The sequence below is a fragment of the Leptonotus elevatus genome, chromosome 2 (genome assembly GCF_054856555.1).
Source record: "Leptonotus elevatus isolate MCC_2025b chromosome 2, RoL_Lele_1.0, whole genome shotgun sequence".
Classification (NCBI taxonomy): Eukaryota; Metazoa; Chordata; class Actinopteri; order Syngnathiformes; family Syngnathidae; genus Leptonotus; species Leptonotus elevatus.
In genome coordinates, this window is record NC_141240.1 from 27317314 (window position 1) to 27437279 (window position 119966).

Genomic DNA, 119966 nt, shown 5'->3' on the forward strand with positions numbered 1-119966 from the left:
GTGGAAGGTGCAACAAAGAAAACCCAAGACAGTTGAACAGTTAGAGACAAGAATGGGACAGCATTCCTATTTCCAAATTTGAGAAACTTGTCTTCTCGATCCCCAGACGTTTACAGACTGTTGTAAGAAGAAGAGGGGATGCCTCACAGTGGTGAAAATGGCCTTGTCCCAACTTTTGGCAGCTTTGTTGACACCATGGAATTTTAAATCCACTGTTTCCCCTTTTGACCTGTTCTCTATGTTCTATTCTTAACAAAATATTGAAATTTATTCACAATTTGTATAGTGTCCCAACTTTTGGGGAATCGGGTTTGTATTTGCTAGGTGTCATATTCTCATGAAACATGAAGAATTAAACACAACACAACCAATAGGAAGGCCCAAACACAAGAGTGCAATTTACAGTGATCATTTTAATGATTCTGACTTGGAAGATGGATTGTTAGGAAGGAAATGACTTATTTCAACAAGAACCCATGGCCGCTTCACTCTGGAATAGTTGTGCTGCTGTGTGGCCGTGCAGCTCCTCAAGCTTGGCTATGGTTGTAAACCTCCTTGCGCAGACATCATTGTCTTGGTACCATAGGTATGGACCTAATCGCCATCACGCTCTGTGGCAGCCCAGTGAACTTCTAGCAGCTGTTGAGGCTAATGGCGAGTGTTGTGTTGAATTTAGAAGGGATGAGGGGAGCCGCTTCTATTGGTCGGGAGTCGGCTGCGTTCCCACTTGTACTTGCACTAGTCTAGGAAAATACCAAAAGAAAAAACTTAAAAGGCCTTAAAAGTCAACCGAAATCCCATCGAAAGGCACTTTCCGTCACTGTTTTTTGCTTTTTTGTTGTTGTGACATTCGTTGTATTTTGCATCTATTTTTACTTTGTGCTATTACCACTAATTTAATTATTTTCTAACAGTAACGTCAACAGTATCTGTTTACTCTCATATTCATATGTGTTCTGTCATCCCTGAAAGTGCAGTGTTTAGTTCGGCAGGTAGCAAACAATTCTCGCTTAAAGAGGCAAAGTGGTCTTGCTTCAAGCTTTTTATTTTGTATTTACTGCCATCATCATTTAGCAAGGCTAAAAACCCCAAAGATAACAATTAGATAAATAATGAGATAAAAAATGATCATCACTAAAACGGTGATGTTAAACCATCACACGCCTGTCACATTACCATCAATTCAGCACTAACACATACAAATAGAACATCTAACAATACCCAATGGTATATAATTTTTGCTCTGTGAAAACAATTTGAACTGTTTGTGGATACAGATTATATTCGGTTGTACCCACAAACTGAATTTTAATTTCTCAGCGCACGTCTGCTTAAAAAACGGCATCTATGGGCTTGCTGAGTGCAATTCTTCTCTTAAGCCCACTGCTATCAGTTGTCGGGAGTGTATGCCAGAAAAGGTCACAGACTGTTGTGCTAAGTGTGTGTTTGTACACCTTTCAATGTCCGTACAGCCGACATGAGCGCTTGCTGAGAAAAAAAAAGGGAGGTTCATGCCCTTTGCTATCTCATTATGAAATGAAATAAAACTCCGTGTGAGATAGTTGGTGGTCGACTGTCGACTGGAGGCGAATCATCTGTAAATAATCAAATTTCTTTTGTATGAGTGTAGTTAAGAATGGCTTGAAACAACTGAAACTAATCTATACTGCACTTGCATATGCATAAAAAAAGTTTTAGTGCTATTAACTGTGGCTAAGAGAGTTTTTATTTGATTACATTAAAAAAAATTAAAAAAAAATTAAAAATACTCTCCACAGATTCGTACCTCCGACACAGTACTTAACTCGACAAGTTGATTATCAAGTCAAGTATCAAAAATAGGCATTTGGACAAAACCTGGAGGACAAGCAGTGGTATGGCTACCTCACAAATTCAGTATATTGCTCGTGCATGATTGTACCAGTGGTGAACAGTCAGGGTCAGCAGGGCATTTTCTGTTGGCCTAAACACTTTCAGAGTTCTGACCTACATTTATGACCATAACTATAGTATAGAAATGAATAATTGTAGCGTGTTGTAGTCCAATCTGATATCAGCCGCTACGTGCCGCCACATCAATCTAATCTGATATCAGAATCAGTAGTACTGGCCAGTGTAACTCAAACTATGTTAGTAGTATGACGAGACAGTTTCTTTAACCAATCAGATTTCAAATTCTCCTCAGCCATGTTAGCATCTTCCCGTCGTTTGGTTGGTTAGAGGAAGCCAAGTTTGACAAGCAACACATCAATGTATCCAGTAATCAGCATGTTTCATTTGTTAATATTCATGTTGTATGTTTTGTCGTGTTATTAAATCAATTGTTATTCTGAGCTACTCCAGATGATGTACAAGGGACAATTGCATGTTGTTATATTGCACTTTTGAATAATATTAATGGTTTCTAATATGTTTAGTTTTTTGTAATCATAGTTGAGATTTGGTACATCCATCCATCCCGGCTTCGGGTAGTAGGCGGGGGGACACCCTGAACTGGTTGCCAGTACAAATAAATGTAAAATAAAGACGTACATATGAATATGGCTGCAGACCACAGGTTCTGCTTGTCACCAGTAAAATATATTTAAGATAAAAACCCAGACACGGTTTGATGAAAAACAACAGCTTCGGTTTACTGTGATTTGAGTGAACAGCCAATTTGGAACAACCTTTCAATGAAATGGTCAATTTTGGATCTATTGATTAATAATACAATGACACAAAATAATATGTACTGAAACAGCAGTGAATAATTTAAAGAAATTGTTTCAGCATACTACAAATGCAAGATAGGCAACAACAAGAAATTGCACTTTTGATTCAGTATGGAGTCAAAGACACAGCAGGAACACACATTTATCTACAGAACCCCAATAAAGGTTGCATATTTAAACAAAACTAGATAACCATTTACACTTCACAGCAACAAGCACATTTTCATGATTTAACATGAGTATGAATTTGTGTTTACAACATTTACATTTCATCAACTGTACATTTACCGCCTTCTTTTTTTCCTTTCTTCTCACAAAGGATAACATCATAACAAATGCAACCTGCATATTAGACCGCTTCACTTCCAAAATATGTCCATTTAGATTTGATGGGTACCACAGTGGAAATAAGCAGGAAGTGGCAAACTTTGTTGTCTTTCTGTTCACTTTAATTTACACTTGTTGAAACCAGTATTTGTTAAGAGATGTTGGTTTGAAAAAGCACCACTTTGAGATGCATGGATCATTGCAGAATTGAATGACATTTACTGCACTTTTACTCATATTGTCAGAAAAAGACACATTAATAATATCACTTTTGAATTTTTATCAGTTAGCTAAGATTTTGATCAGTTAGCAAAGCAGCTACCACAGTTAGCATATGCTCATTAGCATGTTACTTGAAACCCTTGTTCCAGTTACTAGAGAAATACAACCTATTATTTTTTGTTGTTGTAAGTTACTTTATTTAATTGTAAATGATTTATTCATGTCAATTTGAGTATCTGCAGCAGGGCATCTAGTTGTAAGATGTTTTTTCTTGACACCAACAAATCCTATCTGTTTCAAAAATGGTGCTGCCTAAATTGTCCAATTCTGGAAGGACCATTACAAGCGTGTAACTGCTTTAATTTATTGTGAGTGTTGAAACCAAAACACCGTTGGTTGTGAGACTCATTTTTGGAATTAGGTTTGGAGGTTAAATCTACGACGATGTGTAGTAAATGTCATAAAATATACATCATGTACCACGAGTAGATGCCACACTGATTTACTACGAAAATAACTGCACCTCTGTCATTGCAACTCCTTGTTCTCCATCTTTATACGCTCATAGGTGGACCAGCCACTACACCTTCAGTGGTGTGTTAGCATGAGTATCACAGTTCTTGTTCAGTTGTTAGCAACACACAATCAATCAGATGTTTATTTCACAAATGTTCACAATAAGGATCCAAGTTCTGGATCGTCTCCAAATCCATGACAGAGATGGACAAGTAATCACAAAGTGGCAAAGGATGGCGGTTGTTACCACGATGTATGAATCAGTAGGCCGTCTCCTTGATGATGTTGGTGGAGAGTGTGTGATTGCTGGAGATGCTGAGGGAATGGCGGCTCAGAGGGCCAGGACGCCTCCTGCGGGAGTGACGGCAGGGCATGCAGAAGTAGCGCAACGTGGAGAAGAAGATCTGGCGGAAGGGGGCCGACACCAAGTTGTAGAGGACGGGGTTGATGGCCGAGCTGACGTAGAAGAGGACGTTGGTCAGCATGTAGAAGTAGTGGTAGAAGTCGTACAGGTTACTGGGAGGGAGCATACAGTAGGAGCCATCGTTACTTTCTGGAAAACACCCGCGTCCCATCTTAAAGCATCCATTTTATTTCACAATTAATACACTGCAACCTCTCATCTTTTTTGATTCAGCAAACAACTGCCTCTGTTCAATTTGTTTACTAACATACAGATGCACTTGGTGGTAGCTTTAAAACTGCTGCTCAGCACTCCTTTGTTTTCAATTTATGTTAAAGTGCTTGTTTTTATAGCTACAAAATAACTTTCACTTCAACAGCCACATTACATTTATTGACTATACTGAGTCGCAAAGAGTAAGAGTTGTTAAACCACACACATTCAATGCCTCATTAAGTTATTTATTCATATTGAAATATTTGACAGAATTTACCAATACGATTAAATGACACTGGCATTGCACGTAGTGTTGAGAGAATAGATTATTTTTTTATGTGAACATGTGTTGTATAGCATACGTATTGTTTCTCTTAACTATTCATTAATTAATCCAGCCATTGATTTTTTATATTTTTTATATACCTAATTGATTTCTGATTGTCAAAATGTTGTGTATTATTATTATTATTATTATTATTATTATTATTATTATTATTATTATGTTTCATATAGTGTAATTCTGTTTTATTAATTATTTATTTTGAGTATATATTTATTGACGATTACCTTTGTCAGGTGTTTCAGTAACCATTGTATTTGTGTCTTTCTTTAACGGAAGAGCGCCAACATGCGTACTTCCTTAATTCTCTAAATAGTCAGTGAACACATCATTTTGACTTCATGTACCCACTTTCCTTCATTGCTGGACCACTGATTCTGTTCATCACCATCTGATTAATTCCAAACAGTACACTTAGATGACAGAAAAAGTCATCTGACCCCCACCAGTTCTTTTAAAAATAATCTTAACATGCACTTTCCGCAATTAGTCACACGGATTTAAGTGGCCTACTGTATATCATTACACTGTTTTTCCACCACACGTTTCATTTTTTTCATGCCATTTAACTGCAATTGTAGGCTGATAACAGAACAGACTTATAAAACAATTATATAGCAAATGCAGTACGCAGCAGACATAAAGATAGTTAGGTTTTGTAATCTAACTAAAATATCAACCCGAGAACAAAGTGCATATTTTACCAGCAAACTACTGCTAATTTGTGAATTTGCCTCCCAGCTGATTTTGGAATGTAGTGACACCTATAGGGGCCCGCTTGTCTTAGAATTCATTAGGAGTTCTCACAAAAAGTCTTGTTTTGAGTTTGCACGTTCTCTCCCGGTTCTTCAATCGTAACATTGAATCAAATTGTCTAGATGTAAACGAGAGCGTGGGTCGTTGTCTATATGTGGTCTGACTGGCAACCAGTCCAAATTGTGTCCTGTTAGTGCTCATCTGCTACCTGAACGAGGACAAGTGTTGAAGAAAATTGATGTAATGGATGCTGATGAGTAACATTTGGATCCTTAATCATTTTGTGAGCTATAGTGGATCCAGTTGATGTTGCAGTTCATTCAAACTCAGCTTGTGTGTGTCCAAAACATGACGGGTAATGTAAAAGTCAGGGTTTCCATACAGAAATAATGACTCTTCAATAGTAGTTGCAAATCTTATGTGGACAATTTTATTTCTAATAATAAAATTGGGAATCCATGGAGGAACCATGTGACACTGGGGCACACAGGCACTAAACATACAATATAGGTCAGTCATAACACGTCGATATGTTTCGGCCATACACCATCTCAGTTACTAGGGTCCGCTCTATTGATCACTTGTGTTTGGAGAGATGGAGGCTTGAGACATGGATCTTGTACATGGGTGCACACAGTCAATGATGTGTGTGCCCGTCAGCATACGGCGGCACCATTAAAGATGAATGAAGATAGGAATGAGGAGGACAACTTGGATTGTTTTGAGCGTGACCTTTTCATTATAAATATATCCTCACTGGGTTCTGTTCATTAAGGGGAGGTTGACACATGCACCATTAGCACTGGAAGAACTTTGTACAAAATACGAATCATCAGCTATAAAACTGACAATTACAACTACACTTGAAATAGGCACTATTAATCAAATGTTGTTTAATCATGTTGCTGTTAGCGTCAGGGCTTTGTTTTGAAAAATGAGCCGTAATAGAATACATTTGATACTTTGGCAGTCAGTCTATTTATTGTTGCACTTGATTTGTGAATTTGAGTCTCTGGGTTTTCAAGTCCATCTTTACATTCTGCCATTATCCGAAAATTGTGTCCATCCATCCATTTTTTTATACCACTTATTCCTATTATTATTATTATTAGTATACGTAGGTGAACTGGAGCCTATTCCAGATTACTTTGAGGGAGAGGCAGTCCTTGGACTGGACATTTAGCCCTCTATTTTTATGATCAATTCAAATCTGTTGAAATGTGCGATCTAAATCTGTGCAACAAATTTGATCTGGCTTAAGATGCATGAAACTGTAACATCACCATTTACTAGTCTAGTCACCAAAATAATACAAAATTGAAACTAGCTGCAAAAAAAAAAAGAAAAGCTAAATAATCTGCTGGATGATAACGAGTGCTCTAATGGGTGTGAGCTCTTTTTCTTTTTTTCAGCCTTTTATTACCTAGTGAATTCCAAGAGAACAACCTTTATGAGCCAATTTTCAACAGCATCTAATAAGATGGCACTGTTTCATATGGAGCAGAAGCAGATATTGTACCCCAAGGCTCCAAAAAAAAGGAAACATTATAGCCTCGTGCACATATACATAGCTCTAAATGATTTTTGGTGAATTGCACGTAAAGTGATCTTGGCTACTCAGCACAATATGACTAAGTAAACGTGGTGTTGAGTTTCTTCTACTGTATACTGTATATTACTAATGACTACCAATCTAAATAATAAGTTATATTGCTTTGTATATTGTAGTTTCTGAATAGTATTGCGTTACACTACATTTGTGCTACTTACTAAATCACACATTGACAATTTTGTTTTTATATACACACAGATACTGGAAACAGTTCATGCAAAACAGAAATCTCAGTCATAGCAAGAGGAGCAAGCAATATGTGCCAACGGAGTAAAGGCAAGATGAAAGAAGCAGATTATTTAAAAATGCCAGCGCGGAACATTTAAGATATAAAACATATAACGTGCACTTTTTTCCCAATATATCTTTTATTAAAAATAATAATAATAATAATAATAATAAAATTTGTTTTTCTTGAGGGGGGGGGACCAATTTTATGTGGAAAACAAATATCAGAAGTTTATCAGTGTTTTCTCTCTTTTTTTTAATTTATAATTATTCATTTTTTTCTCCAATGCATTTCGATGGCCTTCATTCATTCGCGATTTGCAATTTCGCTATAAAACCCCAAAACCCTATTTTAAAATGTTATCTGAAACATAACTCTAGTTCAAAACCCTAATTAGAAACCCTAAACCCTAGTTTAAAACCCTACTTTGAAACCCTAACCCTTGCTTAAAACTGTACATTGAAACTCTGACCCAAATTTAAAGCTCTACTTTGAAACACTAACCCTAGTTTACCAACCCTACTTTGAAACTATAACCCTTATTCAAAACCCTAATTTGAAACAAAACTCTAGTTTGAAACCCAAACTAAATTTTGAGCTGACAGTTGCATCCATCATTCAAATCCCTAACCATTGTCATTAATTGTGACTAGTTTGAAACTACTTTTAAACGCTAATTGAAGTTTAAACCCTACCTTGAAACAGTAACCCTAATGTGAACCCCTAATTGGAAACCCTGACCATAGTTTTAAGGTATCAGGGGGGTTATAAATGCTAACCATCCAACAGGGGAGCAGAAACAAGAGCCAGGATGAGAATGGGAGATGGAGGTAATCCAGTCAACAAGAGGAATCCTCTCATTGGCAGATTCTCTCAACTGATGACCTTCTGAGAGGCGCCCACAGCCAGTACATGTTTACGTATTTGTACATAACATGGTCATTCAGGCATGCAATGTTTGCAAACACACAAGGAGATGCTGAGAGAAAAAGAGACATGACTCACTCGGACCAGTCAGAAACGTAGCAGAACATGAGGCGGCGGGCGTGATACGGCAGCCAGCATACCACAAAGGCTATGACCACCGCCCCTGAACGGAAAGAACGTCAGACAACATGTAAGAAAGAAAATGTGACAAAGTTAATTAGACACTAAACAATATTCATCAATTCATTGAAGATGGCTCGTTAGCATAAATGTTAGCATTTTGTCGCTTGGAATTACACTTTCCTTTCAATATGTCAAAGCAGTCAAGTAACATTATGCTATTGAATATTTACTTTAAATCTCAGAAAAATTTAATAACTTATTTTCAGTCATGTTAGCAGTTGATGGAAGACTAGTGACAGTCAAAAAAGTTTGATCAAACTGCATGACCGACCAATTTTAGTAGCAGATTCCAGAGTTTAAACATTCTACAAACCAATTAAGTCAACATGATACTGACATTTCAGTTTATGAAATACATTAGAGGGTTGGAAATGCGTTTTGTGCTGTCAAAACTGAGCATTATTGCCAACCTGTATCCCACTGACATTTATCTTCCTAATTCTTTTAAGTACAGCTGCTAAAGGAATATACACAAGCTGATACAATGAAGAACTGCCACCTCTGAACATGCCTGAAGCAGAAAATCAATGATGCTCTATTTAAAATTAAAAAAGAAAGAAAGAAATTAAATGAAATAGGCAGCAGGGGTGAAATAAGCTTAAGTAAGAATGAGCTGCTTGGCTTTAAGTACTATCTATCTATCTATCTATCTATGTGTTGCATTAAAAACCTCTCATGCATAATTTATCGTGCAAAGGGGACATAAGACTGAGAGAGTTTAAAATGTTTCTGGAGCGTGTTTCCACCCTCCTCAAGGGAGACCTTCATCATGAAGTCAGTTAGGTGGGAAGTCTCATTTGTCTGAAGCCATCCCCACGCTCAGCCTCGCCCGATTCTCACAACCAGTCAGTCATGACCAGAGGCGATTTTAGGATCAGAGGTTTAGGGGTGCTATAAAGACGTTTGGAGGTGCTCGGGTGGTACAAAGAGCAGGGGGGGTTGGGGTTGTGATAGGTCGCTTGTTGTGGTTTTGGGGTACTTCCTGCTCCAAAAATCGCATGGGAAGTCGGCGAGTTAACCGAATGTAATTAAAGTTATGCAAAGGAGAAGGACTTAAATTACTTAAAACATATCCTAACTCTAATTTATAGGGAAGATACACTTTTTGATACAACAGCTCCTCAACATACGTATTGACAGTATAGTATGCATGTTTCTGCAGTACACCAGCTCCCCACAGTTTACAGTGAGAATTAACAAAAAATGTTCTTTGAAATGAAACACACAACATATAAAATATATGAACAGACATTAACTTAATTCAGAATGTTTGTTTTCTGACTCTATATTGCTTGTCTGTACTATGTTATAAAAAAACATACTGTACATACACAGTCAAATCGGAAGTGTAAATTTAACTCCCATAGTGTTAAATTTAACACTTTCCCTGAGTTTATATAGTTCTCACCAGTTCCGAGTTAAATTTGCACTTCCAAAAGTGTAAAAATTTAACTCATTAGTAGGGTGAAATTACACCACCCATAGTTTATTATTATTTTTATACTTTTTGCACTTTAAAGTGATATCTACTTTCACCTATCAGTGTTATTTTTAACACTTAAAAGTGTTATTATTTTTTATATGAATTTCTCACAGTTTTGTTGTCACTTTTAACCACGACTTGTTATTTTCATTCCTTTCTGTGTTAATTTCCCACAGTTTTAGTGTTAGTTCTTGACAAGTTTGTATTTTCCAACCCAAATGGAGACAGTGGGACTCGAATCTACTACTTAGCACTAACAAGTACACCACGAGATAGTACATGTTTGTTGACGCAAAATTCTTTCTTGTAGGCCTAGTTCCCGCACGGCTCACGGTAAATGAGAAAAGAGAGAAAAGAGCCCGGGATGCATAAGGCAACGAGTTTGACTCGCTGAAGTAACACCACCCGTAGAGCTTTTTCTTCACTTTGAGTGTTCAAATAACAAAAAATAAATAAATGAACACTAGATTTTTAACTCAATTGAACACTAGATAATTTGCTGTGTAACATACACATCAAACAAGAAATGCGCTTGAATCTACTAAATAATATTAATAATGCATGTACAAGTCTGTATGGCTGAAGTGCAGACATATCATATAAAACATATTAACAAAACAAATTGACTTCATCACTAGTCTCTCGCTCCCTTTTTACACCTTGTCTTTAATAAAAATACTTCAAAATTGAGCCTTTGTTGGTTGAAAAACAATCTTATGTCCATGACTTACTCCACGAGGCTACTTTTTTGCTGAAGCGCGCCCAAAAATGGGCTTAATACGCGTCGGGTCATGACGTTCGCCCACACTTTCCCTCCGCATGCAGACTTTGCCTTTTTTTGTTATTTCATACCACAGAGCATCCTCAATTAGAGGTGTTAAAACTAAGGTAGGAAGTTGTGACAAGCAGTGATAGACTTCAGTAAGAATCATCACATCAGGTGTAATCACGGGAGACTTGGCAGAAGATAGTCTGTATGTGTGCGGTGCTCTGTATTTAGATTATACATACATAATAGGACTAAAACTGTGAAATGGCTGTTTTAAAAAACAACAACTTTTTTTTAATGTGTGTACAAGGCCTAAGTCTTATTGACCATAAAGCCCGTGTCCCACTGAGCGGCGGACATTTGCCAAAGGGTAGTGTTTATTGATTTTTCGTCAGAGTTCGTGAAAGGTCACAAAGACCTTTACCAGATGTTCGCCAACAGTTTTAATGGTTGCTGCCCATGTTCAAACTTTCCTTGCGATAAGAAAAAAAACCCATTAAAACTGTTGCCCAACCTCTGGCGAACATCTGGTGAGCATTTGACGAGCGATGGCGACAATGAACAAACCCTGACAAGTAATCCGCTACTTTCGCAAACGCTCGCAAATGTTCGCCCCTCAGTGGAATATGGAATTTGGAATGACAACGATATTGAGTAGATGCTACATGAAGTGAGACTGTTGAGATAAAGAGTGAGCTGAGCAAATGAGAAACAAACCATTTGGGTCAAGTCTTGCTTAGTTTTGTCAGTGGCAGTCGGGGTACGAAGGGCAACACAGACGCGAGAATGTTCCCTCCCGACTCGTCACATTCTGATTTTTATCCCTCTTGCTTCTCATATTGTGAGAAGGCTTTCTACAGATGTAATGTAGACGTCGGGCAGCTTTGGTTTGTGAGAGGAATGAAGCAAAGACTTACGAAGAACAAGAACTCCATGGCGAAGTGACTGAGCACGATTGGGCTCCACCGACACGTTGAGCATCGTGGGATTGCCGGCAATGATGCAGACACGGTTCTCTTGCTCGGCCTCATGGAACATTCGCAACAGCTGATTGGCGATGACACCGTTGAGTGCCGAAATGGCCACCATGGGTACCACAAAGGACAGGAAGGCATTCACCTGTTCAGAAGGAGACAAAAAAAAAGAAGCATGTTAGGGCTAAACCGTTTTACCATCCTTATTTTACCTCCCAAGCAACCAAAACCAATAAATATCATCAATGTTTCATTTATATATATATTTTTTTATCCATCAAATAACTCAGATAAATGTTTTTTTCCCCTGTATATAATAAAGTGTATCTTCAAATGGCAGATCAATTTCATTTGTGATATTTTTTTGGTAGGGGCGAGAGGCTTGGAAAAACCTGAGGAAAAAATAAATAAATACATAAAAAAAATCTTTATAGTCTAGTTTCCCAAAACTACTCAATGAAAAAAACAACACACACACACAGTAATCTAAATGAATACCTGCCTGATAGTGTCGCTGAAATGTTATTACCATTGATCTATGGGATTCCATTAGACTGCACAGATGTAATCATTGTGACAAAAATCAATAAAATACCAACGGACTCCTATTGCAGAAAGGGAAAAAGGTGGACAGGATATAAAGACAATGGTAGGGGAAATGGAGAAAGTCGGGGGAGTAAGCTGGCAGACATCATACTGGTGGTAAATCAGTTTTACAGATTGCGTGATTGGGGTGATATTTAGGATAAACCTAAAGGTAAAAAAAAAAAAGAAGAAGTTCATACTTGGTTGGGCTTGCTGTCTTAACATCTGCAGCTCCAATGTGGAGAATGCACAAGGCGTTGTAAGGGATGTTGATGCAGGCAGAGACCATGCAGAGTTGTGATGCAGGGAATCATGGATGAAAAATGTTAATGGCTTTAATGAACAGGAAAGCTGCCTTGGAAAGGTTCTCTGACTCCAAGATGTTGAAGATTGATTGAAGTTGAAACGGGGGAGCTGAGGGTAAAGCAGCAAGACAAACGCTGGCGTCACAATGAGATGGAACCTCAGGTTGGAAAGGGATATTTACAGTCAGTAGCACCGGTAGGGGTTTAGAATAACGAATGGCCTGCTGTTACTTGAATTACAGGGCTTGAGTGGCTCAGACAAATGATGTCAAGCATTTGCGTTTCGGCAACAAAAAAAAATCAAATCAAGGAAAAGTCAAGGTCGAGCTGCACATTCACACTCTTCCCAATTTCACAGGCTTCAAACATGTTGATTAAGTGCAGAGGGCTGATTTCCTTAATTTACCTTCTTGTCTCCGAAGATTTACGACTGGCTGCTGGTGGCTCTTATATCATCCACCAACTCAGATAACAACGCAGTTAAATGAGATTTTTCGAATTAGGTTGGAGTGTACGCCAATTAAAGATTAGTTTTTCAGCACATTTTGGCTGTTGTTGTTGACAATGTCGTTAGGGCCATTTGTTTACAGGGCAGAATTGTTATTATTTGAAAACTGGTCTCAAAGTGCACTTTTTTTTTAAATGACAACAACATTTAAAAAAGTTCTTGTGAGCCAAGAACTGGGAAAAAAATGTGCTAACAGAGAATGTGTGTTAAGTGTAGTCAAGCACAATTATGTCAAAACCCGAGCTGCAATGTTGGACCGCAGCGCGGTTGTGTCGTTTGTGCTAGTAACATTTACACGACCGAACAGGTTAAATGGTATAGAAAATTAATGCTGAATAATTAATACTAATATTAATAATAGCATTTATTTCGTTTTCCAATTATTTGTAATTTCAGAATATTTTGCCTACCAAGGTCTTGAATGATGACAGACTCCTCATGAAAGTGTGTTAGAGGCACTCATTTCTCTCTCTTAATAGCTACCACAGCGTTGTTGTGCAAGGGATAAATCACCCCCCCCCCCCACACACACACACAGATTTGTTTTACTATCTTTGTAGGGCCATCTCATTGACATAATGCATTTCCTAGCCCCTTCGTCTAACTCAACCATCAAAAATGATTGCCTACCCCTACCCCTATTCCTTACCCTAACCTCAACCATAACCCAATTCAAACCTAATCTCTAAAACCAAGTCTTGACCCTCAAAAAGAGGTCTAAACTTGTGGGGCCCAGCAAAATGGCCTCACATGGACGGGTGGGCCCCACAACTCTGTGAAATCTCGAAATGTTAGCCCCACTATGTGACAAAAACAAGACCACCCACACACCCACGCACACCCACACACACACACACACACACACACACATACACACACACACAAAGTAAGAGAAAACGCTAATCCTCAAATCTATTTATTCTTCCATACTGGCTGATGGAAGTTTTTCTAGTGTATGCTTGTGATCTCTTAATAGGCCGATCTCACCCGTGTACGTAAGGGTACAATGATTTTTGAGGCTCAAATTCTGAATTGCACAACTGCCAAGACCCAAAAGTCAGAAGAGTATAATCAACAAGAGAGCATTTTTGTTATCAACAGCTTTTGCTCATTCATTTTTGACAGGTTGTAGTAAGAACCATCATTTTGAGATGACATTTTTTTTTCTCTATGTGGTCTTTGCCTTGTTTGATTTGGCGGCGGTGAGCTAAGAGACCATATTTCCCAGGTCTGAGCCTGGGCTCAGTTTGGGTTCACCCAATTTATGAAGCACTTTGAGAGTGCTCCAACTCACTGTCTTCTCCACACCCAACCAAAACAACAAACAACTTGCATTCACACCTAAATGCTTTTGGAATGGAACGTTCAGGTAAGCACAGAGAGAACAAACTCCACACAGCAAGGCTGGAGACGAGTCGAGTGTTGAACCCTAAACCTCAAAATTGTGATGCAGAAGTACTAACCAGTAGTTCATCGTGCTGCCCTATGTTGGAAGCATCCTCGGAAGTACTGGAGTTCTTTACATTTGTAAACCTAGTACAGTAGTAATTACTTTTAGTGCTTTTAGACTTGAAGTGCAGAGGCCTGCAAGCATTGATTTAGTTAAACTAAACAAGGACGTTACAACTGCGGTAACATATAGACAATAACCTCCAGTACAGATTGATGGAAAGTGAAGCAAATCAATTTTTCTGCATTCAATTTAATCTATTGGACAGATATTACATTTTATGTATTACATCTGGCTTGTGTATTTGAATGTCAAGACATTTGGCTCCGAGCTTCAGGTTGTCCTCTATATGTAGTTCCACTTCCTTTGCTGTGGCTTAATAGGCTATTTCATTACTATGGAAATTGTTGGAATCTAATTTCATGCTGGGTGGGGGTCGGGGGCGTTGAAAGAAATGCTAAAAAAACAAATCTTAGAAACCATCACAAGTTTGGCCAAGTACAACACTACACACACAACTCATATATTGATCCTCATGTCTTTTTTTTTTTTGGGCATCCTCTCATCCTGCATGACCGCGACACCTGCTGCACAGCGTGATACAAATGTCAACCTATTGGGTTCAGATGACCTCTTGATATGGAAGCATTCTATGTTGACATATAATCAGTATTTCTACATATGAGAATGACAAGCAGACATAGGCACGATGCCTGTTTGCATTGACAGAAAATGCCCGAGGCCAACAACCCTGCTCAGCCTCCACACGCTGTGTCGATCGCAGCGATTTGCACCTTCTTGAGAAGTTGCCCTCAATCAACTCTTCCTTCACAGGCTGACGACAATCATAAGTGGGGAGGGGGTTGCTGCAGCATGTAAGGTTGGTGTGAGCTCACTCGCTTCCATGCTTTTGAGTTGTCCATATGGACAGAGCTGTGTGGGTAACAACACTTAGTTTTGAACAGCCGGGAAATGGGTGCTGTCAGTTTCAGGGCTTGTTTTCATTCTGTTAAATGTGCAATTGGAGCAAAAATATGAACAAGTGATTTGAGCTCAAAGTGGAAGTTGTGATCAAATGTAGTATTATTGACCTTCAAATTCAAAACATGAACTCTTTAGGCAGCTGTTTAATATAGCCCGGCCCGCCATAAAGCACGACGGCACAGTTGCTGCACAATGAGGCGCATGCTGCAAAGACAAAGTGCTTACTGTGTCAACAAAAGTTAAGTGTCTTCACAGTCCGACATGTTTACATTTTTCTAACTTATACAGATGGTTGGTAATGCGCACAATCTCTGTTCTCATCACGAAAAAGCAAAACAGAGTGATATTCATAATACAGTAATGTTCATATGAAAGTAGCTAATGATGCGACTTCATGTTCAGACTAAATAAAAAGCATGAATCTATGTCTTAACTTTATTGAACATTCAAATGCATCTATGTGTATTTTCTACACTGTCTATTTAAATGCTAAATTACACAGTTTATTTTTTTTTAAATATAATATTTTCACAAAATGTCAAAGTTAGTTTCATCACAAACTCAAATCTGTCTTCCATGTTTATAAAATTGTACATTTGCACAACTTAATTCTAAACTGTCATCAGTGTGAAGAAAAAAACAATCCATGTAAGTATATAAGCTGCATGATGCTCTCAAAAACGTTATCTTCATTTACATTCAGGATGAGCGATATAAAGTAGAAATTGGAAGGATGAGAATTAGTTTAAATAAAGCCTTTACATTTATTTGATTTTCCTCCAATTATTGTCTGTTAGGTTAGTTGAAAAACGTAAATGGTTTTTGAAGTTTACAAAATTGCATAATGGTCTTTGAAGACTATTAATTACTACTGTGTATGTTTAAAAAACGTTTCTGTTAGTTCAGTCAGTGATTCATAACCGGGTTGCGGTGGCACCAAGTGTGTCGTGAGTTTTGTCATAGGAAATCATCCCGTTAAATTTAATTTGTCCAAAAATTAGGCAGAACAGTTCATTGGTGTTCCATTAGTCAATTTGTGAGAAGACTACATCATCATAATTGCCGTGAGTTTTTTCTTGACATTTTTTTTCTTTGCTTTTCTTTTCAAATGGGTGCTTTGGCTCACTAAAGATTGGGACACACTGGGTTAGTTTACTTGAATAAACAACATTTTCTTTGATGTTCACAATTACACTCATGTCATTTCTTTTGCAGACTGAATCATTTTTGTCCATCTGTTCATTTGAAGAACAAAATAAAATGTGATGTTTATGAAAACACATTTGGTTCTTTAAAGACTCTAAATTGTTTCAGTCAAAAAATACTTTATAATATACCTTTCATATATATAATTATATATTTTTTCTTAACTGCTGCATACAACGTCGACACCCCAAAGTGCTTCACAGAGCAGGTAATAAAAGACACCTAATCTCCCTCACCACAGTCTGCGACAGGCTAGAGCCCATTACCAAGCCTCAGCTACCCTTACTCTGTCCCTACTGCAGGTATAGTCTAAGACGATGATTAAAAGACATGGTATGACTGAGAACATGCACCCTTAGGATACTCTCATTTCATTCACATAGTTCCGCCTTGATGGATGACATCAACGGAGGAAGAAAAAAAAGCTGTTTTCCAAGTGTAGCCTTTTACAGTAGTGATTTGAAAAGCACGGCATGAAATAATTGCATAATATAAGGCATACTAAAGGCATTGAAAGTCACCACAAAGCCGGGGAAGCTGATTTCCTGTTCCCCCTGTCATCACAATCATTAATTATAACACATTTTTATTTCCCTCCTCTGCATGAGGCATAAAAGTGAAGCGTGTGTGAAATGAAAGCGATTGAGATATATTGTACTTGGCAAACATAATACAGACATAACTGATGCTGGTAAAGTCGTCTGCACTCCATCACTGTTCCATGAGGCAAAGCAGTTGGACACGTTCGCTCACCGACAAATGGGATAGTATTTGGAATGTGTCCATTAGTCACAGTGTTATTTTAAAGGTGTAGGAGACTAACTTGTGAAGGGCCCATGGCGGCACCATGCAAAGTTTTAACACATACAGTATATGACCATCAGGTTTGGGGAGTAACGGAATACATGTACCACCGTTACGTAATCAGATTCCCCAATTTTTTTTACTGTATTCCCTTACAGTTACAGGAAAAAATATGTAATCAGATTACAGGTACATTTATAAAAAATGGGGATTACTTCAAGGGATTACAATTTCTACGATGAGAGAGAGAGAAAGGGAGGGAGACAGACAGACAGACATACATACATTCGCATATTCGCACATTCGCTCGCTACATGTCGGGGAGGTGGGGACAAACGAACTGACCAGACGTGTCCTCCACACGCGGGCAGTTTGAAAAAGCTTCATGAACGGGAGGAGGAAATGGCGACCGGTATTCACTGGAATTTACTCGGAGTGAAAGTTTGAGCTAAGAGTTCAGCGGCATGCTATGCGCTGTAGTTTCTTGCTAGCTAGCCTACAACCATAATGTGAGTTACAACTTCCAAACAAATCTTCCTCCGACCAATTTACTATTTAAACATCATACACAACATATACACGGTTACACGGTGACTGGGATAAAAGTTTTTTGCAGTTGATGTCACACTCCATCTATCCATCCATCCATCCATCAACATATGGACACCAATCAATCAATCAATCAACCATCTATAGCCTACATGCTTTTTGATTACACAATGATTTTTGCTATTTGTAGGCTGCCCGGGTCCCTATCACCTATTGTATAGAATATATATTTTTATTTTGTCTTCATGAGCATACTCGGTATTGGAGTAATATGTTACTTTAATATTATTGTACTTGGATTACATTACTAACTACATTTTTTAGCAGGTAACTTGTAACTTTAACGGAATACCTTTTAAAAGTAACCCTCCCAGCCCTGATGACCATGACCCAGCAGATTTCTGAACTCCATACAAGCCAGCCAACTATGCCACCAAATGGAGCAATTAATGCAGGTGCCGTTGGAGACCCAGAAGGCACAGCAGGAAACCAATGTGGACCTTCTCCAGTAGCAAATAAAGACGACCATCTCAAGGAGCAGGAGCTACTCCATTTAGCAAGAACTAAAATCAAGGCAAGTGATGTGATACCGAAATGGGGATGTGGACACCTATGACTTTTTTTATTTTTATTTTTTTATTTTATTTATAATATATATATATATATATATATTTTTTTTATGACTTTAAAGGTACAGCAACACAACAAGGATGGCTGAAACCACAGTGGGCTGGTGGACTCTTGGCACTATTTCTCTCAGGTGAGACATTCAAAGCATATCAGGATTTAGAGACTGACATAGCCCAAGATTATTAGCAGCTAAAAGGAGAGATATTGAGTCGAAATGGCCTTACTAAATTTAGTATGGTGCAGCGTTTCATAATTGGTTGTATAAAAATGAGATCGCTCTGCTGCTCACAGATGCATGAACTTATCAGAATAGTGAGAAAATGGCAAGAACAAGAAGAGCCCTGTAGAAATAATAGACTCAAGTGATGAACTGCTATTTATTAAGCCTGCCGAGTCCAAAAAGATAATCAGTCAACAGAAATGAACGACGGCCATAGAAGCTGTTGAAAAGTTACAAGCTGCCTCAGACATGTTTAAAGACTACCCAAAAAAAGGGGTTTCAATGTATCCCCGTAGCACACATACACACTTCGCTGCCCTCCTGGGGGAAAGTGGAAACCCCCGGCCCACAAGCCATGTAAAGGTAAATCAGTAGCCTGGTTTACATGGAGCCATGTATTCCGATTAGAATGAATCCGAATGGCCAAACGGAATGAAAACGCTCTATATAAACATCTAAATAGGAATGAAAAGGCTGAATACGAATGGAATTTCATTCGGAATCACAGGGGTGGTACAGTCCTTTCGTCAATTCGAACAAGCGTCATGTATACACTTCAATCGTAATGGCGAGGCTGCGTGCGGTAACGCACGTCTTTTTTTGTTTTGTTTGGTAGCTTTTGATCTCATAAGATCTACTGGCTCAATACAAGGGGCTTGCATTGAAGGATGCGTTTCAGGTCTCAGAAGGAACCATGCGATAAGAGGCATGATGAATGATAAGGGACAAATGGAAAACGTCAAGTGCGTGTTGGGCCACGGAGGTGCATTAGTCGAAACAGAAGCAGGTCAGAGTGGAGAAGGTGACAGATGTGCAAGCAAGTCACTGCATTTGGTATTTTCTGTTAATGATTTCATCTTCCTTCATGAACTCAATGTGGGCAAATGTCCTAAAAGTTAAATCAGGGCAATGAATAAGACCCCTTGAGCTCCTTATTTAATGAAGAAAGAAAAAAAAACGTTCCTACAGTTTATCTCCCTTAATTGTCTTACTTCCTGGCTGGGGGTGTTTCCCTGCTATTAACAACCAGTAGAAGGTCTATTTATCTTTTCCTGCAGCAGTGTGCTCTCATAAATGCCGTGACCCGGTTCTTTTTACCCAAATAAACATCAATCTCACTTTCAGCAGGGAGCAATGCAAATATTTGCACAATTTGACATTGCTTATACAAAGGCTCCACACAAACTTATAGAACATCACGTCGTGTTTTATTGTCAAATAAGCACAAGCAATAGGATGTAAATCTCACCCTTGTTGGTCTGCCAGAATACGGAGCAAAAGATGATGGCAAATTAGAAATTTCGGATTAAAAGTGAAAACAGGAACATAACCTTATCAATATAATGTTTTCAAATAACAACAGGTTGATATATTTAAAGTCTCTTGGTATTTTGAGATACAATAATGTATTGTGTGGAACTCAATTTTGTCATTTTAATAAGTTACCTCCATCCAGGGTGAGTACGCTTATCTGTGACAACAACCCATTGAAGATGATGACAAGGGGCCTTGCATTTTTACTTAATGTCTTCTTTGGTTTGGGGCTGGCCTGAGTGTGACAAATAGTCATCACATTTACCTGCACCTTCATTCTAAATGACTTAATTTGTAAGGAACACAAATGAAACCCCAGCAATCTCCCTTTCATTTGCAGATCTCAGTACTGTTTGGATGCATGTATGTTAATTCCTCATTTGTTTCTGATCTCTCAGGGACAGATTAGTCACAAGGCTGATACCCTGTGGCGTCTTTGGGCAAGCAGTGCACAACAGTCAATGAAGGATAACGATAATTAGAATTTGTTTTATTTCAGGGCACTCAAGGACACCATACAAACAAAGTAAAAAAAAAAAAAAAATATATATATATATATATATAAGCAGTAGCCTGCTATCAAAATAACAGCACATAAAACATCAATTAAATTACCAAATGATATGGACAACAGTGGGCTATGATACATTTCTGATGTCAGAGTAAGTCTGGCTTTGAAGGGAGTTAATGGGGTATATGCCACAGAGGAGGCGGGACTTCCGACTTCCTGGTTTTCACACATCAGCTAAGTTTCCTGTTTGCGACATGTGGGCCGCATCCCAGTTTTTGCGCTTCAGCCTTTGTGTCCCTCGGTTGCGCGTTCCCATTGACGAGTGCGAGTGTGTAGTGCACTAGTGTGTCTGTCTCAGTTGTCCGAAGCATTTCAGGGAGATGAGACGCCCTGCGCTCTCCCGCCCATCTGCAGCTGCGGGGAGCTGATGTGTGAAACCCGGAAGTCGAAAGTCCGTGACATCTACCCCATAGGCTGTGCTCCTAAGTTTTGTTTTGTAGCCGTCGCCTGACCGCTGGGTGGCGCCATGGCCACTCACACACCTGTTCCTCATTGAGATTAATCAGCCTGTCTATTTAGGCCCCTTCCACACGAAAGCCCGTTTCAATGTATCCGCACATATTTCTTGCCGTTTGGGCAGCTCGTTAACACAGCGGTGCCGTTTTGGAGCTTGAAACCGATCACTTTTGTAACCGGGCTCCAGAGTGGAAAGATTTCAAAACGCCATATGCAGGATACTCCTCTGGTAATGACATAGTGGTCGCAGCTTGATGATGACGTGTTGTCCTAGTTTGATGACGTATGCTTCAATTCTCACGTGACTGTGCGCGAACCGCCAGTATGTTAACAACAATGGCGGATAGCCGTGTTGTGGTCGTTTTGCGCAGCCTCCTTAGCTTGCTTATGCTTTTACTGAAAAATAGTTTGTGTTATGTTGTTGTACTTGAATCACCCGCCATTGACACGTCTCCTGTGTTCGTCTCACTAATCTGTATATTTTACTGGATAACCGATCGACAGGTCGGCCATCTTACTCTCTCGAGCAGACTACTGTCATGTATGGGAATTACTATTGTCCGAGAAGTAAACACTCTGGCTCACTCGAGCTTTGATGGCAGTTAAGGCAGTTGGCTGTGTGTGCGTTAAGTTGCCTGTTGGATTAATACAACAGGGTGTTCTGGAGAACCGAGGATTTCCCTTCATTTGATGTCGATAAACATCACATGGTGTCAGAAGTGACGCGACCAGAAAAATGCGGTTACGATGTCGAAGTTTAGTCCACCTGAAGAGTTTAAATTCACGAGCCCTGGAGAAGGGCCGGAGTGGAAACAACGATTTTCGCACTTTCACATTTATGCTTTAGGCAGTGAAGCTGAAAAAATATTCAGTTGCCTAGAATTTGAGATTGAAGAACATAAAAAGGACTATGACATTGTGTTAAAGAAGTTCGATGATTACTTCATTCCAAGACGGAATTTAATTAGGGTTACCTTGGATTTGTGAAAAAAAGGTACACCTGACCAAGCTCGGGCACTTAACAGTCATGCCTGAAATTATTCATACGCCCGGCAAATTTTGAATACGTGGATATTTTAGCATGACAAAATCCCAAAACACACAGCAAAAGTGGTTAAGAAATGGTTCGCGCAGGAAAATATTAAGATTTTGTAGTGGCCCAGACAGTCCAGACTTGAATTCCGTTGAAAATCTGTGCAGGGAACTAAAGAGCAGGGTAATGACAAGAAGAGCTAATTGCTAAAGATGAATGGGCAAAAATATCAGCCGGGTCAGCAAATATAGGATGCTTTTTATTTGCTGTAACAGCCAATAAAGGCTTTTTTATAGATTTTTGAGGAGAAAGGTATGAATAGTTTTGGACGTGCCACTTTTTGTTCAAATTTAAATAAAAGCTGAGAATTTTTTCGGAGAGAGAGAGAGAGAGAGAGAGAGAGAGAGAGAGAGAGAGAGAGAGAGAGAGAGAGAGAGAGAGAGAGAGAGAGAGAGAGAGAGAGAGAGAGAGAGAGAGAGAGAGAGAGAGAGAGAGAGAGAGAGAGAGAGAGTGTGCAATGCAATGTATGTCCCTTATCACAAAACAAACTGAACTTAGTGTAATGTTCATTATTCAGCTAGTCACACACACTGTAAACTGCAAACAAGGCATGCACTCTAAAAAACAACAGGATACGACGTGGCAACGTGTACTGCACTATTCTAGAAAAACCTCACCCAAAATTACGTACGTACGGTTCTATAAAAAGCCACCATGTGATACAAGTGTCGATATACTTACCTTCTTGTTAACGTTTTTTGTTCAGATTGATGTAGAAATGTCTGAAAATCCGGCTGTTCTCCTCTGCACTCTTTTGTCGTGACTCACCGACTTCCCTGGCTTCCGTAAGAGGAGGACTGAAATTACCGTAATGACGATACTTTTTCTGTAAAGCACAAGGGCTTAGCTTTCAGACACCATTGGAATTTTTCAGATAGCACAGAGTTACGGTACTTCAAAGTGCCATCGCTGGCACGTTTGGTAACAAAGCGTTCCACAGTAGCGCAGGGGACATTTTTAGACAACAGAATTAAGGAAATCAAATTAGCTTTTGGCATTCTTCCTTAAAAAAAAAAAAAAAAAACGGGACAAATTTAGTCCTGGGAGAGATTTCTATTTTAAAAGAGAATAATTATGTGAAAAACTTGACGGGTGGCAACTCTAAACTTAATACATGAACGGGCCTGCTTTTATCAACAAAGCCAGCTAGCCGGTAAGGAGGGAGAAGCATACATCAGAGCTTTGTATGATTTGGCGGAGAGCTGTGAGTTTGGTGATAAGAGAGCTGAACACATCCAAGATAAACTCGTCGTGGAATCCGAGACATGGAATTATCCCAGAAATTTCAGCTCACAGCTGACTTGACACTATCACAAGTCATCCAGCAAGTATAACAAGCAGAAGAGACTGCTGATATTGAGGCAAATGTGAGTATCACCCCCAGTCAGGGAGAAACCTCCGTTCCAACCACTCACGAGAAAAGTCATCATCACTCGTTCAGGGAGAGTAAGTAAACCAGCTTCCAGACTGGACTTATAAGGACCATGTGTTGTTGAAAAAAAATGTTATGTGAAAAAAACAACAACAAAATGTCGTGAACTTGTTAAATGTTCACTAGCTAGTGAAAAACAGTACAGTTAATTGTCTTTGTCCTGATTTGGATATAAGCTAGACGTATTGAACAGGATTGATTTTTTATTTTTTTTGCAAGTAAGTCGAGTGATTTTTGTTATGCAGGACATGCTAGAATTATATTGTATCTCGCGAGCTATGATGGGAGTTAAGGCTGTTGGATGTGTGTGCGTTAAATTGCCTGTTGGATTAATAAAACAGCATGTTCTGGAGAACTGAAAATTTCACTTCATTTGATGTCGGTAAACATCACAGACTACCGTATAAATGATACATATACGTACAGATTAGACATATACAGCTCGTAGGCTAGTAGAGGGCTGGGGTGGTCACTATTTTTTTTTACAAGTTAAAAAAACAAGTAAAAAAGTGTAAAAAAAAAAAAAGAGAAGAAGAAGTGGACGGTATGTGCTGCTTTGAAGACCCCCTTTTTGTCATGTTTGGGTTCTGTTTTTCCTTGTGTGTCTCCCTGGGTCTTGTTAAGTGTAATCCTGCCCTTCCTTGTGTCAGCCAATCAGTGCCCTCAGCCACCTGTATCTTGCCCCAGGTGTGTCTTGTTGTGTCGTTAGTGTGTGTATTTAGACTCCCGTCTCCCCTCTGTCTGCGTCGATTCATTGTCCTCCTGTCATGCTGCCAGTTTTTTTGCCTTGTTGTCCTCCCCATGTTTTGTTTCACTTGCCATTTGTAGTTCGCTTTTGTTTTGTATAATTAAATTCCTTTTCTTTTCTTTTTTTTTTACATTACCTCTGCCTCCTTGCCCTGCTTCCCTGCGTTTGGGTCCTCCACCAAACTTGACCCCTTTTGACACTTTTTCTTTTAGCGCTCAGTTCCTTAGACCCCAATATTAGATTTGGCAGAGGGATCTTTTGTTGAATTACAGTTATAATTCTTTAATAAGAAATATACAAGTTTCCTCCTGTAAACATCTTTTACGCATATAATTTATACATTTATTTAAGGCAAGTTGTAAAATGTCTGAAGTCATCTTGTTTTTATGTTTAACAAATTTAAAACATCATAAATCATGCTGTTTCTACAAAGTACTGTATCAAATGTTCTCCAATTTCGATACTGTAAATGTATAGTATCGTATGCTGAGAAATGTTTCTTGGGAGGAGCAATATGGCAGCCTCGCGGCTTCAAAAGTCTTGTTCTATCGGCTATCTAGTAATATATTCAGATCAGTGGTTCCTCTTCGCTGATTCTTCTTCTACGCTTTCCGTTAACTTCCTGTGGCTGCGCTACAGTGCCACTCCAGACTTTGCATTACAGCCGTTAAACGTCCTCAGCGTCTTTTTTTTGACACTCGCATGTCAAGTCACGTCAAGTCTTGAAATGTTTCTGTCTGCACAAGATTTTTTTGAGAAAGCCGGCTTTGCTCCCGTGTGAACCGGGCCCTAGAGGCAGTTGACGAAGGAGCCCGTTTTGGACTATTCACTTGCTTTCTTTGATAGCATAGTTTTGGCTCCTCCTCCTCCTCATAATAATAATAATAATAATAATAATAATGTGTTTTACGAATTGATTTCTGAAATGATTCAAAGGGTTCGATGCATGCTGTTGTCATATTTATAAATTAAATACGATGACCACACGTTTGCCTGCGCCTCGATTAAATTGACCAAAATCGCTTTACACTACCTGCGCTGATACTTAGACGTGGTTCCAGCAGGCGACCACACTGGCCACACTGTCTACGAATATAGAGCCCAATGTATGCACATTCTGAGACAGCATGCCAGGTTTCCAGGCCGGGCCGCAAAAATTTCAGATAATTAAAAAAGGTGCTCTTGGGTTACCACGGCAATGACATTGATGTTATTCTCCTTATTACAAGCCAACGTAGCATCCACATGGGTATGAAACGGTTCCTTCTGTCAATTCGACCAATTTGAGGGGATTCATTTGTTTTGCTGGTGATTCAACAAGGTCTGGTCAGATTCCTGTTAAGCATAACCACACAAGAGTCGACCGGACCTCATGCAGTTAGGAATGATGTTAAAATATATACATTACCAACAAAGAAAGAGATTACATGTTAAGCAGGCTCACATATGAAGTATGTGATTGTGTTCAGAATTGGAACTGTGGCGGTTGTCCTATAGGTGGCGCAGGGAACGATCAACTATTAGCATCAAATATATGAAATTGTCATGCATCAACTGTTGTGTGAAATCCCTGCAGTGTGTTGTGATAAACAATTCTGAATGTGGGTTATTTTTTAATACCTACGTATATGTGTAGATAGCACGAAGCAGGTCAAAGCAATGATGATCTCAACTCATTAATTGCTCCTGTGAGCTGGGTCACACATTTGTCACCTTTTTATAGTGTTACAATGAGTCGCCAACGTGAGCTGAGAGCAAACCATCCCTGAGGAGAGCTTGGCGAATGGAACTGTTGACCTGATTCAGAGAGATTGCAACTACGCATTGAGTATCTGAAAAGTTTTCATGGGCGCTAAAGGGGGAGTGTCCCCTAATGTCAGAGATAGATGACAAGTCATGGAAACTTTCCAGGAAGGTGATATCTCAAACTGGGCACCATTTAGAAAAGTTTGGACGTAACTCGTAACCATCAGCTGTTTGCACTAAACTGCATGCTCCTGAAGTTCACATATTGTCTCCTTCTGTCATGTAGCTAAATGTGATTACTGGAACAAAAGAAACAACTCTGTCTGTTCTGATGCCATGCAGTTGTACACCAATGCAAGTCGTGAGAGTCTAGATTAGAACATTCATGGTATTCTTTCCTAATTGTGACAGAAAGTGGCAACATCTGCAGAGAGTAGAGAATGTGCGCCTGCATCTGCATGGATGGACCTTACGCCTAGCATGATATAGTATTTGTCAACACTTGACATTTTTACATGTGCAGCCATGAATAAAAACAAAACAGACATTTTAGCATGCAATATAAGCAATTTGCTTTGCAATTGAAATTCATACTTTTGTGAAGTGAAGTGAAGTGAAGTGTAGACACAGCAGGAGTCCACTCTGGGCTGAAGGTGGAAAGGCCTTTAAGTGCACAGAGCAGTTGTTGAAACACACTGCCTGCTAAATGGCAAAATGTAAATATCATCCATCCATTCCCTTTTCAGCTTATCCCAGCTGACTTCTGGTGAAAAGTGGACTACACCCCGGATTGGTCGCCAGACAATCACGTGGCACATACGGTATGGAGACAGACACTCACACTCACACAGTCACACTTTCCCTGAGTGGGAAATGAACCCACACCACCTGCAACAAAATCAGACGAGTGAAGCGCCACACCATCAGTGACAAAATAAATATATAATAAATAATCGGAAATAACTTCGATGAGTCAACAGCACTGAGTGGAATTTCATTTCCCTTTTTCAGCATCCTGCAGCCTTTAAATCAAAAAGATTTGCTCAAGCAGAGTCATTCAATTAGCCGCCTTGCAACCTTCTGCACACACTTTAGTGTATACCTTCCATCTTCTGCAAAGTCATCTCCTAGGTGGGATCAAGTATTTTAAAATGAAAATAAAAGGCGCCCAGTTGGAATAATAAATCTTTTCTGAAACCAGTCCCAGAACTGTAATGACACCTTGTTCTTCATTCATCCTGTAAGGAAAATTAGATCATTTATGTTAAAATGTTGTTTAAGGCAGAGGTGATTCTAGGGTTAGAGTTTTAGGGGTGCTATAAAGACGTTTAGGTGTGCTTGGGTGCTACAAAGAGTGAAGATAGGTAGTTTGGGGGTATTTCCCGTTCCAAGAATTGTGTGGGAAGTCAGTGAGTAAGCTAATAAATTATCTAATCTAATAAAAGTTAAGCAAAGGAGAAACGGAATGGAATAGTAAAATATAAACATATTTTATCCCTAATTTATGGGTACGGGTACTCTTTCTGATACAACAGCTCCTCAGCTAACAACCTATCAAGTAGCATGACTGAGCAGCAAAAATAAGCAGACTAGTAATGAAAATAATGTGTTGGTATTGAGTGGCAGAGTAATAAACCTTTCGCATATCCTGGTGAAAGTAAGGAACTTACAAATTCACTCGACTAGATCATTCATGCTCCGCTTGTACGCAGCAGCAGAGGTGGGTAAACTATTTTTTAATCAAATGGGTGGATACTGTATTTTTGTTGTTTAAATATCACTTTTAAAACAACACCAAGGAATTTTTAGTTTACGTTTATTATGGCGGTGCCATATGGACAAATGTGGTATTATGTCTGAAGGAAGACCATATTTCCTATGCAGACAAGCGCATTGTGTCATTTTTTTAGCTCACGCAAGCAGGTGAAATCCGGGCCAGTGTTGATCCTTGACTGTCATTTTATCTGGGTAGCTTCTCTTTTTCTTTTTTCTTTTTTGTCTCCTCAGACAAAAGTTTTCAGTTGTTTTGCAGCTTCTAGGACCAGGACATGCATCGACATTCAAATTGATTGGAATTTAACGAATGGGGAAAGTGGGAAGTGACGTATGCCGTAAAGCATTCAGCACATTTGTTGTTTTTTGTGTTGCTTAGTGCCAAATGATACAGACCCCCTCAGGCCATGACAAAGGTACTATTCAACTAGTTTTAAGTCAATGTTTCATCAGAAGAGTTATGAAAATATTTTATTAAGGTTGAAAAGTTCCTTAGTGCTACTTTAAACTCTATGGTTTATGTATATGATGTAATTTTCCATATTGTTAACTCATTCACTGCCATTGACGGCTATAGACGTCAAAAATTCATCTGAACGATTTCTATTAGTTTAAATTTTTTTTCCACTTTTGTTAAAAAATGAAAAAATGGGGTTATTTCCCATCGAACATTTAGAACAGATATAAAATGTGTGATTAATCTTGAGTTAACTAGTGAAGTCATGTGATTAATTACAATTAAAACGTTTAATCGCCTGATGCCCCTAATTAAGAAAAACGAAAAGATTATTAAAAATGAAGGTCGTCAGGCGATAATTTTTTTAAATTGTAATTAATCGCATGACTTCAATAGTTAACTCACGATTAATCACCCATTTTATATCTGTTCTAAATATACAATAAAAAAATTATAGGTTTTCATACTCTTGTTAACAAAAGAAGAAAAAAAGTGTAACTAATAGAAATTGTTCAAATGCATTTTCGATGTCTGTAGCCGTCAATGGCAGTGAATGAATTAAAAAGAACACACGGTAAATATATATATGCTAAGATTTTGGGGATGTTATTGTTCATGCTGAAGCATCCCCAAAATGGGCTAAATACGCGACTGGTCTAAGCCCAACTATTGTGTCACGGAAGCAAAAGTTAATGATCTTTTAGTGAGGTTTTCCAATTACTTCTGTTGCCCGCTGCCTTTTCTCCCCCCAATAGTTCAATTTCCCCACACACAAGGCCTCTCTGACCTCAGAGTCCCTCGTGGTTGACAAAACATGCTTGGGGTGTTTGGGGAGCTTACACCAGCTTACAGAGCATCCTCTCTTACTCACTTTATAAAATATTATTGCAGCGATTTGATCACTTCCTGATTGCCACCACGGTCCGATGCCGATGGTCCTCAGACTGAAAGGAAGCCCAAGAAATTTCAAATGGAGTTGTGGACGTAACAACTATGATCATTTCAATTGCATGAAACAGTCTTGTGGGGTCTAAAATACCTCCCCTCGGATACTGGCTATTTGCTGAAGCCAATGGCCTTCATAAAAATCAACAGAGGATAAAAAATGGTTAGCCGCTATATTGCGTCAGTGGAGTGATGAGCGAGTTCACGTGAGGGTCGCGTGTGTACGGGGAAAAAAAGATTGTTGCTTTTCCAAGTGTATTTGTGAAAATAGTGTGCGTCACAAAACGTGTCATCACCCTTTAAGGTGTGTTCTTTAGACTCATGTACTTGGTATGTGATTGCCTGTTAACCCTATAAAGCCAATAATATAATTTTAAATACAAAACATTTTGAGCCCTCTATTTCATGAGTATAATGAACAATACTGACCTCTCTCTAAAAAAAAAAAAATAATTAAGGAAGGAAACTGGGAGTTGACAAGGAAAGACAGACAAGACATGCTAATTACCCCGCTAATCCAAGATTGGAATTAAGCGCTTGGGTGATCAAGTAAACATTTTACATAAATCTGGATGGAACCGCATTAAAGCAGCACGTACACAAATTTGAACAACAAGACAGCAGGCAGTTTAGTAAGTGTCTGGAGGGAACAGAACCGGACATCAGAAATAAATTACGTTAGTTAAAAGTCGATTAATGTAGTATACTGAATATTGACATCATTAATTATTTGTTTGTTTTCACAATGCAGTCCTGAGTTTTGATTTGACTTTTGAGATCTGCACAATAAATGTCCTCAAAATGACATTACAGTTGACACTGGAGTCTTACTACATGCTTTGAATGTGACTCTGCTTACATCGCAGAATTTGATATGACAAGAAAACAGGAACAGCAGATACAAAAAATACTGGAGAAGGAAACTTGCAGCAAACGATAATGACGAAGATCACCGCGACGACCCATTTGGCAGCAATCCTGCGAGTTAATGTCCCATCTCCAGACCTCTCGCCTCATTCCAAGGTTCCAGCTGGGTGACAAAGCACCCGCAGAACAAGTCACCTCATCATTACTTCTTCACTTATCACAAATCTTGTTGGGCTACTGAGTCAATGCCAAATGTATGCATTGGAAACAATATCCGGGAAATTGGATCTATCATTTGTACACAACTTCAACATGTAACAAGGACACAGAGTGGCCTCGAGAAAGATTGTTTTGTTTTGCTATTAAGATAAATACTGTAGTGTGCTATGTGAGCCAGAGAGGGGTTAATACTGTAAATACAATGTATTCACACAGTTTTTTTTTAGCATGCATAGTTTATGTAAGATGTAAAATATGCAGCATGTTATTGGTAGTAAGCCTTCAGTTAATTTCCTGAAACCCTCTAACCTATTAAGGGCTTTTACTGAATAAAGGCTGACATGAGCTCATGCAATTCTGACATTGATCCATTGTGAAACACTGCATTTTTCAAAATGGCAGTTTAATTAATGTCTCAATGACTAAATCATAAATCTTGCTTGCCAAATTAGGACAAATTTGCCTCTGTTTTCTATCTTTGTATCTGATCTGTCACAGTCGGCCAAAGACCAGATTCAAATAAATGAATGAATGAAAACCACAAGTGGCATAAGTACTCAGGCCTTGTACTTAAAGGTGCCTTGTGCAGTTAAAAAAGGTTATTCTAAAACTTTTCTACATCATGCATGCTCCACCAATGCCCAGATGAGTACAAAATGCCCTGACTTTTTAAATGCGACTGCCTGTCAGCTTATATCTTCCCTTTACTTCCCAATACGCCACATTTTCTTGGGGATGGGGAGGGGTGGAGTGATAGAGGGAGACGTGATAGATGGAAACTGTTTTTTTTTTTTTAAAGAGAGAGACCGGTTCGAGCACAGCCCAAACTTCAGCTCAGACTCCTGGAAAACTTAAAAAATTAAGAGTTTATTTAAGTGCACGTACTCGCACGCACACCATGCACGATCTTGGCACACAGGTTGCAGTTCTGCTTTAAGCCAGTGGGTGGCAGTTGCAAGTAAAAAAGTGACAAACTCAACAAGGCTCTTTTAAAGTACAGGTCCTCTGGTAAAAGTACATATACTGATTCAACTCATTTACTGAAGTAAAAGTAATAAAGCACAACCCTGAAATCTACTGGTTTATTAACTTGGATGCACACAGCTTTGCTATTCATTAAATTCTGACAACTGAGTTTTTTTTGTGAGTAGAATTAAACAGGCTACAACATAACCAAAATGCTAAGAAGCTTACTAGCAGTTGGTAAAAAAAAATGCACCTGTATGAATTTTCTGCTAAACAGAGAATTTTGCAATATCAGAAGCTTGAGGTTTTTACGCTGGCACACAACACCAAGCATTCACCACGAATCAATCTCATTTCCGACAACAACAATTTTCCCACCATGGTTATTGCTTTTCTGAAACCGTTGTTGGTTAGTGTGGCTGTTGTTTTCTGCTTTATAAGACCCCAATGTCTCAATCACTCATGCTTTGGGCCACAGTTGACATATATTTAAGTCTGTCAAGTGTGTCATCCGCAGAGGTTGAAAAATATATAAATAACAGGCCTATTTGGCCAAGGACTAGAAAAGAAGATATTTGTTTTCAAATAGGGAATACAAGCAAAAAGTGTCAGAACAATAAATACAAAAAAATAAAAATAAATCATCTACTCAAGTACAGTTTTTGTGCTACTTGTGAAAACAAAACAACATATGCTTTCTCATTGTTGAAGATTCCAAATAAAAATGCAATTGTTGCTGTTATCTGTTCCTACACCTCCAACTTAGTAGTAAAAAAAACTAAAATAAAAACTAAATAACCGAACTAACTGTCAAACTGTGCATGGTGGAATTAAAACACAATGACAGTAGAGCATATGCAGCCAGATAAGTAGAAGTCATGCTGCATGACCCACCTGGAGCACGGTCTTCATGGTGACAGGGGCGACGGTGGCGGTGCAGATGTTCTCGCCCTGGCGCGACTCCTGGCCCATGATGAAGAGCATCGGCGTGGCCAGCGCGAAGGAGGCGAGCCACATGCCGCTTATCAGCTTCTTGGTGCGACTACGGGACATGATGCTCTTGGCTTTGAACGGGTGACAGATGGCCATGTAGCGCTCCACGCTCAGCGAGGCGATGTTGAAGGAGGTGGCGTACGAGCAGCTGTCCCGCAGGAAGTAGTAGCCGCGGCACACCGCGTCCCCGAACACCCACGGATGGTGGAACCAGATGAAGTTGTACAGCTCGATGGGCATGGAGAGGACGAGGATGAGCAGATCGGACACGGCCAGGCTGGCCAGGTGGTAGTGGACGGTGCTTTGCAAGTTCTGCAGACTCTTTTTGCTCAGGAGGGCGTACAAGGTGATGGAGTTGCCCAGCGAGCCCACGGCGAACAGAAGCAGGTAGATGATGGTCACGATCACTTTGGAATACACATCAGTGTTCACCTCCAAGTCCTCGCTCTCGTCGGCGGTGCCGTTGTAGAAGAAAGAGTGATTCCCGAAAAGTGCCTGCGCCAGTGCGCCGTGGTTGTGCGCGTCGCGCCCCAAGTGTGTCAAGTTGAAATCCATGTCGCCTGTCCGCGCATGCAAGCACACTCTAACCGAGTTGGAACGAGACGTTTACGGAGTACGTTTGACGCGCATATCAGAGGGACACGGTCCGGTGTGGGTATAAAACGGAGCAGAGCAGCTTTTATATTTTACGACCAGGAGGCGTGCACCATGCAATTGTATGATGCTGCGATGACGCAAAAGTGAAGCCTTTTTTTTGGTCCATTCTGTACACATTGCATTCACAGTACAAAACAACTACAACAAAATCACAACAAAACACTTTAGCTTATTTGTTATGCTTTTTTTGTTCCCCCCCCCTCTGCAAGTGTGTGCAGATGCCCAAGTTGCCTTTGGCAGTCCTATAAATGTCACCCTGTGCAAGTCCCCTTATAATAAGCCATCACTACCAGTGCCCACTCAATGATCCGCTTCACACACCAATGAAAAAAAAATACTGAAATGGGCCTTATATATTCTTTAAAAGCTACTGAATTGTGAACAAAGATGGAAACATCAAATATTTAGATTTAAGTGGGGGAAAGCGGAGGATAAAAAAAAAAATGAAATCCTGCATTAATTGAAAAAAAGGAACCTTTTGAGCTTAGAAGGTAAATGGCTGTGCTTTATCTTCAGCGGCAGAAAATTATACTAAAAAGTGTTCCTAATACATACAAATACAAAATATGCTACTTTTGATATAGCCTAAAACATGTAGGCATGGACTGAATTAACATGTATAGTTAGGTGTTAGTTCAACTACCAATAAGGAATGAGAGAGTAACAATACCAGGTATCAGTGTTGAGCCGATAGCAGGCTTAATTTCAAGGTACAGGTTCTCGCGACCACCATCCTGTGGCTGTTTTACAATCAGGAACTAGAAATTAGAAATGGAAATAATAGAAAAGTGCCATTAATTTCATGAAATTTTAAGGGCAAATTGGGATTTATAGGCCTTTCTTTAAAATGGTCTGATTTTTTTATGTATCCAAAGTAGTGATGGTACTTGGTATCGTAGAATTTACAAGAAATAACTGGCACAAAAGTTGCCAGTTAATTCTTGTAAAATCTTCTTTAATTACAGTGAAAATCTTTTACAGTATATATATATATATATTTATTAGAAGTATTTACTGTATATAAATTACAGTTAGGCTACTTACTGTATTTACTTTTTCTTAAGAAAACAGTATTTCACTGTAATTTAGTTTACAACTATTTCTTGTATTTACTAAAGTTGCTAATAAATTCCTGTAAATAAAAAATACGTTATGTCACTGTAAAATCCATCCATTCATTTATTCCTCAAAAGGATCACTGGAGCCTATCCCAGCTGGCTTTGGACAGTAGGCGGGGTACACCTTAACGGGGTTGCCAGCCAAATGCAATGTGGGAGGAGACCGCAGCACCAGGAGAAAACCCACGGGGAGAACATGCTAACTCCACCCCAGAAGGCCGAAACCCGGACTCCATCTCATGCCCTTAGCACTGAGAGGCGGACGCGCTAACCAGTCATCCACCGTGCTGCCCACGTTGTTAAATCAATATTTTTTCTGCAGCAGAGTGCATAAATGAATGTTAGCTGTAATGTTTTTCGGAGAAATGCGATGTGAAAACGATGCAGACTGACCTCGCACTAAAAAATTACTCACCAATTCGCTGAATTCTTGTCCTGACTCCGGTGACAATACTATTTGCATGTTCTCCTATACTGTATAGATACCCGCCAAAACAGTATTTTCATGTAATCCACATATATACATTCCAAAACATGCTGTAAAATGTACACTATTTTACCGCTAATTACACAGCAAGTACTTTGTTTTTACCTACAATGCACTTTGTTTTACCCATAATGCATTGCGGTATACAGTTAAATACTGTAAAATAAAAAAGAAGAAATGCTGTAATTGTTTCCTGTAGATTCTACAGAAATTTGTTACAGTGTACTGGTATTGGTCTGAAAAAGAGTGGTATCAAACACCCCTATTATCAAGATTCCAAATAAAGGAATAATATCAATAAACAGTAAAACAGAGGGCCCACATGCTAACATTCTTTTTAATCTAATGACAAGAATAATTTAAACCAAAAGGATTTTAAAATATTATATTTGAGCAAGCATGTTAGCAAGACATTAATAACATTTTTGTGAGTATCCAGAAGTTGTTGTTTTTTTTAAGTGCAAAAAGAAGAGTCATCCAACATCATCTTATATACATTTTAAGCTGTTGTCTGTTCATCTGAACTGAGGAAAAAAATAAAAAAGAACAACGCTGGAGAGGACATAGTAACTAAGTATTTGCAGAATGTATTGTCCTTCTAATGTTACTGATTGTTATTTCTGATTTTAACCTCCTAATAAGATGCTTATTTTCCTAGGCAAGTATCTTTACCAGAAGCTCGAAAAACCCGAAAAATTGCTCGAAAGCATTAAGAGTTTATCGACCGGTGCGCGAGCCCCCAGGCCCCCAACATTTTTCTAATAATACTAACTCGCGCTTATATAACATAACTTCATTTGAACCGAAAAAAAGTAGCAAACATCACAACTTGCAATTGTTGATAACCTCTCACTTCAACATTTATTAGCAAAATCCTGGAGGACACCATATGATGACTCTCATATTAACCTCTCGCTATGACTATTGGACAATTGCTTTAAAAGTTTGTTTTTGTAAGCATCTTAGCGAGAGGCTAATAAACAGCTGGGTTTATTACAGACAATTTCAAACCAGCCCCCAACACCTGTAATCTTTTTTGTGAAAACCCCCTAACAAAACTCTTTCCGTATTATCTGCCAGCTCATTGAACCCCAAAAAGTAGAGTAGCAAGTAAGCAATCAAGCAAGCATCTTGGCGAGAGGCTAGTAAAAGAGACATTACAAGGGGTCATAAAGCACCATGTTATAACGTAACACGTATCGTATCAACGATTTCAAATTGGAACATCCCTTCTGCCATAAAATAACAACATACTGCAATCATTATGAACACTGTAAAGCTGTCTTCTTGCCTGCATCCTTTTCTTCTTTCTCCTCCTTTCTTCTCTCAATTGCGCACCTGATGCCTTTGATCTTTTCCTTTTGAAACGTAACTAACTACATCGACCATCAATCGCCAAGCCTAAGCTGCATCTGTTGTACAGAGTGTGACTCCAAAAAGGGGTACAATTTCTCCATACAAATGCCAATGATTGACAACTAGCCCCATGTCACCCCCCCCCCCCTTTTTTTTGATTGCTAATTGAAAATGGAGTGAATGAACAGTACACAGATTAACACTTGCTGATCAATTTTTCTCCTTCCTATTTCAACTTCACCCTCGGCAAGACTATTGAGCAGTCAAAAGATCAAAAATCATCAGAAAAGAGGTTTGTTGAGAAGATGCCAACCATTGGTGTCATTATTTGAAAGTGGAAGACACACAAAACGTACTTTGGTCAGAAATTTTGTGAAGCCTCAAAGACAAAAAAATGAATATGAACACAATTAAAGAGACATAACTAGAAAATGCAAGCCACTTATTTACAGGGAAATTTAAAAGGCCAGATTGGAACAACCCTAAAAAGTCTTTAATATGAACTTTTGCCAAATGTCATGTATTTGGTTTTCATGCACGAAAACAGCTTCTAGGCCAGCATTTGTGATTTTGTCTGCCAATTTAAAGAAAGATACAAGAAAGTTGATTCAGAGATCCTTTTATTTTTCATGGCCTAATACTTTGCTCAGTGTGTGAGAGGCTGCAAATATGATTGTGTTTTCAATGCGAATGAGCATCTCTCACTGTGAAGAACTATTACACTGAAATAGATGCCCCGCCTCACTTAATACTGCTGCTGTGAAGCACTGTTGCAAAGTTTTCATGGAGGTGCCCTCACATTAGTCTGGATGCACTTATGTGTGATTATATGTGTATAAAAAGAATACAGTGGTACTTCGGAGTTTGAACATAATTCGTTCCTGCGAAGTGTTCAAAGTCCGAATTGTTCAACCTCCGAAAAAATTCTTCCCATACGAAATAATGTAAATGCAATTAATCCGTTTCCAAGCTCCAAAAACAGAAAATTCCTATTTTAATTTCTGTGTATGTTTTTTTACATTTACAGTACAGTACATCATTTAAACAATAAAAATACCTTGCCTTACTTATTGTGGTGTGATGGCTTCAGTGGATGATAAATGCTATGTTAATGCTAGCTTTAGTTCAGTGCTGGGTTTGTGTATTTTACATTGGGCACATTGTTAGACTACTAAGCAGTCCTTGCGTGCGTTGTTTAACGTCAGGCACGTTGTTGAACAGCTAAGGTACGTTCGGCTTAGCTTGCTTTGCTTGGGTGTTTGAACTCCGAAAATGAGTTCAAAGTCCGAGGCATTTTTTACTCAGATTTTTTGGTTGAAGTCCGAATTGTACGAGTTCCGAGATGTTCAAACTCCAAGGTTCCACTGTATATATATATATATATATATATATATATATATATATATATATATATATATATATATATATAAAAATCATCTAATTGTGTACAAATCATTTTTGTTGTTTGACTGTGCACATTCTTGCAGCAGATTTTGTTATTTATGTGAGTGTGTTTCCATTCACACACACGCCTGACATGAAGGCGTGTGTGTGTTGTTTTCATAAGCTGGAGTGTCGTTGACAGCGGAGAGATCCGTTTTTTTCTTCAGCCTGTTCGGACATTCCTATTTCCTCAGACAGGAAATCTTCATGACAAAACCAAACATGAGAAATTAAAATAAAATAAATAAATAAATAACAATAACAATAACAATAACAAAATAAAGTAAGCATATCACCTTAACGTGGACATCCCACAATTTAAAACAGTTGACACATGATTTCATCAAACTATCCCAACAATCAAGAATTATTATCACATTCTATCTTTAACAGTTAGTTCTGATCAAGTAATTTGATTGGACAAGAGTCATTCCATGAGTAATGAGATACAGTAGAACAGCAACCACGAACCTCCTTGGCTGCCATTGTGATTAAATAACTCATTAATGACACATTGATTGTAAAAACAGAAGCGGTTACACGGCGAACATGCTAACATGGCTAATGAAAGAGTTTTTCGTTTTGCATTTCCAGACTTTTTGGCATCACTTTTCATTGTTGTCGAACGCCCACTAAATGACGTAATAGTGTGATGCGACTTGACATGAAGTGTAATAAATGTCCAATTCTCTCAATGAAAGAGAAAAAGTAAAAACTTTATTTGTTTTATTTATGTATGTATGTATTTTTTGTCAGTGTTGACGATGACTCCTTGGCTAGTTATGCTATCGACTAACTCTGCGGCTGCGTTGGCAGAGCACGCTGACTGATGATGATTGCTCTAAATTAACGAATGTTGCTTGTATATCTGAGCACTGTCATTCTGCCATATGTGTGTGTGTGTGTGTGTAATTTCGATTATGGAAATGGAAGTTTAAAAATGGATTGGCTAATATAGAGAGAAAAGCAAAGCATTATTGTTTTTTTTTTCCTATTAGCCAGATCTTACTAAATGAAGCTTCTTACCTCAATTCATCTTTGTTGCTTGGCATTTAGTTGCCACCAGATGGTGCAAAGCAATATTGGACATTGCTTTGATCTGATTACAAAAATAACAGAATAGATTCATTCAAAATCCACAAATGCGTCTATTTGTAACTGCAGAATCGGGTTTCACTAAACAGATGTTTTTAGCACCAACATTTTCATTTGTACTCTTTGGTTAATTGTGTACTGCTTTCCGATTTCACCAAAGTTTCCGGTTCTATGATTCTCATCACACTTTTTCTTTTTGGTCACTGGTGCCACATCTGTGACATGCGAAGACAACTCAGCACACACTCATACGAGATTGACCAAATGTTAGATGAAGTCTCGTATGACTTGCCCTCTAAAGTATTGTACTTTAGCAACATGTTTTTCAAGGGCTTTTTTTTTTATTTAATTTTTTTATTCAGGGGCATTTGGCTTTAGATGTTCCACTTGAATTGGTTCTTTGTGACAAAGATCAGCGCAGAAAACCAGATGTTGGTGAAAAGGTTCCATTATACATGCATTAGATTGATTGCTTTCGTTTTGTGTGTGTGTGTGTGTGTGTGTGTGTGTGTGTGTGTGTGGTGTGTGTGTGTGTGTGTGTGTGTGTGTGTGTGTGTGTGCGTGCGTGCGTGTGTGTGTGTGTGTGTGTGTGTGTGTGTGTGTGTGTGTGTGTGTGTGTGTGTGTGTGTGTGTGTGTGTGTGTGTGTGTGTGTGTGTGTGTGTGTGTGTGTGTGTGTGTGAAAAACACCATATGGACCTCCATCAGCTCACCGACAACGAGGGAGAGAATTGACAATGTGAAATGCCATGAGTGCTTTATACGGGTACATTATTTATCCAGGGGGAAAAAAGGTACAGGCAGAGATTAATCAAAGCTGCCTCTCATGCGTCTGCAGCAGACCCTCCAATATGCCTTTGGGGTTGTCCTTGCAGCACATCCTGATGCATTCAGAACCTTGCCGCATGGCCGGATATTTTCCTTGATTATTTTGAAATTTGCTAGTGCAGCTAATTTACATAATGCCACGCCCACACCAAGTAACTCAGCCCAAGACTTTGCAGCTATAGGTTGCACTAGCGACCACAATTTCCGAGCGATGGCCAGACTCCAAGAAGCAAAACCACGTTCAAGGGACACTTGACTCGTTGAGCCATTTTTAGCACCAAAACGTTTATATTTTGTCCACAATGAATTTGGTAACTTCATTATTTTTTATGTACATTTAACACCTTAAAATACTGTACTAATTTTTCAACTTGCTGTCGACGGAAGATGACATAACCTGTGCTGAGGAAGTGAGTAATGTCATGGCTCAGTTTGCTGGTGACCCATGATTGGTCGTTACCTACTTCCTCAGCACAGGTGAATTCATCTTCAGTCGACAGCATGGAAAAATGTGTTTTTAAAGTTATTAATTGTACAAGAAAATAATGAAGTTATCAAATTAATTCTGGGCAAAATATTCAGAAATAAATAATTAAATGAATCAGCAAGCTAAAAGTGTTTCCAGCATTCCTTTCTTCTATATTAATTGACAAGGGAAGTTGGCGCGGTAATGAAATGTGGCCTACAAAAGACAAGTAGTTTTACTTCACCTGTATCAGAGTGTTAATCTAATGTTTGCCACATCATAGTTGTGGTTTCCATCCATCCATCCTTTTTCTTAACCGCTTGTTCTCACAAAAGTCGCGGGGGGCGCTGGAGCCTATCCCAGCTGGCTTCAGGCAGTAGGCGGGGTAGTTATGGTTTCCCTCAGATGAAATTAATATAAATGTATTTGTATTATGACATACACACAATTATCCGTGCAATTGATTGTTATGCATAGTATTGACAACAAACTGGATTTGAAATCAGAAGTTGGAAATTTTAACTATGTGAATATTTAGGAATATAAATATTGGTTTAATTTATGCTAAAAATGGATGGAAATGCTTGTAATATTTGTTCAAAGTGGAGGAAATTTCAATCTTAGTCCAGATTTTCTGGCAAAATGAAAAGAACAAACCTTTTTAGCAAGAAATATTGAGCGGACAGGCTCCATTTGCTTTAGTGGTCCAGTTCTCGCCCATGGGCCTTGAGTTTGACATCTGTGGTTTAATGGGGGCTTCCTTTTCCTTCTCTAGGCTGCCCCCAGTTGTCAGGATAACGAAAACTGTCCTGGGGGTTGTACAAGCAGCAACAGTGAACAGGTTCATGCAAGTGTTCGATAATTCTTTATCCTTTGTGTGCTTTGACCGAAGAATACCAATGACCTTTCATTACATATTAGCTGGAGACTGGAGACAAAAGAAGAGTAATAATTCTTTAAGGGAGCCAACCTCTTTACAGACTGGCTATCAACGCTAATGTTGTCTTTTGACAGCAAATTAATATACGTTTTAAACCAAACAAGGAGCTTTGTGGCGTTCGCCGAGAAAAAGCTACAAAAGGTCGCGTGTCATCTGTTCTCATGCTGCACATGGTCAAAGCAGTTTAGCAACTGGAACACAATTCATTTTACGCACACGGTGTGTCACTTCACATATTTGCTCTCTTACGTTACATTTCTACCCCTCTCAATTATTGATGTTACTGCAATGTTGTTATGAGGTGTGACAATAAAGATGCATAACATCTCTACTATTCTATGCTATTGTGACGCATGAATGAAATATACTGTATCAAGTTCTATATTGTTAACAAGATGAAATATTACATATAGGGGAACCTATAACACATTGTCAACATTATCCTCTATATTGTAATAACTATGCACCTGAATAAGATGCATCTTTTGTACATTTGAGCCATCAAATAATGTAAAGCACAACCAGTCTGAACAAGTGGAATCACTCTTATCACACACTGTAAACGCATTACCAGCATTTCACAATAATTAACAGTATCATTTTACAGAAGTTTGTTGTAATTAAGTTCCTGTAATATCCCAATGAATACCTGTATAAACTACAGCAACCTTGGATTTTACAGCATATAACTGTTATTTTACAGTAAAATCCTCTTATATCACAGCAAGGCTTGTAATATCACAGCGATACAGTAAAAAAAAAAAAAAAAGCAAGGATTTCGTAGTATTCAACAGTGTATATTTTTTATTCAAATATACCCTGCTAAGTCACATTACGTAAACGAACTCAGCACTGAACCTCTTAAAGTCTCAACATGGTCATATTTTGAAGTTTCTTGCGTGATTAATGAAATATAAATCAACGACAAAGCTGCTTCCCGTCCCTTCCGGTAGAGCTCATGCGACCTTAGATCGGAAAAAATATGAATGATGAGTGAATGAGGGGAGAAATATTATCTTTTGGTCCCGTTTGAATTGTGAAGAAAGTCATACTTTGGGGTAAAGCTGTTGAGATAAAAGCCTTTGAAGAAAACCTAATTAGAGAAACTACAAAAGAGGCGGTCACGTATGTCAAAGCTTTGGCTCACTTCCTGCAGCTTCGAGTGACTGCAATTTGGCACAAACGGTGGATGGTATAAAAGATGACATACTGTTTTGTATCATGCATAATCATGAGTAATTGTTCATGATCGAGAGAAGTTTGTGCAGTGATCTTTGGTCCCTCACTGACATCTCCATCTAAGGTCCCATGATGTTACCAGACTTCTTAAGTATTTGTGCGTGTTGGCATGGCATTTTATGTCCACCCTTATAGAGTCGTTGTCACCCTGGCCACCCCAGTGAAAGAAAACGTTTTAACTGTGCCCCTGCCTCTTCCAACATCATCTTGGCATCTCGAGCAGTCCACAATGGCTGAGCTCCATCATTATCATCCGGGAGCCATCAATCAGACATTACTCCTCACCAGCTGCTTCTTTCTGTCAATGTTTTGCACCGTCTCGGTTCTTGGGGGCCGTTTATAATGTTTTATGTTTACAACCAGTACTCTGAAGGCAAATACTGTATATTGCCAACGCGCCTCATGCACAATGGAAAAGGAGTATGGTATTGAACTTGTACTTATTCCTAGTTATATTAACTGCAAGTTTGTAAGAAATACATGGAATGGAGTATTTTTTGTGTAACTGTTTTTATACTATTCTTAACTGAATATGCAGCTCAATAAAATGACAATGCTGGATGTACAACAATATCTAACTAAATTCTAAACAGTACTATGCGGCTTACAATGAGCATCTCTTCACGAAACAGCATTGTTAGATGTTAAATCTCTTTTATGCTTAAAAAAAAGATGGAGGCTGTGTTGTTGGATGAATCATTTCATTTCTTGTAGAGGGCAACTGCAGCATTAAATAACAAATATTGCAAAAGCTAAATGGATACTTTTGATTAGACAACAACTTGGCCAATACATAACAATCTGTTTTTCTTATTAGCCTCAGGCATTGTTTTTATTGTTGCATGAGCTACAAAATCATGGTGACAGTGTTTTATCTGCAATAAAAATGTCATGCATTAATTTTGTTGCACATCACTTACTTTAGGCTGGGAGCCAGGTCCACTCCTCAGGATGTTTTTTGTTATTATTTTTATTTTTATTTTTTACTATGATTTCCTGTTATCTCATACCTTGGGCCATCACAAGTTGATAGTGACCGTTTGGTCACAAGGACCAAAAAACACCCCTTTTGTCAAAAGCTTCTGGCGAAATTGTGTAATTGCAAATGTAAAGGTACAGCCACTGCATATAAATGGTCAGAAAACTCTAACATTTTGCACGGTGTATCCTGACACATGGGGGAACTAGCAGGAAAATAATCATGGGCTTCTTGTATTTCGATTCTCAAATACCACCCTCAACATACCCTGAAAGATAAAAAAAAAAAAAAAGTATTTCCGCCTGCCAAATTACCATTAAAAGTGATCCTTTTCAAACATTTCAAACACAGCGTTGTGAGTGACGTTGTATCACTTTGGGGGCGCGTTACGTCCACACAGCAGACAGACCGAGGTCGCAATTGATAGGTGAAGTGCACGCTTACTCCAAAAAATCAGATTTCACCAAAAAATCGGAATTGAGCATTAAGACCTGCAGTGTGAACGTAGCCTTAGAGAGCCTTCATCTGTCAGAAAAAGACCATACTGACAGTCACTATAAAATCCCAAATCACCAATGCAGCAAATATTCAACCTTTTCCATTTGAACTGGAATAACTAATAACTATATTTGTGGCCGCAAACAACACTTTTTTTTAGTTTTGTCTATTTATTTATGTTTTCAGAACGTATTTAACCTGCCAAGTAATTGAACACCAATCTACAGGCACAAAGTAGTAAAGTAACTGTATTTGGTCCTCAAATGTTCTTCACATATCCGGAGTATCATTGTTGATCCTTGAGGTAAAACTGCTGCACAACATAATGACTTCTGCACTGTGGATAGCTGCCTGTCACTGGTTGCCTCTGGAGTGTCTCGGGGAAAGTTCTCCATTAAGCCAACGTGCATCCCCTCCATCGTCACACCTTCCATTGTGTGTGTTAATGAGCTTTGTGTCTCACGTCTTCGCTCGGCGCTTAAATTTGTCAGCCTTTCTCCTGACACGATGAGATATTCTGCCTTTGCAAGCGTGTGCCGAAGCTCATGTTTAATCGATACTGGGCATGTAATTACACAAGTGTCATGGGTGCTTTATGTTTATGTTTCTGCTATAATGTGTTGCCTGATTGAATCCATCAAAATGCTAATGGGAGTCACGCTGATGTTTTTCTCACCCAGTTGTGTGAATGTGATCGTGAATGCTTGTCTGTCTCTATTCGTGCCCTTTGATTGACTTGCAATCAGTCCAGAGTGTTGTATACCTTTTGCTCAAAGTCATCTGGGATAGGCCTTGCCTCTGAGCAACAATGACCAGGATAAGCGGTATTTAATTAACATATAAAAACGAAACACCCAAACATGTGCATTATACAATGAACCTACTGTTGTCGATTTCTAAAGACGTAAAAATGCAGGAGGGCTAAAGATTGAGATATTTAAAAACATCCTTCTAATCAGCAAGGAGGAGGCTGAGCTTGAAAACGCAGCTTCCTCTTCCCTTCTTTTTCCAGATTTACAGTATTGAATATGTCTCCCCATAGTGTCGGAAAGTGGAATTACACCCCAAAACAACAACAATAGTGAGCTGTTGTTGGACAAAAAAATATATATAGCGGGACCACAAATACGAGTTTGCATTAAATATTTATGTATTATTCAACATATATTTTTTTCACAACATTTTTTATACGTATCTGTGTCACTGATTTGTACACCAAAATAATAATAATAATAATAATAATAATAAGAACCACTTACCTCAGCCTGAAAAAAAGAAAAAGGTGGACATGAAAACCTAACAAGCAGATGACACAAACACGAGCCACAGGATATCAAAACATTACATGAAACAAAACAAAATGTAAAACAATGCAAAAGTCAACAAAAGCGTGAATTATGAAATTATGAAAATGTTTAATTCTACCAGCATCATGTAAGCCTCTTTGTTTTATGATTTTCTTAAGGTTTAACTGTCTTTTTACATGTACTTTACATATCCGATATGACTATGTTTATATTCACTGAACGATGGACACAGACGCAGACACTTACGTCAAACTTAAATAACTCTAAAAGTGTCAACACCAGGCAGGAACAACACGTAAATATTGACAAACAATGTAAAGTAAATTAAATGTTGTACATTGCCATTGTAAATTTGGTTTAACTGGCTTGAATGGCTGGACCATTACATACATGCATTATAAATGACTTACTGTTTACTTGGCCTGGGCTGATGTGAGGATATCTAATTTGACATTTTCCTAGTCTCGGTCTTCCCATATTCCTTCGTCTTATCTGCTTTCCTGTGCTACTCACTTTTGACTTCTCTCACCATCAAAAATGTTCCCAATAAACTACTTTGAGTTATTCCTGCTTTCACGTGGTTGCTTTTCTGTAGCATTTGGGACCACCTACCTCCACAAATCACGAAAACGGAACCAACCAAAAATGGATCTAGCAGCCAACGCTTGGCACCTTCGGGCTACATGCAATTCACCTGTGTGCCATTTATCAAGCCTTCCATTCCATTACACCCCTTTCTATTCTCTTTCTTTCCCCGAAACCTTTATTCTAATCCTCTCCGCGTTTCTCTTGTGTGTTCAGTTCCTATGCTTTAAATCGCATTACCCACAATCCATTTTCTTGATTCACATTTTTTTTCCGGACCAGGACATTCATTTTTAATATGCCAGCAAGAGTTGTATGAGTAAGTTAAGCGTTAGTCTCCATATTGAAACATCACTGGCTCAGCCACTTTGGTCAATGTTGATGGCACAATGTTACAGTCTCTGTTAGAAAGATGTTTAGCATTGAGAAACAAACAAAGATATATGCAAATGTCAATGTGACCACCTCACTTAACTCTCACTGCCTTCAAAGATCTACCGTGTGCATCACGTCCATCAACGCAATTTCAGCAACTGACTTCATTCACTTCTTCACTGTAATAGCACTTTTTTTTTTTTTGCATAGTAGGCAACTCTACAGGAAGCTGCTTGGACACAGATGGCACACAAAACTAGGAAGTGGATGGCAGGAAACACATTTCCAAGAATAGATCATCAAATTTTTCATCACTACCAGCTACATTTTAGATCCTTTGTCATATTATCTTCTTGCGACTAGAACTTAACGGCATACACAGATTTGCAAAGTTTCAATGACGATGAACATTAATAGTAAATCTTAAAAAAAATAAAAAAAATTCATGCAAAAATCAATGGATTCATACACAACTCGTAAGGTTGGTCACTTGGTCTTCATTCATTGGAGATTGAAAAATGTTGTGACTTTTTTGTTTTTTAAATATATATCTTTCGTCATTCTCAAATATCAGAAAATATTATTAAAGGGATCATTCAGTCAGGATGCCAGCTCGCCCATTGTGTGAGAAAGGCGGTGAGAAGTTAAGGGTTTGAAATAAGGTGAAAATTCACCTAAAATATATTTATATTAAAACAAGTGATTACTATTTAACTCTTTATGTCAAATCGAAGGGAAAGTGGACTAAATGAAATATATAAACAATTCAATAAGTGAATAGAGCAGGGTGAATTTGTTTGAAATCAGCGACACACCCAGTCACGATTGAAAATAAACAGAATGTAAACAAACAGAAACACCTATAGTCCTATAGGCCTGGCCCTGTATGGTCGGTCATCAGTTAGCTCCCAAGGACCACATGAGTAGCCTGTGGGCCTATTCCAAAAATAGCTCACCAGTGATGGGATATTGTGATTTCCCAGGAATGTTGTAAAAAGGATCATTTCAAAATAGATACTTGCAGAGATATATGGGTGTAAAGTGCTAAATCATTGTTGATTATGTGTCCTCGCATAGATCAATACATTAATTATTAATAATAATGTATAATACAATTTTCATTTGAGAGGAACCAGTTGAGGTGGCTGGGGCATCTGGTTCGGATGCCTCCTGGGCGCCTCCCCGGGGAGGTGTTCCGGGCATGTCCTACCGGCAGGAGGCCCCGGGGACGACCCAGGACACGCTGGAGAGACTACGTCTCACGGCTGGCTTGGGAACGCCTTGGGATCCCATCGGAGGAGCTGGCTGAAGTGGCTGGGGAGAGGGAAGTCTGGGCTTCCCTGCTAAAGCTGCTGCCCCCGCGACCCGACCCCGGATAAGCGGAATTGAAGACGGAACGGAACGGAACAATTTTCATTTTACAAGTGTGTATCAAGCTGGTGGTCCTTTGCGTGAATCAGTATCCAAGTAGTAGCTCCTTTTTTTCAAAAAGGTTCTGCTCGTCTTTCTGCTCTTGCTCAGTTGGAGTAGATAAACGAATAAACACCAGCCATAAGCGGCCTTTGTATTATTTTGGGCTTCAAAATGAGTTTAAATGAGGCTGTGTTGCCAGCGATGGTTGCCTGGAGATGTTGTGTAGGAGTTCATGTAACATTGCCGCCAATGGGCCAATGTCATCTTTGTAGAAGAGGGCTGGAAAACCATTCATTGGTGGAAATGAAAAGAAAATGGCAACATGAATGGGGTGAGATGAAGACAAGCTGTTGGAGTGGTCCAACTGGTCCACCATGATCAAGTGACTCCTCCCAGATGCTGTTCCATGTCCACAACACATGGACACAACTTGTAGTCATGTCTCTTCCTACAGGTCATCAGTAATGGTATTGATTACACATTTAATTAAAGGCGAATGCAAAGGCATGTGCTCAAGTGAGCGCCAACTCATTTCATTTAATAGGATTCAGTGTAACATAGCCAGCGAGCACATTAATAATAATAATGTGTTATTTATTCTTTGCACATGCTTGCAGATGTATTGAATGCACAGGGTCAGCTTTCATGTGGCCTGCTAGGAAATGCATTGAAAGTGGATTAAATGAATAAATAAACTTCAAGTTCTCAGCCAAGTCATGTATTTGACAGTTTGGGCAGATTATTATGCCGCTTGAGTCCACTCTCTGCAATCATCCTCTGCATAACCAAGAAGAGATTTATTTGTACTTGAATGATTGTACAAGTACAAATAAATGTTATTACAGGGGCAGCGGACTCGTCAATATTTGTGAGAGTTACCCAAACACCCCAGTCCATTTTATTGTTCTTGACCCTTACAAAAAAACAACTATCCTTCAAATTTGATTAAGAGGACATGAATTGGCTTTTTAATTTAGTTGGGTCTAGGCAGCCTAGTAAATCTGTGGTGTGTTTGCCCATTTCTGAAAATGTGTCTGTGAGACAGACGTTTTTGAGGTCATTTGAAAGGGAATTAGAAATATTATACATCAATACATGTCTTAGTTTCTGTGTTGAGAATCATATTTTTTTTACATAAGTCATATTTTTGTTGTATGTTTATTACTGTTATTTGATTTTTTTAAGTGTTCTTTTTCATGTTCAAATAAACTCAAAATCAATAGCACAGTTTTCATTTTTGGAGCCAAACTCCTGATTTTGTGAAAACGCATGATTTTAGAAGGTCTGACCCCTCTCAGAAGCACCCAAATATGGTTTATGGCCTGATAAGAGAGGTGCAAGAGATTTTTAATGTGTTATTTGAGAAGCTGTAATAAAAAATAAAAAAAAAGCATTTCATTGTTTTATTTATTTATTTTTTAGCACAAAGCATTACATATGGCTGCAAACTCCAGGATAACGAGTGCTTGATGACTTGATAATTTGAGTGAGACCATTTCTGACATGCAGCTGCTGACTGGATCTTCAGAGGCCTGTAATTACTTTTAACGCTGAGGGGTTTCATTGCTTGCTTGTAGAGTCATGGCACACATTTTCCAATCGCTGCTCCTTTGCTTATTAATGAATGACAGAGGCCATGTAAAAAGGAAGTGTTTCCAAATCATTCATGTGGAGGCACATTGAAAATAATAGCAATTATACTTGACAAAACGCTGCAACTAATAGCTACAAAGGCATTTACCAGCAAAATCATGTGGATTTGTGTGTGAATTCTGTGAGATCATGTCGTGGAGCTACCGCAGAAAAATACTTTTTACTCAGCAAGGTTATTTTGAAAATCAATGCTGATAATTTGTGTCAGTTGAAACATAAACCTTAATATTGGACAAAACTAAACTATATAATATATATAAAAAAAAAAAAAAACATCAAGCATCACTGTACGGTATTGTGAAATATGTTTCAAAGAGTATATTTTATTTGAACTATGTCGCTAACAATTTCTGGATGAATCAGCAAAATACAATCCATCCATTTATTTTTTATTTCTTTAGTGCTGGTGCTCATCTCAGGGTCTTGGGTACGATGGAGCCTATTACAGATGACTTTGGGCAAGAGGCGGGGTACACCCGAGACTGAACACCAGCCAAGTCACTCCCTAAAATATGGAATTGATTCACTGAGCACTTTGTTTTGCTTCTGTGTATGCATGCTTGCACCTTAATCGCCTTGACTATTGCACCACCAAGTGTAAGAAAAAGATCATGACTACAACTACTGTATTTCCATATGCAGGATGGATGTGGCACACACAGACAATACAGTTTATATATATATATATATATATATATATTAGGGCTGTCAAAGTTAAAGGTAAAATGAGGACACAATGTTAACGCACTTTGAGTACCTACGGTAGAAAGGAGCTATGTAAGTCAAATGAATATATGTAATATTTTTATTTTTACTATACTTTTCATTTCACATGCATTTGTGAAATTGTGAACGTTGCAGTACCTGAGCAACCTTTAAGTAAGGAAAAGAAAAGGGAAGAATCCAAACGAAAAAGGGTACAAAGACGGTGTGAACGCCCTGGTTTGTATTTTTAATCATTTCAACATAACACATTACAACTCAAATGTCATACACTGTACTGTACAATAAGTCAATAGTTTTGTTGTTGTGATCATCATGTCTTTGGATCAACCAATATACAACTCTGTCACTTTTACATTGCAGCAACTGATTGCATGTGAGATATGTTACACAAAAAAAGCAAGACTTATTGCTAATTGATATTTCTTCCTTTCTCCCAGGCACATCATTGAAATAGTAATCTGTGTAGCTGTATGACATCCGGTAAGCAAATACACCTGTTTCACCTTTCTTTGTTCCAGAGGTGGCTGTCAGCAAGTGATAAAAATAAAATGATCTATGCCAACAAACACAAAAAAAGGCTGGAATGCACAACTTTAACATTAAACTAAAAATATAGAAAACTACATTTGGATGTTGTCTATCAGACAGTACCCAGTTTTTTTTTGTTGAAAGCAAAGAGAAGGGACAGAAAGCGTGAATTAAAAAAAAAAAAACAGCAAAAAAAAAAGTTGTTGTTTTTTGCATACACCTGCTAGCAAAGAGGAAGTGTGAGGATAAGTGCATCCCTAGCAGTAGCAGGTGCAGCTTGAGGTCATGGAACCAAACGTCAAGTCAAAGAACACAACAGCATCACTGAAATTTAAGAGGCATGCCAGAGAATAGCTCCACTACCCTTTATAAGTGATGTGCTATATAGATTAGGGATGTTCAATACAAATTGCCTGGCGCTGCGGCACTACTTTTACATGTGACAATAACCAATTAACTTTAAGAGCTCCTCCCTCCTTTTTTCAATTTTGTTTCTGAGCACTTCACATGAAACAGAGTGCTGCTGTGTTCTTGTAGTACTTGCCTAGAGAATTAGATCGGGCATATTGATGAGAGGTTTATTTGTATAGTCGGGGATGAGGGGGAAGGGGTGTAGGAAATGGGGCTTTAATGCAATAAAGGTTATTAGTGAAAAGTCTATCAAAAATACTGTTACTCTTTTTTTGAGAAGAGAAATACACAAAGCTGATAAAAGTCTACACATTATGCTAATGGCACATACATATACAAGTTCAATACAAAATTTAAAAACCATATGAACATATAAACTGAAACTTTAAAAGGAAAAAAAATACTCTTATTTTCAAAAAGGTTGAAAGTGCTAGAACTCAGATTAGCTCACAGAAACCCAGGGAGGACAAACGTAATACATGCCAAAAGCTTTTCATTTCTTTACTTCTCTATAAAAGGCTTTTTGTGTTTTTTTTTAACCTTTAGGAATATTTGTTACAAAAATAAATCATGTTCAATTTGATTGCTACAACATTTGTCTTAAGCCAAGAGAGTTTTTCTTAGAAACAACCTTTTATTGAATCAAATTACAGAATCAATTTAGAATCTTGCTTTATTTTTTTCCCCCTCAAGACATCTTGTTTTAAGATACTCAAAAAGGTGCCGTCAGCTAATTTGTGTAGGGTCAATAAATCACGTCATGACTCATTTACAAGAGCCAGTTTTAAAATAAGTACGTTGCAGGGGGGGGTAAAAAAAAAAAAGGTACAAAAATACACTTCAATCCGAAGTTGAGTGATTTCAAGGGATGATCTGGTTATAAGTGTGTGTTGATTTTGACACATTGATCAGCTGCGAGCAGCCAGGTGCTTTCATCTCCGACACTAAACATGTGGGACAGCACGGAGCAACTTATGACAAGCGATTGTGCAAACGTGTAGTTTCTTCTCCCCAGGTTTTGGTAAGAAAAATAAAAATGAGGTGATGTGTTGTGTTTTTTTCTCTCGAGGTCCTTTGTACAAACAGACAATAACAACAATATCAACATACAAGACAAAAAAAAAAAAAGCAATACCCCGCCATTGTTTTAGACCCTTTTTCTTTGACTCCACTAAGCAGCCGAGAGAGAGAGGGAGGATGGGTTGGGGGCTGAGGTTTGAGGGGCTGATGTACAGTTTGTCAGTTCGGGTTGGTTGTGCATCCTTCTGTCCATTTTGCAACAACAAAACAAACAAACAAACAAACAAAAAGAGAACATCTAGTGGTCTACAGTTGTCCGCAACTGTAGCTACAAGCAGCAATTTGTATTTTACTTTTTATGTGCTATGTTTTTTGTTTGTTATTAATTAACAGCTCAACATCTTGAACTTGGCGTGGCTTTCTTGTAGCTCGTTGCACGAACTTGGCCACAGCTTTAAATGAACATACATATGGTGGACAAATTATTTTTTTTGAGTTTATCAATACATGAAACAAAAGTCATTGTACTCATCTTATGTGATACTTTGTGGGAGCACCTTTTGCTTTAATGACAAGGAGCCTATCAGCATGACACATCTTCACCAGTTGTAAGAGGCGGATGAAACCATTTTTTGTTGATTTGGATGTAAGCTTTGGCTTGTTGCCATGGTGAAAGATGACATTTCTGTATTGTTTTGATGAAAAAAAAAACCCATCCATTTCCGGCTCTAAAAAAAATAATAACAAATTAACTGCTAGATCTCCCAAAACGTGGGTAAATGGGATAAGTCTAATTTTGGTTAAATTTGGACACTACTGAAAAAAGTATGCTTAGTCTAAAACAGGGATTCAAACTAATTTTTGTCGCAGGCCACATTGTAATATATATTATTATAATATATTTTCATTCAGAGGACTGTTGACTGTGAACCCATATGATCGCTCAATTTTGTGTGTGTGCGTGTACTAGAATAAAGTGTCATTGCACATCCACTGCAGTAGGTGGCAGTGGCGCTCTCATTGTCAGAGAATGTGCAAGGAATAAGCCTCTGCAGAAGTATACTTACAACAATTTTACAGACAATGGATTATATTTATAGTTGTGTTTGTAGTAGCACTGCTGTATACACAATATATTGATAATTAGTTATTCAATCAAAATCATCTGGTCAGCTATTACTCTATTTTAAAAGGGAGATTGTAAAAAAATGCTTGCAATATTGTTAAATGTGACGTCAATTTGCAATTTTGGCATTTTAGCAAGAAACATGAAGTTGACAAGCACAACATTTGATTTGATTTTGCGGGCCGGATAAAATGATGTGGCAGGCCGAATCTGGCCCCCGGGCTTTGAGTTTGACATCTTGGCCTAATGAATCTGCAGTAGAAGAGTATGTCCACAGTGAAACATTGTGATGTCAGCATCATGCTTTGGGGTGTTTTGTTTTTCTTCAAGGTGGGAGCACTTATGAGCACTTCCAAATAGTAGTCAATTTTGACAGAAGATTGGGCAAATATTGCCTGGTCAAGATGTGCCACGCTGGAATACCCGATCCATAAAGACTGTCATTAAAGAAAAAGATGCTAAAACAAACTTGATTCCACCCATCCACTCACAAATGTTTCCTAGCTTTCATTTCTATTTCTTTTTGTTATGGTCTTAAACCATACTTTCTATATCCACTATATCTGACCTTTTGAGGTGTTGGGTTAACTTTGGGCTCAGGTTCCTATAGGCTAGCGGTGAACAGGATTGAAAATAGCTTCATTAAAGAGCTGTCCGGGCAACGACCTGCGATCACGCTGAGTAGGCCGTCCATGTCAGCATTCGTATTGATGCATTCTAGCTAGCTCAAACCCTAAGTGATGATTAAGCCACAACAGCTTGCTATAAATATGGTGACATCCACAGTTCGGATTTCACTTTGCTAACTCAAGTAAATGTGAAGGTATTGAGTGGATGTGACAGAAAGCTTAAGGGAAAAAGCTAATACTTCAGCCATTGTTTGATCAAAGCTACACACAAATGTAAACCTGCCAGACATCCAAAAAGAAGAACGTCATCACTTTGTTTAACTAACTAAAATACACATTTACTGAGATAAAAGTATTTATGATAATCATTTATGAGATATTTCGTACACTGCAATAACATTCTTTAAAACACTTTTTCCTCATCTGTCACTGTAACTCTTTTAGTTTTAAGCATTCACATATGTCAGGGATTCTCATGACATTTTTTCGGAAGAGAACCTAAAGAGGCCGATTTTATGCGACCTCATGAGAATTTAGTCAGAAAGTGTACAAAAAAGTCAAGCGGGATTTTACGTTCGAACGGACTCCGAGTGATTCAAAACAAATCGCATGTCGTCCAGCGACAGACCAGACATGTCGCTGTGCTATAAAGGATCTTTTGCCAATAAATGTGTCGTATTTTTGAATTTGTGTTAGGAGGATATGACATGTCAAAACATCAGTTTTTCACTTTCCATACAAATTCCTACTAAATTCTCGCAAGAACAAGCTTGTAGTATGGGCTCGTCACTCCACAAGAAGCCCTTCAGGATGACGCTTGGAAGGAAGGATAGCCTGTATAAAGGAACCTAAGTGGATTCTGGGTTTTACAACCTCAACAGAATCATGAGGGAGGAAACAAAACAGATTACTAAAGATGAAGTGCCTTCTGCTAAAATAAAAAAAAGTGCTTCTCTTGAGGAAAAGTTTTCAAAAAACCAGTATTGTTTTTAAACCAACACTTTTCACATTTCTTTCTCTTTTTTCTCCTTTAAAACACCACATGCTTTTTCTGATTTCTGATTCAAACGTGACTAAAACGGATGCCAAGCAATACTAGGGCCATCCGTCAAATTTCTAATATGTGGGGGAAACAGCATTTTTTCCCCAGAAGGGCCCCATTTGTGCTAACAAATGGGAGAACGTTTGAGGTAAATTGTGGACTACATAGCTCTTTTTTCCCTCTCAAGATGAGACGTTCTGTCATGATTCAGGGAAAATAAAAATAAAGTAAAACAAAAATATCCACTTCAAACTATATATTTTTTCCGGGTCACAACAAGATCGTCACTAAACTTTGATATATTTGTTCTATTGCTTTAGAAAGTTAGCAGTACCATGCCCTTTGGCCTACTGATTCTGCCTGCTACACTACTAAACATGGGGATGCAAATATAAGGGGACAAAAATGGCAATGAAAGAAAAAAAAAAAGGGTTAATACATAATTAAAACTATAGGAGAAATGGAAAATAAATCCCAAATAAAAGCTGCTTCCTTTTTTTTCCACCCCATTTTTCCACAAAGGGCCTATTCATGTACTTTTAGGGATTAATTAAAAACTTTTGTGTGCTTACATTTAAGGCATCTAAGTGTTTTTTTTTTAAAGGGTAAGTCAATCCTAACATTTTCTTCACAATAATACTCTATGTTGTATAAGCCTCCGTAGTCTAAACACAGCATTCTGATTAATATTGCGTTTGTGGAATATGAGTTAAGCAGCCAAATCCACCATTGTTTATCCATTTCATGGGGAGACATTTTGCCACTTGCTGTCGAGTGACAACATTACAGTTGCTCAGGGCGCAGGTAATGACCAATCACAGATCAGCTTCAGAAAACAGGGGATCCGTGATTGGTCGTTAACTGAGCACTGATCAACTGTGATGTAATTTTCAGTCGACCACAAGTGGCAAAATGGCTGCCCCCTGAAATGGATACAAATGGCTGGATTTTGCTGCTTAACTCACAAGCCCAATATTAATCTGAATACCGTGTTGTGGTGTCGCCTTAAATATATTATTGTAAATACATTTTTGGGATCCCTTCAAATTCAAATTATACTCAGTGTGTATGTTTTAATCTATCTTTAAAACTCTCATTGAAAGGCCTGGTGGAAGCGAGGGAGTGTGGTGGTACTAAGGCTGGAGCTGAATACTGGTGGAAGTGGGTGCAGGGGTCCAAGTCCCAGACCCCCGCTGGAGCTCTGATGCTCCTGAGGTTGTGGTTGCAAAGAGGTAAGAGGCGCCATGGAGGCTGCTGCGGCGGTGGCTGCGGCGTAAGGCTCGGCAGCGTGCAGAGATGAGGAGGAGGAAGAGGAGGAGGTCGCAGACGAGGTGTAGCCCATCACCAGTCCTCCCGTGCTCATGGGGGCGCTATAGGGAGGGAGGTTGAGCGGGAGGAAGCCCAGCAAGTGGGAGAAGTCCATGTTAGCAGCAGACAGAGACTCGGCGATCGCCGCGGGACTCTTGGACAGCAGGGGATCCCCGCACAGTTCCTCCGCCAGGCCAGCAGGAGGCTCCAGTCCATCCTTAGTGGGGGAAACAGCAGTGTGAGGCTCCGCGGAGGGAAGCGGGCCTGGCAAGCCACTCTGCAGATCCATGAGGAAGCTCTCCATCTCCACCTTCAAGGGTTTGTCCAGCAGGTATGAGGTAGATCCCAGCTGGTATTTGGGGGCTTGCTGGGAATGGTGCTGCTGCTGGGGGACCGGGGGCTGGTGGTGGGGCGGGGGCGCCGGAGGGGAATGGTGGTGATGGTGGTGGTGGTGATGGTGGTGGTGATGATGGGAGTGTGGGTGCAGGGATCCAGTGGACTCCATGTGACAACCCATACCCACAGATAAGGGCGAGGACATGAGTGGGGCATGAGGATGGCTCACCCCAGAGTTCGACATGGCCTGCAGGTGGTGGGGATTGTATACGGCCAAGGGATAGGGGGCCCCGCTTGAGAAGGGCTTGCCCATCATGGGGTCCTTATTAGGAGCCACACTGCACATCATGGGGCTAAGCTCTTCCTTCACGGAGCAAGGAGGTGACCCTGAGGCAAGGAGGCCCAGCATATCCGGAGGCTCAGTCTTGATCTTTAACAGCTCCTGCGAGTGGCTCTTCTTCACGTGTCGCGTCAGGTGGTCCTTCCTGCCGAAGCGCTGGGCGCAGTACTGGCACAGGAAGTCCTTTCGGCCGGTGTGCACCACCATGTGTCGCCGCACGTCCTTCCGCGTGTAGAATCGGCGATCGCAGTGGTCGCACGGGTGTTTCTTCTCCTTGGCCCCGCCGGAAGATTTCCCCGAGTGGCTCTTGAGGTGCTCCAGCAGGACGGGCGTGCTCTCGTACCTCTGCAAGCAAACTTTACAGGTGAGGTCCCCCGCTGTGGCTGAGTGCATGGCCACGTGGCGCTTGTAGCCCAGCTTGGTGTTGTAGGGCTTGCCGCACTCCTCACACTTGAAGGCCTCCTTGTTGGGGTCATGGGTCTGCAGGTGGTTCTTCAGGTGGTCCTTCCGATGGAACATTTTTTCACAGAATGAGCACTGGTGGGTCTTCTGTGGTGAGTGTGTGGCCATATGCCTGCAGAGGAGGACCACAAGGGATTAGTAGGTCACAAGATAATGTGTTTACCACTTAAGTACAGTACACACCAAATGTTTGGACACATTTTCTCATGCAATGCATTTTCTTTTTTTTCATCACTACACATTGTAGATTCTCATTGAAGGCATCAAAACTTTGAATGAACACGTGGAGTTATCTACTTAAAAAAATCCCTTGTTTGAGCTTCAAGTGTAGTCACTTGAAATGGTTTTCCAACACTATTGAAGGAGTTCCCAGTGGTGAAAATGCCAAGAGTGTGAAAGCAGTAATCAGGAAAAAGGGTGGCTATTTTGATGAAACTAGAATCTTAAACATGTTTTTTCACTTTAATTGTTAAGTACATAAATCCACATGTGTTCATTCTAAGTTTTGATGCCTTCAGTGAGAATCTAGAATGTAAATAGCAATGAGAATAAAGTACACACATTGAATGAGATGTGTGTGTGTCCAAACTTTTGTCCTGTGCTGTATATGACATTGAGCCTCATCGCCCACAACTGTATAAATGCCCAATTCGGATTTTTTGTTAAATCCGATCTTTTTATGGACTGTTCACATTACAAAAACAAATGCGACTTCAATGTGAACGCAACGCGCCGTGACGTGACTCGCATGCGCAAAGAGCACACATCGAGTGATGTTCACCCAAAACAAACAACATCACGTTGCAGAGTTTACAGTAATAAATATGGCACCGACTTGACGCAACGTTTTCCCTCCAGGCAAGCCGCCGAGGCAAGCAACCTTCATCAGTTACATATGCAAATTGTGCTATGCCAACGCGTGACTACTGATTGGTGGGATGGTTTACTCCTTTCGCGGACGTGTTAGGAATTGGATTCATGTGTCTTGCCTGCATAAATTAAGCAAATTAAGCTGTGCGAACGTCCACTCCCGATTGGTGGACTGTTTTCACGCTCGCTCATGTTTGGCTGCTGTCCTTGGCTTCCTCGAGCTTAAGTGTTTACAACCAGAGCAGAAACCCTTCAAACTCCGTTTTTTTCTATCTCATAACGCCAGAGTGGCGAAGTTGGAAGAGGTAGAAATAATTTGGGGAAAGAGGGGAGACTCCTCGATATTTTCATTTTCATTGAAGATAACGTTGCGTCATTGACGTGTGTGATGAACCGTCTGCAAGGCTGAATTTCTACTGTCGCCACAAATGTCAACTTTATGCTTCATGTTTCAAGTGTGATTAAATTAAGGACAAATAAAAAGTTAACACTGTTACTCAAAACAGCTTTGAATATATTCACAGACGTATCACTAGTCTCCCTTCCAAGCACTCTCTGCCGCCCGCGCAGAGTCTTTTGATGACATATGAATCGGATGCGTGCGGATGAGTGTTCACAGTGCAGACGCATCGCATACATATCCGATTTATATCCACATATGAGGTCTGGTGTGGAAAAATCGGAACTGTACCGTTCACACTGCATGAAAAAAATCTGAGACTTTTTTCACATTCTTGAATTGAGCTGCAGTATGAACGCAGCCTGAGTCAAGCTATTCCTGAATCTTAAATTGGCAACTCGAGTCAGGTCACGTGATCTATCTGTTTTTTATTATGACTTTGACCTGTCAAGCGGTGATAAAGGCTGAGTACCTGAAGAGTTTGTATTTGGAGCTGAAGGCCTTAGGGCAGTGTGGCTGTGAGCAGTGGAAGGGTTTCTCTCCCGCGTGACTCAAGGCGTGGAGCCGAAGCTTCTCCTGAGAGGCAAACAGAGCCCCGCACACCAAACACTCGTTCCCTCGCCCCACCTCTTCTTCCCCTTCTTTCCTCTCTCGCCCCCTTTCTCGCTCTGTGCGTGGCAGCAGGCCGGCGCTCCCAAACAACTTGACGGCGGTCCGTCGTCCCTCTTCCTCCGGCGTCAGTGCGGTAATACGGTGTGAGGCATCGGCGGCAGCAGCTGCCATGGCAGCCCTAGAGTGCCGCTGCCATGAAAATCTACTTGAGGCTCCCCTGCCTGGTGGACTCGATGTCGGAAGCTGAAGGGCCGGCAGACGGGCGGGTGACGAAGTGGCGGTTCAGTAGAAGCTTGAGTCAAACATCGAGATGAACGAGAATCTGCAATGGGACATAAGGAAAATTGCTAGTCTGCATCCTGACCGCTGCCGAGGTGCCCTTGAGCAACACAACAAACCCCTCTTACACTAGACTGAATTTGCCTTCGGGAATTACAACTTGTGTCCAACCATCCATTTTCTATGCTGCTTATCTTCATTAGTGTCGTTGTGGGTGTGCTGGAGCTAATCCCAGCTGACTTTGGGCGAGAGGCAAGGTACACCCTGGCCTCGACGCCAGGCAATTTTAGATGAATTGTGTAACAAATGAAACATTTAAATAGCGTGCAAGACGCACACAATACACAATATACTGTATACTCATTCAATTTCCGTTTTTCCTAACTAATAGATGGTATTACGGTAATTTCTGGACTATAAGGTGCACCTGACTATAGACCGCGCTAGCTAAATTTGGGCAATACTCGAGTTTGTTACACATATAAGCCGCACCCAACTATAAGCCGCAAGTGTTTTCATATTACCGCTACTTTCTTTTCCATAATGAGGGCCAAATTGTCTCTCTCTCATTCTGTCTCTCCTATTGTATTTGGGGTCATTTGGTTTGGTTTGCTCTGCCTGATGCTCTTCCTTTGTAGTGCGCCCCATTGTGATTTGATGGATAAGCCGCACCTTTGTATTAGCTGCAGGGTCGAATGCAAGTGAAAAAAGTAGCGCTTATAGTCCAGAAATTACTGTGTGTGTATGTATGTGTGTGTGTGTGTATATATATATATATATATATATATATATATATATATAATCTTAATTCCATCCACTAAAACCCATCTACCCAAAAACAGTGGTACGTTGATTTACAAGCACATAGCTCAGTTTACGCTTATATCAATTATCCAAATCGAATTTAGTCCATAATATTGAACATATTTTTAAATTGTATTATATAAAAAAACATATTGAAATATAAAAGATTGTAAAGAAATAAACTGGCTTTATAAAGCGTAATTACTGTACATATTATGTAGTGTAAGTGTCGCAAGTAAGCACCGGCAGATATGGCTCTCCTTGCCCACATGCCAGGGTATTACATTAAATTAGATTACAGTAAATCGAGGCACCACTATAGATGCCTCTCTCCACCCAATAGAAAAAAAACCTAGGAGTAGCTGTAATCTGTAAAAGGTTTATAGATGCTATTGTTCACGCATACGGTAGGCTCTAAATGGTTAACTGCTAATCCCATTTACATTCCATTACTAGTAAACAGCAACACCTAGCATGTCATATAAAAACCTCTCAGATGAATTAAAGAAGAACAGCGATTAGCATCCAAGTACAAACCCAATTCCAAAAAAGTTGGGACACTATACAAATTATGAATAAAAACTGAATGCAATTATATGGAAGTGCCAAATTTCAATATTTTGTTCAGAATAGAACATAGATGACAGGTCAAAAGCTTAAACTGAGAAAAATTATAATTTTAAGGGAAAATATGTGGATTGTAAATTTCATGGTGCCAACAAATCTCAAAAAAGTTTGGACAAGTAGCAATAAGCAGGCTGGAAAAGTCAATTGCATTTATGAAAAAAAACAGCTGGAAGACCAGTTACCACTAATGAGGTCCATTGGCAACTTGATTGGAGTATAAAAAGAGCTTCTCGGAGTGGCAGTGTCTCTCAAAAGCCAAGATGGGTAGAGAATCACCAATTCCTCCAATATTGCGCAGAAAAGTAGTGGAGAAATATCAGAAAGGTGTTTACCAGCGAAAAATTGCACAAAGGTTGAAGTCATCATCATATACAGTGCAAAACATCATCCAAAGGTTCAGAGAATCTGGAACAATCTCTGTGTGTTAAGGTCATACTGGATGCCCATGATCTTCGGGCCCTTAAACGGCACTGCACTGCAAACACGAATGCTTACTGTAAGGGAAATCACAGAAAGGGCTCAGCAATACTTCCAGAAAACATTGTGGGTGAACACAATCCACCGTGCCAGCCGCCGTTGCCAGATGAAACTCAAAGAAGAAGCCATTTCTAAAGCAGACCAAGAAGCGCAGGCGTTTCTCTGGGCCAGGGGTTATTTCAAATGGAGCGTGGCAAAGTGGAAACCTGTTTTGTGGTCAGACTAATCACGATTCCAAGTTCTTTGTGGAAAACTGAGGCGCTATATCATACTGACTGAAGAGAACAAGGACAACCCAAGTTGTTATCAGCACTCACTTTATAAGCCTGCATCTGTGATGGTATAGGGTTGCATGAGTGCGTGTGGCGTGGGCGGCTTCCACATCTGGAAAGGCATCGTCAATGCAGAAAGGTATATTCAGATTGGAGAACAACATCTGCTCCCATCCAGGCATCATCACTTTCAGAGAAGATCTTGCATTTCTCAACACGATAATGCCAGACCACATGCGGCACCAATTACAACATCATGGCTGCGTAGGAAAAGGATCCGGGTATTGAAATGGCCCGCCTGCAGTCCACTTCTTTCACTTCTAGAGCACATTTGGCGCATCATAAAGTGGAAGGTGCAACAAAGAAAGCCCAAGACAGTTGAACAGTTAGAGAGACAAGAATGGGACAGCATTCCTATTTCTAAACTTGAGAAACTTGACTCCTCGATCCCCAGACGTTTGCAGACTGTTGTAAGAAGAAGAGGGGATGCCTCACAGTGGTGAAAATGGCCTTGTCCCAACTTTTTTGAGATTTGTTGATACCATGGAATTTAAAATCAACATCGTTTTCCCTTAAAATTATACATTTTCTCAGTTTGACCTGTTCTCTATGTTCTATTCTGAATAAAATATTAAAATGTGGCACTTCCACATAATTACATTCAGTTTTTGCGTCCCAACTCTTTTGGAATTGGGTTTGTAGTGTTTATCCATTTGATGGCCTAAAGATGGTGCTATGCCCCTTTCAACATCTTTGGTATTAAGGTATTATAATGGCACAGAATGAACTCTGTAGATTTTCACATCAATCTTTTTGCCCCGGCACCTGCTCTGCTGCCACTCTAACTGCGACTGAACATACAATATTTGGAATGAATAGTGTCCTACAGTACTTACTACTGTATTCCTGATGTCCGTCTTTATTCCCTTGACATGTGTTGCACTCTTCCTCCGCTTATGTCTCCCTCTCACCCAGTTCCAACAGCCACGCTGGGCGGCGAGTGCCAAATAATCTTCTGCATCTTGACTCTGGGAGGAAAACAAACACAAAGTTGAATATCATTGATAGATAGATAGAAAGACGGACACTGGAACCATGGTTCTTAAACAAATTGAAAGCTTTGTGCAGACAGAACAAGCAGGTAATTCAATTGTGTGTATACGTATTTGTTTGAGTGTGTGTTTTTTTTTCTTTTCTTTTTTTTGCGGTAAAATGTGAAGCCCACAAACCCCACCGACCGAATGCCGCCCTATCGGGATGTGCTCCGACGCCAAAACTGTCAGCACCCCTACTGCACTGTTGCATGAACCTGAAGGAGGCTACCGTAGCAGTTGTCAATATGATGCAATGCAGGTCTTGGGTTCATGCCAAGCTCAAGAGCACATCGACAGAAGTGAAGAAAAACAGGAAAATGTGTTTCTTGCGTAATTCTAACTAAATCAACCAGATTCCAGGAAAGTAGAATATCTTTTTTCCTCCTACCAAATGTTTATAATATAGGACTAATGAAATTTACAGGAACATTTTTCTAAATATACTGAAAATGTTTAATCTATTTGCACCTCTATTCAGGATGCAGTCTCACATCTCTCCAGTTAGTCTGCAGCAGGACTGTGACCCACTTGTTTACAGACAAACTACTTCCACTCACTAGAGGGCGCTAAATGATAAGTGTGAAAAGACTACCAAGACTGTTTTTATGGCACTGCACTACATTACATTGTTGAAGACCAAACGTAACACCATCCTGTTATGGAGTGTGTTCATGTGTAGCTTCAGATCATGACTGTATGTGTGTGTGTGTGTGTGTGTGTGTAGTGTGTGTGTATTTGTACATACTACATTGTGAGGACCAAAATACGTCATTAACCAACAAATTGAGGACATTTTTGTGAAGTGAGGTCCTCACAACTCAAGACCTTTTTTTGAGAGTCAAGACTTGGTTTTAGAGTTTAGGTCTGAATTAGGTTATGGTTGAGGTTAGGGTAAGGAATGGGGGTAGGCAATCATTTTTGATGGTTGGGGTTAGGTGAAGGGGGTAGGAAATGAAAATCTATGGATGTCCTCACAATTATATAAGTACACGTGTGTGTGTGTGTGTGTGTGTGTGTGTGTGTGTGTGTGTGTGTGTACATACATGCATGTACTTGTCATGAAAGTGGGTGAGAATCCAGGAAACACTTGAGAAATGCACACATGGTCTTCAAGTTGACGACAACCCGAAATTTAACACAAAATGGATGCGCATTTAGAGTTCAAAGAGAAACACAACTTGCCCTAAAGTTTAGCAGCCCACCCTTAACCCCTTCGCCCCACCACCCCTCAACCATTACACATTCCTTTAAGCACCCCAGCTGACCTCTGTGCCCTCAGCTACCAACGAACACGGGCAGTTAAGTCCAAGGTTGAGCGGACACAACGGCAGGGTCACGTGACTCCAGAGCGCGTACTTGGAGCCGCGTAAACACATGTGTTTAGCAACACACTTGCACACTTTCTGTGTAAGAGGTCACCGAGTTGAGAATGACAGCTAACATGATGGAATTTGCTGCAAGTGTTTTGACAGATGCTTCGGATGTTTACGTGTACACAAACACGTCTCCATTACTCCGAGAGCGCCACGTTTTGGTGTCCACAACACGTAACGTGTAAATGGATACACAAAAAATGTGTCTTTATAGCTTCATGAGGACCACATTAGATAACATCTTCAAGTGTTTTTCCACTCCTATGCTACCGCTACGCTATCCACTGCTATGGTGCAGAGTGCATACCTGTTCACATAACACGCGTCTGTATTGTACTATTTATACGCACTGGTTAACAAATGTATGAGATCACCAACCAATGTAATGTTTATGTCACAGCTGTCCAAAATAAACAGAATTGGTAATAACCAAATACAAACATATATTTATATGTTTGCCGTAATTGGACTTGAAGTGTTCGTGTCATTTTGTGAGTTCCAAATTAATGTCATTTACTGTAGGTCACATGTGTGCTATCCTGTGTATGTGTGTTTACAGTGGTGGATAAGAGGACCTGACAGCTGTAGCATTGTGCAGTGGTCATCACCCAGCAGGGGGGGTGCAGGGGGGTGACACCCATCCCTTTGACCACCCTCAGGGAGCCCGGCTCCATTGTTGCAGCCTACCCACGTCGCACATTCCTGGCCTGAACCATGCCGTGTCGTGCCGCCGCACAACAGCGACATGCAACACACATACGGGCTTGTGCAGCATCGTACACACACACACGCGCACACACACACGCAAACATGTCAAAACACACATGCACGGATGCATGACCAAGAAAGAACTCCGATTTGAAGAAATATTACTTTTTCTAACTTTGGCAGCATTGTGTAATGATAACAGTATGCTTCAATAAATGTTCATGTATTTGTATAAGGGTAAAATAGTGACTCTTGAATCTTCAATGATTTTTTGGGTGGTTGAAGATGAAGAGCATATATAATCAATGCACATAACCATCACGTATTACAGTTTTTGCCCATTTCTTGAACACGTTTTGCAAACTTTGGCTCACTGTGTCAAAACTCAAGCAAACAAGACACGATACAGGGAAATACACCATTCACATTTATGTCAAATTGAAACTCTGCTATCAAAATCTAACAATCCTTGATCAAAATGTCATTCTAATGACAAAATGATACCCACTTGCATCATATGAATACGCTCTCAGATCAGCAGCACCACACTAGTCTACTTTATACAAAACACAGCAGTTTTTTGTTTTCACTTTTTTTATTTTAATCCACTTCCACAGAAGGCCCTTTTCCAACCGAAAGCTGAAACTAACTAAATCATTACTTTGCAGTAGATAATTTTCCATTGGAGTCAATTCAGTTAAAGTCAGCTACTACTGTAAACACAGGAAAACACAACTGTGCAAGTGGGCTTATGGATCCTGACGTCTGTTGGGGTCTTCCCACAGGATCTCATTATTATCACAAACAATGTCTTCTCTAGCTAAACATCGGAGGAAATATCGCCTTGTGTGACAAATCCATCCCTGGATTGACCTTACTTCGATGTCTCCACAGGCCCGTTCCATTGCCTGCAGAAGAGGCATACTACGGGGCATGTGGTCGGTGGTCATACATGCCATCTCCAAGCAAAAAAAAAAAAATTCTTCTATCGGATTTAGAAATTGTGTATGGGGGCAAGTACACAACCTCATATTGATCATGGTTGGGGAACCATTTCTGGACCAGAGCAGCCCGATGGAAACTAACATTATCCCAGACAATAAAAAAACCTGGACTGCTGCGGTCTATCCTGTAGAGCTACATCATGAAGTGCATCTCGAAATGTGATTATGTGTTGTGCATTGGAGGGACCCAGTTTGGCATGATGGTGCAGTAGCCCTTGGAAGACTTATGGCGATATTTGCCCCCACGCTGCCCCCGGGACATGCACAATTGCCCTTTGACCAATTCTATTTCATCCACGTCGTCTGTTTTGCCTCGTCAATGTAAATACATTTATGAGGCTGGGCAGCTCCATCCAAGTCCAAGATTCTTTGCCACATAAAATGCATATTGTGGATGCCTTTACTCAACGCAGACAACAACATATAGAGAACCGCTCCATCCCACCACACAGGTACCCCCTTTAGCTTTCTGAATGTATTTATGTGGTCCATTGCTTGCAAAGTTTTCAAAATGGCTTAACTGAGTCCTTTTTTTGTAGAGGGCTGTTTGGTGTTCATTTTTGTAAGTAAGTGTTTTCAGGTGTGTCTAAGCATCTTCAATTAAACAATGTGTGTTCTATTTTGAAAAGATGTGTTTTCCCAATGATGCCCTGAGATTTCATGTTTGAACTAAGTGTCTTATGTATGAAATAGTGTGTAGTGTGCATGAGCAAGTGTGTTACAGAATTGCAACAAAAGTGTAAAGCTGTACTTCTGTTTAAGGTATCGTGACAACAACTTCAAGTTATGTTACTTTGGTTTAAGCATGTGTCTATAGTGTTCAAGCAATGGGAAAAAACTGTTTCCTGACTAGTTTCCTGATTTTATAATGAACAATACCCTACAACCCAAATCAAAATAGATGGATAGCGTTTTTGAAAAATAAAAAATAGCCACAAAAAAAGTCACATGTAATGATGTGAAGTTAGAAATAAAGTTACACATACACGTGGTTTAATAAAACTGGTGTTTTTGTTTGTTTTTTTGGTCTGCCTACCATCTCATGTCTTAACAACATATAATGCTGTGGAACAAAGGCTGACACAACTTGTTGAAAAGAAACATGCGCTGGGCTTTCGCTATTTACAACAAATACATTTAGCGTAGTGGTGAGTTGTATTTGTAATCATTTATTTTTAAAGTTGTACTTGTAAAGTACAACTTTATTAAATCTAGTCGTTTTTTTTTACACAGTTTAACAACTACAATTTACAATATTATAAATAAATATATTAATATATATTAAATATGATTTACTATATATTCAAAGGTAATTTTTATAGATGTACCACAATTTCAGAAGAATCAGAAAAAAACCCTGCAACTCACATCAGTGTCTTTTCCAGAACTTTTTTTCCCCCTAATATAATCCTAAATTGGGCGACACGGTGGATGACTGGTTAGCACGTCTGCCACCCAGTGCAAAGGACGTGAGATCGAGTTTGGGCTTCGGCCTTCCTGGGTGGAGTTAGCATGTTCTCCCCGTGCCTGTGTGGGTTTTTCTCCAGGTTTTCCAGTTTCTTCCCACATTCCAAAGACATGCACAGCAGGTTAATTGAACACTCTAAATTGTCCCTAGGTGTGAGATTATGAGTGGTTTTTCGTTTTTGTGTACCCTGGATTGGCTGGCAACCAGTTCAGGGTGTACCCCGCCTACTGCCCGAAGCCAGCTGGGATAGGCTCCAGCGCCCCCGCAACCCTTGTGAGGAATAAGCAATTCAGAAAATGGATGGATTTAGGATGGATAATCCTAAATTGGATAAATCCCATGTATTTTCAATTGATACTTCTTCTAGTCACGTGGTACACAGTTACGGCAATGCGGCAGAACCAGGAAGCTCGCATTAAGAATAACATCCGGGTATTCCATCCGTTCTTTAATCGACCCTTATGGCTTTTTGCGTACTTTCAATTGGAACAGTACTTGGGCCGCGACTGATGGCGTTTAGTGAGATCATAAGGACGTACTGTAAGTATGGACAAGAATGCATGTTGAGAAATGGCCTCTTACGCCCACCATATTGACCAAAATTCAGTATACTAGCTGAAGCGATCTTTCGTTTTATTTAACTTTGCACAACAATTTCACAATTTGAATACAGTGTTTTTCTCAGTTTTTGTGGGTGGTACATTCCATGCCCACCCATGATAGGTGAAGAAGAGGTCGTAAAAAAAATAAAAAAAAAATAAAAAAAAATTCAAAACAAAATTCAATTAAATTCAAAATTTCAATAACACTAATACTGTCTGTCCGGTAATGAGCTCTTGCGAAGTTGCGGAAATGAGCAGCCTCTTTGAAGTTAATTGCCTTCGGTTGGCCTTAATGTGTAGATACAGAAATAAAATGTCAACATTTTAAACCTATCATGGTACACGTTTTTGGAATGTAGCAAATATTCTACATTTTGTTTAACAATGTAATTGAACGTGTTAAATAAAAGAATGAGCTGTTTTTATTTACAAAAATATTCCAAAAAAGGACATTTTACCGTGACACTGATATTTTTGTTCACAGTTATCATACCGTCAAAATGTATTATCGGCCCATGCCTAGTTGCCACCCTTCTAAACACTTGTTAACTTAGTAAACTTAATAAGAAAACTAGCTGTACTGTACAGTACATAATTTTTATGAAAAAACAAAAATACAGTAAATCCAGGGGGTGGGGCGATAAGCTCTGAAAAACCCACGAAATATTGAGCTACAACTCGATGTACACCCCGCAATGTATGCGTTATGGACCCAAATAAAAATCTGTGATAGAGTGAATCCGCAATAAGTGAACCACGTCACCAAAATCCACATGCACATCTCTACTCAAGTCAACTTTAAATATCAAAACAATGGCCACAGTATTTTCGATTTAATGGGCATTCAATTATTATTATTCATATACTTTTCTGTTATATGTGTTGTCATTTTGGCAACGTGTTAGCATTCCAGTAATACTAGCATCTAAACTCAGACAGTGTTAGAGCTTCAGCACAAACCACAGAACTGCGACCTTTCCCATCATCTAATCGCACAAGCACTCATCACAAAAGCTTGACCAGGAACTTTGCTTCCAAAATGGCTTCGGTGGCTGCGTACGTACGTTCGCTGGAAGCGCTGCTAACTTCCCCTAATCAGGAAGGCTGAAAGCAGCATTGAACCGCCACTTTCCGCCTGGGTGTCTTTGGTTTCTGTCCTGGATGAAAGAGCTTCCACATTCCTTTCCAGCAGGGTCAGAGGTCATCCTCTGCACTGCACCGCGTGCCCGCCCGCCACAGCTCCCGCATGCTGAGTGACTGCTATTAACCCCACTGATGCCGACCTTCGCCATATGCATGTGAGGAAGGGAGTGAAATGTTTAGCGGATGCTTTATAATGTTGATGATGGTGCAAACAACTGTAGCAGATGAAGCAAGGTTGACGCGGGCAAAGCGACATCGGCCAAAGAATGGTGGCTCAGTGGGGCGGCAGGCGCTGCTTCACTAAACTTTACGAACAGCCTAAATATAGAGGCTGAGTTCACCGTGTGGAGTTTAGGTGACAACAACCGCTCTTATTAGGAGGGGGTAGTCAGGCAAGGGGGGGGGGGGCGGGGGGGGGGGGTAGAGCAGCAGAGAGCAGGGGGTGGGGGTTGTGTATTTCTTTGAGGATGTGAACATGCTCCACAAACGTGTATCTTAAGCGCATTCATTCAATTCAACATGTCACTGTCCCAAAAAAGTTCTAAATTGCATTGAGTTTCTTCACAGACAATAATTATTGTCATTTCCACATTACACATTCAAAAGGCAAATTTCACTTGTTGGGAAATTTACTTTGGTTGAACAGTGTTGCTACTTCAATTGTTTTAATGTTTTTGAAAAATCTATTATTTTATTGCTCACAATAGCTTAGCTTCTTCTGTTTCTTCGTTTATTGACAAACTTTCTTCTTTGTATTATCCACGAGTCTAGATACCCCGTGGCACCACGCTGCCTCTCACAGTTCAGTCTTGGTACTACACCAGACATCTGGGTCGGCGAGAGACCACCGGCCCGCAGGGTCCACGCAACCTGGTCCTGGTCCGGTTGCGAACGACGCGGAGACGCCTACATTTCCGGGTATGGAAACGAGTGAGATTTTTGCGCCGCCAAACCAAACAAATACAGTTTATGAAGTATGAAAGCCTCCGCGCCGGGCGCAAGCGGGACAATCAGCGCACGGCTGAGGGGAGGTGTCGGTGTTCCCCCAACTAATGGAATCATGCTGGAATGTACACGGCTTTACCATCGTCAAGGGATATAGACATTGTAATTTGGATATACTACTGGTGACCACATTTAAAATAGCGAAAGATTGTGGCCAACATGTAGCGAGCATTACAGACCATGTTGGGTACATTCAAATGAGTAATTTGAATCAAATTATTATTTTTGTTCATGTCATGTCCTCTTCCAACTCTCATTTTTTAATATTTGAGTCCAACGTGGGTTCAAACTTCGAGCTTATCGTGCAGCAGGCTTTACGTCCTGGTAAAACAACTGCATCAATTATTATTAATGTATATATTTACTGTTTGTTGCAAAGAACTTAGATTCCCACTTTGTTTTTTGCTTTTTTGTAATATTAACTAAGTAATTATAAAATGCTAAACCTTTATTTTTACTATTCCTCTCTGGCTCATTTGAATGACATTTTATTTTATTTTTTAAGTTTTACATATTGAAAGGTAATTGATTAAAAAAAAAATCTTACTATTAAATAAACAATGATGAATATTTGCTACCACCCAAATAAATAAATACAATTTTACAAATAAAAATTAAAAAATTTAAAAAGAGTAGAAAAGTACAGAAAATTGGTACCGTTGAGTGCCAGTATCGATTCCGAGGTACAGAATATTGGACCAGGACCGTTTTCAAATGTGAAAGGTACCCATCCCTAATTGTCGGTGGAGATATGTGTGTGGTATGAGTTCAACGACAGACATTTTGTGGGTAGTTAAGGATGATGTAAATCGGGTCAAAATCAATTAGTCGATGACATTGTTGGTAGTTTTTTCAGCACAGTACAACGGTCCCCAACCTTTTTCCACCACAGACCGAATTAATGAACAGTTGTGCTTGAACCTTTTGGGTATGTAAACTTATGAACAAAATTGTAAATGTACAAAAACTAAACGCTGCTTAATGACACAAAAATGCTATGAATCGTCACCAAAATTCACATGCACCTCTCTACTCATGTCAACTTCAATCTCTGAAAATATCAAAACAATTGCCACAGTATTTTGGATTTTATGGCCATTCAACTTTTTAGTCACCATACAGTATCCTCATAAGTTTACATATAGGATATGTAAACTTTTAAGCACAACTATAAAGACATATTTTCACGGACTTACAAAACAAATAAAAATAAATGATTACAAATACAACTCACCACTACGCTAAATGTATTTGTTGTAAATAGCGGAAGCCCAGCGCATGTTTCTTTTCAACAAGCTGTGTCAGCCTTGACATGGGATGGTAGGCAGACCAAAAAAACAAAAAAAAAAAAAAAAAACAGAAAACAAGCATTTTTTTGCTTTTCTGTTTTGTTTCGATTTTGCTTGTGTTTTTATTGATTTGAGGATAGACTTGCATATTTATTAGCAAGTGACCGTGCTATCAGTCTCATTTTTGTTAAAACAATTTAACACACTTGTAGCATACTGCGACAAATGCTACGACACAATGTCATAAAGCAACACAAGTGTCGTGATGTGGTACGTCTTGTTCCAAACAACAGTTATGATAAATATGTTCTCAATATCACAAAACATCAGCACTGCTCGCATTTAAATGATCAGCTCATCAGCAAGCTCTGCAGAAGCCCGATCCTGTTCGTCGGATCATGGACAGTGGATCTCGAGGACTGTCATAGAGCGTTGTAGTCCGGAGGATGATTAGTGATAATAATTAATTAGTTTTAAACGTCAATAGGGATTTGTACAGTTGGTTCGTCAATTTGTCAGTTTTCACTGAAAAGCAACATTATAAAATTGTTCGATAAAATTGTGAACATGGGATTTTTTTCCTTCCCATTTTCGTCTTCTGTGTCGCAACAAATCTGCTCGCTCTGCCCTCAAAAGCAAATGAAAGTCCAACATAAAACAAACTAACAAAGAGAGACTAACAAAAACAGAACACTTTAAAAGTTCTAACCCTTTGTTAAAATATCTATTTTCACAGTTAAAGTGTTCCAAAACTTCTCACCACCCACCCCAGAAATTAAAATTGTACAGTCCAGTTTGCCAATTACCAACATTATGAATAATTCTCTTCGCCAGTAAGTATCCATCCAATCCATTGTCTGAGCCGCTTATTCCTCACGAGGGTCGCGGGGAGCTGTAGCCTATCCCAGCTGGCTTCGGGCAGCAGGCGGGGTACCCCGTGAAACAGTTGCCAGCCAATCCAGGGCACACACAGACAAACAACCATTTGCCAGTAAATAGTTGCTCGCTAATATATGTAAAGGCAAACAAGTTTGCAATTCACCGTTGAATCATGTGGAAACCTGCCCCAGTTTCAGTATCAAAAGTGATGCAGTTGTGCTTGAAAGTTTACATACTCTAGGGCAGTGGTTCTTCACCCCGGTCCTCGAGCACCCCTATCCAGCCTGTTTTCCATGTCTCCTTCAGCCAACACAGCTGAGGATCGTTATCAGGCTTTATGCAGAGCTTGCCGATTAGCTGATCCTATGAAACACCCACGTTGGCTGTTGGAGACATGCCGTGTCCGAATTTACAAGGCTGGGTCCTCCGAAGGCTGAATTTGTCGGCTGCAATACGTCACTCCCCGGCATGACTTGACATGGATTGTCAATGCTGCTTGTCGGTAGCGTATTGATCGACAGTCCATTCATGTGTAAGTCGGTGTGTGCTGTCGAGTCGCGCCGGGAGTGACGTCATGCAGCCGACAAATTCGGCTTTCGTAGGATCCAGTCTTGTGAATTTGGACGCAGGCATGGAAAACAGGCTGGATAGGGGTACTCGAGGACCAAGATTGAGAACCACTGCTCTAGTAGTATGTAAACCTATGAGTATTGTGAGAAAAAGTTTGAATGCACATACAATCCAAAATACTGTGGCAAATATTTGGATATTTTCCGAGATTGAATTTGATATGAGTAGAGATGCATGTGAATTTTGGTGACAATTCATAGCATTTTTTGTGTCATTAAGCTACGTTCACCTTTTGTACATTTACAATTGTTCTCATAAATTTACATACCCCAAAGGTAAGTAAACTTTCAAGCACAACTGTATGTCAGTGTCTATGAACCAGGAAGTAGCTGCTACACACTGTACGCAGAATCGGGGCACATTATTTTCCCCAACAAAGTGTCTATTTACCACATTACTAATGCATCCAACATGGTAACCCGGTGGATTTCACTTTTCTTTCTTTTCTTTGATCCTTCCTCGGGTCTCCCGACAACTTCACGACTCTAGCGGGATTCTGAAATATTCGGTTTGGGTGAACGGTATGGGATTTTTAATAGGTTTTAGGTGAATTAATGAGCACACACTCACACACACGCACATATGCACACGCAGAGCAATGATGATGACATGTCGAATCGGTAAGATTACCGAATAAACAATACCGAGCTTTCTCAAAAAACAAAAAAAACGAATGCATCCAACAGTCACATTTTAAATGCCTTCATATAGTAATAATAAAAAAATAAAAAATGAAGTATTTAGAAGACAGTTTTAGCTTTTTGGAACACCTGTATTGTGTCTTTATGAGGGGATATTGCCACCTACTGACTTGGCAAACATTAGAGTGCTTTGGGACATTTTTGCAGCTACACCAACATTTGTATGCACAACTTTACAAAAATCACAAAAATGTAGCCTTAGTGAGTTTGGATTAAATGAAAAATATATGCACATAGACTAAAGGGCTTAGTGTGAAGCTGAAGCATGTCAATAATAGTGGAAATGGGATGAAGCATAAAAAGGAGGGAAAAGAGGAGTTGCGTGCAGCGGTGGAGTCAAGGGTCTTTGCAGCAGTCAAATAAGTCTTGTGTGACAGGCGAGAGGTCAGGCTTTAGTGAACCCATTGAAAAGGAGAAGCCACCTAGGAGGGGGAAGGAGGTCCGCCATTGGCAGTGATCCTTTGACCTACAGGAAGGCTGTCTTTTTACGACCGCACATTGCACCGCACACACATAAGAAGAACACAAGAATATAAATGTAAATATTTCAACGCATTTTGCCCTTTTCATCCACAGGGAAACTGCAATTTGGGGCATTTATTCCAAAAGGAAGTAGACACAAGTGTATTAAGAGAAAAACAGATTACAAAGCAATAAGCGTGAAGCTGTCATATGTAAGTGTTGTGCATTTTAACGTTAAACTTAGTTTTACTATTACCAGCGAGTGGTATGATATTTTTATATGAGTATGACCATTAAGAATGTTAAAAAATGAGATGTATCATCATATGCACAGGATTGAACAGTTTTGTTTTGATACAATTAGGTATGTTCAAAACCACTCTTTTTTCCAGTCTCCGATACCATGCACAGTACTGATACCACTAGTGCTTTTAATACATAAAATTTGCCAAAAATAATGACACATTGTTTTAAAGAAATACCAATATATCCCAATATAGAATTTTCCTTAAAATGACATGAAATTAATGGCAATATTCTATTCTTATAATTTCTGATTTCTAGTTCCTGATCGTAAAACGGCTACAAGAGGTATCAATACTGGTATTGGCCAACGTCGCAAGTACCGATACTTTGAAATAAGGCCAGGTATCCGACCAATACTTAGACCTGGTATTGATACTTGCTCATTCGTAGTTACAATGGCATGACAGTTACTTTGACTTAAAACATTGACTATTAGAGGTGGGTAGAGTAGCCAAAAAAATTACTCAAGTAAGAGTAGCTTTACTTCAAAATAATATTAGTCAAGTAAAAGTAAAAAGTAGCCATCAAAAAATTACTCAGGTACAAGTAAAAAAGTATTCGCTGAAAAGAATACTCAAGTACTGAGTAACTGCTTGTACATGAAGTCTGATTTATTTTTAAAAACAATGTCATCAGAAAGACAAAAACATAAAATGATCTGCAAATGCTGGCATCTTCAAATCATAAAAAAAAAATAATAATAACTTTTTGAACTCGAATAACAGTGCGTGTGAAGTGCCTTGCCCAAGGACACAACGACACATGGGGAGAGCGGGTTTAAACAGCCGACCGGTTTTTGAACGATCGTCTCTACACCCTGAGCCACCGCCGCCACGATATTCATATAAGTAATGTGTCCGCGGAAATGCTTCCAGACATTCAGTCAAGCGGAGCGCTTGCGTGAAAAGATGGTAAATCTAATGTATGAATGGGGCGGCGGGTAACGACTCTAGTGTAGAGTGTGGAGTAAGAGTAGCGTTTCTTCTTCCCACATCGACTCAAGTAAAAGTAAAAAGTACTGTGTGGTAAAACTACTAGTACATTTTTTTCAAAAGGTTACTTAGGTAAATGTACCGGCGTAAATGTAGCTCGTTACTGCCTACCTCTGTTGACTATACAGTTAAATGTTTTGGCAACAGTTTTACCCTGGAATAGATTATTTCCATTTTTTTGATTGGAAAAATTCGACCATAACCTGAAAATGTTGTCGATAATCTCCAAATTTTACAAGTTTGTTCCTTTCTGTAGGAACTCCTGCTATTCTTTCATACTGATTTTAGAGAAAAACGATACAGTGCATTAAAAGTTGAATTATCAAGAATTACAGTAATTAATGCTGAGTCGGTTCATTATCAAAGGACATAAAAACTACACTCTATGACAATATTACACTTCTGTTCATTGAATTGCAGATGTTAAAGTGAGATAGTCAGCAGTGCACAGAGGTCTCTGTATTCAAGCCAACAATGTAGCCCCCTCCTCAGCCAGGTTTCACTTCCTCTCCCACTTACATCCTCTGACCCCCGGTGGTGCTCAGCACATGCAGGGTGGCGACTGAGAGGAAGAGTGTGCGGTTGTTCCTTGCCAAACTCTTAATAGCCTTCCTACCGGTCGGCATTGGATGTGGCCACTAAAACCGTTCTAGCTTAAGTTAGTCCACCACGCTGTGGTCTGACTGAGAGGGGGCGTGGCAAACCGTCACAGCGGGACACTTCCGCCACTGGCCGCCAGCCGCTTCCTGACGTCAGCCCGCCGCTGTGACCCAAAATGAACTGACGTTGCTTTTGCACCGATGACAATAATTTACTCAACTTCAAGTTGATTTAACCCACTATGTCAACATTGCAGGTCCAGGAACATACAAATAAGTTACAAACTTTTTTCTTGCAAAGGTTTAGCAAGAGAGGGGGGAGAAAAATCCCATATTTTAAGTTTAAGTTTAGCAGATAAATCTTTTAAAACAATTACAGTAGCTGAATGAATACCTTGCAAAAAAAACAATGTAATACATTTAAATCACCTTATTCCCCTTTAACACATTACAAACCCTGTAATATGTGCACTAAGACAAATAAACAAAAATACATAATAAATAATTTAGAATAGGTTTCCTTCTTTTGTCAAAATGTCAAAATGATATAAAAATGACGTAATTGTTGTTGCAAAATTATTGACCTTGTTTACATTTACTTATGTAATGAAAAGTAAAATGAATTTGATTTGGGGAAAACATACAAATACAATGGTACCTTATTATATAATACAATAAAATAAATAAAATGTCAACACACTCTTATTCAAATGCCGAGATTTTGTGATAATAATACAAAAAATAAGACCAAGATAAATAGTTTCATATTTTTTCATAATCAATTTAATTATAATTGAAATCGTTCAGACAGGACAAGTAAAATTATACACCTGATAAATGTGGTTGCATAAGTGTGCCCATTTATAACTGTGGGTGTAGGCGTGTGGCAAATTAACCAATCACTTCAAACTAATATTAAACATGCCACCATTTTAAACGCTACCCCAAATAAAGTTCAACTGCTCTAGTAGGCCTTCGCTTACATTGTCGTTGTTATATTTTACGGCACAAGCCATGGTGCGCAGAGAGGTTCCATAGCATTGGGGCGTTGTCACTGTTCAAAACTATCAGTCAGAAGAAGAGTATGGATGAATTTCAAAGGCAATAAATATAGTATCCAGTGGAGAAAATATGGCACAATGATGACATCACCAGGAACTGGATGCCCTCCAAAACTGATAGCAAGATTAAAAAATACAAAGTAGCTGTAAGAATGTCTGGCTGTTTTTTTAGTTTAGTTTGTTTGTTAAATTCATTTTAATTTAAACATGAATATATATATATTAAAAAACAAAAACAGTCTGGTTATAAAAGTCAAAATACACAAAATATACAAAACAACAAACACAACATTAAAGCAACGCAAGCAACATAAGAAATGTTTGCAGTGTTTCACAATCACCCAATCATAAGCTGCGCATTTACGCATACATGTTGGAAAAAGAGTAGGAAGAAGTATAAACTTATCAGGTCCTGCCCCTTTAATATCCGTTACGCAATAAATAGTAGGTATGTATAGTAAACAAAAAAAACTGCTAATATACAGCTAATGTATCTTGATTACCAATAACAAAGGTTATTAGAGTAATTATTAATAGTGAATATATTGAACAGTGTACCTTATGCATATATTATAATACTTTTACATATGCATATATATATTTTACCAATAATAATAATAATAATAATAATAATAATAACGATAATAACGATAAAAACAACAACAACCAATGTTACTTTTTTATTGACAAACACATTCTCTTCCCTATACTTTTCAAAAATGTTGATTTTATATTTCCTTTTAACTGGTCTATGTTTGTACAATGTTGTAAATCAGTACTCAGCCTCCACTCCACATACAGATGTACAAAAATGCGTCAATGTTGTTCTTGAATACTTTGTCTTTAAATGATGTATTCCCCTCAAACCATAGTCTCCCTGTCTCTCTGAAAACATATTTTCAATATTGCCCGGCAGTAAATTATTTCTAGCTTTATACACCAATTGTACAGTATTGAATTCCACAAGATCAAATAATTTTACAGTTTTAGATTGTAGAAGCAGTGTATTGGTGTGGTGGAAATAGCCTACATTATGGATTGCTCTTATAGCTCTTTTTTTGCAGCAGAAACAGAGGTTGTAATGATATCTTGTCGGTGTTTCCCCAAACTTCTGAACAATAATCTAAATATGGTCAAACGAGAGAGCAGTACAGAATGTGTAATGATTTCTGGTTGAGAAAATGTTTGACTTTTGTCAGAATGGAGATGCTGTTAGAAAGTCTGGATCCAATATATTTAATGTGTGGGTTCCAGCAGATTTTATCATCAACAATTACCCCCAGGAATTTAATCTCATTTACTCTTTCTATATCTAAACCTTCAATTTGCAATCTCTCGCAGTTCCCTATTTTAACATGACCAAACCCAACAAATTCCGTTTCAATTTATTGAGCACTTGTTTTTATCAAGCCATGGTTTTACTTTCTTAAATTCGGAAGTAATAGTATCCAAAATAAGCAGCATTTTCTCACCAGAAACCAGAATAGTTGTGTCATCTGCAAATAACACAAACTTCAGTTAATGAAACACATTGCATAAATCATTAATATACAACATAAACAGTTTAGGCCCCAACACTGACCCCTGGGGGACACCACATATCATGTCCAAACATTTTGATTTAAATTCCCCCAACTCTACAAACTGTTGTCTTTCTTGTAAATAACTTCTGATCCAATTCAAGGCTGTATCCCTAATACCATAACGCTCCAATTTACTAATCAATATATCATGGTTTATAGTATCAAATGCTTTTTGTAAATCGACGAACAGTCCTGTTGTAAGTTTCTTTTTATCTATGGAATAAGTAATTTCTTCGCTAAGTTCTGTTAAAGCTAGTGCAGTTTTGTTCTAAATCCATACTGACTATCAGAAAGTATTTTATGTTTTTCTATGAATTCATCTAATCTTTTATTGGAACGTTTTTCAAGAATTTTAGAGAATTGTGGTAGAAGGGAGACAGGCCTGTAATTTGTGAACTTGTATTCGTCTCTTTGTAGATTGGAATCATTTTTGCATTTTTCATTTTATTCGGCTTAGTACAAGTGACAACAATCTCCTGTCTTCTTCATGTGTTTGGGCTAATGTGTAGCATGGTAAGATGGAAGGCAATCTTTCAAAGAAAAAAACAAAAACACATTTGATCTCTGTCAAACATGTAGGAAAATGTGTTATGGTTCGATGAAGCCATGGCTGACTTTTTGGATCATAATTCCAAAGGAAATATTTGGTGCAAACAAATACAGTATTGTTTTAGTTTAAAAAAAAATCACATTTAAGTTTGAACTATTTCATGTTCTTCAATTAGCAATTAGTTGGTGGATAAAGTTTTAAAATGATTTATCTTGGTCCCTTTTTTTATATGACAAAAACCTGGCATTTGAACAGGGGTATGTCGACTTTTTTACACTCACTGACTACATCGCATAAATTATGTTCACAAAAATAAAAATAAATATGGCAATATGGATAACTACAATAATATTTTTGCTCTTTTGTTATTCATACCTATATAGTGCTGTTTATATGACATGCTGCATAATCAATTTTTTAAAAGTCAGGCGTAACATACAAAACTAACCTTGTGCACGAGACACATCGTATGAACTAAATGTTGTCACATGGGAAGTACAGTATGGTTTGTGTTTGTGAGTGTGTGTGTGTGTGTGTGTGTGTGCGTGTGTAAGGGGGAATTCTGGGGAAAGCCCTGTTAGGGAGTCCCGGCCATGACACGGAGCGCCGCAGCAGCCGGAGATGTGGGCACGGTGCCAGCGGGCGTCACGCCAGTCGCACGACCCTCCTGCACCACCGCCCCCAAGCCCTCCTTGTCATGTGTGAAGAGTAAAAGGTGCAAACATGCACACTTTCTCCACTGCTGTGCTCCTCACTGGCCATTTAACTTTTAAACCCCACCCAGTGTGGAATCCAAAAGTCCCCTTTTCGCAAAGTTTACAGAGAAAAATAACCCGGCCCATTTATATAGGACACTTATCAGTAGAAATACAGTACTCGCTAGCTGTCTGAGATATATATATATATATATATATATATATATATATATATATATATATATATATATATATATATATATATATATATATATATATATATATTGGAGATACGCACTCTCAATATTGATTGGTATTGATTGGTAAACTTGTATGCATTCTAAGAAGACAAAAAATAGATTACTTCACCAAATTAGGGGAAAATAAATGTAGTACAAAATATACTTGGGGGATAATAAATAAAGCCTTGAACAAAGGCAAGATAAAGCCAATCTCTCCAAATTAGTTTATTAAGGCCCATTTGGTACTTCATGATAAAGAGGAAATTGGAAACAAATTCAATGACTACTTTGTGAATATTGCCATAAGATTATCACAAAATATCCCAAATGATCAAATTGATTATGGAATCATACCAAGCAATGTTAACAGTATTTTTCTTAAGGCCATACAAACTAGTGAAATCTTGAACATAGTTCAAAACTTTTTTCTAGTAAAAAAAATTAATAATCAAATGGTTACACTGACATGAATATGTCACTGATAAAGCAAATCATAGACGTGATTATGGAGTCTTTCACGTCCATTTGAAACTTATCATTTACAACTACTACAACTAACAGGAATTTTCCCAGAACAAATGAAAATAGCTAAAGTAGTCCCACTCTTCAAAAAAGGAAATAAAAAATTGAATAGACCTATATCTCTACTCTCACAGCTTTCTAAAATATTGGAAAACATTGTATGCGACAAGATTAAATAAATTCATAGATAAGTATAAAAATTAAGTAATAGCCAATATGGGTTTCGCTCCACTGCAATTGGCTGGCAACCAGTTCAGGGTGTACCCCGCCTACTGCCCGAAGCCAGCTGGGATAGGCTCCAGCAACCCCCGCGACCCTTGTGAGGACAAGCGGTACAGAAAATGGATGGATGGAGGGTTTCGCTCCAATCACTCAACCAACATTGCATTAATGGAGTTAACTAAAGAAATGTGCACAGCCATGGATAAAAAACATGTTTTAGTAAGTGTCTTTGTGGATTTACAAAAAGCATTTGAGACTTTAGATCATGAAATATTTAAATTGTTATGGTATAAGTGGTGTTGCACATCAATGGGTTACCAGTTATTTAAAAAATAGAAAACAATTAAGAAAATGGATGAATGGATGTTGAATTCAATAGTAGACAATCAAAACACAGTTATGTAACTTTTGTTATGTAACTATGTAACAGGGATCCATTCTGGGGTCAGTACGTTTTCTCCTTTATGTGAATGATATTACAACTATTTCGAAATTGTTCAAATGTATTTCGTTTGCAGTCAACACAACTTTATTTTATGCCAGGAAAAATATATGTAACGTTTTACAATAGAGAAAGAGTTTCAAATGATTATGAAGTGGTTCAACACCAACAGACTGTCTATAACTATTTGTAAAACCAGATTTATGATTCTCAGTTCGTAGAAACATAGATGTTGAAACAGCACTGACTGTGCAAGGTATAAAAATAGAAAGGACTAATGAAATCAAGTTTCTAGGTATTATTATTGATGAACATTTAACATGGAAAACGCATATAGAATATGTCAAATCTAAGGTATCACAAACCGTGGCCGTGTTACACAAGGTTAAAGAATCATTGAAGAAGAATGCTTTGTTTTTGTTATATAACTCTTTGATTGTTCCATACCTGACCTATTGCATTGAAGTGTGGGGGTGTGCTGGCAAATCCTACATTGAACCCATTTTTCTTTTACAGAAACGTACGATGTGTGTCGTTTTCGGATGTGGATACAGAGATCACACAGGAGTGCACAAATTAATAGGAACAAACCTAAATATAAAACAAAACAAAAAACAACGATATATACTGAAGGTGTATAAAACTAAATAATCTCAGTCTATTTGTATTTTTAAAATTATTGGAAATATACAGTATATATAGTACAAGGTCATGAATTATTTTGTGTAATTGTTACATTGAAAGCATCATTTTGTGTTGATCCTTTTTTTTTTTTATCAGGGGCAGATATCATAATTTTTACTTATTTTTGTCCCCTTTCATTTCTTTCTTCTTTTTTTTTTAGAATGAAATTAAACAAACATTTTGAATTGAATTGAATCATATCACTCGTCCAGGTAGTTCTGGCTACTCATTATACGATTATTAATAAATGTAGTCAGGTTTGTTAGGAGACCTAGCAGTTATTGCTTTAGGTGAAATTGGCCATTATAATTACAATAACAGCAATGTTGTTGAAGTATGACATCCACTACCACCATTGGCAATATTCATGCACATAAAAGTCTTGATTTAACTTTGCCAGAAAACATTTAGTAAGAAAGAAAGAAAGAAAAAAAACCTCAATGTTCTGGAATTCGATTTCTTTAAACAATGTCAACTTGTATGAGAATGATGGGAAAAGAAAAGTGTGGAGAAGGAAAGGAAGCCCTCATGACGCAAAACAAACCACATCATGTATCAAACGGGGTGCAGGCAAGGTTACAACATGGCCATGTATAATTTGCTGATGTTGGTGTGATTGACTGTTGACAGAACTAACAAGATTAATTCTGAGGCGTATAGGACTATAATTTCACATTTTTCACATACTTTTATCCAAATGCTACAAAACCGATAGTAACGATGGACAATGGCCCAAAACATAATGTGAAAGTAATTTGAGATTTTTTTCATATAACAAAATGGATTTATAGCAGTTTGGAAAAGATTATTACCAAACTTTTAAAATAATTTATTGGTGTATGAAATTATATGAATGAAATGCTAAATTCCTTGCTTTGTTCCAAATCTCTGCCTCATATACTCAATAGTACACCTACATTTCTAAACAAATAAATAAATAAATAAATAGCCATCTAATTACATGTAATAAAATTGCATAGCATAGTCTTCATGTTGAAAAAAAAAACATATTTACCAAAATAAACAATCAAACGGATATACATTTTATAACTAATTCCACAAAGTTTAACAAATGTGACACATTTTCTGTGCCATGTCCAAATTCCAGTTATAGTTTAGTGAATTTCCCCGAAATGCCTTCCGCACACAGGTTTGACAGTTTTTTTTAGCACATTTATGTGCACACAATACTTTTTTTCTTGCTAATCTGTATCCCCCCCCCCCCAAAAAAAAGAACAGGTATAGCATTTAAATGTAAACCTTAAACATAATTTGCTTTGAAACATCTTGTTAAAATGTAAGCTAAATTTAACCTATTTTATTAGACTACAAAATGAATAATAACTATTTATGTGTAAAAACTGAGTGAAACTGATTCCTGTGTGGATTGAGTGGCATGTTGCGTCGAGCTGCGGCAATTCACTTTTGTTTAGCAGAGCTGTTGCAGTCTGTGTGTGTGTGCGCGTGTGTGTGTGTGTGTGTTTCGCATGGGGTCAGCAACAAACAATCTCCAAGTTTGCCAATGTCAGCGTCGCTTAAAACAACAGGCATTGTTAAAGCAGCTTTGCTTTACACAAATCTACAGGTTACAACACAAACCCCCGCAGCCCTCTTTTATATTCTTTTTCTCTGTTATTCAACTTTTATTTTGCTACTAACTTTCTTCTGACTGATGAACGCTACTAAACTCTTTCCATTTGTGTTTTTCACCTATTTTTGTTTGTGTGTGTGTGCTAAAGTTGGCATGATTTCAGATATTTTTTACGCCATTGTAAATGGGAAGAAAATTGTGACGAGGTCGACTAGTCACTGTTGTCGTCAGTCCAGTGCTGAAGCTTGCATTCAAATGCTGAAAAAAAGATGAGCCGTGGTCAATAAACAACCTCTGTTGAGACAATGAACACAATTACTCGGTCGTAACCACACCAAAATGAAAAACAGCAACATTCAACAAGTCGGCTCATCCAATCACATAAAAAAAAAAAAAATTCAGAATCATAGATGGTCGCAGTGGACAAGACATATTCGCGTGTCTAAACCAATAAAACGGATAATTTAGATGATGTCAACACTTCTGGTTCATGATTGGATCACGTTATAGTCATATTATCCTGGCGTCCATTATAACTAAATTAAAAACTAAAAACTAAAACATGAGCCCCCCCCACCCAAAATTAAGAAAAATTCCATGTTGTTCTTATGTGGGAAAACTGTCAAAATCAGCACACACAAAAAGAAAAGACATTTTGCCCAGCAGAAAAAAATGCAGGTCTGAAGGGGCTACGACACCTTTATAGCCTGGCAGACAATCTGAATTATAAAACTCTAACACAATTCACCCAATTGCAGGGTTGCTTATGATGCAGTTTTAGTATAATATTAAATAAATCAGCAGAAAATGCTTTGCAATAATCAGGGATCCTGAACATATTAAAAGAGCATCAGATTTAAGTGTGTAACTGCACATTTACGTATCAAATATTTTGCGGTACGGGCCATAAAGAAAGCGACGCGTACAAAAAAAAAGTTTTTTTACTTTTTTTTTACTTTTTTTTTAGCAGAGATTGGGCTAAGGCTTGAAAAGTTGTGTCGATCAATACGAGATGGTTGATGGCGAGAAGTTTGAGAAATGCGCCAAATCAGCTGATCATGTGGTCCTGTAAGTTTATAAGGTGGATGGGTATAGTAAAAAAAAAAAAAAAAAAAATAGGTCAGGTGCTCTCTTGAGAACCAGACCAAAATTGTTGTGTGGCTCTGGCAATAATCTAAAATCACTGACAATGACAGCTCATGCACATAATTTACAAAGAACAATAACGACAAAAGCAGAAACTCAGCTTCTACAAATCACATAACAAACATTATTTTATGCGAAATCCCCAACATGGGTGAAATGCAAAAGAAAACAGTAAACACCAATGCTTATGAATCAATGTTGTGAATGCCAAAACAGAGCTTGGTCAAAGGTAGCCACTTGTAGAATAACATTCTTGCATAAACAGGGCCTTGAAAAATGGGCAATGAGAAGCCTGCATTCCTTGCATTTCTTTGGAACGTGGTCATGTATGAATTGGAGGCTTCAGGCACCTAAGGGAGACTGACAGCAGTGTGACGGCTAGTAAGGGGGGGCGGAAGATGAGCAGGGACACAATGACACAACAAGGAGAAAGAAATATGTGCATGACAACATACTCAAAGGAGTCATATCAAGAAATAACTGATGATGTAGTGGCAGTGCGGGCAGCATGGGTTCAGTTCCCATGCAGTGACATGTGAATGTGTCTCTATAAGTGCCCTGCGACTGACCAGTGATGAAACGCTAAAGAAAATGGATGAATAGATGGAAATAATCATATTTTAAAAAGCTAAAACAAAGACAAGCGGGTCAAAATAGGAGCAGTCATAACTACTAGAAACAACTGAGTTTCTTTTCACAGATGGATCCTCTTTTATTAAACAAGTCAAGAATTCATAGCTGTACTTGTGTAAATGCTGCACTTTGTTGCAAGTTGGGGCGGAATTTTCCATCAAAGCAAAGCTACAAAATTGTTTGCATGTGCTTTCAATTACACATCGCAATAGGCCAAAATTGCAATCGGCAGGTTAGACTTGACGAGAAGATTGGAGTGGAGTTAACATGGCAGTACAGGCAACGTTCCGTCATGTGACTGAAGTGGAATTTAGTGGGAAACAAAAACAAAGAAAACATTATCAATAAAAACGAAAGATGATATTATTCGCAAAACAATTTAAAAAAATAAAAAATACCAAGCTCTGATCTGCACAAACCCATGATGGGAAAGTTGCAAATATTGTGTCACTTGTTAGTGCACAATTAATTCGTTTGAGTATAATATTACCCATCCATCAGTTTTCTATAGCACCTTGTCCTGATTAAATGTGGGTGAGCTCAAGTCCATCCCAGCTGACCTTGGGTGAGAGGTGGGGTACAACCTGGACTGGCATATTGTCGAGACAAACAACCATTCACACTCACTTTCTTTGGCAATTCAATTGACTAAAATGCATATTTTCGTAGTATGGTCGGAAGTCAGACAACCTGTCCATGCAAAAGTCCATGCAAGCAGGGAGGACATAACATACACAAGAATGTCTACTCAACTCAACTTTATTTATTAAAATGCCAGCAGAAATAATGTTAGCACCAAGTATAAAGTTCCTCTTAATTGATACCCACTTTCTCTTTTTTAATCTGTTTTGCAAATATATTTGACAAAAAAAATGGTGATGAGCTTTTTACATAATTTTAAGGTGGTTATATTCCACCCATTCATTACATTTTTAGGATTTTAATTGTATAAATATTGGGTTTGTATGGTCCCGGTATCCATTTCCATTAATTACTCAAACAGCTCGTTTCTGTAAAAGAAAGATTGGTTCGGTGTGATATATCTGCCAAAAGAGAATGCAATTTGTAATACAGTACAATATGACTTAGCCACCCCAGTAACAGCATCACAAAAAATAATAACAACATTTTTAATACTATGCCTTCAATACATTCATAATTATTGTACTCCAAAGTAACAACTTATATCATTTTTCAGTGCCAAATATACAGAATGCATCCAATGCTTAAAGTACAGAAAGAAACCCAAAGTGATACACTTGTTGTCACTTGTTATGGTCAAAGTGAGACAGCAACAGATGAAGTTCATTTGAGATAGACACTATGCAGATGTTAAATATGTATAATCAAAAAAAATGTATAAAGCCAAAGTACAAGAAAAGAAAAAAGAAAAGAAACTGCAGCACACTCGAGTTCGACAGCACTTTCCTTCTCAGTTCTACAAACCAACATCATTACCAGCACCACCCCTTACCAAAGATTTAAAAAAAAAAAAACATCCATTGAATGACTGGGATGCCGGAGGGTGGTCTTCCACCTCACTACCTCGCCAACACTTCAATGTGTGATGGGGGGAGGCAAGGCGCCACACGAGTCTCGTAGAAAGCTTTAGGTTTCAAGATGGACAATCAAATAGTTTACAGATTTGTCAGCATCCGTCCCAAAGCTCCTTGGTTCCTCACAATCTCAAAGCCCTTTTGTGTGGTGCAATGCATGCAACCAAAAATTAGACAGCAAAGGGGAGCCAATTCCCTCATGTCACATATATCATAGTATAACAATATATAATGAAGTAATACATTGATTGGATGAGTGTGGCAGATTTGTGTATAATGATGTAATTTAGCTATGTTCTAATGCTAATTGCTGCTAAACGGAAAAATATAGAAATATTGTTTTCCTGATTAAAACAAGAGACTCTAATCTTTCTTTTGATAGGTTCCATGTTTTTATAGCAATAGAACAGAATATTCTGTGGGCCTTGCAAAATCTGTCAAAATCCAGTAAAACAGCCGGGAGCGAAAGGGACTACTTCAGTGAAAATGGCTGTGAGTGAATGAGTTAACATGTATAAAGCTGTTGGTGTTTTGAAATACAGTACATGATCGCGACGTTCTGTTGAAAAGGTTCCACAAACAAAAATGGTTTACAAGCAAATTACAACATTAGATTAATTGGAGCACTAAATTGTTTTCAGTTTAAAAAAAACTAAAAACTGTACGTTAAGATCATTTAAGGCACTACATTGCCTACATTGTTAGGTTACCTAAATACTTTCATCATGTTTTATGCGTAATGGCACCGTTTAAAGCTGCTCTGGGAAGACACCAGTACCAGACAATCGTCACAGTGCGCTAAAATGACCCAAACACAAAGAAATGCAAAGTTGTCATAGCTGACAAGGCAGGACTCTGGCCCCTGTTCTCGTTCCCAGCATAAGTCTAGCACAAAACGCGATCTTAACCTGCACATGGGTAGAGTTTTCTTTATTGTGGTATTTTCGCAGACACATGCAGTTAGCATTGTGGGCTGTAACACAGCCAACTTGTATTCCCTTTAAATTGAGTGCAGGTGAGGCACACGGTCTACGTGGCTGGAGTCCATGAGATTGACGTGCGGAAATTCCGTTTATAGGGAACGGCAAGACCTCCACTTGCAGATGACACTTTCCTATCCATTTTGAAATACATTTTGGGATATATTCCAAGCCAAGTCTTAACAAGTCGACAACCAGTGCTTCCTTGGTTTAAGCTAACAGACAAGAACAACATCCGGGTATTCCATGTGTTATGGTTGGTTAGGGTTACTTTAAATTGGAACTGGACTTGGGCCACGACTGATCACATGTCACAAGATCACAAGGACATAAGAACAAATAAGAACTTGGTTGTGAAATGGTTAGTGCCTACTGCCTACACTAAGCAATCAATCTTTACTTGTATATCACTTTTCATACAAAACATACATTTCATACATAGTTTAAAAATAAATCCCCAGCCCACTGGCTCGTATCTACAGTACATGTCACCATGGTAACAAACCAGCCATAAACTCATCCTACCTTAGGGGTATGTAAACTTATGAGCACAACTGTATTTGTCAGGAGTTGAAGATGCCGAGATTATCTTTGGGAGTGACGAGGATGGACAGGATCAGGAAAGAGCTCAACGGAGAGGCAGCGCAGCCTGGAAGATTTGAAAACAAAACTAGAGAGGCTAGATTGAGATCATATGGAGATGCACAGAGTGGATGAGAGACAAAGAGGCTCGAAATGGAGCCTTTCAGGTAGGCGCTAAAGAGGAAGACCAAAGAGGAGATTTATGGATGTGGTGAAGGAAGACTTGTAGATAGCTGGAAGGATGCAGAGGACAGGGAGCGATAGAATATGATTTGCTGTGGTGACCCCTGAAATGGGGTTAAGCCGAAAGGGAAAGAAGGAGGTCTAATAAATGTGTTAAGTGATGCTGCAGTATTTTCCTACATAACTTTCGAAAATATGGTAAAATATCCCATGTATCTGTAGCGTTGCACGCACAATTTGTTTTAATAAATATGTACAGGAGCACAAACAAATGCACGGTCCAATAGCCGGTGCCGAAAGATGCTTGCTGGCAGAACTCAACAATCCAGCCAACCTGAGTGGAGCACCGAGCGAGCCCGTGATGTGATGGGATTCAGAGAGTGGAGTTTGGGAGAGAGAGTGTCACGTGACCGAGTCCAGCAGAGAGCGTTATAATAGGCCCCCTCTCGGAGCTGAGAGGAAAAGGCTGGATCTGAACCAGAATCCCTCTACCACACACAGGCCGGCCATTGTTGCCTATTCACTGCACTCCATCTCGGGCCACTTTATCATTCAATTAGGACAGCTTTCACAGCGCACACCACAGAAAAGAGGCCTTCAATCAAACTGAAAACTTCACACTGGCCTCGGAGGGGACGCCGCGAAGGGGACTCGACGTTGTCGGCCCACTTTCGCTTCCCCAACTTGTTGTTGGCCAAGCGCCGAGTGGGAGGGAGGAAGAGGAGGAGAGGATGGATGCAGAGACGTGAGGGACAAGTAGGAGCGAGGAGGAAGTACTGTACATGTTTGCTACCACGTGTGTGTTTATGAAGCTGGTGGAATGCGTGGAGTGGGTGAGGGGTTAAATTTGGTACAAGCTACAGAGGGGATGGAGGGTAAAAGAAGGGGGGGGGCTAAAACAAATCAAAGCTGAGGAAGAAGAATGGCACAGAGGAGCCCTCTTGAAGAAGTAATGAGACACAGAAGTATGCTTGAGAATTGAGGCAAAAGTGATCAAAACGCAAGCTGGGTCCATAAACACCTCGGAGGAACAAATACATGATGTTAACACATTCGAGCACTCAGAGACCTCCACCAAGGCTTAAACATTTGCTACCTGTGAAATCACTTCATTCAATCCATTTCTACAACTCCTTGTGTTTTAGAGTTGTGAGTGAGCTGCAGGGTACACCCTGGACTGGTCACTGACTTGTCACTATTATTTTACAAATATTACATATTGTGCTGAAAATTGTCCTTACAAGCACAAAAGCTCTAAAAATCTTTTTGGTTGGCTTTATCTTGGTTGTACTTCCTGAAATGACTGATTGACTAAAGCCAATCGAATAAAGAGCAATCAATTACTCAATCAATAAAATCTCATCGACAGTATTTTCTAACATTGTGTCCTGAAATAAACACTGTGTGCCTAAATTAATTAAAGCAAATGGACACAAATGTCATTGCATACACAAACTAGAAAAATTCCCGCGGAAATTTTGAATGGGCCTGCTAACTCTTTTCAATGAGCTGAACAGTTTAAACTTTCAACCATTGAAATCGGTCAAGAAATGTGCAAGTTAACCATAATCAAGATCAAATAAAGTATCTTACTGTCCCTTTAAGAAATATGCACATTCACACACACACACATTTGATTTTAACCAACATTTCAATGAGCTGAACAGTTTAAAATTTAAACCATTGAAATCGCTCAAGAAATGTAAAAGTTAACCATAATCAACAGTATGTTACTGCCCCTTTAAGAAACATGCACATTCACGCACACACATTTGATTTTAAGTAACATTTCAATGAGCTGAACAGTTTAAAATTCAAACCATTGAAATCGGTCAAGAAATGTGGAATCTACCATAATTAACAGTATCTCACTGCCCCTTTACAAAACATGCACATTCACGCACACACATTTGATTTTAAGTTGTGAGGAGACGTCACGCACCAACACTCCATTGATTTGTATAGGATTACGCTCACCTCAAACAAAAGCCTCTCGCGACTTAACGGTTGAAGATGCAGATTCCAGAAATGGCTCGTTAGAACGGCAAGGGTTTGGGGAACGCGAGCATGTTCTCAGTTTTTTAATCGGATGAAAAATGACCAAATGAGAGCAGGTTGAAAACTTATGATTGATCGAAAATGAAGAGGGAAAAAGGGCGAAAATTACATTGAAAAGAGATCAAAAATGTGCGACTTCTCCTCGCTTAAAGTGAAAATAAAGGTACTAAATGAAACCTTAGCCAAATAAAACTTAGTTCTTCAGAAAGCAGAGGCTTGTGGCTACAAAATGTGCCAATTTGATGTCTAGTGAGCAAAGATTGTGGCCATGGTGACGAGTTGAAGTGAAACTTTTGGAAATAGATTTTTTGGTTCCCGTCACTGAAGCCTTAATTGGGTATCAGAGTGGCGATTACACTCACTGTCTTTGAACCCGCACAGGGGGAAGAGCTTTCATTCCTTAATTTTTTTTTTGACACTGAGTTAAAGATGACAAAAATTCCAACAAAATGAGCTAATTTTCATATCAATCGGTTAACGTATGCGCGCGCAGCGTCTCTTTGAAAAAGGTGCTTGATGTGTGATTTTGTCTTTCCTTTTCCCATTCATTCCTATGGGACTTTATTTGGGAGTTTTTTGGGAATAGCGTCGCCATGGTAACTGGGAATTCTTATAAAAATAATAGCGCAGCGAGTCAGATCGAGCCGCATCGTTTGATACCTTATTTGTCGCGGTGCGATCTACGGTACGGGCCCTATTCTTGCGGAAAAGTCGGTGGAAGATAATATAAAAAAAAAAACTAGAAAAATTCCCGCGGAAATTTTGAATGGGCCTGCTAACTCTTTTCAATGAGCCGAACAGTTTAAACTTTCAACCATTGAAATCGGTCAAGAAATGTGGAAGTTAACCATAATCAAGATCAAATAAAGTATCTTACTGTCCCTTTAAGAAATATGCACATTCACGCACACACATTTGATTTTAACCAACATTTCAATGAGCTGAACAGTTTAAAATTTCAACCATTGAAATCGCTCAAGAAATGTAAAAGTTAACCAAAATCAACAGTATGTTACTGGCCCTTTAAGAAACATGCACATTCACGCACACACATTTGATTTTAAGTAACATTTCAATGAGCTGAACAGTTTAAAATTCAAACCATTGAAATCGGTCAAGAAATGTGGAATCTACCATAATTAACAGTATCTCACTGCCCCTTTACAAAACATGCACATTCACGCACACACATTTGATTTTAAGTTGTGAGGAGACGTCACGCACCAACACTCCATTGATTTGTATAGGATTACGCTCACCTCAAACAAAAGCCTCTCGCGACTTAACGGTTGAAGATGCAGATTCCAGAAATGGCTCGTTAGAACGGCAAGGGTTTGGGGAACGCGAGCATGTTCTCAGTTTTTTAATCGGATGAAAAATGACCAAATGAGAGCAGGTTGAAAACTTATGATTGATCGAAAATGAAGAGGGAAAAACGGCGAAAATTACATTGAAAAGAGATCAAAATAGTGCGACTTCTCCTCGTTTAAAGTGAAAATAAAGGTACTAAATGACACCGTAGCCAAATAAAACTTAGTTCTTCAGAAAGCAGAGGCTTGTGGCTACAAAATGTGCGAATTTGATGTCTAGTGAGCAAAGATTGTGGCCATGGTGACGAGTTGAAGTGAAACTTTTGGAAATAGATTTTTTGGTTCCCGTCACTGAAGCCTTAATTGGGTATCAGAGTGGCGATTACACTCACTGTCTTTGAACCCGCACAGGGGGAAGAGCTTTCATTCCTTAATTTTTTTTTTGACACTGAGTTAAAGATGACAAAAATTCCAACAAAATGAGCTATTTTTCATATCGGTCGGTTAATGTATGCGCGCGCAGCGTGTCTTTGAAAAAGGTGCTTGATTGGAGTTGATCTCTTTCGGATTCCCATTCATTCCTATGGGACTTTATTTGGGAGTTTTTTGGGAATAGCGTCGCCATGGTAACTGGGAATTCTTAGAAAAATAATGCCGCACCGAGTCAGATCGAGCCGCATCGTTTGATACCTCATTCGTGCCGGTGCGATCTACGGTACGGGCCGCATTTTAGCAGAAAATTCGTGGAAGGATGATATAATAATAACACCAATAAACCCTTTTTTCTAGGATAGTAATATGTGCCTGCTTGCTCCGCAAGCAGCAGCTTCGCTGCTGCTTGCTCCGCTTAGCAGGCCCATAATAATAAACCCTTTTCTAGGGTGGATAGTAATATGTGCCTGCTTGCTCCGCAAGCAGCAGCTTCGCTGCTGCTTGCTCCGCTTAGCAGGCCCATAATAACAGAAGCTGATCTACTAATGAGAAGCACCCAAAATTGTCATATGGGCAAAATTGCCACAGTTAAAAAAACACTGAGAAAAGTAGGTACATGCAGTCAGTCGAATTTAGCACACACAATGTGATTTGTCAAACCTGAGATGAATTGAGGTGGACGATTTTGCATTTTTAAATACCACATCTGAAAGGCATGTTCAAACCGGCAGCGCTGTGGATTATGGCGACTCCATTTATTATGTCAAGGAGGGAGCGCAAACAAAACGAGATGTGACATGGACAATGGTCGTTTTCCATTTGTGTATTTATTTTTGTATTCTTATTCTTATTATTCTTATTATTATTTCTTCATTCATTCATCATCATCATCTGCATTATTATTACACACAGTGACATTTGGTGCCGGTCTCCCCCTGAACATTTTTTCTGGTGCGCCATCCCGTTTTAAACGCAATGTTACATGCATTCAATTATACCTCACACTCAAGATGAGTTCAATGAAACAAAACATGGCTTTTATGCAGTTGCTAGCCTTCCCTAAATAATCAGCACAATAGTTATTTTCGTAACACAAATTTCCTTTCGTTCACAATAGTTACTCAGTAACTCAGTGAAAAGTTTGTTTGCCTCTTCCGCTACAACGTCCAATTCCATCACTTCAAGCTTCACTTTGTGCTTGTGGTGCTCTCCTAATTTTCCATGGAGAAAACCATCTGAGGTATGTAAAGTGCAAAATCCTCATTTAAATAGGGTGGTCCACAACTTGTTTACACCTGTTGCAACAACACTGGCTACGTTTGCATGCAGGCAACAATCCTTTTAAAACCCTAATATTGGCAATATTCGGCTTTTGGAAAGGCCATGTAATCGCGCGCAATAACCTGAATATGCTATTATTTGGGTTTTTAAAACCTGAAGAAGACCCCTGGGTTACCCTTTTCATAACCCGAATTCTTCTTCATATAAACGCATCCAGAATACCTCGATTGAACAGGGCATTGTTTTTTGCTGTGCGCAATTGCGCATGCTCTCTATTTTCTTCTATGTCTTCTCTTTTCTTCTTCTTCACTTATTTAAATTTGCAAGGAATCTTGGTCTATGTGCTAACAACTTGCGCAGCTCCATCCCACTCGCTAAAGGAGCCTCACTTGAATACATTGATTTCTTGTTTTCGTGTTATTTTGGGTCTCTAATCTTTACAGAGTAAACGCCACAGTTTGTGCCTATATACACATACAGTAAATACAAGTACTGTATATAAGTCTTTGTTTCTGGCGTGTAACCCTACAGGAAATACTCTAGCCGGTGTAAACAAACATGATGACGGAGCAAAGAACCACACATCTGGAGCGAGGAGGAAACCGACTACTTAATTTTGCGTGGTGAGTGTCATGAATATAGTCTTTTACTGACCGTAGAATGTTAAAACCGGAAATTGTATTTATTTTGTTAGATTTACATAATTACGTTGTCTATGTGTCGCGATCCGAACGCGATATTCCAATCAAGCACAAATGATCGTGTAAAAGAGAGTAAACGAGAGTCCGCCACGCATGTAAGCGGGCTACCTCGATTGCTTCAGAAACCGGAATTCTGACCATAACCCGAATATTGGCTGCATTTAAACTGCTGGAAAGAACAAGCAATTTAGCGCCCGCTAGTTGGGATCTTAGTAAATCTAACCCAACAGTGTGCTCAAATGCAAACAGTAACAAAAGTGCTAACACAGCATGACAGGACATGACACGCCTGGACTGCTAAAGATGTTGATACTAGGTTGCTAAGGGAATGATGACTAATTTAGATGTCTGCTGTAATTGCTTCTTGTGCGGCCTTCATGCACATTTCCTCAAATCTGCAAGAAGTTAAAGCTAGCTGGAAACACAGCACTTCCGGTTATTGGATCTCTTCACTATTAGTTGGGTTGAGTATAAAACATTTAGGCTAGAATAAAGAGGGCAGTAATTATATTGTAAAGATGTATCTTGACCTGCACTGCTGGTGTAGTGGTGTTGCAATTGTTTAAGAAAAATGGTAAAAGCCGCTAAACCAAATGGTGTAGAAAGAGCGCACAAATGCATATCTTAGTCGGTGGAACAAGTTGAATGTTTTAATTTATTAAGTGCAGGATGGTGAGCAGGGTGGGGTGGCTAAGACGTTCATAAAAATCACTTCTGAGGAAGGAAGAGGGGATGTGTCATCAGACATGGAGGCTACATTCTGCTCCCCTTGTAATTTTACACTGCTTGCTCTCATTCTGCAGCAGAGCAGTCACTAGACCCGACTGTGTATGCATGTAGACTATGTGCGTGAGTGATGTGTTAATCCGTCTATGTATCAACTTTCATACCAACTTAGCTGAATCATAACTCAGCATTTCCGCTACAGTCGCGTGCATCCACATTACTGTGTGCTGAATCATGTGTTAAAACCAACAAGAACCTCAAAGTCCAGATGTTTGACTCATAATACGCGGGCACTGCATCAAACATTCACCAGGCCGTCGTACTGGTTCTTTGCATGTCACATTAGTGTACATAATTCTATTTATGAACTACTAAACAGAAACCAAGCAAAACTGTTGCTGAGAAATGAATCAAATATTAGTACAAATGCATTGGAGAAAACCATTTATTCCTTATGTAATTATACCATTAAGACTATCTTACAAAAAAAAAATCACCCACCTCAAAAAAATCCTAAACTCATTTGAAAGTGACTGAATTGACTGACTGACCTCACACTATGGCTGAGCATGCGTACCTCACAAGAATCCAGCTGCCTCAAAAAACATGTTAAAAGAAGAACGGGAAGAAGAATATACACAAGAAATTCATGCGACGCAAAAAAAAAAATGCCATTCAAGCAGTAAGATTTGGATGTCATCATTCACCTGCTCAAGTTGGTAGACAGTTTCGTTTTTATTTTTAAAATCAGCTGCACTAAATTTCCTTTAACTAGTGTGACGATTAAGAACATTAAAGTGTTACTTGAAATTGCCCCTAGGAATCAAACAAAAGCCCACTTATTATCATAAAAGTATTATTAAATTGACTAGTATGACCAAAAACATTGGTATTTCATTACTTGCAACACGAATAATGAATTGTAAATTTGTAATGTAACAATTCTCTATTTGTTTGCACTCAAAATTTTCTCATGCTACATTCAAAGACATTGTGCCTGTAAAATGTGTGAATTTGTTCTTTATTACATTGATGATTTTTGCTTTTGCTCTGTTTTACTTACTACAAATACTTTTTTGTCATTTTAATGCATGTTTTACAGCTTGACTCATTTTAGCTTTGGTCACATTTTAAAGCAATTTTAATTTGTGAAATAAAACATGAATCTTTGCTTTATTTTAAAAGACATGTAAATGAATCTACCAAATATCAAATAAGGATACAAGGAATAAGGATTCGCCTGACTTTAGTGTTTCAAAATGTTGTTAAACAATTTATTCTACTTGTTTAGAACTAGATGCAAAGCCATAGTTGAAAATGTATATTTTATAGAATACTACTACATGAATATTACCCAGTGAAAGCTACTGCATGTGCCAGTATGCCAGTAAAAATTCAAAGTGGCAACCCTCAGAACATTCACAAAACTGTATGAAATAAATGTAATTAAATTTGCAGCAACAAATAATTTACTCCATTAACACATTTACCGCTAAGAAGAGCTATTTAATGTCATTGTACAATACTGAGAAGACTGTCTTGATTTTTCCGGATGGCAAACAAAGCAAAAGATCTGATGGGTTGATGGGAATGATCTATTACTCTGTTTTTTGTTGAATTCATGTATTGCTAAATGTACGTGGTAAAGGAACTAGGGTTGGATACTCCCGAATGTTTTCTCAATCAAATAGAAAGAAAGAAAGAAAGAAAGAAAAAGAGAAAGAAAGAAAGAAAGAAAGAAAGAAAGAAAGAAAGAAAGAAAGAAAGAAAGAAAGAAAAAAAGACAGATTGAGGGTTCAGAGTCCTGCTATTTTGCTGATTTTTTTTCCCGTTGGTACAGTTAATAACGCTAGATGGTGGCACACATTTTTTGATAATATGTACATTTGAAAAAAGGATGAAAAACAGGAAATTTTCAGCACATCATAAAGTATTTGTTGATAATTATTGAATGTCATCTGCTGTACTTGTAAGAGAGCCAGGATGATGCCTATGAAATAGGCAACTCCATTGCAGTTGAACCAAGGTGTGAGGTTTCACAATTTACACCTAACACCAACGTGGCGCTCAAGGGCGCCAGGTAGCCAAGAACCACATGAGTAGCCCCTCGTCAGAGGTGAAAGTGTCTAGTATTCCGTGCCGGAACTGCCTGACATAGAGCTTGCCGCGCAGTCAGAGTGTTGTTATGTTTTTTGTTTTGTTTTTTGGGGGGTGGGTGGGTCAAACCTCCTCAAAGCACAGAAATGCAAAGAAAAATGCGTATGGCACAGTTACACCTATAACACACAATAAAACACAACAGGTCTTACACATGCATAAAGCTACTGCATTACTATTACTGTAACATGATTGTAACAAGGCATGTGTGAGAAACTTATTTTCATTCAAAATTAAATTTTTTCAATGATGTGCAAAATAACAGATAACAAAAACACCAACGTGCGCATATCGACGGAGCAGTTGGACAGAATTCCGTGGGATAAATAAATAATAGCTATCGGTGGAAAGCGATTACGCCACATAAGCACACTAGAACAATGCAGAATCACTTTATGCTATGTTCACACCAAAATGGGGGGGAGCGTTCCGCTGTTGTACCCCCGTACAAAAATTGCATCCCTGCCGTGGGATAATCAAACTTTTACCACAGAAAAGTGGAGCTCCTTCGAAAAGACTCTTTGTAAACAGATATTTAAACTTCAAACATCTGGAACAAAACAGAAAAACAGTAACATTCAGTCGTCTGAGCTTTTTCTATGTATATCTGAGATTTCCTACTGCGTGACATGGTCATTGAATGCAGAGTCCACTGTAGTGTGAATGCTTGGTTTTCTTTTGCTTCTCGACAATAAGTACTTTTTTATTGTTTCCAAAACTGAAAAGCCCAAAAGCGTGTTTTTGTGTATTTATTAGAAAAACATGTGTTGTACCCGCAGGAGGGGATACCATTTTTTTACGGGGGTAGGTGGCTGTTGCACTCCAGGTGACAACGGACAGGACTCTGTGTGTGACGTGGTCCGTCCCCGAAGCCGATGCGGCACATATTTCAGCCAATCAGGCCGTAAGGTGAAATGCAAATTTTTTTTCTAATGGCGAATATGCAGATTTTTGTGCCCTCCCACCACTCCAAACGCGTCTTCCGCACCCCCCTACGCACGCGCCCGTCCGCGCTAAATTGTCAATGTGCAATCACGCCTCCTAAACACTCCTCCCCCGGCTTTTGGTGACTTGTTGTGTATGTAAATCTGACGTTAGTAGATTGTTTTCTTCTTGTGTGGTTTTGACAGTTGCCATCATATTTTCTGACCGAAGCACCATTTCGGATCGTTCCGTGCCGGCCCCCTTTTACCCCTGGTCCTCGTGCCTTCTCTAAAATAGCACGTAAACGCTTGCAGATATTTATGCAAATAAAGTGTTGCGTATGGAAAATTCCTCTGTTCCCCACCTTGTTAAATCACTCTCGATGTTCCCTTTCATACGGGCCGTTCTGTCGCTGCTTGAGAAATTAAACTCCCTCAAAAACCAGAAAAAGGTCACCTTAGTGCCCATTTACAGTATGTGTTGGTATGTTTCATACACAATAGTGTCGACGGGTTAGTTCAGGGGCCTGTTATTCGATGAATTCCATCTAATCATAGTCATGTCATTCCTCGCTAATTCAGGTTGCTTTCACTTCCACTCTCACTCCAATCAATGCACAGTGATTCATACCAACAGCTCCTCCTCCATTCCCACGCTAGTCTGTGTTTAACGTGAAGCACAAGCCTATCCTAACCTCTTCAAACGTTAGGGTCAAATGCAGCGCTGCACTTAGCGCAGGCGGCCTATTAATAAATGTGCTGCAGACAGCCTGGCGGAAGTGGCCTCGGGGTGTAAACAGAGCCAAGGAAGAGAGGGATGCATGAGGGACCAAACACAGAAGGACTGAATGGATTGACTTCATATATGTGGAAATGGACTAAAAGATGTTGATGACTTGGGTCAGCAGTGGAGGTATGACCTTTTCTCAAGGTGCTTTTTTACAACACGGCCTCTGGAAAGTGGAACTAAAATTTTGAAATATTGGCATCGCTGTCGAAATACAAATCCCAAACTGTTCCATTTTATGGATAGGATTGCAAAGGGGTGATCATTTTCCTGTAAAATTCCAGAATTTTTTGGGTGAATGTATATATAGTAATTTAAACTCAAGAAAGTTGGAAATGTTCCCAATTGTTAGTTTTCCATGGGAATTGGGGGAAATTTAACGTGACACTATCACATTCAAGCATAAATATGAACATATTGTTTCGCCATAAACAGACATCATGCGAGGGCACTACAGTACCTAAATTGCTCCTTTTTCTGATTCACTTGCATAACAGCCTATCTGAATGTTGACAATGCCTCAGATTTTGGCTCGCAACATAAAACCAAAAAATTGGCCAAGTACACTCTAAAAAACAATTGGGTAAAAAAATTAACCTGTGGGTCAAAAATGGACCGATTCTCTTCTTGGGTCAATTTGACCCAACTTTCTGGGTTGTTTTATACAAAATGACCCAATTTTTTGACCCAAGTAAAGGATCTGACCAATATTTATGAGTTGTTTTACACCGAAAGACCCATTTCTTGACTCAAATCGACCCAAGTAGAGGATCGGATGGGTCTTTCAACGTAAAACAACTCATAAATATTGGTCAAATCCTTTACTTGGGTCAAAAAATTGGGTCATTTTGTACAAAACAACCCAGAAAGTTGGGTCAAATTGATCCATAAAATGGATCGGTCCTTTTTTTATCCATAATTGGGTTACTGTTTTTAGAGTGTATAATTATAAACCGTAAATACTCAAAAAACTCCAGCATTGGGTCACTCCTAAGGGATGGTACCGCTGTACTTGCATGAAATGTGGTTGTTTAGTAAGGCGTATAAGGTTGTCCTACTAAGAACAAATTTCAGGGGTGCAACGAAAACCAACTCAGAGTCAGAAAATCTGATTTGATTTAAAAGATGTGAGTGTGAGCGTATTAAAATCTAATCTAATCAGTCCACTTTAAAATATATCGAGATACATATGATATGGAATCGTCTTTTACTGAAGAAATGCACACCCCCAAGCCAACTTTACATTTTGTAAATCCCTTCTTCGGTACCATATATTCCCATGGATTCCCATAAATTTCCATTATTCCATAGAAAGCTTAAAACTTTTAGAGTAAATCCGTCAAGGTTTTTATGTGTGTGTATGTGTGGTCCTGTGTATTAGGAAACCAACTGTAACTATGATTAACATACTGTAGAGTGTTTGATAATGGAAGAGAGATATTCCTATTCCCAAATACTGTAGGTAAGTTCCTTGAAAAGGGCAAGAGGGGGGATTTTTCGCTGCCACCCCTCAATGGCAGCCACATTGGCCTGAGCAATGATTGAACATCCGGAGTATGTCGCGTGGGGTAAACTAAGGGTCCCGCTTGATGGATGGATGTACGTTCTGAAAAGCCACAGCTGCCTGGCTCTTCCTAGAAACAGCCACAAAGAAAAGTGGCAGTATGCACTTCAAGCATCTCGCATCCTCTTACTATTTCTGGCTGGCATACTGCATGGTCCGGCAGAATGTATGCTGTACCAAAAAACAAAAACAAAAAAACATCTGTGCTGTTGTGAAGGGTTGCAAGCTTTTGTATCATTAACTTATGCATTTTTGTAATGGAACTGTTGCCTTTCTTTGAGAAAACTACTGTACCTCTCCGACAATATTAACATACCAAACCGCATAATAAGCAAATAATCTACATGATTCAGCTCTTTTTTTGTTTTGTTTTTACAATATCATGTGACCTTTTTTTAGATTGCCATCCTCCCCAAGATATCGTGATAATTATCGTATATATGTGACGTGCGCACTGTGATGTAACTTTCGGTCGACAACAAGTGGCAAAATTGCCGCAAGCTGCGATGGATAAAAATGGGTCAATTTTCCTGTCAATTTTCATACTCCATTAATGCAATATTAATCAGAATACTATATTTCCCTATTATTGTAAAACAAATAAAAAATAAATTACTTTTTCTTTCTTTTTTTTATTAGGCACTTTAAACAAAGCTATATATAGATTTTTTTTTTAATGAAATACAGTATGTAATAAATAGAGAACAACAACAAATGAAACATAGTAAACATTAGCAACCCAGTAGTATAACAATCCTAATTTGGATTAGCAACAAAGTTTATACCGCCATAGATACCGTGCACCTCCTGCCCTAGGATTTGCACAAAGTTCATCAGAAATAAGCGTGAAATGAATAAACAAGCAGCCACAAACATGACCTCCTTGGTGGAGGTCACACATCTTACAGTTCCTGACTGTCCCCATGACACAGAACACACACATGTAAACATCAAAACATTTTAACAAGACAAGTAGACAAACTCATTCTGGGATGCATTCGCTGCTCCATTTCACATCTTCATAAACTTCCCGTGTGTGTGTGTGTGTGTGTGTGTGTGCCAGTCGTGAGAAAACAACAAACACAACAATCCTCTTGCAGCCCTCAGTGGAAAAAAAACATCCATTCTCGCATGAACCCGTTGTCCTTTCTTCCCTCGGCCACCTCTTTTACTCCGCTCCCCCCACCCTTCTCTTCTTCTTTCCTGGCCCATCCCGGCTCGCAGAAGGTGAAGCAGTACAAAGGAAAGGGATTGCAGCTTTTCCGATTCTTCCCTGGTTATTAACTGCCATTTGTCCACACAGAGGGCTGTCCTTTCCATTAACCCAACTGATGCTCTTTTCTCATGGAAATCAGCCTGCTGTTGCCTCCTCCACCAGCAGCACCGCCGCTGCCCACAAGTGAGAGCAAAGAATTGTGGAGTTTTTTTTCAAAAAACCAAGACCTCCAGTTCAAAAGCAGCTAGAGCTTACACACAAACACACGTACACGCATTTAGCAGCACATCTGCCACGCACTACCCATCCATAATTCACTTGTTGCCATATTTTACAGATACAATTATTTGCACCTCAAAATCTCAATTTAAAAAAGAAAATGCCTTGTGGTGGAGTGTCCACCCTGAGACTGGGAGGTTGTGGGTTCAATCCCTGGCCGGTTCATACCAAAGACTATAAAAATGCGACCCATTTGCCTCCTTGCTTGACACTCAGCATTAAGGGTTGCAATTGGGGCGTTAGATCACCAAATGATTCCCGAGCGCGGCCCCTGCTGCTGCTCACCACTCCCTCAGGGGATGGGTCAAATACGGAGAACGAATTTCGCCCCACTTAGTAGGGTGTGACAATCAGTGGTACTTTAACTTTATTCCACAACTATTTCCCTCCAAGCGCTATTTATTAAAATCGTAGGCCTTTTGCCCATGATAAAAGATCATCCTTGGACACATTTTATGATTGGCTGTTGGTTGCTAGGTAAAAAGAAAGAACTCTGCTGGTGGCTCCATGACATCTAACGAAACTGGACCATTATATTATTTAAATTATTTTGGGAATTTCTGATACTACAAAATGATTATTTTTTTAGGTTGCTCAGGTCTATAAGAATTATAACGACACAGTGTAACCTCTAAGTTTGAACACAATCTGTCTGGTGGCGGTCAACCTCCAATTTGTTTAAATTTCGAAAATATTTTTCTCACGCAAAATAATCTGTTCCACCCAGTGGCGAGCGGCCAATATAAGATATAAATGCAGGGCTCTGGTTTTGGTTGGGGGTCTCGGTTGGTCCTGAGTGTGGTCCTGCCCTTCCTCGGGTTGACGAATCCGGGCCCTCAGCCACTTGTGCCTGGCCCCAGGTGTGTCTAGTCACCTCGTTAGTGTGTGTGTATTTAGTTCCCTGGTTGTGGTCAGTCGGGGTGGGATCTTTGCCGCTTGTCGCTGTCACCACTGGTGTTTTGTTTGTTACTTCGATTTTTGGTCTTTTTAGATCTTTGTTTATTTAGAGTTACCCAGTACCCCTGTTAGTGTTTTTGTAAAATAAATAGTGTTTAGTAGAACATGCATCCCTGCCGTGGTTCTCCTGCATTTGGGTCCTCCACTCCGTTTCGTGACAGAGTCAACTTCAACCGTGACAGATCGTGACAAAGCCTTTCTATAAAATAATTTAAAATATTTATCCGTCAGTGTCCTCCATTATACAATATCTTAGTTTGGTCTTAAATTCCTGTGTAATTTGTCCTGTTTTCCTCGTGGAAAGGTGGAAAGCAATGAGAAATCAAGTTGTGTTAGTTCCGAGAGATTGTTTCTGATTGTGCGCCTTTTGAATAGCAAAACAACGCGCATAATTGGCTTACTTGGCTTGTTCTCCGGTAAACAGTCAGTGGTTGAGAAGAGGGCCAGCAAACGCCGGATTTTTACCCGGGATGGGAACCGTCGCCGGCGGGATAAATTCTTGAAAATCATTGGTGTCCTAGAGGTATGTCCATATGGACATCCCCGGATTTGTCTCAACGAGACCTTTCTAACGGTGTATGGCCCGTCACTCCGCGGCCTTGCGTCCCGGAGATAGAGGGCCGGCAAATGCCAGATTTCATGCCCGAGGAGGCTCCAGCGTTCTCGGGCGTGCTCCGCGGTCCTATGGCCATGCCCAGGAATGCTCCAGCGAGAATATAATTTCAAGTGGTCGTCCTACTGAAGTAGCGTAATCATCACGAAAACGGGGAAGAATTTCGTCCGTCACTTTCAAGCAACTTTATTGTTGGTCGAAAACCTCTTGCGGCTCTGCTGCGGGTTGGGAGACTTCCGAATACTGTATATTCCAACATATTGGCAAATTTGTGGTCATTTCACTCACCACGGAGCTGGTTACATTACAGTGTGTGCGCATCAACCTGTATCAGTCCTGAATATTTCCGCTTTTTTTTTTATAACTACACAGTGGTATTAAATAATATTTAAATAATATTTAAATAATATTTCATATTAAAATTTATAATAAAAAATAGCCCTTTTTTTGAAGCAAGTTAATCATTTGATGCCTGCTAAACTACATGACATTTTTTTTCCTGAAAACATTTGCTCATATTCTCAAATTGTACAACTTCAAGCTCTTTGATTTCAGAGATTACAGTTTATTTTTTATCTTGGTGCAACATGTGTGGCATTCACTAAGGCTAAGCAGCACAGTGCTAACTGCGGCACTGTTGTTGCATTACTCTGGCCTCGGAACAAGGCCTGCAATTTACTCACTAAACAAACATCACCTTTATGACCAATTAAAACAATGAAGCTTCATCAATAAACAAAAATGTGTCTTGGAATTTGTGACATCATATAAATTAAAAATTGCGGCGTGTCCGGACGACAAAGCCAAAATCTACACCTGAGTATTCAAGGTTCCTACAGTTGCCACAGCAAGTTAAATTTAAGACTTTTAAAGACTTTTTAATTTCATTTAAATAAAATGTACTGGTATGTTCCCAATGTTTTGCGTTTGCTGGTGTCCATAAATGGCATAATTTACTCTTAAAAATTCCAACTAGAAACACATCACCCTTTGTTTGTTCGCGCTATCATGATTGTGTGATTTTAGCACAAGAGTTATTTGGTGGATGATGGTGTATGTACAAAGTATAAGAATGAAGATAACTGAGTCTAGATGACAGATTTGCATCCATAGTCAAGCAATTTGACATATCACTCAATAATAACCAATGGGTGTGAGTCCGTCCTAAAATGGTGATGCCCATTCAAATTGACTAGGCTAATTATTTTTGGAAAATACAAGACTAGAAACAAAAATGGAAACACCAGATATTTATCAAATTTGACAATACGGCCCCCTTTACCTATGAAAACCTTGAAATGGGGCACCAGGAGGTACACTTTAAGCGTGAATAGATTATGCCCCATAGACTAGTAGGGCTGGGTATCGATTCAGATTTCCAAAATCGATTTGATTGGATTCAAAAGGGCCCGATTTGATTGGATTCACGATTCACAATGATTTTCAATTCAGTTAAGGATTTCATGCAGTACCACTTTTACTTTTATTTGAAAGACTTGCAAATAGTAGAAACGTCTTTCTCTTACTTGGTGCATTAATAAAAATATTAATATTTACATTTATAATGGAATCCAATGCAGTTACATAAATTATTAAACATAACCTGATCAAAAGAATAAATAATCATTTAAATCAATTACAACTACAGCGCTATGTCAATAAAGTGGCAAAAACACTCTGGCAAAACACGACATTCACATTCCTGTGACAGTTTTATGCTAAGGTTCCAGTGGTTAATAAATAAATAAAAACAAATTGACATAAGCGTCACAGTCATAGTGCATAATTATGCATCCACATTTTGTGTTTTTATGTTCAATTCCTTACCTCTTTTGGGGGTTATTTGTGTTCAGTGTTTCGCTTTCTTTCATTTAATGTACAGTTTAATTACTGCCACATGCATGCACTCCGTTTAATAATGTGGCAGTAATGCACCAAAAGCACCTGCCAACCGCGATAAGAAAGAAGAAGAAGTCATGCATTACCACCAGTGGCCTTCTTCATAGCCATAGGTATCTATGCTAAAAAAAAAAGGGGGCGCTAATGAACCAAAAGTATTTGACAACCATCAAATGGAAGTAGAAGAAGCAGTCCGTAGTCTTGTGTAAGTTATAGTGTAGTTAACTTATTTGCTATTTAGAGCAGCAAGATGCACAGTAAACGATCAGGATTCTACTTTTGGCTCCAATGTAACACATAATTTTAGTTAAGGTAAGCCATTTAAAACTACTGCAAAAAGAAAAGCTTTTCCATAGTGCATCTGTCTAAACAGTGTGTGTTTGCATGTGTGTATTTTTCGAGAGGGAGACCCGCGATGCAATCTGCTTGCATTAAAACGCAGCCCAATTTTTAAAGTTATATAGCAATCAGCAGCTGTTTCCTTTCTTTGTAAGCACTGGGCTCCCTTTTTGATATATCGATATTTTAAACCCAGCCCTAGTGTCTAGAAAAGGTTGATGTCATTCAGTTCACATGTTTACATATGGTTGTTTCATGAAACATGAAAAGCTGAAGTGATAAAGCCACACATTTGTCTATTTCATTTACCTATAATCTGATTTATGACTAACTGATTTATGGTTATGCCTCATTGCGATTGGCAGGCAACCAGTTCAGGGTGTACCCCACCTACTGCCCCGAAGCCCGCTGGGATAGGCTCCAGCACCCGCGCAACCCTTGTAAAGAGTAAGCGGTTAGGGAAATGTATGGAGGGTTATGCCCCTATTTGTTTGGTAACATTTTGTGAAGTTGTCTTCATGAATACAAAAAGTCTTCAAGTCAATGCTAACAACTCTCACTGAAGTAGATAAATAAATACTTTCTTATTAATTTGTTTCATTTGCCTTTATTTTAGCGTAAGCCTAGTGCCTAAGACCAAAACATTTATGTATAATAAATCTGATGTGGTTGATTTTAATACAGAAGTAATGCATTGCTTGTGAAAAAAAATACATGGAAAGAGGACCTTGAAAAAATGATCACACATTACATCGCAATACTGAGGAACAGAAATCGCAATTAGGTTATTTTTCAAAACCGTTCACACCTATTATTTACATTAATTAATCATCATTTGTTAAAATTTTTGAAGACTTTTGAAAGCTTGATTTATGAAAATGTTAACGCCAATCAAGCCCTTGTTTTTAGATTAATGTATTCAATGCTTTTAAATATTTTTCAAGGATCTGCAGGATCCCTGGTGTAGCGTTGTGGAGCCACAATGACAACAAAGGCAAGGTCTTGTGATAAAAACTCACTTCCATTTCCTTATTTTGTAGTTGCAAGCCTCGGCGTGAGTGGAGCGAGCTCGAGCAACTCAAACCTCTCTCATCTTTGTGCACCTTCACATACTGTACAGTAGAAGCAGACCACATCAACATTTTTGGGTAGTACAGTATTACTGTTTCCCCTCGGAAATATAACCTTACGAAATCATGCAGCTTGCTTTGAATTGCAGATTAGATCTTAACTACCTTACTTCACATCAGCACATTTGGCACCTTTATGGAAATGGAAAACAAAATAAAGTTGCACATTCTATCGACAGACCAGAGTAAGTGTGTGCACATACATGCATGCATATGATGCCCATCTATGACTGCATTGGCAATTTAGTAAACCTCCCCTATTCAGGATGGAGAGGGGCACAGTGACTATTGTGAATAGTGGGGAAAAAATGTGAGTAATTGATACCCCCACCAAAACGTTTAAAAAATGCTCATATTAATCAATTAAAGCACAAATGTACCACAATGATCCCAAAATTCGTTAATTCCAAATAGGGGTGTGAATTGCCTAGTACCTGCCGATTCGATTTGTATCGCGATTCATAGGTCACGATTTGATTTGTTTCGATTCGATACCGATTAATCCCGATACAAATCTGTAAATTGTTTATAGGATTTTTTTTTAACTCAAATTTAGAAAATACTCATCAGTAAACATGTAAATGTACTCTGTAAGATTTGTATGAAAATGTATTTATTTATCTGAAAATTCAGATTGCAGTCTGTTTCATGTTTGAACAGCACTGAAATAAAATATTAAGGCTTAATGTTCCATTAATATAACATTCTTCCATGCTTAATGTGTAAATCCTAACCTAAGTAAGACGTTTTGTTGAATATTCCCATTAAAAAATTGATGTTTAAAATCGATTTGGCCGTATATTGAATCGATTCGAGAATTGCGCGCTGTAATATTGCGATATATTGCCGAATAGATTTTTTCTAACAACTAATTCCAAACTAGCCTTAAACATGATGAAATACAGAATATTGATTCCACCGATGAAAATATCAATTGTCAAACAATAATGAGACCTTTGCCATTGATGCAACTTGTATTTTGCACCACAGCATCAATAATTATTAGAGACATAAAAAAAAAAAGCATTCGTGATATATCGCAATATTACAATTCTCGTATTGATTCAATATGGGGGCCGACTCAATGCTTAAACATCAATTTTTTTATCGAACTACTCAACAAAACGTTTTACTTTAAGCATGGAAGGACTATATTAATGGAACATTATGCCTTAATATTTGATTTCAATGCTGTTCAAACATAAAACAGATCGCAACCTGTTTGTTAAATACAGTGGCTCACAGTTACAAGCCTGAAGTTTCAGATAAATGAATACATTTTCATACAAATCTTACTGTGTACATGTACATGTTTACTCATTCGTTTTTTCTAAAAAAAAAAATTTTTAAATCCCAATAATCGAGTTATAGATTCAAATCATGATCAACCAGTATCGAATTGAAGTAGTTTGTGACCTATGAATCGTTATACAGATCGAATCGGCAGTTCCAAGGCAATTCACACCCCTAATTATAATCATAGAAATGGGCAAAATATTTATATTTCCATAATGACAGAAAAAGTCATTTGCAAATATGAACAAATCAAGGTGAACCAACATACTGGAACAGGCTGTGTTCACTATGGGAATCTTTTGTTTAAAAAAAACCCAATTAAAATAAAAAATGTAAAAACTCAAATTGGTGTATGTGGTTGCAATAAGGACATATCATGTAGTCACATTAGCAACATCTCAATATGATGCAGTTGTACACAACCTTTAACTACAAAATAAACGTGTAACACTGATCCAATAAAACTGCATATGACTACTGCACTGTGTTAGACACCCTCCACTTGTTCTACTTCCAAAGAAAAACACACAGTCACGCGCGCGCGCGGGCGCGCGCGCTCAGGCCAGAGGAACAAAAACATCCGAGGAGCCGCAAACATGACACAAGCCACGAGGAGGACAGTTATATGCGTGTGGTCGACACATCTCCAAGCTTAATGAGCAACGTGACAAGTGAACGCACCATCACCACAAAATAAAACAAACAGTTTAATACCTTGGCACCAACGAGCCTCAATTAAAATGCACTTTTAACACACTTTTACACCCTCCCATAGTCTCTAAAACACGCGGAGGGGACCTTAAATTCCCAAAATGGCCTCAAACCCAACAACTTGACCTAAAATAACAACAATAAAAGGGCCCTATAGTAACGTGCCCAAAACTGTCGCGATCGCTTTTAGCGACATATTTGTCGCGCTGTTAAATGCCTCGCCAGCCACACATACAGAAAATACGCCACAAATGACGCAAAGGCCAACGGCGCTTATTTAGTAATAGCAACACATTCATAACAAGACAGGCGTCGTGCAAGTCGAAGTGCACGTCAGCCGGACCGCGTCAAAAGTGGCGTCAAATTTGTCCCAAACACGCACAGCAACGTGCAAACACAATATGCGAAGGAGGAGGGGAAAGGAAAAAAAGTAGTTTACTCACCAAAAAGTTTCCAGCACTGCATTAGTCAACTTTCACTTGGAGCCCCGGTAAGCGTCCATCCCGAGCAGAAACCCACCGTGGGAGAGACCCACGCCACCAACTCCACGCACTCGCTTCGATGTCTTCTTTGCTTGTTTTCTAAATTTTGTTTTACGATTTCTCCCCAATAATTTAGATATTCGGGGCCTGGGAGTGAGTGTGTGTGGCTCTCCTCAGGCTGCAGCCGAGTTAGGGGGCGGTAAGCATTGTGGGAGTGTGACGTCAGTCCACTTTCACAAACTTTTTTTTTTCACTCAGGGACAGATTACTGTGAGTTGTTTTTTTTAAACACCCACCAGCAGTCAGGCTCTGGTGAGTCTGATCAGTTAAAACACCTGCATATTTTCTCCGTATTCTGTTTTAAATAATACTTTTGTAATAGGTCGGCACCTTTAAAACTCAACACAAAAATAAAACTTTAATATTTGACTTGACTTCAAACTGCAACCAATCCACGCGAATGTATTTTAAAACATTCGAAGTTATTATACGCTGCGACAGGCATTTAAAAAACGATCTCCGTTTGCGTCAGAGAAAAGCAAAAGTTAATTTACATCTAATGTTTTTTAATGACAGCGACGTCTATTGCCGACATTTCTTCATTTGAAATAATCACCTGTCCGATTTTGACATAATTACTCATGGTACCATTTTACAAATGCATTTAAAATAAATGAAAATGTGTTAATTAACAGCTGATGTGAGGTTTACATTTAATTTAAACTAAAAACTAATTTTGACAATATTTAAAACACTCACCTGCACATTGATTTTGCATTGTGTCTTGAATTAGTACTTTTCATCTTCCCCTTCATAATATATCAATAAATTAATAATTACAGCAAAATAAATAGACACGCGCTTTGGTTAAGTGTAGCAAAACCACAATCAAAAATGTAAAATTGTTAACGTTGGCTTCTGAGTGAATTATTCAACATATCTGCGATTTTTGAAAGAAAACATTCGTATGAGCATGCAGACATTATAATCAATTCATTTGTATTGTTTGTTTGTTTTTAGATGAGGCTGTCATGTTTACATTGTATTGGCTAATAATGAGTACAAGTTGAATACATAAAAATATATATATATATAATAATAATAATAATAATAATAATAATAATAAACGTCCACGTTTGTCGCACTTCGCCTGTATAATTTGAGTAGTTAGTTCCCCAGTGTGCATGCGTCGTGCGACTTGTGTAGTAGAGGGGGTGAAAGAATTGCTTCCAGGGCATATCAACTCGTTTCCTCGTCACCTCTCATGCTCGAAACCCACCACTGGCTCATGGAGACCGCAGGGGGAACATGTTTGTGCAGCCAGGGAGCGTGGGGGTGGGGGAATCGACCCTGATGCCTTCAGGCTCCTCATGTTGTATACTAAAATTGTTGCATTAATAATAGCAATCCGTTGTTACAAAGCATTTTTTTAATGAAAAATCCCACCGATCTGTGTTTTTTTATGTTCACATGTATTTTATTGCACATTGAACATGAGTAAAATGTATTATCTGTGTTTAGACTCTCATTCAATTCGTATTACATTCTCATTTTACAGATAAATGGTAAGCCGAAATTTTTACTGCAGACACCTTCTCATTTCTTCTAGTCAGAAATCGAATAATGCTCAATAGCTCAATATATTCGTTTCATGTTTGGCTTTTTATTTATTTTTTTAATTTTCCAAAAGTCATAAATAATGTTACATATTTCCGATTGTTCATGAAGGCACCGGAGGCCTTTTCTCTCGTTGCCACGCCCCCAAAGCGCAACAGCTGTAAACTACCTGTTAATGGCAACTGTCCTCATGCTTTTTCTGCTAAAGAAGTGACAGTGACCATGATCAATATTTGAGACTTCAAATGTACAGGTTTTGTTATAAGAGATATTTTTTGCATTTTTGCTTCTGGAAGGTTTGCTGATTTTGTTTTTAATCAGAAGTAGTAGAAAGTAGTTCTGTCGCAGTAAAAAAAAAACATATTATTTTTGTCCACTGCCTCAGTGATCGAGTATTGACGTTTTGGAGATTTAGCGGAAGTCAATTTGATTATTTTCATATTAATTTCGCATCAAAAAAGTATTTTATTCATTTCTGATTTGCTTTCTACAAAAAATTAAGAACAATTTATAGTTGAACAGAGGAGGAATCTACATGTTTGATTGTGTTAATGAGATTAATTTGTACTCAAATTAAAAGTGACTTTATTAAATCAGATAATTATATATATTTTTTAAATAACTGGGTAGCCTATTAACTGAAACATTATACTAAAGAAATTAATCATAGAACATGTAAAGAGCAGGAAAGAAATGTTCAAATGACTCAACATCATGTATGCCATTTGATGCTTAATCTTTAATGCCTGTTGGAAATAAAATATTTTAGGAAAAGATTAAAAAGCAATAGATTAAATTAAATACATTAAATTAATGTCATTATTCATTTTAAAACAAAATAGACGAAGAGGAAGGTTTCTGAACTTTTTAAAAACAATGTAGTGAATGATAAATTAGGATAATGAAAGTCGCACGCATAATCTAAACTAAAACTCCACGGTTTGGGAAGGGAAATTACAATTTACAGTTAAGTCCTGGCTCTGATTTCTGCTTCCAGTCCAGTTGCACTTGCACATTTTCATTTGGCCAAGTAATCCTTCCAATCCTTCAGGACAAGAATATTCTCATACCATAAACAATATCCCCCTCCTGGTCATGTCTCACTTGAATTATTAACATCTGTGCATTATCTACTGAGAAATTAAGGAAAATATTTTAAAACTATGAACACTTGAAAATTGATCCAACCATTCCAGCTATTTATTTTCACTTTTGTCCATTGTCCGCAAAGCTCAAATTGATCCAAATAGCTTTGACTTTTTTTTTTTAGATCTTCCCATGGTGGAGGTACAAACAAATAGACAATTATAGTTGGCAGTGAAAGAAAGGAATATTTGTTTTTAATTATGATGCTGATTAATAATCCCTCCTGTACTTCCTGAGTTTATAGATTTCTGGAGCTAGTTGGATTTTATGTATTTATTTATTTATTTATGTATTTATTTATTTGTCCACACCGGGACTCAAACATGAACCCTAGTTTGAAAGACCAAGTCCTACAGCTGTCCAGAAAGGATAGATGAGCTCTGTCTTTATGCAAAGCATTGAGACAAGTTTTTTTTTTATTATTTACATTCGATTTAATGTTTCTTACATAATGGCCAGAAACTTTAAATATATCACGTAACCAATGTCCACAATATGAATTACATTAGGGAACCTGATGATGGAGTTATTCTTTGTGTTCTCATTTATTACTTACTCTGAATGTCATTCTAGTTACCTTCACCAAGGATTTTGAATCTTTTTTTTTTTTAAGTACCAAGATTCTGTGAAGTCATATAAATCATAATGTTTAACTCTTCATTTTATGAATATGTTTGTTTTAATGATGACAAGACGATTCTTCTCCCTCTTGTCTGACAACCGTACTCAGAGATGCAACATAATGACGACACTGACTTCTTCTTCTTTGCTGCAGCCTCCACAGAAGCTCCTTCCCTCCCTCACCTCTTCACTGACCACAACCTCATTGCTCGTTATGACTTCCAGCCAAGTCTCCTGATAGGAGAGCGCAGTGAGCGCCTGAAAAGAAAGCTCTCACATGTGGGGACTCTTCTTTCCGTGTTGTTCCAACTCACCTTTGCACTCACACCTCCTTTCTGCACTTGCCTAAACATCCTCCCAAATACACACAGGTGCACTCAGCCCTTCCCTCGCCACAATTAGTTCACATCTGGAGTTTGTTTGCTCGCCAACAAAATAACCCGCGATCCCCTTGAAATGCCGATGTGTGTGTGTTTTTTAACGAGTTTTGTTTTGTAAAACAGATGGCTGGTTTGCTTTATTGGTGATTGGGTGACGAATAGTCACTAAATGTTGGGCAAAAGCCGCAGCTATAAGATGAGGGGTGGGAGGGTCGCTGTTGCACATGCACTAAATAAACAAAACTATTGGAAGACATTCAAAGTGAAAAAACATGGTATTGTTCCCTGTACGGATTTTCAACAGCTTCCACTTTTTTTTAGAAGAAATGTTGTCCATTTGCATCCAGCTCTTTTTTGTTAGAACCAACTTAAATTCTCACCCTTTGAAATAGTAGAACTGGCCCCAACACAGGCATTACACAATAGGTAAATATGGTAGTCTATTGGCTGCTGATGTAACAAGTGAATGCGTGAGCAGCTGAGGTCTATCTTAGCCCAGCACTGTATGTTCTGTGATGAAGTGGACCATCGGGTTCCATCGGGGGCTCTGCACCATGTTGATAAGGATGGGCGGAACATTTTTAGGGTCTAGTCAAGCAAAATCACTAAAACACCGCCTGCTGGAAGGCAGCGGACAAGACTGGAGCACCATTAAAGCTAAAAATAGCTTCTTTTTTTCCATCCTTGGAAAACACACTAAGGGAAGACTACTAAAAAAAGACACAGGATAGTGTCATGTTAGCATCTAAATTTGTCTAGCTATCTTATGGTTCATAAATTTAAAAGGTTTCTTGTGTCTGGGCTCCTCCTACTGTTGTAATTGTTGTTAACTTGCTAAACCCCCTGTTGTCAATTGTATTAAAAAAACACACACACACAGTGGCAAATACGACAAAAAAACATGGTCAAAAACTAAATTGAAAGATACATTTCATTCCAATGTTAAACATAAACAGAACTCGTACGTTGTAATGTCATGCCTAGAAATAAACTCGCTAATAATGCTAAAGGTGTATTCAAGGATCTTTTGCCGCTGCGTCTTCCGGGTGGATCATCTTAACGATTGTTTCTAAATCCCGTCAATCGATATGCCATAACGATGAGCGCACGTTCCTGGCTGTTGTAGCTCCACCAATTTCACCGCATACTTTGAAAATGGGAGCGCCGCAAGAGGACAGCCGTCTATGAAGCGAGGCCGGCTGCAGAGACTGACGAAGATGAAGATGAGCTTGTACGTTCCCGGCATTTGATAAGCGTTTTCCCCCGGATGAGCAGGAGAGCTAGTAGGATGGTCTTCTGCATGCGCATTTTAAAAAAAGGACGTTGGGCTTCTACTTTTTGAGAAGATCCTTGAATACACCTTTAATGTTATCACTGATGTTAGTGAGCCCCTGGTTGGTCCGCCATTATTTTCGGCCAATTAAATACGTTGTGAATGTAAACAGACTAAATGTTAGCAATAAAAATGAGCACACTATGCATTTTATTAGAGTCAGCTTCTTCCTCCTAAGCACATTTTGTGTTGGATGTTAAAAAAAAGAAGAAGAAAAAAAAGAGGGAAATTATATATTTTTTCAAGATACATTAAGCGAACCAGGAATTTGAAGTGAATGCTGAGCTAAATTGCCAATTTGAACATTTTTGTTATGTGCTCAAAGCTGAGATTCACAAATAGTGCAGCACCTTTTGGTTGAGGCAGTGCGATGGTGTGGTGCGACATTATCATTAATGACATAAAAGAGGCTCATCATTACTGCATGCATCTCAAAGCAGACAGATGTGGAGATGGAGTTCTTCTTCAGTGACATGCTTGTCTCCTCAGTCTGGGGCCAAACTCCCTTCCTCCATCATGACAGACCTCGCCCCGTGTCGTTGTGTTTGTCACTGCGGGAGTAGAAAAGAATGGCGCGGCCTGTCAACAGTCCTGACCTCAACACTTGTGGATCATCTTGAACATTGAGGAGTGGAATGACACCCCGCAGCAGTGAGTGACCAGGTATTGTTCTTCTGTGGTTTTGAGGCTCATTCACATTTGCCAATATGTTTTGTTTCTTCCTCGCTACAGAAGAAATGTCAATCATCAGCCCACCAACAAACATCAAATGTGGCAATTACAGCTACAGAATAAGTTATAGCGTGTGACTATTTGTCACATTTTACTTTGTGCATGCTGCTTATCCTGCCAAATGGGGCATCTTTTAACAGTGTAAAATGCATTTGAAAAAAAAAGTCTTGTTACAACAGAGAAATTGTGTACGAAATGCTATTTCTGAATTTTGTGTGTTAATAACTCCAGCTTAAGACATTGAACGTATTGAGTACAATACATAAATGTGTATGAATTTTGCCAGTGTTTTGTTTGTCATTGGTTCACCTCAAGTCTCGTTACTACCCCCCCCCCCCCCCCCACAGCCTCAAACTCATAAGGCTGAGTTATGTCTCTCTTCATTGTTATCACTGCTGTCATCTCAACAATGAAAAACAGTGTGCGTTGGAGGGGTGGGGGAGGAGCATGAACAGGAAAGGAGGGAAAAAAACAGCCAGCTGCTGAGCATCACAGCAGAAGAAAAACGAGTTATTGAATGCAAAGAGAGATTTTGTATTATTTATTTTTTATTTTTTATATTTTATATATTTTTTTTTTTTTTTTTTTTTATTTTTTTTTTGACTGGGAATAATTTCAACACTGGATCGTCACGTCACATTGCTTTCAAATCAACTGATCAAAAACGATTTTCTAAAATGTATTTCATTAAATGTATTTGATGGCATCACACTCAGGTATAAATCACTTAATTAACATAAACAGGGATTGGGTAATCTCATCTCTATGTTAGGCCACACCCACTCAGGCCTTGTGTTTCATGGTTATCCAGCACAAGTGAATTTGGGCATGTTCAGCATCCATTTGAAGATCTGATGAAAAATATGTGATGAAAGAGTAGCTGGGAATATCCTATGTGTTACTCCAGGCAATCCAATGCAAAACAGAAAGTTTATTTTTGTTTATTACATTTTGTTCTTATTTTCTAACGTGTTTGGGGAAATTGGGAGTATATTAAAGTTTTGGGGAGGAACATCAAAAAAATTATTACGATACAATGCATCACAATTGTGTCCTCAAAGAAACTAATTGGAACAAAAGGCTGTTGTCATTATCAGTGAATGGTTGAAGGCTTAAATATTTTAATTTTTGTATTTGTATTTATATTATTTTGCAACACATGTATTTCCAAAATATGAAAAAGGAAAAAGGAAAAAAAAGTTGGTTTTCATTGTTTTGTACTGCCTTCTAAACAGTACTAGTCACTAAATCCTACAATTTAGGAGACCAATATCTATCCATGCAGCCATTTTCTATAACCCTCGTGAGCTGCAATGCTGACTTCAAAATAAAACTAAGATTAATGTAGCTACAAATTATATTTTTCTAATTATATTTTTTGAGTGGTTGAGTTTCAGGATAAATAAGCAAATTAATCAGAAGGAAGAATGTTTCTGGTTTGTACAGTCACACTTGTTTTTCATAAAAGTGTCTGTAGATGAAGTGGATAAAATATTTCTGTTCAAGTTTAAAAAAAAAATCAAATCCACTTTTTTCTATAGCACATTTTATAAACAAGTGTTTACAAAGTGCTGCACATTCAGATCCTCACATTATCATACACATACAATCTAGTAAAACCAACTATAAAAATAAAAAAGCAGTCAATAAAATACAAAAATACAGTAGGTAAAATAAAGAAATAAATACATTAAAAATAATTTTAAATCAACTAACTAAATAAACCACCCAAGTCACACTAATATATATATATATATATATATATATATATATATATATATATATATATATATATATATATATATAGCCAGTGTGAAAGGTAGTTTTTCTATAAATGCCCTGCAAATAGCTGAAGTCCAATCCATGTTGTATCCTGCCTCTCAAGTCTCACCCAAAATCAGCTGGGACCGATTTCAGGTCACCATGCAGTAAGGTAAATAGTAAGACTTGAGAGGCAGGATGCAACATGGATTGGACTTCAGCTATTTGCAGGGCATTTATAGAAAAACAACCTTTCACACTGGCATTCACACATTCAACCTCAGAACTCTGAAGCTGATGTGCTATAAATTATAACCCCTATTATACACTGTGCTGCTTTCATTTTTTTTTCCACACAAAAACTTTAAAATAAATGAATAATTGGTCAAATGATATGACGTATGCATCATAAAAATCAAAGAAAAACGTGGTCGGAAATCGGATTTTGTTGTGAAGTCCAATATTGAAGTCAGGGGTTTACAACGGAACCAACTGTCCTGTAGATGGCAGCACATACTTTTAGGTCTCCACACCACCGCTCAAACAAAAAGGAAAAGTATGCGCACTGCATTCTGGGATATGTTATGAATTACAATGGCGGTGTGGGAGCTACCGTCTCACGTTCTTACGCTGACTTGTTTTCTTTGTTCACTGTTACAACAAAGTTGTCGGACGGCTGCCGAAGAACTGAAGTGGGATGATAATGGATATGTGTTGTACTGTCCGTGCATGGGTAATAAACACTTTTATTTTAAGGCAGCTTTTAACTAGACACCATTACCGGTCGTGGTAAAATTGTTCAATGTTAAGATAAACGTATTTTTTAACAGCTACAGTTTAGTTCCACATTATGATCACACTCAGCAAAGAGAGAGAAAAAACAAAAGAAAACGTGTTTCTGTGTTCAGGCCGCTTTGGGAACCAGGCAGACCACTTCCTGGGTTCTCTGGCTTTTGCTAAGATGTTAAATCGAACCCTGGCAGTCCCTCCCTGGATTGTTTACCGCCATCTCAGCCCACCTGCCACTAATGTAAGTCTATCTGTCGTTGTCTACTTGCAGTCGTGTCCGATAAACGTCGTGGACAAAAGCGTTTGGACATTCCACTCAAAAGACAAGGAAATATGGAGTTGGGCGGTACATACTACATAAATACACATTTATGAACAGTTGGAGGATGTCTTGAGTACCTTGTAATGAGCCGTGTGGGCCCTACTTTACACATCTACTTGGGTCATCCCACTATAAATATGACCCAAATATTACCTCTGTGCATAATGTCACGAGTTTTATGATCTATGATTTTCTCGACTATTCATCCAGGTCCATGTTCCCTACAGTGAGCTCTTCAAACTCGAGACCTTGTCGGCCTACCACCGCGTGGTTGCTTTGGAAGTCTTCATGAAAGAGCTGGCTGACAAACACTGGCCCAGAGGACACAGGAAAGCCTACTGCTTTGAGGCAGCGGCTCAGCGGAGTGCAGATAGACGATCCTGTCCCATGAAGGTGAGGGTCCAGTGGAGCAGCGAGCGTTGACATTTGAGCGTGGCCGGTGTGAGGAGGAGGGGATCGGTCCCAAAAACGGTAGCGAGATCAATAACCTGAACTCATAAAAGAGTTTTAAAAAAATGTGAGCGATCACACATGACAATACAATGCCACACACCTAACACTGAAACTCAATTCAAATGTATCCTTGTGAGATTGTTTTGAGTATTAACAAATTAAAATTAAAACTAAAACCTAAATTAAGTCTCTCGTCCCTCAACAAGTGAGTCATGGTTCCACCGGGCATCCAGGCTATAAGAGGAGTAGTAGTAGAAAAACAAAAAAAGTTTATGTAACTCTTCTGCAGTGACAAAAATGGAAGTAGCCTACTCTAGTTTTAAGAGACTCTTTTTAAAGCTAGAACCAGGGTTCAAAATGGTCCAGATTATTTTAACGTGTATTTGGCATCTGAGTTTGTCATTTGCTTTGACGTATTGTGAACTCCAATCGACTGCTGCCCTCTAGTGGCCTGTCCATCACCTCACGTCACAGAGCATCCTCATGCTTCTTCGTGTTGCTGCTAATACTGACATGTTTCCTGACTTTGATTGAGCCAAGGCACATATATAAAAAAAAATATATATATATATATCACAAAAAGTATATGCAGGTATACTGTAAGTAATGAGATTCTCACCTCTATTTATTATTTCTCTATTTCAACAGGTGGGTACACATTTAATTGTGTACCTTCTGCCATCTAGTGGAAAAAACATTTCATTGTTGGGCTTGTCACTATATGTTGCCGCTGGCAGCCATAGCTACTACAACAACAACAACAAAATATGAGTAATAAATAATAGTTTTTGGACCAATTAAGTGTCAACTTGAGGCATAGTTGTTAGGAATAACTTCTCTAATGTGCGTGAATGCTTTCTGTTTTTTTCAGGATGGGAATCCATTCGGTCAATTTTGGGATTATGTCGGCGTGGACTTTGATGAGTCTGTGTTATTCAGTGGTATTTCCTTCAGTGCATTCCACCAGCAGCAGTGGATGAAGAAGTGAGTACACCTTCCGTATTTGTCTTTGAGAACTGTGTTCAATTGTTTCATATTCATTGTGGATGAATGGAGTCTTGAAGCAGGCGGAGCAAAAGTGAGAACGTGACTTTGCTGCAACTAGCGTAGGCGTTGTTTGCGTTCTGAACAACAACATGAAGTTGAGCTACGCTTAAGTTACCCGAGCATCCAGGGGCAAAAGAGAACAGCAGGTATCTAAATATAGTAAAGCATTGATTGTATTTTAACTTGTGCAGGTGGAAATTCCTCACCAATCACCAAGACCATATTAATTAATGTGCAGCTGTGTGCATGTGGTGCATGCAGTGGTCATAGTGACCTACACAAAGACCTGCTTACCAACATCTGTAATTTCACAGGACAATCAAATATGTGCCTGTCATTAGCAACCAATGCTAATCTTATGTCTTTAACGAGCATATTTTCCACAGTGTGCACCTGTAAAACAATCTATTGATTTTTATTTTCTTCATAATCGCTCATAAATATGAGCGAAATGTTCATCTTGTGTTCTTTGCTTTAGTGTTCTGTTAAATTTATGAGGAAGATTTCTTGTTGGAAAAGTCACATAAAAATTTTGTATTCTGCGTGATGATACTCCAAATGTTGTTTTTGGGCTAAAAAGTAATCCAAAGAACGAGTTTAAAACAAACCATATGTGAGGAAGCTCCATAGAAGTTGTTTTTAACTAAGTTTATAAAAATTCAAATTCATCCCCTGCCCTAGATTTCCACCTAAGGAGCACCCGGTCCTGGCCCTGCCCGGAGCTCCTGCCCAGTTCCCGGTGGTGGAGGAGCACGTTGGCCTACAGCGTTACGTAG

At 38.8% G+C, this 119966-nt stretch overlaps 3 protein-coding genes and 1 long non-coding RNA gene across 4 annotated transcripts in view; 2 read left to right on the forward strand and 2 right to left on the reverse strand.

Moving 5' to 3' along the window:
• Positions 1 to 2639: 2639 nt before the first annotated feature.
• On the reverse strand, positions 2640 to 33131 carry ntsr1 (neurotensin receptor 1 (high affinity)). The gene is made up of 4 exons (XM_086068803.1): positions 32397 to 33131; positions 11618 to 11819; positions 8344 to 8428; positions 2640 to 4295 (listed from the first exon to the last, which is right to left on the reverse strand). The coding sequence occupies exons 1-4, from the start codon at positions 33048 to 33050 to the stop codon at positions 4040 to 4042; spliced, it is 1197 nt and encodes a 398-aa protein (XP_085924929.1). The 5' UTR covers positions 33051 to 33131; the 3' UTR covers positions 2640 to 4039.
• LOC147179434 (uncharacterized) lies at positions 23276 to 30886 on the forward strand. Its single transcript, XR_015094087.1, has 3 exons — positions 23276 to 23716; positions 27022 to 27096; positions 30317 to 30886. It is a non-coding gene; the product is annotated as an uncharacterized LOC147179434 (long non-coding RNA).
• A 22196-nt stretch (positions 33132 to 55327) lies between the features above and the next one.
• plagl2 (pleiomorphic adenoma gene-like 2) lies at positions 55328 to 109168 on the reverse strand. Its single transcript, XM_086069805.1, has 4 exons — positions 108951 to 109168; positions 62098 to 62229; positions 58603 to 59064; positions 55328 to 56972 (listed from the first exon to the last, which is right to left on the reverse strand). The coding sequence occupies exons 3-4, from the start codon at positions 58911 to 58913 to the stop codon at positions 55508 to 55510; spliced, it is 1776 nt and encodes a 591-aa protein (XP_085925931.1). The 5' UTR covers positions 58914 to 59064; positions 62098 to 62229; positions 108951 to 109168; the 3' UTR covers positions 55328 to 55507.
• A 7998-nt stretch (positions 109169 to 117166) lies between these two features.
• Positions 117167 to 119966, forward strand: part of pofut1 (protein O-fucosyltransferase 1) — a 6031-nt gene continuing 3231 nt past the window's right edge. The window contains exons 1-5 of the mRNA XM_086069806.1: positions 117167 to 117312; positions 117488 to 117609; positions 117901 to 118083; positions 119015 to 119127; positions 119872 to 119966. The exon at positions 119872 to 119966 is cut by the window's right edge and continues 98 nt beyond it. Coding sequence (XP_085925932.1) covers positions 117174 to 117312; positions 117488 to 117609; positions 117901 to 118083; positions 119015 to 119127; positions 119872 to 119966 — 652 coding nt within the window. The 5' untranslated portion in view covers positions 117167 to 117173. The remainder of the gene's footprint in view (positions 117313 to 117487; positions 117610 to 117900; positions 118084 to 119014; positions 119128 to 119871) is intronic.

Coding starts and splice junctions, on each gene's coding strand:
- ntsr1 (XM_086068803.1), bottom strand. CDS start 33,050: ATGGATTTCAACTTGACACACTTGGGGCGCGACGCGCACAACCACGGC. Junction 11,820..32,396: donor CCATGAAGACCGTGCTCCAG/GTGGGTCATGCA, acceptor CCTTCTGAACAG/GTGAATGCCTTCCTGTCCTT. Junction 4,296..8,343: donor TACGTTTCTGACTGGTCCGA/GTGAGTCATGTC, acceptor GCTCCCTCCCAG/TAACCTGTACGACTTCTACC.
- plagl2 (XM_086069805.1), bottom strand. CDS start 58,913: ATGGCAGCTGCTGCCGCCGATGCCTCACACCGTATTACCGCACTGACG. Junction 56,973..58,602: donor TCCAAATACAAACTCTTCAG/GTACTCAGCCTT, acceptor CCTCCTCTGCAG/GCATATGGCCACACACTCAC.